Source organism: Hibiscus syriacus, unplaced genomic scaffold (assembly GCF_006381635.1).
Source record: "Hibiscus syriacus cultivar Baekdansim isolate YM2019G1 unplaced genomic scaffold, ASM638163v2 tig00116951_pilon, whole genome shotgun sequence".
In the NCBI taxonomy this organism is placed as follows: domain Eukaryota; kingdom Viridiplantae; phylum Streptophyta; class Magnoliopsida; order Malvales; family Malvaceae; genus Hibiscus; species Hibiscus syriacus.
Window position 1 is genome coordinate 1,009,188 of NW_024063482.1, and position 144,179 is coordinate 1,153,366.

At 35.0% G+C, this 144,179-nt stretch overlaps 9 protein-coding genes, 1 non-coding gene and 2 pseudogenes across 11 annotated transcripts; 6 read left to right on the forward strand and 6 right to left on the reverse strand.

Moving 5' to 3' along the window:
* Nucleotides 1–7,015: 7,015 nt before the first annotated feature.
* Nucleotides 7,016–8,513, forward strand: LOC120188915 (UDP-glucuronate 4-epimerase 3-like). Its single transcript, XM_039192290.1, has one exon. The coding sequence runs from the start codon at nucleotides 7,121–7,123 to the stop codon at nucleotides 8,432–8,434; it is 1,314 nt and encodes a 437-aa protein (XP_039048221.1). The 5' UTR covers nucleotides 7,016–7,120; the 3' UTR covers nucleotides 8,435–8,513.
* Nucleotides 8,514–13,531: 5,018 nt separating this feature from the next.
* LOC120188914 (probable protein S-acyltransferase 14) lies at nucleotides 13,532–16,081 on the reverse strand. The gene is made up of 7 exons (XM_039192289.1): nucleotides 15,515–16,081; nucleotides 14,790–15,009; nucleotides 14,596–14,687; nucleotides 14,230–14,353; nucleotides 14,055–14,140; nucleotides 13,757–13,822; nucleotides 13,532–13,672 (listed from the first exon to the last, which is right to left on the reverse strand). The coding sequence occupies exons 1-7, from the start codon at nucleotides 15,722–15,724 to the stop codon at nucleotides 13,547–13,549; spliced, it is 924 nt and encodes a 307-aa protein (XP_039048220.1). The 5' UTR covers nucleotides 15,725–16,081; the 3' UTR covers nucleotides 13,532–13,546.
* Nucleotides 16,082–18,280: 2,199 nt separating this feature from the next.
* LOC120188957 lies at nucleotides 18,281–31,511 on the forward strand (annotated as a pseudogene).
* A 502-nt stretch (nucleotides 31,512–32,013) lies between these two features.
* Nucleotides 32,014–34,432, reverse strand: LOC120188624 (proteasome subunit beta type-1-like). Its single transcript, XM_039192021.1, has 7 exons — nucleotides 34,281–34,432; nucleotides 34,069–34,176; nucleotides 33,411–33,492; nucleotides 33,059–33,188; nucleotides 32,822–32,964; nucleotides 32,641–32,727; nucleotides 32,014–32,194 (listed from the first exon to the last, which is right to left on the reverse strand). The coding sequence occupies exons 1-7, from the start codon at nucleotides 34,325–34,327 to the stop codon at nucleotides 32,120–32,122; spliced, it is 672 nt and encodes a 223-aa protein (XP_039047952.1). The 5' UTR covers nucleotides 34,328–34,432; the 3' UTR covers nucleotides 32,014–32,119.
* An 816-nt stretch (nucleotides 34,433–35,248) lies between these two features.
* On the forward strand, nucleotides 35,249–37,508 carry LOC120189086. Its single transcript, XM_039192418.1, has one exon. The coding sequence runs from the start codon at nucleotides 35,315–35,317 to the stop codon at nucleotides 37,190–37,192; it is 1,878 nt and encodes a 625-aa protein (XP_039048349.1). The 5' UTR covers nucleotides 35,249–35,314; the 3' UTR covers nucleotides 37,193–37,508.
* A 2,099-nt stretch (nucleotides 37,509–39,607) lies between these two features.
* On the reverse strand, nucleotides 39,608–41,673 carry LOC120188866 (LOB domain-containing protein 19-like). Its single transcript, XM_039192251.1, has 2 exons — nucleotides 41,282–41,673; nucleotides 39,608–39,920 (listed from the first exon to the last, which is right to left on the reverse strand). Exons 1-2 carry the CDS (start codon nucleotides 41,573–41,575, stop codon nucleotides 39,678–39,680), a joined length of 537 nt encoding a protein of 178 aa, XP_039048182.1. The 5' UTR covers nucleotides 41,576–41,673; the 3' UTR covers nucleotides 39,608–39,677.
* Nucleotides 41,674–45,208: 3,535 nt separating this feature from the next.
* Nucleotides 45,209–60,728, reverse strand: LOC120188666 (spastin-like). 2 transcript variants are annotated; one of them, XM_039192078.1, is made up of 14 exons: nucleotides 60,723–60,728; nucleotides 49,836–50,133; nucleotides 49,653–49,744; nucleotides 49,534–49,553; nucleotides 49,123–49,333; nucleotides 48,924–49,019; nucleotides 48,713–48,828; nucleotides 48,509–48,589; nucleotides 47,529–47,652; nucleotides 47,292–47,341; nucleotides 47,087–47,177; nucleotides 46,891–46,926; nucleotides 46,540–46,637; nucleotides 45,209–45,573 (listed from the first exon to the last, which is right to left on the reverse strand). In XM_039192078.1, the coding sequence occupies exons 2-14, from the start codon at nucleotides 50,129–50,131 to the stop codon at nucleotides 45,457–45,459; spliced, it is 1,428 nt and encodes a 475-aa protein (XP_039048009.1). In that variant the 5' UTR covers nucleotides 50,132–50,133; nucleotides 60,723–60,728; the 3' UTR covers nucleotides 45,209–45,456. The 2 variants fall into 2 exon arrangements, with proteins under 2 accessions (XP_039048009.1, XP_039048008.1); XM_039192077.1 differs by lacking the exon at nucleotides 60,723–60,728 and adding an exon at nucleotides 50,225–50,346.
* A 9,834-nt stretch (nucleotides 60,729–70,562) lies between these two features.
* Nucleotides 70,563–80,819, forward strand: LOC120188959 (early nodulin-55-2-like). Its single transcript, XM_039192324.1, has 3 exons — nucleotides 70,563–70,751; nucleotides 80,014–80,266; nucleotides 80,366–80,819. The coding sequence occupies exons 1-3, from the start codon at nucleotides 70,563–70,565 to the stop codon at nucleotides 80,815–80,817; spliced, it is 894 nt and encodes a 297-aa protein (XP_039048255.1). The 3' UTR covers nucleotides 80,818–80,819.
* Nucleotides 80,820–85,495: 4,676 nt separating this feature from the next.
* LOC120188704 (probable carboxylesterase 9) lies at nucleotides 85,496–86,676 on the reverse strand. Its single transcript, XM_039192115.1, has 2 exons — nucleotides 86,520–86,676; nucleotides 85,496–86,360 (listed from the first exon to the last, which is right to left on the reverse strand). Exons 1-2 carry the CDS (start codon nucleotides 86,629–86,631, stop codon nucleotides 85,516–85,518), a joined length of 957 nt encoding a protein of 318 aa, XP_039048046.1. The 5' UTR covers nucleotides 86,632–86,676; the 3' UTR covers nucleotides 85,496–85,515.
* A 16,785-nt stretch (nucleotides 86,677–103,461) lies between these two features.
* Nucleotides 103,462–103,565, reverse strand: LOC120189191. The gene has a single exon (XR_005522489.1). It is a non-coding gene; the product is annotated as a small nucleolar RNA R71 (small nucleolar RNA).
* A 17,717-nt stretch (nucleotides 103,566–121,282) lies between these two features.
* Nucleotides 121,283–122,687, forward strand: LOC120188821 (annotated as a pseudogene).
* A 10,597-nt stretch (nucleotides 122,688–133,284) lies between these two features.
* Nucleotides 133,285–134,919, forward strand: LOC120188661 (glyoxylate/hydroxypyruvate reductase HPR3-like). The gene is made up of 3 exons (XM_039192072.1): nucleotides 133,285–133,308; nucleotides 133,392–133,882; nucleotides 134,364–134,919. Exons 2-3 carry the CDS (start codon nucleotides 133,403–133,405, stop codon nucleotides 134,886–134,888), a joined length of 1,005 nt encoding a protein of 334 aa, XP_039048003.1. The 5' UTR covers nucleotides 133,285–133,308; nucleotides 133,392–133,402; the 3' UTR covers nucleotides 134,889–134,919.
* Nucleotides 134,920–144,179: the final 9,260 nt, after the last annotated feature.

Genomic DNA, 144,179 nt, shown 5'->3' on the forward strand with positions numbered 1-144,179 from the left:
TTCAAACTCAACATCATAACTTCCTTTGTCTTATAAACTGATCATTGATATATACATTCTCAAACTCTTCTTATCAATCCTCAGCTTTACTCAAATATACAAATCCTTATTTCCTTTACTATATCACCTTACTATGGTCCAAATATACAACTGTATCCAGATCCATTTTATATTTGGTTGTCTTATCCTTACAACATCTCAAAATATTAAATTCTATACATTTTCCATCATATAATTTGGTTAGCCAACGCTAACTCTATCCATCCAAAATACAAACCCTTATTCTATCCACATTCTTACTTATACACGGTACTATTCCTTTATTTCAAACTCATCAACTCTGGCTGTATATATCTTATACGCTTGTCACTGATGCACTTATTCTCGAATTCTCAACAAATTCTAATCACATCCTTAGATCTTCTAACGTCCTTATGGTGACACTTGCTCACCATATTCTATCTTATTCACTTTATAACAAAACTTCTCCATATCACTTTTTTTATTCGAAACAGTGAAAACCTTTTATCACTATTCAAATATGATTTCAATTTCTGAAATCAACCTTTAATCTTATAAGACACTTTCTGAGTTTCTGCTCTTCATCCTGCCTGGCCAGGGCAGGTGAATTGCTATCACCATCAGATTTTTTAGTTATCGATTCACTTCGATAATTTCTATAATCAATTTCTATTATATTATACAAATCTTATTCTATTGGCAAGACAACATACTCCTTACCTTATCAGATCAGAAATTTTCACTCTGAGTTGGTATGTACACATTTTATGACACTTTGGACTTTAGTTTATGCCAAAAATCGGCTAAACCGTAGCTCTGATACCATTAAATGTAACATCCCCAACCCGTATCCGAAGTGTCACATTGACTTTTCAAAAACCTTTACTTGTATAAAATAGTGAGTAATTAAAATTTATTATTACATATAACTTATTCAAAACCTTTATCGAACTATTCAGAGCTTAGACAATACATTATTTTGAATACATGCCAACTAGAAATTTATGTATTAAAATACATATTATTCACCTTTCTTCTTATCTGACCTTTGGTAAGGAGAACTGACCTGTCTTGCTCCACATTGCTCTTTACTCTTCTCACTTCGGTAACCTACGTGTGAAATAATCACACGCTAAGTCGATGACTTAGTGAGGCAATAAACATAAAATATAACTATAGCTTGTAATCATGCATGAACAATTACTATTATCACTCATATCCTTATTCATGTAACAAATCCCTATAACACATATGCAATATATATCATTACATATAAAAACATATGCACACATATATTCATCACTCATCATTTCCATCATTAGCCTTATTTCATTATCAATATTATTATCGTTTATATCACTTAATACATATCCTCTTATACCTAGCATTTTAACCAACATTTGCCTCATTTAATCATACAATCCACATATCATCATATAAATCATATAATACCATTCATATCACAAAAGCATACAAATCACATGTAATATATTTGTTGTTTTTCTTATTAGCCCATGTACAGATGTGAGAACTATAGATATATGAGTCTATAGAGTTTGCGCACTAATGTTGTCACCACAGCTCGTATAAATGCACCGAAGTGCCACGTAGAATTGCACCGTAGTGCCGCATAGAAATGCACCGAAGTGCCATATAAGGTTGTCCCTAAGGACCACATATCATTCCTTAAGAATCATATACATATGCCAATGATCAAGAATGTGTCTCAAAAGACCTCACACATGTTCTGAAAAATACATATATGTCCCGAAGGACCGCGTAGACCCTCGACTCTTGGCATGCCAACTATACCCTAGCTCTCATGACACATAACATGGGCATAATCATTTATGTCATTTCACATTTTCACATAAACACGTAGTTCACTTTCACGTAGCACGTAGCTCATATTCACTTTTCATACTATTTCACATTTCTTGTCACATTGCTTATATCTTATTTTTATGTCTTATCCTATATATATATATATATATTCACATGTTCATATAATCCATCATTTCATCATCTAAATGTGTATTCATATAATTCATCTTTATATATATATATATATATATATATATATATCATTTTTCCTATACTTGTATTCACATCATTTATATTCTCCTTCTCATAATCCCATATGTCCTGATTAATAGCTTATATCATATATGTATAAAATAACTTATCTCATATCATATAGCTTATACCTCATTCTATGATATTCACCTAGATCATATCACATCTGTCACACTCATAAACATATGTCACTTCTATTATTTCATTTAAATACTAATCTAATCTATTTACCTAATTCAATTCATATAGTACCTATAACTTTCTAATATGACTACGTAGATTTCCATCATACAACCCATATATCATAATTTTATTTAAGCATATGTATCTTTCCCATCAACTCATCTTATATGTTCATATTATCACTTATGTTCAAGTCTCATATCATCATATAGGTTAATATTATCTATTTTGTTTCAATTCTCATTCAATGATATAATTATATTTTACTATTTCACATAAATGTCCATACCACCATTCACTTACCCAACTCACATTCTTATTGTTTATATAACCTTTACACTTGAGTACTTCATTCCCATCATTTCTTCTAAACTCGCTTTCTACCATATTCCCATATTATTACCTAATTTATTCCATATCATGTATTCGCGAAATTTTATATTCCATTTCTATATATCTCAAAGATATTATCACATAACTTCTCTTTTATATTCATATAATTTCTTATCATATCATCATAACATAGCATATATTCACATCAACCATGAAATACATATACTATAACATGTCAACACATACCATAATATATAACTTAGACACTCATAACAAACACATGTTCATGTTCATGCTTCATGCACAATACTATAGAAATTAGACTTGTCACAAGTCTTATTTTCCTATTAAACATCATATATAAAATAATATGCACTCACATTGGCCTCACTAAGTTCCAATCCATATATCATAATTTCCTCTCTTGCGATCGAATCATAACTTGATAATCACTCCGGGACTTGTTCGTGCTCGATATCCATATAATCATACATTGATACATATTAGTATTCAGTTGATATACACTAATCTATCATTTCTTACACCAAAAGAAAGGTATAATTTTATTTCCCTTGAAGTGCATCGATGCATTCTACAGTGTATCGATGCATCCCTTATCATGTGCATCGATGCACTCCTTACGCATCGATGCATTAATTGCATTTGATGTTTCCATTTTTAATGGGTGCATCGATGCACTTCCTGTGCATCGATATACCTCTGAACAATTTCTGGAAATTTACCCTTGATGCATCGGTGCACCTCGAATGTGCATCGATGCACATAGCCCAAAATTCATTTTTAAGCTCTAAAATCTACTCAAATCAACTCAAATGCTTCATCTTTCAACCTCTTTCATGTTCTCAACTCATATACACATGCTTAAACCAATTTATATCCATATGAACCATCTTTAGCTTCAAAATTCTTTTCCTCATATGTAACCCAAGAATTAAACCAACTTTGCAATATGTTTTAATTCCAATTCTATGGCTTCTAACTTCTTAATTAGACCATTGACAAGTCAAATTTAACTTCCAACTCTAGTTATGAACTCTATTTCAAGATTTCACCCAGGAACCTCAAATCTTTAATCCCTCCTAACTCCATCATACTTTGATTTTAAGATAACTTAAGCTTTCCTTAAGCTTAGTTATCATCTAATAATCATAAACCAATTTTTATTTTAACAAATAATCAACTAATCCACAAAACTCACCTTGGCCATTGTGACTCACGACTGAAGAAGAAAAAGAGAACTCTGGAAGTTTATTTTGCTTTCTTTTCTCTTCTACGTGGCTTCCTTATCTAATAAAGGAAAAATAAAAATATTCCATGTCAAATGACTATTTTACCCTTTAGTTCATTCAATAATTACTAAATAACCTTCATCATATTTTCAATAAATCATTGAACTATTCAATTATCCCACTTTAATCACCAATTCATGAAATTTTACAATTTGGTCACTAACCCGGTATTGAAGATGTTACATACCTTATGTGTAATATCCTAATTCTATCTAATTCAAAGTTTGAGGGATTAAAGCGTTACACAAAATCAGCGAAGCGACTAACTATTTTTTTTATTCAAGACCCCACACAAAAACTATAATCTCGATTATAATCGTCATTAAATCCATATTTTCAAAACATAAATAAATAAAGTTCACAAATGAGGAGCTCCTAATAATACATTCCAAAATAATAATACTGAGTATGTCAAAATAGAGTTACGACTCTGTTGAATCAATATTTGATTTTAATATAACATGATTTACTAAATGAATTATCTTGTTAAAATTTACACCTTAAGAAATTATGAAAATTTATCATAAAATGTTTTCAAATGATTTTTAATTGTGAAAAATATTAATATTAAGTGTTTTTGAGTCATCATATAATTTACAAATATTTTTCAAAGCTAAAAAATATTTGATTTTGTCAAAAACTATCCCTGATTCTCGAAACCATAACCAATAACGATATCAATATTCTAGAATGTAATTTAGTTTCGATACTAAAGGCTCTTATGACTATAAATTTCAAAGTCTAGATGTTTGGTCTCGATACTCATTCCTTGGTATCGATACTAAATTTGCATGCGAGCATTTAATGTTCTAAATTAATGATTCTAACGGCTCTAATCAACCATCTACGACTCCAAACGACTAGAAATGCATTAGATGACATAAAAGGGATCAAGAATCAAATGGAAAACAAGAGAAACATTATTAAAAGATCTTACCAACATCAAAAGAGTTTAAGAGCTTATTTGTCATATTCTTTCCATTGTAATACACTTGGAGCTCATTATCTATCTCACTCGAGTATGATTTGGGTGAGAGCTTATTTGTTGCAAACACATTCTTCTTGTGAGGTTTTCTCTCTTGTTTGCTAAATTTTTAACTCCTATTGTGGAGAGAGTGTAAGCAAGGTTACACATTGTCCTCAAAGGTTAGAAAATTTAGTGGATTTGGGAAATCCTTAGTGCGGATACTAGTGTAGACTTACTTTAGAAGTCGAACCACTCTAAATCATTGTTCAAAATTTTATTTTTTGGTTGCTTCCACACTAAATATTTTATAAGACAATTTATTCCTATCTTGACGTATTTCGGTTATTCGATAGAGCTAACACTAGATTTACCTCTTAATGCATCAAAAGAAGGTTGAAATCAATCCATAATGAATACATAAGCTTAGTATGAGACCTTGATATATGAAATAATCAAAATATCCTTATGTGATGTAGAATTTTCAAAATGTCTCTACATGTTAAAATGAACAAAGTATCCCCATATTACAGAAATACTATGAAAAGACTTGTCATTCTTTTCTACCGGGCAAACTACATAAAGACTAAGACATTTCGTTGTGGCTTGATCGAGATCACGAGAAGGTGATCGAATCTGCACCAATTCTTTATACCTTTATCCAAAAAAACAAGGTCTACATCTCTTTTTTTCCTGCTTTCGCCATTCGTACATTGATCTATAAAGAAGATCATCAATTTAATTTTTCACTGCGTCACGGGACCAACTGGCAATTCTAAAAATTTTCGCATTCAATATATATATTGAGTTACTAAACTAGTGTTTCCTTTGGAAGGTGTAGTGCAAAACTCATATAGGTTTAACATAGCTAAACACTTATGCAATTATAAAGTCTTTTAAGCACTCAAATATCCATATATGGCAAGTCATAAATTTATATGTATTTCTTATTAATTATTCTATGTTATGAGTGAGAATGAAATGAGTTTACAATGTTATAAGATCCTTTATTGTTTTGCTATCCAAAAGGTTGTCCGATATTAACTAAGATTTGTTTCAATGGGAATATCAGAGAAAAGACCGAACAACCACAACAATATGGTCATTATAAAAATCCATGACACAACTAGAATGAAATATCATATTTTGTTGACATCTCACAATCAATAATCATAATATTTTAATTTTTCATTTGTATTTTATCTTTTATTAATATAAACTTTTATCAAATCAAATTGTGATTATATCTTTATATACAAAATATTCGAACAAAAACTAATATCTTACTACCATAACTCGTAAAATCTCAAATCAATATCAAACCCTAAACCTAAACTATTTCTCAACATACTCTAATTTATAAAAACCATAATGCTAACCCGTTTTAGAAAACCCTAAACTATTCAACAATTAAAATTCGATTTTGCAAGAAAATAAATGGAAGGTGTGTCTATCTGACATTATTTTTCGCCTAAACTAATACGCATGATAAAAGTACTTTCAATAAAACACATCGGATAAAGTAGTATTGACAAAACATATCTTACTCTACGTGACCGGAATAAATGTCTTTCATGCAAATAATCTCTAATAATATCATTCCGTTAATTAATTAAAAATATATTATTTACATAAATTTTCCTCATTTATGCCTCAAAATACTGACAAAATTTAAGTTTCCAAACTGAAATAAATTTCTTACCCATTTTAATTATGTGGTGGCAAATTACCTTGTCCAACCAAATCCCAGACTGAAATCAATTTCTTACCTCACAGATAAATATAGACGAAGGTGGTAATTTTACTCATTTATTATATTCTTAACCTCCCTATTTTTAACTATTTCACCCAAGTTTCCATTCAGTTTTAAAACAAAAATCAAATCTTGATTAATATTTTTCTTAGAACCATTTTGAGAGAGCTGTGCGTATGTAAACCAAATGAGAAACAAACCCATCATGTCAAGATTCTCATTTTCATCATCAAAATGAGTCAGAGATAGCCAGAGACCAGAGTCACACTGAAAGCTCCATTACCACCATCGTAACCGGCCGCCTGAAAGACTCAACCCCCCAGATAAAGAAGAACTTATATAAAGAACTTCCCTTTCCTCCTCCACCACCAACGACAGAGCAGAACATTCCCTCTAGCTGGAATACCCATTTTCCCAAACCCTAATCCTGAAACTACAGGGGGGAAAATATTCTCCGAATTCTGGGTTTCTTTTTTAACAATGTCAAAGCAAATGTCTCATCTTGACAACATTCCATCAACGCCTGGGAAATTCAAGATGGAAAAATCACCCTACGTTCACAATAGATTGAGGTGGCACTCCTCTCTTGCAAAGCTCACGTTTTGGTCCTTTATGTTCATGGGCGTGATCTTGATCTTCTTCTTTCGATCTCCCTCCTCCAATCCCCTCCCGCAAGATCCTTCGCGCCGCTCTCTCCGTACCTTCAATTGGGGTGGACCCGCTTGGGAAAAAAGGGTGCGTTCATCTGCCCGTATCCGTTCCCACAATGGCATCTGTGTTTTGGTTACCGGAGCCGCCGGTTTCGTCGGTACCCACGTGTCGGCTGCTTTGAAGACGCGCGGAGACGGTGTTCTTGGACTTGACAATTTCAATGACTATTACGACCCTTCGTTGAAAAGAGCTAGGCAAGCGCTTCTGGAGCAAACTGGGGTTTACATTGTCGAAGGAGACATCAACGATTCGTCTCTTTTAAGGAAACTTTTCGAGGTTGTCGCGTTCACCCACGTTATGCATTTAGCTGCTCAAGCTGGCGTCAGGTACGCCATGGAAAATCCTGGCTCTTATGTGCATAGCAATATTGCTGGTTTCGTTAGTTTACTCGAAATTTGCAAGTCTGCTAATCCGCAGCCTGTGATCGTGTGGGCATCTTCGAGTTCTGTTTACGGTCTTAATACCAAAGTTCCATTTTCTGAGAGAGATAGAACTGATCAACCTGCTAGTTTATATGCTGCGACTAAGAAAGCTGGTGAAGAAATTGCACATACTTACAATCATATATACGGACTTTCTTTAACCGGTTTGAGGTTTTTCACCGTTTACGGTCCTTGGGGTAGGCCAGATATGGCATATTTCTTCTTCACCAGGGATATATTGAAGGGGAAGTCGATATCAATATTCGAGGCAGCTAATCATGGTACGGTGGCGAGAGATTTTACGTATATTGATGATATTGTGAAAGGGTGTTTAGGTGCATTGGATACGGCCGAGAAGAGCACAGGGAGTGGAGGGAAGAAGAAGGGTCCAGCTCAATTGAGGGTATACAATCTGGGGAACACATGGCCTGTTCCGGTTTCGGACCTTGTGAGTATCTTGGAGAGGCTATTGAATGTGAATGCAAAGAGGAAGATAATGAAGTTGCCTCGAAACGGGGACGTTGAGTTCACTCATGCCAATATTAGCTTGGCTCAGAGGGAGCTGGGGTATAAGCCGAGTACCAATTTGCAGAGTGGTTTGAAGAAGTTTGTGAGGTGGTATCTGAGTTACTATTCTGGTGGGAAGAAAGCTGCTGGATGAATTCATTCTTTGAATTCTCATAGTAGTAGTTCATTAACCTTCTTAATCATTGTTTTTTATATTTCTGTGTTTATTGCGGGTTTTTTGTTATTTCTTGTGTGTTTGAACAAGGTTTGAGATCAGTGGACATTGTTTGCTGGGCAGGCACACGCTGTATCAAATGAACACCACAACAATTTTCTTTCTTTCTTGTTAAATTTAATTCTTTAGGGTTTTTTTTATTGCATTGTATTGACTGATTGGCACACATTGTATCATTGCCAATAAAAAAAATAGCACACGCTGATATGTTGTTCCATTCCTTTCTATATTTGTTTATGATTCGTGGAAGGTATTATTTGCGTCTTTTTAGGTCATGGCATAAGGGTTTTGTAGTTTTTAATAGAGATTTAAATTGCAATTACGTTTTAAATTACAATTACAATCGTGTCTTCGATTATATTATGTTTGTCATAATTGCAGACAAAAATGTTATTGCGGTTATTATATGTATCGCGATTGTATAATAATAATTTTGAACACTACCATTACTGTTATAGAACAATCGTTTTTCTGATACATAACATTACCGTTATATAACAATTGATTGTATTGTGTTTATATTAGGGGTGTGCAAAAATACTCGACCCGATTGATCTGACCCGTCAACCCGAACCTAAAAAATTGGGTAATTTTCTAAAATAATTACCCGGACGAGTCGGGTACCCGGTTAGGGAATTATTTTTTAGGGTAAACTACCTATTTGGTCACTTATATATTATCTAATTTATGTTTTGGTCACTCGATTATTATTTAGGGTAAACTACCTATTTGGTCACTTTATATTATCTAATTTATGTTTTGGTCATTCGATTATTATATTTTTCAAAATTATACCTAATGTTACGTTTTGATTCTATTTTGGTCACCCATATTTAAAAATGAACAATGATGCTAACATGACATTTTTAAATTATGTTTGGATGTTGGACTATGTAATTCAAAGTTTCGAATATTTAAATTTGTGTGTGTTTTTTTAATTAATAATTTGAAAAAAATCGAGTATCCGGGTACCCGTTAACATCCGAGTCGAGACACGGGTCGAGAAATCAATTACCCTAAGATCCGAGTACCCAACACTTCGGGTACCCGAAAACCCGGGTACCTAGATTTGCACACCCCTATTAATAATAATTGCAGACACAACAAATGTTATTGCGGTCATTATATGTATCGCGGTTGTATAATAACCATTTTTAACCATACCAATACTTTTATAAAACGAATCACTATTTAAATCTTGGTTTCTAATTGTTTATGATGACTTAGCATATCAACAATGATTTTTGACAGAATCATTGAGAATTTATACATAAATCTTATTAAAAACAAATTTAATCTTTAAAGTTGTGATTTTTAATTATTTTATTTAAAGATAATATAAAAAGATAAAACGTAATTATAATTATAATAATGTTAATTATAATTTAAATTAAAAGTAATTCAAATCGGTCAAAAAAATTAATATTAGTATACATGAAGATATCCTAATAGTATCAATAAAAATATAAGAGGAATATATACATACATGAGCGGCGGCAATTTGGGTGAAAGCCCCTCCATTTGTATAATGAATCTTTTTTTGGCACTTGGGCTCCAATTGGGTCTCCATTTGGAGTATTCAAAGGAATCGAAATTGGTTCAATTTTAAAACAAATCTCAAACTAATTTCAGAAATTCATTTTAGTCCTAAAATTAAATGGAAAAAAATCAATTTAACTTAAAGGTCATTTATCAGTCCTTTTTTAGTGATTTTGAAGCCTAACTACCGCAAAATTAAGTCCATTGAACTATATAGACTTGGAATTCTCTTCAATTGACGGAGAACCTTTTAGTTCAAACACCTCCCGTCTCTTTTTCCCATATGTATGGGGTAAGGGGAGGTAAGATAGTAGGCTACTCTCAACACCAGGTTGAGAGCAGCTTCCGTAAGAGACCTCCGAATATTATAAAATGCCCTCCGTGAGACTCGATCCCACGACCTCAAGGTTAAGAACCTTGTGCTCTACCAACTGAGCTGGATGATCATTTCAAATGGGGTAAAAAAAAGATCACTTATTCTGATGCACAAAACATAATATTTCCCTACTACACTTAACATTTCAATAAAAAATAATAAAGGTTGAGTCCAGCAAATCAAGGTGAATCGCAATTGAAGCACTGGAAGCTGGTTCATTATGTGCCCTTGCTCTAAGCCACAAGAGTACTGGCGGTAGTTGACTCACTGCATAAAGGAAAAGTGTGTTGAGATTTGCGGGTCACAAACAATCTTTGATAACAATTTCAGTGAGTTGCTATACGACCATATGCCTCTCACTCGCCATGGTTCAGGCATTCATATCGAAGAACAGCATATGGGAGCAGGGATACAAATACTTACTATTTCCATACAGGTGGGAGATTCTTTGTCTTCTTGTAATAGCGGGCAAGACGATGGATTCTGCTCTCGACCAAGATCAACCTGAACTTGGAATCCTTGTCTTTACGGTTCCTCTCGAGATGTTTTCTGATGGAAACAGCTTCCTTAATCAGGTAGTACAGATCCTTGGGGATCTCGGGAGCAAGTCCTCACAGAAAACAAAGATGGGTTCAATGTTATCTTTGAAACGAATCAGATTTGAAGAAAGATGAAACACAAGACAACGTTCGAACAAAGATCTGATTCTTGCACAAGCATATGTTCAAACCTGAGATCTCTAGGAAGAACAACAATCTCTTCTACCACTGTGGCCAATCAATGAGTTCTAGCCATTACAATGTTGAATTAATTAACTAGTATTAAAAAATAATGAAGCTTCCATTTATCAAACATCTGATTCTTGCCTGCCACTATTCTAACCAATCCGGTAGACGATTCAAATATCAATTATAAAACAAAACAATAGAACATGAAAAAAAGAATTGTGTCCTTTCAAAGTAGAAAAACAACAACAATAAAACTCTATTCTCATATGTGATGAGGTAAGGAGGAGGTAGTGTAGTAGGCTGCCCCCATCGTCAGGTTGAGAGCAGCTTCTGCGAAAGACCTCCGGTAGTAAGAAAAATTAAAAATAAAGATAAAATACAATACATGTATAAATAAATAAATAAATACATGATTGAACAGTTTTCTTATGCAATTTTCATATACACGCTTGAAATAGAAAATAATCCCTGAGAAAAAAATCTCGGATAAAAACGTAAGACCTGGCTAAAATTAAACAGGGAAAACATGAAGAGAATGATACTCAGAAGGCAACGATAGTAAGCTACGAAAACGAATAAAGTCAAATGGATTAAAATCTAAACTAAGGCAACACTACTCTGTTATCATATTCTAAGCCTTCATAAATTCTAATGAAAGAAATGTAAAAAGTAGAAGTCGTGGAAATTACTACAAAAGTATTAAAAAGAAAACATAGATGGTAGCTGTGACCCACACTATTCAACTACCCTAGTCTTAAGTCTCTATATTTTTTTATCAGATGTCATGTCCTTAGTATAGTCCTCTTGTAAGGCAGAACAGATGCGGAGATACCCTTACTGCAAACAGAGTCCGATCGATCTTGAAGAGTTGATTTCAACTACATAAATCATAGGATTGTTTTTGGAGGATAATGAATTATAATGTGTGATGAGCAAATACAAACCCTCATCTGTGCACACGACCCATGGTTGCTGAGTTCGGAGTTCGACTGCATGGCTGCTTCTGTCCTGCTTGCTCTGAGCAAAGAAACCCTGGAATCAAAAATGAAATGCTCGCTCGGGCTAGGGTTTATTATTCTTCTGGTCCTTCAGTGGAAACTTATTGGGCTTTTAAATACTGGATTTTTACGAATTAAGCCAGAACCCATTAGGAGCTGCTGAATGATAGAAATGTTCTGGTAATTTTCCATTTCCATTTTCTTAGAAAATAGTGATCTTAAAGAGGCTACTTTCCTGAGAAATTTTACACGGGGCAATCTTCCCAGAAATTCTTTTGAAGATCTCCTGTTCAAAAAATATCATTAGAAAGAACAAAATGATGATGAAACCTTAATTTTAAAAAACTCGTGACACACTCTTTCCAAAGACGGGTGCATGATATTACGGTAGAGGAGGGTGAACTTATGAAACTTTAAAGGAAAGAAAAACTTATAAAATTTTACGATGGCAAAAACATAATTTTAACATAAAATATAAAAAAACTAAAATATATAAAAATTTAAAATTTTAAGAAGCGATTGACCCATCTACCCCTCTAAGTCCATCCCTAGTCTGTTTCAGACGTCTAAGAGTGTTGATAAATTTATAACTATGAAGAAATCAAATGTTCTTGCATTCTTCTATTCAGTGGTGTAAACACGTTATTTCACGTGACAATCATCTATAGTCGTGGAGGTAAAGATAGATCTAGAATCTGTCACGCGTTTAGGTATGTAGAAACAATCAATTACTGTTTAAAAATTTAAATTTTATATGCTTCAAAACTTAACTCGAGACAAATAAAATTAAGAACAATAAAATTTTATAATTTTGTTGTAGATTTATATACGCAATAGGATTTTCGTTTCGCTAAATGAAAGGATTTTCTTTTCATTTTTTTAGTTACATAAAAAACATTAAATTTATAAAGATATTTTGATGTTGAAGATGAGAATAATATAATTTTTTTTACATTAGAATTTATATAACATTTCACCATTTCAAATAAACGTTAAATTTAATAATATCTAAGTTTTCCAATCATTAATGCAAGAAATCTACAAGAACTAAATTAATAATATCACGACGAGAAATGTTACATTGTACTTTCGAAAATACAATCAGAACACGTAATTATATATAAAAAAAATGAAAGTAAACTTGTCAGTCCCCCACCACCACTTTCACAACCCTATGCTGATATATATTCTCACTGTATTGCTATTATACATGACGATGCCCGAGGAATGAACAGTTAGAAGCCGAAACTGGCCGCATAGTAATACACCTGTTAGAATACAAGGCAAGTGGAGCAATGCACCAACCTTCATTGTTTATAAAGAAAGTTCTCCAAATTTCCTGGCGTGGTGGATGTTTTTATATTATTATTGCTGTTTCATTATTAACCTTTTAGAACTCCTGTGAATCAAAATCAAGCTTTGATGGATATTCAAGGCCCTGAAGTGCTGGCATTCGTCGTAAATCCTCGTCTGAATAAGCTGGAATGAACCAGTATCGCTTGTCTGTGCCAAACACCTGTACACATAGACAAACACCAAAGCATGGTTAAACTGATGGTTTTAAACAAGGAAGATAGCAATGTAAGGCAAAAACAGTAACCTGTTCAAAATTTTTCTTCCAACCAAGGTCATAACGCCATTTTGGAGAGGTTTTCTTCTCATAGGCCTGTTACGGAGACAATGACAGATTTCGTTGGTAAATTTGAGTCCATTTATACTGCATTCTGGAGGACAACAACACATAACCCGGTTGTCCAAAAAATTCATTGATCTACTTGGTCTAGTATTGAGTTTGTTGGAAAATTGAGCATCTCTTGATACCATTTGATGATAAAGACTAGAGCTGAAAACAGCAAATATTACGACATGGTACTAAAATTCGAGACGAAGCCAAATACCTCGATAGTTGTTGTATTAGCTGCCACCAAAGACATGTGCATGATCAAAAAGCCCATGACACTCAATGCAAATGCCAGATTCAAAACTGCCACAGCAGCACATAGTCATACATTTGTACATACTACACGGTAACTTAATAAAATAGATCAGAACAGTAGTCCATGAAGCCCATACCAAAGGCAAGGAAAGTGATGGCCAAGGTTCCAGGAGTTCCGGGAATTTCTACATCAGTAAAGAATGCTATGAAATGAGGCAATAAACCCAAAGTCACAAGACTAGTCTCAAGGAGTGTGTAAAACTGCATCGGGATTTAAAATCATAGTTAAAAAATGCCAAGAAAACAGGCACCAACAACATCAAATAAATTGCAATCATAAGTTATATCAACATAATCAATGCAAAGAGGAAAATGTCAGTGGAAAGAAACACTCCACAACTCAAGTTATGCTTCCATAAAAAATTCTTCAAGCTAAGAATATAGCAAAGTATGACCTAGTGGGCATAAAAGAATGAGAAACTACTTCGGAAAATAAAACATACCAAGAAAAGAAGGAAATACTTGTAGTTTAATGCACCAACACAATTGACAACCCACACGCAATGATGGTCCATCTTTAGCACACACCGACCACCTGAAACAATGAAATTGGTATGGAACTGATCATTGATGATGACAATATTTAGCATGTGCACAGAAAGAAACGACGAACTTTAGTAGTGTATGAAAAACGCACAAACAGAACAATGATGGCAGCGAGGTGGTTTCAGCTGGTTGCACTTCCGACAACATCTAATCCTTTGATTCGATGGATTTGACTGCAAGCCATTGAACTCTGAACCATTCAATGGGTTGGTCTCCCCTCTCTCCTCGTCCAAAGCTGGCCTCCAGTTAGCTGGTACGCTACCCGGATCAGTGAAAACAACAGAAAAGTAACTCCATAATTGCATCGCCAGCTGCAGAATCACATCAAAATTTCCATATTTAGTGTCACTTTTCACCTTACATTTAACAATCCAGTATTCTGCGTTCTTTTTAGCAATATGATTACATTGATCAAAAATCCAAAACCCAAGTTAATTATTCTAGCATTGGATGTTCGAAGCTATGTATAAGAAAAGGATCAAGATGGAGCCTTTGCGTTTTAACAATATTTCAGATTTGCTCTTTCTTTTCTCTAACATATAACAAACAACAATAAATATACACCACATTTAGGATAAAAGGGGAAATTTTAAGATCCTAAAAGACCACTCTTAACTAATGGGCGAGCAAACACAAATTTGAAACTTTAACATTTTCAGAACCATCTTAACCACTTAAGAGGGAAAACGATCCTTTACTTAGCTGACTTTAAATTTCACAGTAGCTGACTTTTAGTGAAATTGCAGAAACAGAGGTGCAATTCTCAAAAACCAAATTAACCAAATTAACCAAATTAGGTTAATTTCGGAGACTTACCAGACAATGAAATAAGATCAAGACGACAACAGCGGTGAGGGAATCGAGGCCGCCGTCGAACAAAGCTGGGCCAAAATTTGTCAAAACGACAGAATAGTAAGTGACACCCACGACTCCTAAAACCGGCAGGATCATGACCGAGCCGAGGCCCCTCAGACCCGTACAAAACCTGAACACATTCCACGCCATCGTTGCTCCAGATCTATGCATATTGCCCGAGTAAAATAAAACCCCACACCGAAAAGAAAAAATGACGAAAAAGAAAGCCTGATCCTTTTTGTTTTAATCACAGTTCTTGCAACCGTTTAAATCCTTGGGAGAATGACTAAAACGTTAATAATATAATTAAGGTTGGTGGGATTACTTGGGTGTTAAGATAATCTAAGTGAAACAATAGGAAAATAAAAGTCTGGGTTTGTCTTTATGTTGTTTTTCTAGTAAGGGATTTGTGAGAGTGGGATAGTGATTGTGAATTTAGGGTTTATATGGGGATTTGGCATTCCATGAAAGGTGTGGAATGCATGCTTGCTTGCTCGACATAAGAGCGGACGGAGAGGAAGTAAAATGGATACTAATTTTTGGTTTAACTGAGAAAGAATGAAATTTAAAAGCCAGATTAAACAAATGCTTTAACAAGCTAGTAATAAACAGTATGTTTAGGACAACAGCTGAACTGCTTTCGTTTGTATTCAAATATTTTAAAGAAGAGTTTGATTGGGGCCGGTGGCGCACTACATTACGTTAAATAAGAGATCGAGTAAATTACAAAATTTTATAACTTTATTACCTCTCTTATTTTATTTATTAAATTTTAAAAAATTTCAATTTTCTTACTAAATTTAATGTATTAAGTTTTCCTAATCACTCCATCGTTTTTATTTGACCCCATTATTTTCTATGAATCGAAACTTCTCATTACGATTAAGCCTGTATATAATTTTTTAGGATAAATTACAAATTTGATAATTAAATTTTATTATCTCTCTTATTTTACTCACTATACTTTAAATATTTCTAGTTTCCTCACTGTACTTAATACATTGATTGAAGGAATAACTTGATTGAAGGTTTTTAAAATATATATTTGAAAATTACTTGATTGAAGGTTTTTAAAATATATTTTTACATATTTTTATCAATAATACATTTTAAATAATAATTAGTCAAAATTTAAAAAAATAACAAAAAATCCATAATGCACATTTTTACGTTACAAAGAGAGTATACAATACAAATATACAATTATAATTAGACATCATTCGTGAAAGGAGGAAACTAATTCACTCGAAAATGACTCGACATGAAGTCCATTTGTACCTGGTAAGACCCGACTTGAAGTTCACCTGAAATCGATATTTTTCAACTTGAATTTTATATGTCAATGACGTGACCCTAAACGAGACCCGACTTGAAGTTCATACGAACCTCAATTAACCTGATATTTAATTGAATTGGACCTGAACCGTTTTGATCTAAATTGCTATTGACATGATCTGAAATTAACCTGACCCGAACTCAAACAAAGTCTAATTTAAAATCAACATGATAATAACCTGAACCCAAGTTGACCCGAACTTAACTTGATTTGAGTCAAACCAACAAAATTGACCTCACAAAATACATACTTAATTTAATCTAACTTGGTATAATTTGACTTGGAGGCCGCAGAAATGAGAATGTTTCGATGGGCATGTGGTAGGACTCTGTGGGACATGACACCAAACTCTGCTATTAGGATGTCCTTGGGGTGGTGCATGTATCCGAAAAATTGAGGGAGGGAAGACTACGGTGGTTTGAGCATGTCCTTAGGCGACAACCATCGGATGCGGTCAGGAGGGTAGAGTCGATTACAACCGACGGTGCCAGAAGGAGAGGACGACCAAGGAGGAAGTGGGTAGACTGCTTGAGAGTTGATTTGAATGTTTTAACACTTACCGAGGACATGACCTCTGATAGGAAAGTATGGAGACTTAAGACCAGGGTAGCCGAGTAGTGTAGGTCACAGCCATAGGGTGTAACATCTCTGTCTTCTTTTTAATGTCTTTGTAGTAATTTTCTATGACTTCTACTTTTTATACGTTTCTGTCATTGGAAATTATGAAGGTTTAGAACTAGTGTAGCGGAGTAGTGTTGCCTTAGTTTAGGTTTTTAACTCATTTGACTTTATTCCTTCTCGTAGCTTGCTATCGTTGACTTCTGTGCATCCTTCTCTTCATGTTCCCTCTTTTAAAATTTAGCTGGGACTTACGTTTCTGTCTATATGTAGAGATTTTTACGCATGGATTTATTTGCAGGGATTACTTCCCATTATAGACGCGCATATGAAGACTGCATATGGATATTGTCCAACTATGTATTTATTTATTTATTTATACATGCATTGTATTTTATCTTTATTTTTAATTTTCTTACTGCCAGAGGTCTTCCACGGAAGTTGCTCTCAACCTGGCGTTGGGGGCATCCTACTACCCTACCTCCCCTTACCCTATTGCATATGGGAATAGAGTTTTATTGTTGTTGTTGATATAATTTGACTTGACCTGATCCGACCAGAATGCGAAGCAAATCAGTAACGTCATTGCACCCGCATTTTTAATTTAGGATCGAAATATCTCCTCCATTGGTCCTGAGAGTAGTGGAATTTAACGGGTGGAAAAAATCAAAACCATTATGGTGCAAAAGTCGCAGAAGATCGATTGATAACAAAGGAATACGCCTTTAAACTAACACCACACGAAGAGTTATACATCGAAAATAGCTAGTAAAGCGTAATGGAAGCTGATAAGGGATCAGTGTGTGTCACTGGAGGTACAGGGTTCATAGCTTCATGGTTGATCAAGAGGCTTTTAGAGGAGGTTTACGCTATTCGTACCACTGTTAGAGCTGATTCAGGTAACACTACTTAAAACTCACAAAGAAAACATCTTTTCTCTTCTCTTCTTATTCTAAAGAGTGGTATGACCAGGGATGGATTGAAAGGAGATCGACAAGGGTGATGGCCTCTGAAAATTTTAAATTTAAATAATTTAGATATTTTTTATTGATAACTTGTTTTTGCGTCTAAAATTTTATAAGTTTACTCCCTAATATAAAATTTTCCATCTGTCACGTATATGACAAATGAACAGAAAACAAAAGAGACCTTAGCTTCCTCACCAATCTACCAAAGGCAACTCGCAAGCTCAAGATCTTTAACGCAGATCTTAGTGGGAATCAAAGGAGTATTCTATGTTGCCACTCCACTGGATTTCGAAAACAAAGAAACTGAGGAAATCCTGACGGAAAGGGCGATCAGTGGAACACTAGGCATCTTGAAAGTATGCTTAAAATCATGAACAATGAAGAGAGTTATCTATACTTCTAGTGCATCCGCCGTTGTTTTCAACGGCCAGGATTTGGACATAATGGATGAGAGTTTCTGGTCTGATGTGGGTTTCGTTAGGTGTAAAACTACCCCAAACTTTGGTTTTTACATAACTTCTAAGACCTTCACAGAGAGGGTTGCTCTTGAATTTGGTGCACAACATGGACTGCATGTGGTGACAGTGATTCCTAGTCTTGTTGTTGGTCCTTTCATATGCTCCAAGTTCCCTGGCTCAGTGCGCTCATCATTGGCTCTCATCTTAGGTAAAAGCTTGCTAATTGTACCATTTAGCTTGAGGATTTATATTTAGTAATATAATATTTTTTTATTCTAGCATAAATGCACGTTTTTTTCTTCGAAGATTTCAAGTGTTAGAATACTAGGTTTGAACTCAATGAATACTGGAACTTTCTCATTCTTTCAAGTAAATCGGATACATTGTTTTATAGCTACAGATAATGCTTTACAAGAACAACAAGCCTAGTTTAACTAACTCAACTAACTGTTAACATCTCTAACTCCCTTAACCAAGCCTTAACTGTCTAACTATTCCAATATTCCCTCTCCTTTCTCCTCCTTCTTCAACAAGGCAGTACACATATCTTATTTCTAAAAACTTCAAACGCAGCTTTAGTCAATGGCTTAGTGAGGTCATCTGCTACCTGATAGTTGGTTGGCATATAAAAAACACGCAATGCTTTGGCAGCTACCTTTTTCCTAATGAAATGAACATCCATGTCCACGTGCTTTGACTCTGCATGATAAACCGAATTCATGCTCATGGAAATTGCGCTTGTATTATCACACCAGATAACTGGTTCTTCATGATGATTCACTCCAAGATTACCTAGTAATGCATTAATCCAGGTTACTTCTGCTGATGTGTCTGCTACGGTACTCAGCTTCCATAGTCAACCTAGAAACAGTCTTCTGCTTCCTCGAGCTCTAGACCACAGGACACTGTCCAAGAAACACTGTATGACCAGAAACTGACATGCGATCATCTGTATCACCTCCCCAGTCTGCATCAGCAAAGGCAACAACCTTCAGCCCTGCTTCACCAGCCAAGAACGTGAGGCCATAGTCCAGGGCACCAGCCAAATACCGAAGTATACGCCTAACTAGTGCTATATGAGACTCACGGGGATCATGTATATGTTGAGCAACTTTATTTACACTAAACGCTATATCAGGTCGAGTGTGGCACACATACAGAAGTGCACCAACCAGACTTCTATACTCACGAGCATCAGAGAGTAATGATCCTACGCCATAAAGCAATTTTAATGATCCGACCATTGGAGTGGCAGTCGGAGTAGCATTTAGCATATTTTCTCTTTCTAGAAACTCAAGAACATATTTCTTTTGTGAGAGAACTAGCTTGCCACTACTTTTTATAACCTCAACCCCAGAAAAAAAAAACTCAGTTCACCTAAGTCATTGAATAAAAAATCTCCTTGCAAGAGTCAAATCACTCTCTCAACATCATCCTTACACTCACCAATAATAATTATATCGTCCATATAAACCAAAACAAGTGTATAACAGTTATTTACACACTTCACAAAGAGTGACACATCAGCTAAGGACTCAACAAATCTCATTCGCTCAAGACTAACCTTAAGCTTGTCATGCCAATTTCTGGGTGCCTGGTGAAGCCTATATAAAGCTTTATGTAGCTTACACACGAGAGATAACTCATCAGCAACAAATTATTCAAACTCTAGAGGCTGCTGCATGAACATTTCCTCAGACGGCTCTCCATTCAAAAATGTGTTATTCACATCAATTTGATGCAGCGACCAATTCTTAGTGGTAACAAGTGAAAGTACTACATTCAATGTGATGAATTTCACAAATAGACTGAATGTATCCTTAAAATCATACCCAGGAACCTGTGAGTACCCTTTGGCAACCAACTGTGCTTTATATCGTTGAAGAGATCCATCTGAATTCTTCTTTATTTTAAAGAGCCACTTGCAACCAACAATGTCACGTCCTTTGGGCAAGGGAACAAGAGACCAAGTATTATTTTCTTGTAGTGCATCAAGTTCTGCCTGAATAGCTGCTTTCCAACTAGAAGATTGTAATGCAGCTCGAACACTAGTAGGAACGGTGTCATAAAAAAAACTAGTGTACACCTTTAGCTTAAAAACACCACACTTACTGCATGTAAGCATTTGGTGCCTGTTTTCAACAATTCCACCATCAACATGCTATTCTTGAACATATGCTGATGTACTGGCAGCAACATCATTGGAATTATTATGCACATGACTGGGCACATGAGAAGCATAATCTCTATTATCATCACTCGAAGCAGAACTTGTAATTCTCGATGCATCCCCATACTCATCAGCTGAGTATACTCTAACTGAAACTATCCTTTTACTATTGGTTTCATCATATCCCATATTTAGTGAGGTAGAGCCACCATGTCCACTGAATTTTCCTATATCGGTAACCACCTCTAGAGATTAAAACTGTTGACTAGCTTTGTGGGCTGAAGAACCTGTATAAGTAGTGAATGCAAAAAGAAAACTTAACTCATTAAACACCACATGTCGCAATACATATATACGACCATCAGGCGTGAGATACTGAAATCCCTTGTGATGAGGATTGTAACCAAGGAAAACACGCGATTAAGACTGAAACTCAAGCTTTTGTTTTAACAAATGTCGCAAATATGGAAAACACTGGAAACCAAACACCTTCAGTGCCTCATATTCAGGTTTCTTGCCAAAAAACTTCTCAAACGGAGACATTACTTGCAACACCTTTGTTAGTAGCCTATTAATTAAATACACTGTAGTAATGACTGCATAGGACTAAAAGCAAATTGGCATAGATGCCTGAGCGAGAAGTATAAGTGCAAGTTCGATGATATGTTGATACTTGTATTCCACCACACCATTTTGTTCTGACGTGTGTAGACATGTAACACGATGCAAAATGCCTTTTTTAACCAAGCAACTTGACAGCCGCCTATATTCCCCTCCCCAGTCACTCTAGACTGCTTTAATAGGCAAGTTAAATTGGTTCTTGACTATTTACTGAAACAAACCAAATGCAACAATGGCTTCTGTCTTGTCCTTCAAAACATAAAGCCAGGAATGCCTAGTACATGCATCAATAAAGGTGACATAATACTTAAAACCATTTGAGGTAACTGGTACAAGTCCCCATAGGTCTGTAAACACAAGCTTAAATGGAGTATTATACACAGTATTTGAATTATGAAAAGGTAGTTTGTTGCTCTTTCCCATGTGACAAGCAACACACGTTTTATTTATTGCATTTGAAACATTTACATTCAATTCTTTACAGATTTTGACTAAACTATCATGTGAAGGATGCCCCAACCGTCGGTGCCAAAGTTCATATGAGTCAAGAGATGCAACCATGGAACTTGCCTCTACAGCCACTAGGACTGTCACTTGAGGATCAGTAGCAAATGAATACAGATCACCTTATTCTTTTCCACAAAGCAAAATAACACCAGATTCTTCATCACGAACACAACACTCATGTGCATGAAACTCAAAGAAATCATTATTATCCCTAGCAAGCTTTGAAACAGATAAGAGGTTATTGGTTATTCTTGGCACATGCAACAAATCATTTAATAATAAGGCTCGGGAGGATGAGCACAAAGTAGAATTACCAATTGCCTTGATGTCTAAAGCTACTCCATCACCAACTACCAGCTTACCTGGGCTATTGTAGTCATCCCTATGACTGAGAACCGTTCCATCTGGTGTAACATGATGTATGGCACCCGAGTCCACTACCCATCGTTCACGAGCTACTGTTGAGGTAAGTACTTGAGGACGTGAATCAACCTGAGATCCACTATTTCGAGCATGACAACACTCACATTCAGCACCTTTAGTTTCATACATGGAATAATACGTATTTCCATATTGATCCTTAGAGTATGTCTTACTACCAGTTGTAACCCCATGAAAATCTTGATCAAAACGATGCCAACAATTATCTACAAGTGGCCATTTTTACCAAATAGTTGGCACTGCTTATATCGACCATAACCTCGGCCTCTTCTACCAGACCTTCCACCAGAATTGACAGGCGGCCGAGAAGACTTATGATCGTAATAGTAACTAGAAGTAGAGGATTCGCTCAAACCTGTTCCTTGAGCAATATTTGCACTTATTGGCAATACCTCAGACTGATCACCAAAGCCATCTATCTGGGTTTCTACATCCATTAACATGGTATACACAACATCAAGGGTTAAAGACTCTCGCATGGTGGTTATAACCGCCACAAAATGTTGATACTCACGAGGGAGTCCCTTCAGTATACTAGCAATGTGTTCAGCTTGAGACACCACGCTGCCACATGACTCCAAGGCATCACACACCTCTTTTAAGCATGTGATATATACTCTCATTGAGTCATCACATTTCTTGAAAGATTGTAGCTTATAGTGTAAGCTTATAACGGCAGTCGTAGATCTGTTCCCAAAGAACTGAAGCACCGTGTTTCAGACCATTGATGTTGTTTCTGCACCCACGAACTGAGGCAGAAGTTGAGGGCTAATCGTAGAAAGTAACCACGATGCAAGGGCGTTGTCTTGAGCGATAAACTCTTCAAACACCTCATTTGGTATCACTTCACCATCATCACTAACCACGGTTTTAGGGGAGACCTCATCGTTCCCATCAAGAACCGCTCAAGACAATGACTGCCCACCGTCAGTAAAACTTGCTACTTTCAGAGTAAAAAAATTGTCTCATCAAGAACTACATTCACGTTTTTTATTGGAGAACACTTTAGCACTTCTTGCAGTAAACTCCATGACTGGAGAAGATCCATCACCACTGAACATGGTAAGTAGTAACAACAATGACCACAGTTTTCAGAGAAGAACCTTTTATGCAGCGAAAAACAAATACATTTCCCAGGAAATTTAGCGAATGATACCATGTTAGAATACTAGGTTTGAACTAAATGAATATTGGAACTTTCTCATTCTTTCAAGTAAACCAGATACATTGTTTTATAGCTGCAGATAAAGCTTTACAAGAACAACAAGCCTAGCTCAACTAACTCAACTAACTGTTAACAACTCTAACTCCCTTAACCAAACCTCAACTGCCTAACTATTCCAATATCAAGTCAAGAAGAATCTAATTTCTTGTTTAATTCTCAGGTTTTTGTTCCTATTTAATCTTCACTTTCTACGATACCAAGATTTAAAAGTTTAAATGATAAAAATTATTTATATTTATTATTAATTTGATTTTTATTTTTAAAATTAAATTTGATCTTCAACCTTTAATAGAAGTTAAATTTAATTTTCATCATTTCAAATAGAGTTATATCATTACTTTAAGTATGAACCAAACGATTTCAGTAGTTAAAAGATTTATTCGAGTTTGAGCACCGCTTATGCAGGGGTATTAGTGTTTATCGTCAAACATATTCTACATTGTATTTACTTCAGATTTATAAAAAAAATCATTATTTTAAGAGTTAATTGCATCATATGTCTCTAAACTATTATCATTTTAAATTTGTCCTTTTTGAATTCCGATGTTATCTTCAAACTGTGACTTTCATTCTAAATTAGTCCTTAAACTTTTGGAATTTCAATTTCTTCCCCAAATTATGGTCCTCATTTTAAATTGGTCCCCAAACTTTGGAATCTTTCAATTTCATCCCAAAGTTATCCAAATATATAATTAGTTTCAAGCATTGTTCAACCTAAATTTTATTTTTTTCAAACAAATAATAATATAACTTGTCCTAATGATTTTATTAATCAACGATAAGATTAGTATATACGTATAGTTTGGGATGAAATTGAAATGTTCAAAAAATTTTGGGATCAATTTGGAATGAAGGTCATAGTGTGAGGATGAAAATGAAATGTTCAAAAGTTTGAGGACTAATTTAAGATGATAGTAATAGTTTAAGGATAAAATTAGAATATTTAAAAGCTTAGGAACTAATTTAAAATAAAAGTCATAATTTGAGTGCGTGTGATACAATTAACTCTTATTTTAATAAAAACATCGAAAAAATGTTAAATTTTAACCGTGCTAATATGACATTTTATATGATAGTCTACGTGTATTGCATATCAATTTTATAATTTTATAATTTTTTTAAAATTATTTACTGACATGAGAGATAAGATAAACAGTACTAATATACATGCATGAAGTGTATTTAACTGTCTTGTAGGATGCCACATAATCACCATTAAAAGTATACTATTTTAGCCTACATTTTATATTTTTTAAAAGTTATTTGACTCTTTTTAAAGGTTAATGATATTCCACTAATTACTGAAAAAATACATAGTTTTCTCCTCCTGAAGTAATGAAGCTGAGTTTGTACAGGTTCCGGATTTAGTTTTCTGAAAACACCGGTAGTGCATGTTGATGACGTGGCAAGAGCACATATTTTCTTGCTTGAATCTTCTGATGCAAACGGAAGATACAATTGTTCTTCGCACACGATGCGTCTGGAAAAATTGTCTGAATTTCTTTGTGCCAAGTACCCAGAATTCTCTATTCCAACACCAGAGTGAGTGCACATCTTTTCTTCTGCATCATCATCATCATAATGATGATGGACTAAGAGCTGTTTCTGTGTTGGAAGATCCTTGGCAGAAATCAAAGGTATGGAACGTCCTAGCTTGTCATCAAAGAAACTGTTGGATACAGGTTTTAGAATTAATTATGGGATAGAGGAAATGTTTGATGATGCAATCAGCTGCTGCAAGGAAAAAAAGGATATCTCTTGGTAATAACATATATATATATATATGTGTGCACGATGGTGCAAAAGTTGCGGGATCAAGAGCATGAAAGAAGATATGAAGGAATCAATTTAAAGATGATTTTTTATTATTTTATAAATCTAATAAATCAATTGTTTAATGGTTCCAAACTCGTTAGGGTTCCTAGTTATAACTGAAACAATTTGAAATTAAATTAGATTAATTTAATATTTTTCATATCAAATCATTAGGAAAAAAATTTGACGCAAAATCATGCTTGAATCTATTATTGAAAAAAAAATCTTAAATATTTAGTTTAAATCTTCTAAATTATGATATAGTTCTTTTAGATATGACATCTATTTATCTTCTAAAATTGTCCGTCTAGCTCAGTTGGTAGAGCACAAGGCTCTTAATCTTGTGGTCGTAGGATCGAGTCCCATTGAGGGCAATTTATAACGGAAGTCTTCCACGGAAATTACTCTCAACTTGACGTTGGGGCAGCCTACTACCCTACCTCCCCCTTACCCCATTACATATGGGAATATGGTCAGCTAATATCTATTTATCTTCTGAAGATGATATATCATAAAAGTTAACTCATGTGTGATTTGAGGACTATAACCCTAATAAATAATTTAATGCATCACTATAATTTCTAATCATCTCATCATCAATTACAAATTAGTTCTTTGGTATTATATATTTTATTTAATTACTGAAGTTCAATTAACCTTAATCGTATTAAATCATTTAATATGGACTTGCTCTTTTATAATAGTCAATATCATACAATTATTTATTTATTATATAAGTCATGTTTCACAATATCCAATAATGTCTCACTTGGATGACATACATACATACATATTGACGCACTTAAATGGGAAGAAGAAGCAGACAAATAGGAGACTGAAGGGAAAAAGGATGGGTGAAAAGCTCCCATTACCCCCTTATTTCCACGACTTATGTAGGCAAATCAAGGAAAGACCAGCCTCATTTCCCCCACTGGTTTATTCATACTATTAGTCCTCAATTGACTTCTACACAAAATCAATGTTTCCTTATACCTAAATGGGTCTAATTCACATCCTATTGGGCTTAATTTGTCTCACGAGTTCAATTATGCACACATCCCGTATAAGTTCTTCGGACCATTATATTTGCGTGACATATATTTGCATCGTCTGATTTCCTTTCTTAACAGCCTGAGGCTTGTAACGGAGGTGCATGACCCTGGTTGAGGATTTTGTGGAGAAGATTTGCATACATTTGGCCTAGATATCAGCTGTTGTATAAAAACCAACTCGTTGAGGAAGAGTATCTTCGCTCAAGTTGGATAAGAGACCCGAATTAAGGACGGACGCAAAATTTTATGCTAAGGAGACGAACTTGTAAAATTCTTAAGAGTGAAAATAAATTTTCAATAGAAAAAATCTAAAATATATGATAAATTTAAATTTACAAAGGAGACGACTATCGCCACCCCTCCTCTCGATACATCCATGGAAGCGAGGGAACAATCTTACTTCACACATTTTAGATATTTCATGTTTTCAACGGGATTACCGTGACTTTTCAATGAGAGGACTTGTTGGCTCAAGATTAAAGTTGAGAGGTTCCAATCGAAGACTAATCTTCTTGTTAGAATAGGATTTATTATTTCATGTCTGATTAAATAATGACCGAATATTACATGATTAGAGACTTTTTTAAATAAAAAACTAAATTAACAAAAATAAAATCACAATCATGAAAATTAATGAAAGGAATAAAATAATATGAATAATATCTTTTAATTAAGTGATATAATTTAATTTACATGTGCAACATCCGCACATCAAAATATATATTTGAAATGGTCTTACATAATTTGTTAATGTATCATATCATTTTCCAAGTAATTAAAAATATATATTTTTAATTTTGTAATCTAATTTAATTTACACATGCACCATCTACACAACAAATTAAATATTTGAACTGATCAGACATAATTTGAAGTTTATCCTAATTGATGAAAGGTGAACAACTTTGCTCATGGGATGACTTCAGAGTGCAGACATCAATAACTTGTTTTATTGCTGAAAAAGGTGGTAATGAAAAAGGTGGCAATGAAGTCGCAACTTCCAAATGATATTAAATATAAATATTTTTAAATTATCATCACCCAAATAATTGAATATTGAAAATGAAATATCACATGTATTCAGACTAGGAAAATTCACTATTATGTATACAAATATTCTAACAAAGGAGTTGTGTCCAAGAGATGGAAGAAGACGTGTGTGATTAGGAGTGATTAATGAGTTGAGTAGCTCGTGAGCAGTTCGAACTCGATTTGGTTAAAATTCGGTCAAAGCTCGATTCGGGGACTTGACTCGAACTCGAGCTCGACTCAAGATCTGAACGAGTTGAGTCGAGCAAAGATCTACTCAACTCGATAAGTTCGCGAGCAGCTCACTAATTTTTTATAAGTTTTTTTTAGTAATTATTTTAAAAAATTATTAATTTACTTGTAGATAATGAAAAAGATGATAAATTACTAACCTATAAATTTTTTAATAAAAATAAAGGAATACTAAATTATTAATTAATTATTATTATTTTACTACACCCAGAACCAAACCTTAAATTATTATTTTAATATATTTGAGAATTGTTATTTTAAAGTTTAAACTTTAAAATTACTTTATATACTCTTTCGATAATTTTGGATTAAAATTATTAATTTATGTTTATATGAAGGTATACATAGTTTAGTAGATTTTAACTATAGTTATAAAAACAAAATAAAAATTTTGGTGAGTTTAGCAAGCAACAAGACGAGCAACGCCCTTCATGAGCAACGAGCTTAACAAACGAGTTTACCAAGCAACGAGCTTAACAAGAAACGAGTCGAGCAATAAATTTTTTTAACGAGCACGAGTCGAGCACAATTTTAACGAATTTAATGAGCAATGAGTCGAGTAACAAAACTTTTTAACAAGCACGAGTCGAGCACTACCTAACTCGTGATCGACTCGCTCGATAAGCACCCCTATGTGTGACTGGTGGTACTGGGTTCATAGCTTCGTGGATTATCGAGGCTTCTTCAAGAGGGTTATTCTGTCCGTACCACTGTTAGACCTGATCCTAGTAACTTAATCTCAATTTTCGTTTATGGCTCGAATGAAAATTAAGTTTCTTTGCTGGTTTCTGGGAACTATATGTTTAGCTGTGTTATATTTCCAACTTTTTGAGCAGAAAACAAAAGAGACCTTAGTTTCCTCATCAATCTGCCAGGGGCAGCCGAGAAGCTCAAGATCTTCAATGCAGATCTTAGTGATCCCGACAGTTTCGATGCAGTCATCGAGGGAAGCAAAGGAGTGTTCCACTCCCGCAGATTTCGGAAACGAAGAACCGGAGGAAATCGTAACGGAAAGGGCAATCAGCGGAACACTAGGCATCTTGAAGTCATGCTTAAAATCAAAAACAGTGAAGCGAGTTGTCTATACTTCTGGTGCATCCGGTGTTGTTTTCAACGGCCAGGATTTGGACATGTTGGATGAGAGTTTCTGGTCTGATGTGGATTTCATTAGAGGAAAATTAACCCCAATTTTGAGTTCTTACATGATTTCCAAGACTTGGACAGAATGGGCTGCTCTTGAATTTGGTGCACAACATGGATTGGAAGTGGTGACAGTGATTCCTAGTTTTGTTAATGTTCTTTCATATGCCCCAAATTCTCAGTGCGGTCAGTGTTGGCTCTCGTCTTAGGTACAATACAAAGCAAACTCCTTAATCTATATGGTAATTTATAATAAAAAACTGAGTTTTTTTTTCAAATGTATAGACGGTGAAGGTGAATTGTTTGTGCAGGAGAGCAGCATGCATATAGAGCCCTTCTAAATACACCGATGGTACATGTTGATGACGTGTCAGGGGCACACATTTTCCTACTTGAATATCCTGATGCGAAGGGGAGATACAACTTTTCTTCATACAGGATGAGTCTTCAAAAAATGTCTGAATTTCTTTCTGCCAAGTACCCAGTATTCCAACACTAGAGTGAGTGAATCTCTTTCCCTTAGTTGGCGTTTGGTTCGCTAGAATGTTTATGAGGGAATTGAAATCTGTAAAGGAATTAGAATCTGTAGGAATTGGAATCCAATTCCATATTTTGTTTGGTTCGCAGATATGTCAGATGAATTTGATTTCAGTAATGTAAAATGACAGAATTACCCTTCTTGTTTGTTTGCTTTATTTTAGTTTATTTTACAACTTACATGTAGTAATATATTATAAAAAATTAAAAATATTAAAATTTCATTTTATTGATTGATTATTCATTTCAATAAATTATAAAAACATGCTAATAAACATTATAAGTTAAAATCATCGCAATCAAAATATGTTAATAAGTTACCAAAAGATAGAGCAATATTTCAATACATTCCAATCGGAGTATGTTAATTAGTTACAAAAAAATATACCAAAAACTATTTTTATTCAATATATGAATTAGAAACTCGACCCGACACGACTCAAAATAATAAAAAAATTATTTTTATTCAATAAAAACATTGACTTAATTGAAAAAAATTATATATAGAGGGGTATTATTGTAATTATTCCTAAATATATAATGTAAAATTATATATTTTTTCGGGTCGGTCCGGTTTTTTTCACCGTAAACCCGAACCCGACCCAACCTGACCCGAATATCACACTTAAAAAAACCCGACCCGACCCGACCCGAACAAAATAAAGTTTCATCCGACCCGACCCGAATATATGAATTAGAAATCTGACCCGACCCGAAATAATAAAAAAATATTTTTATTTAATAAAAACAGTGACTTGATACGACCCGACCCGAATTATATATATTTTCGGGTTGGTCCGGTTTTTTTCACCATAAACTCGAAACCGACCCGACCCGACCCGAATATCACCCTTAAAAAACCCGACCCGACCCGAATATATGAATTAGAAATCCAACCCGACCAATTATTTTTATTTAATAAAAACAGTGACTTAATCCGACCCGACCTGAATTATATATATTTTCGGGTCGGTCCGGTTTTTTTCACCCTAAATCCGAACTCGACCCGACCCAAACCGAATATCACACTTTAAAAAACCCGATCTGATCCGACCAAAATAAAGTTTCACCCGACCCGACCCGACCCGACCCGAATATATGAATTAAAAACCCGACCCGACTCGAAATAATAAAAAAAATATTTTTATTCAATATATGAATAAATTACCAAAGGATTGACGAGGATCGTATGATCAAATTTCAATTACCTCCAACAAGGAAATTGAATTCCATCCATTTTTAGATGGAATTAACTTTCCCTCATTTGATGGAATTGAATTCTATCAGGGATTCAAATTCCCTTGAAAAACTTGAACCAAACATGGGAAACTGGTGGAATTGGATTCCAATTCCCACCAATTTCAAGGGATTCCATCCAACCAAACGCCACCTTAGCATCTTTCTCAAACAATTCCATCGTATTATAATAAAAATAATCATGAACTAATAATCAAGGATGGACATAAGGGGTTGATGAGGCAACCGTCCCTTTAAATTTTCAAATTCTCATATAATTTAGATATTTTCTATTGATAATATATTTTTATCTCCTAACATTTTATAGATTCTTAGTATAATATCTTATGTTCGTCCTGCTATCAGCAAAATTTTCCCCAACTTGTCCTTGCTTTGACAGATTCCTAGCAGAAATCAAAGGTCATAAATATCCTGGGTTGTCGTCAAAGAAAATGTTGGATATCGGTTTCAAATTTAACTATGGGGTAGAGGAAACGTTTAATGACGCTATCAACTGCTCCAAGGAAAAAGGATATCTCTAATTCAAATATAAAACTTATGTTAATTTGAATCTAAATAAGGTTGAAAACCCCAATCAAATGTATGGTTGTAGGGTTCCCCCCCCCCCTACAAAATGCTTATATTATGCAGGCATCTATTTTATTGAAGAATTAGAAAAGGGGTCCCAACAAAACCAGTAAATGCAATCCTTAACCTTATGCGGTTGCGAAGAATGAAAACGTGAGGAATTGATGAATTTAAAGGAAAAGTATCAAATAGAAAGTAGATTTTGGTAGACCGTGGCATGGGCTTCGGCATTGAATTATTGAATAGTGGAAAATGAGCTTAGATGGGTTCGAATTCATTAAAATAGGGGTAAGGTCATCGTGCTCCAAGTTTTGATAACTTGTTCATTTAATTATGAAATATTAAAATGTTGTTGATTATGTTGTTTAATCATGAAAAAGTGTGTCTTGAAGCTCTAGATCAATAAAGGGATTTAGCTTGTTCTTTGCCTTGGCAGATCCTCAATTATAAGAAAAACCAATAAAACAACTAATGAATCCAAGATTCAAAATTTATCATCCCAACACCAGATAAAGCCAACTGAAATCTAAGATCAAGATGATGGTTCAATTCAAAAAACAAAGTAGAAGAACATCAATCTTTGCGGAGATCCATGTGTTCCCGTCGGATCCCATCCGCATTTATGACGACAATTTCCAGTTTGTCTCCCTGTTTGTTCATAGCAAATTAAAAGGTTAAAAGATTGAATTCACATTATGACCAAAATTCAACCAAGAGCGTTAGGAAAACTAGTACAAGCCCTAGTGAAATTTATTATTAGCTTGAAACTCAATGGTAGTACATATGAGTTTACCAATATCAAATACTCTCAAGTCCGGCCAACCATTGTACAGATAAAACAATGGAATGCTTTTGAATTCTCTATGAATTAAAAATGCCTCACGAGCCCACAATCAGACCGAAATAACTCATACATGATCTCAATATAACACTATTCTCATGAGGATCTAACTGAAATCTAGTATTCATAAGAAAGGGAGCAATACAATAACTTGGAAGCAGACTCGGCTTGACAGACACTAACTAAAGTCGCTGTTTCAAAAAAAAATTATAAAAAAAAAATCTTTACATAAACTAAATAAAATAGAACTCACAGTGTATATATCTCTTTCAGATGCAGAAGCAAAAACAGTTTTCACTAAATCAACAGCTTCAGCTTCTGCAAGTGGAGTAACAGCATCCTGCAACAAACCATGTTTTCGAGATTTTTTTTTATTTTAAAAAAGGCATAATGTAAATGAACCAAACATAAAATAATCAAAAGTAGGAACATACCTGGACAGGCAACAGGAGCGGGCTTGGAGATTTCAGTTGGTTATCCAAGAATGGCATGATAAGTGTTGAACCAGAACCTTGAGAACTGTATCCAACCTTCTCATAGGAACCAACAGCATCGTATGTGAAGACACAACCCTTTCCTATTGATTTAACACGAGACTATTCAATTTATATTCATAATAGAATGAAAGGCTTAAAACTAGCAACTGAGGCTCAACTCTCAAGGCAGATTACCTTCATTATCGAGACCACCCAAGACATTAAAAGAATAATAAGGAAAGAAGCGCTTGTAATAAAGGGTGTTGGACAGAAGTTGAGCCATTGCCGGGCAGCTCATTTGCTTGTTGTGCTGATGCTGATAAATCTGTATTTTGAGAGGCACCTTTAAAATTATAAGTTCATTAAATCAGCTGTGGTAAATGTTTTACCAGTATTAAAAGTCCTGCTCTTGTCCTTAAAACAGGTGAAGCTAACATTCAATTTTTGATTTTTCGTAAGTTATTGTACTAATACACTTGTTTGTGCAAACTGCAAACATTCAAGTTCAAAACAATTATTCCATCATTTCAAAAATTGGAAGGCTAACCAGGTGCCTAGCAGCCAAATGTTTTTGTAAAGCCTTCACATCAGCTTGAAATCCTGAGGATGCCATAACACATTTATCTGCTCTGCAATGTAAAAGTAATTGACACTAGTTAAAATACATGATAAAGAAAGAACGAAAAATTCCCGGGGGGGGGGGAATCCAGGTAAATCGCTAGAGTGAGGGATGGACCGAGCTGAAAATTTCAAATTGTCATATTTTAGATATTTTCTTTGTATAAAGTCCCCCCACCCCAAACCAACATAAAATTATGCATCCGTTGCTCCGATGCTGGGTAGAGATTATATCCACTGACAATTAAAATGCACCAACCAGTAACACTAAAAATAACACATAAATAGCTAGGATCATCAAACATATGATGAGCACCAACCATTAACACTAAAAATAACACATAAATAGCTAGGATCATCAAACATATGATGATAGCTAGCTGGAAAACTAGCCCAGTTACGTTCCCTATTGGAGGCAAAACTACTTCAAAAGTTCCTCAACATTCTTGATATTCTTGTTAACCGAAAGACTATTACTTTCAGAAGAAACTATTAGGTACCTTCTCCTCCGAAGTTCTATTACTTTAAGTCAATTTTTTTCGTTAATTTCCCATTTTAAAAACAACGGATTGCATTAAATAACTTACAGTTTACAGATTTTTGAGTAGTCACGGGTAAGAATATTGTAACCCGTCGACATCCGAGTGTCAGCAGCGATTACACAATAATCGGCGCCGGAAACTGCAACGCAAGATCTGCAATTAACACACACACAAAGAAAAATAACATCAACAACATTTATAAACAACGAAATCATGCAAAAAATGGTTTTTTTTTTTAATGGAAGAAAAACATGTACCCTCCATTGTTGTCGTAGGGAGACCAGTTAGCTTGCTGCTTGGGCATGGTGAAAGGAGCAGAGGTCCACCGAATAGAGAATAATGAAGGCTGCAATTTGAGAGACAGAGCTCTTTATTCCGCAGATTTAGTTTTAGCTTTGCCAACAAGAAAATGAAATTTCCGTTTCGGGTTTGGGTCGGGTACGAGGCCTATGTAGCCCAAATGGTCAGATAGTTCGAATTTGGGTCCGATTATATCTTATCGGCCATTAATTAAACCATATATAGGAGTTGGATCTTATCGGCCAGCCAGCATAACATAAAACACTATTAGGTAATAAACACGCAATGCTGCTTTTTTTTTAACAAGTATCATATATTAGAGTTCACCTGATCGAATTGGGTCAAATTTTTTTAAACTATTTAAATTGATGAGTTTTATTTTATTATTTAAATTTAATTTAAACTTTTTAGTTGAATCATGTTTATAAAATTTAAATTGATTTGAGTTATTCAAATTTTTATTTAAATTCAATTGTAAATATTTATAATATTATGTTATTACTTTATTACTATTTAAATTAGATACAATGAATATATATTTCTTCACTTTTTTAATATATAATATACATTTATCATACAAAATTGAAGTGCTCAACTTAAAATTAAAAATTAAAAATTAATTATTAAAAAATTAAGTTATTCGAGTTATATTTTTATAACTCAAATCAAATTTAATTTTTTTTAAACTGAATCAAATTTATAAAATTATAAATCGAATTCGATTCAAAATTTTTGAATTACATCAAATTAAAAATATATTGAGTTGAGTTCTACTCATCATATTAGATATATTATAATTATTTTTTTAAAAAATCAAACTTTTAAAATAATATGTAGAGAAGAGAAATGGGTTTTTTTACAAGTATGCGTTTGTGGGGTTGCAAAATTGTCAGATAGAAGCTGAACAAAGCATAGATAAAAATAAAATAAAAAAGGATTCTGGGAAACTTCCCTCTCTCCCCTTTCCCCTCCTCTGCTTCATCTTCTCCATATGAATCCCCAAAAAACCGAAGGGCATCTCTTTCCTCACCACCATGATCTTGACCCACCGCCTCCCCAGATCATCCATCCCCAACTTGACCCTCCCTTTTCACTCCCCGAAATCCTCCTCTTCCGCTCCTCTTCCTCCGCCGACTCCCCCTCTGCTTCCGATTCAGATAACCAAGACGACGCTACTACACTCCCGCCTCCTTCCTCCGCCACCCTATCAACTAAGAATCAGCCCATGGGCTGCATTAATCCCGAGCCTCACATCTCCTCTCAGTTCTACACCTTCAACGCCGAATCCCATTCCCTCATGATCCGCTGCATCACTGAACAGCGTTTAGCTACTCCAGCTGAGATCCGGGCCGCCACGCCTCGCTCCGTCCTCAAATCGTGGCGCGCCGTTTGGAAGGACCGCAACGAGGACACTGCTTACCTCACTGCTTGGAAGCGGATCCAAGACAAGCTCATCGCGCATGTGGACCCTAGTTCCGGTAACGAATTCCTTTGCTTCAAAAACAATTCTAATCAATTCGTTTCCCATGTGAGTCAATGGCAAGAAATCATTATGAATTTCCACAGCGACACCGATTTAAAACATTTAGGGCTTAAAGAAACAATTGAGAAAATCAAGCAAGTGTGGACTGTAGGTGCTAAGTTCTATGGAATTCCCGAGAGTTACATTAGGGTTTGTGTTGCGGCTTGCCATGTATGCAATGCTTCCTCCGGGTCTTCTTCCAAGAGTAAACGGCGCCGTTTTGAGTACACGGAGTCTCTAGACGTGCCTGCAAAGGAGGTGCCTCATAAGCTGCAGCAACTGGCTGTAAAGCACAAGGTTGTGCTCTGTATCAGGCAGAAATATATTAGGTATAAACCTTTTATGGCCGAGGTTAAGGATTATGCTTGTCATAGAGCTGGGAAGCCTGCAGCTAAGAAGTCGAGGATTTTGAAGAGGGAACCATATGCATCCAAGAGATGTGGTTGTGGATTTAGAATTAGGGCTATAGTGCCAATTTCCAATTATAATGAGAAAGATAAGACATTTGTATATCAAGAAGAAGGGATGGCAGTATTTAAGTTGTATGCAGTGCATTCTGGGCATGAACCAGGGCCTCTGGATGGAAATGCAAGGATCATGCACCGTGTTGTTGGGCATAAGGGAGGATTTTTGATGGATCAAGATATGGTTTATGGGGAAAGTGAGTATTTTGATAGTGAGGGGTTTGGATTGGCTGGAAAGGAAGGAGGAGAGTTGCGGCTAGCTGTTTTGCAGCAAGTGCAGGAGCTGAGAGCTGAAATTGGGTTGTTGGAGGGGAGAATTGATAATATTCCTCATCAGTTGTTGGGTTTGGTATCTAGGGAGCTGTTTGATGTTTTGAGTAAAGTTAGAAGTATAGGAGAAGGAAGTCAAAAGTCAATTGGATTACTTTCCGACAAACCTCATTCAGATGACATGTTGGTAGGGGAGAATGATTTAGCTCACTGGAGTGATCCCCACCATGATCGGTTATGCGGAGATGGCAAGGATGCAGAATTGATTGAAGATGATGAAGATAGTTTTGGAAGGACACTTGGTGATGTTGTTCCTTGGGACCAAATGAGGGCAGATTGTAGGAGTGAGAAAGATCTGATAAGTGAGCCCTGTAAGACAGATAAGTGGTTGAAATGTAGTGATTTTGATGAGAAGAGCATTCTTGGTTGTGAGGATGCTAAACTAACCAAGTCCATGAGACATGATGATGGTATAGTGACAGATGTAGGTCTTGTTGGCATTCAGGTTGATGGTTTCTACCATGAAAATCCTAAATGGTATGATTCTCCATGTGGTTTAGATTCCAGTACAGATTGTGGTGACAGTGGATTTCAACATGGGGAGATTGTGTAGAACCCTCAAGAGCTAGGTTTAATCCACTCTAACACGATCATGAATATATATTGTTCCCTTCTCCCCGCTGGAACTGGATTGTAGATTTATGTATACTGAAAATTGGAGCTTATAATCACATGCTTTAGGTGTCTTTGTTGTGTGTGATTTCTGTAAATTATAGCCACTTGGGCTAATTTGCAAATACCTTATTTATATTTGTTAACCATGTTGACATACATGATTTTTAGCCTGGTTCTCTTCAATGGGCACTGGTGACTGTTTTTTTGCCCTTTTTTTTGGTTTCTTTATGTTCATAACTGTACTATATGTCCAATCTTTCTTGTCTGGCTCTCATTATGACATGAAAGTGCCTTGTATTATTGGTTTGATCAAGCCGGTGCTTGTAATGGTTCCACTCGTATTATTGGTAAAATTTTCTGGATGGTTTCTAGGGGCTTCTTTATTTAATATGTATGTTCCTTTTTATCCTACCTGCATTTGTGTCTTTTCTAGGTTCATCATGCATTCAATTGTTCTTTTTTGCCGCACCATTGCTTGGAGAGCTTGAGATGAAGTTCAATCAAGGAACTTTATTCAACTAAGCCAGTAGGTATTACCTTGTTCTTTTCTCAGTGTGTGGTTATTTCTTATCATCATTAATTTTTTTCTTTACATTGCTCTACTGTTGCATGACTATTTTTATATTTCTTGTTTACTTCACATCGATATGAGGAACCTAATAGTTGGTTAGTCCAGCTTGCTAGTGTATTAGTATCATGACTCTGGTATTCTTACTCTCCTCAGAGTCAGTCAGATCCCTTTGTTTTAAAAGACTAATTACATATTTTTTTTGTTTTTTAATTTTCAAGCATACATTTAGAGGAAAGTTCTGGCTACTTTTTCAGGTGTCCTCTGCTACATCGTTGTACTGGATAAATCTGTAGGGATCCCAATAATTCCTTTTTTAATTTTAAAATATAAATTTTGGAGGAAAGTTCTGGATTCTTTTCATGTCGCCCTCTGATACATGGTTGCATTCAATGAGTCAGTGTAGGAATTGCTATTAATCTTTTTTTAACGCTTATTGTTTCTCAATTTGTTACCATGTTAAGTTCTTTCCTGGTGTCTGCATGGGTTTTATGGTGTAATCAAGATCGTGTCTATTTTGATGAATTATAATTTACTGTCTGGTACCCCCTCCCCGCTTCTCCTTAGTGGTAACATAATAATACTTCTCCAGGGTTAAACTTTTACTTGCAAGAATGATTAATAGTATATATATAATGAGTCACAAGGACAGTTTATAATTGGTGGGTTTGTATTGCTGTCAATACATGTTGCCAATGCTATTTTGATAAATACTTCTCTGTTCTGGTTGAAATTTGAAATTTATCCCAAGGATGTATAATTGCACATTTCCTTTGTTTATGTAGACATTTTGTTGTAAGTTATTGTAGGTTACCTACATTCTGTAATGTTGTTATGTTCCGACTAAATTGAGCCATTACCGTATGAATATTTGACTATATGCCAAAGGTGTCCACTGTTGCTAATGTCCTTAATGGTTTTGTGCACAGAAACAATCTAAATTTACCAGAAATTTATATCTTTTAAGCTGTGTGGTTGTCAAAGTGAGTGAATTGCGCATTGTAGACATGATGCTTTATTCTGTAAGTGCTTAAAATAAGGTAAATATAATCAAAGGAAGAGAAAGTTGTCATGCAAAGCTGTTTTAAAAAAGCACGACTAGGTGCGCTTAACGCACAAGGCGCTTGTGGGTGCAGAAGAAAACACCTCTAAAGGTGTAAGCTCAGCGACAAACGAAAAAGCTCTCCTAAGCGCTCGCTTGTGATGCTTTTTGAAGGGGCACACCACTTCTGCCGCTTTAGAGAGAGAATTGAAGAATAGATTGAGTGTTGCTGGAGGTGAGGTGGAGAGAGATTGTAGTTTCTGACAGGTAGTTTCTTCCCCTTGTGGCCATGTTGAGAAATGTCGATCTTTGCTGCAGGATCCATCATCCTGTATGAAATGGATTTATTATTGCATCTCTAGAGTTGGTCTTAATTACTTCTTCCTACACTATTTTCGTTGCACTCTCTCCTTACATTTGGGTAAACTGCAGTTTTAGTCAGGATTGGATGTAGAGAATTTAGTTTCCATTCTCCATAAAGTTGGAGATTTCGGACATTGTAAATTCGAGGGCCTGCTCGAATGCTGCATAACCCTCAGATTACTTTTTATCTTACATCATGAAAATTGCATGCGCGACTTGAAAGAACTTGTTAAACTAGGTAACACCCCTGAGCATATGGATCTCACAAAAAGCTATAAAAAAACAGGTGCCAGTGCAGTCGGCTTTAGATCAGAATCATATGATAATTAATAGTAAAAAAGGGTTCGATTCCATTAGATACTAGAGCGAAAGTGTTATCTGGGACAACATAATGAAAAGGTTATGCTGATGCCAAGGATCAAAAGTTCTAGCTAGAAATGGAAGGTGAGATCAAACTCCGGGAAGATATACAGAGACAATCTCCCGAGCCAACGCTTGAAGCTCTTGGTTTTCCATTTCTTGGACAGAAGGGATTGAGAAACTCGTGAACTCCATAGAGGCGTGTTGTGGTTCTGAACCAATTTCCGAAGTGTGAGAAGGGCAGAGGGTTTCCGATTGCGGCAACAGAGGCACACGTCGCAGCATAGAAATATGGGCCTGAATGTGCGCTAACTCTGCTTGTAAATTTACCACCTACGTACAATCATTGGAACCTTCTCTTAAAACATAAAACCGTGGAAATGAATGAATAAAGAAAATATTAATTTAATGATTAAATTATGAAATAAGATAATTATTGTAAAGATTACATCTCTTCAGAGAATTCAAGAATTAGCTCAATTTTTCCGTTCAACTACTCTTAAAAATAAAGATTCAAAAAGGAGTCATTCTCTATAATCGTTTATCTCATCACAAGTTAGTGTATTATTTTTTTTCTTTTTTATATTATATTTCAAAACAAATATTAAAATTTAAATTCATACAAGATGAGATAAGATAAATATTTTTCTCATTCGATCGATTAATGAATTTCTAAGTTAGCGTATTCTCATACGTGTGTGTATATATAAAAGAGATAATTGATGAAGGAAGTTGACCATGAATGAAACTACACATGGTAGGACCCATAATCCTTAATGCAAGAGAAATTCAAGCGAATAGTTAATAGTTTTTTAAAGGGAAAAATAAACCTTATAGCTACTTACTTCATAGACTTTACTTAAGATTACTCCATTTACACTACACGCATTTATATAAAAATAAAAATGGCAAGACAAAAGCACCAACAAAGTCAAACCAAAACTATTTGAATATTTCTCGACTTTGTATACTTTCTTGCTGGCTCCGGCAAGCAACCAGACCGCTTAGCCATTCACTGGCTGTCTGTCAACCGTAGTTAATAGTAGGACTTTTGTGCTATTTCAGTTGCAAAAGGGGGGAAAACTATAGTAGAGTAAACAATCGTACAATACCTTGGGTTAGGTAATAAAACATACACGGTCATTAAATTTGAAGTTTTAATAATCACAGAAGCCAAGATAATCGTACTCAGGCAAGGACTTTTACTAGGAAACTGCAGATTTTAAGTGATTGATTATAGACATTTCTTAGGTGTTCAATAAGTTAAAAATACATCAACCTTGACTAACTACATTGCTTGCTTCTTCAATAATATTGTATTCAGCTGTCTAAGTTTTACCTAATGAGTTACACCACCCATAATATTAAATTACGGCTGCAACACCACGTAATGACTGCATCGTAATATTTTTCAAAGTTACCGTGATACTGTAACCATATTTGTAATGTAAAAATACAATTAATTTATTTCAACACCGTATCATTGCCAATATCTACAACTACAACAGCAAGATACACGTTTGCATGGAGGCTTCAAATCCTTAGCTTTATATTAATTCAGCCTAAGATATGAAAGAGCTGGTTTCTTATCATCTAAAGAGTTTTTATCATCTCTACTGAACTTATCAATTCCGCCCAGAGAAATAATTAGACAAAGAAGGGGAAGAAAGAAAAAAAATAATTGCAGGGCAGACCTGTTGTTGGAGGGTAAAGATATGACCGACACTGCCGTAAACTGGGTCTCGAACCCTAGCCAAAGCCTCATAACAGAGTGTAACCACCGCATCTAGGCGCTTGTGATCCGGTATTCCCTGCAGCATCTTGGAAGCATTGCTGGCACCGAAAACCTTGTGCACCGCCGCAAAGTGAGCCGTGCCTTGGTCTGAGCTAAAATAGGGTGCAAATATGCACCCTTTCACGCACTTTCGCCTAAGGAATTTGCAGGCACCGCAAGGACCTGCGCCTCCGTTATTTGCTGCACTCATCATCTCCCTCTCTCTCGGTCAGGGTTGATCTCTAATCTCTTTCTTTCTTTGCGGATATTATCAATGTTACTCAGAAGTAGAGATAAACAAAGAGCGATATATCATATCATGTATGGGTCTTCTTTGAGAGTTGAAAAATGTCGAAAGCTCAAAAATATGCATAAAGAAAAGATCGGGACTTCAATCCTTTATATACATAGATTTCCTTTGTATGTGATGAAATATAATATATATATATATATATATATTAACAATTAATTAAATCTACTAATAAATATTAGATATTATCGTGAATAATTTATACAATATTAATAATAATACAAACCCTATATATATGATATTTTCAATGGTTTCCCTTGATTTCAGGAAAGAGTTTATATTTGTCAATGTATTACTTTACATGCATAATATATCTAACTCGTATAAAACTGAATGTATGACCCTTTCTTTTAATATTTATTGCCATTTATTTGTTAATTTAATAAAGGCTATAAATATTTGGAGTTAATATGTAATTACATTGAAGATTTTATTCTCAATAAAGATGAAAGATTCTAATTAATGTACGTATAATCTCACTTTATCTCATCTTTGAGATTTATTTTCCATAGAAAAATATAATAATATGGGCTTCCTATAATATTAACCATATTTAGCTTCAAAGTACTTATTAGTAGCATGGAAAATATTTAGCTGTTTGCGTGAAGCAAACATATATATGCACTAGAAGCAGATGAGGTGAGTAGCCGACACGTGCGTACCCCACGTGGGACAAACATCTTATCCTATCCAGTCACCAATAACCTCTTCTATGGAAATTCTAAAATAGAACTAATTAACATAGGGCTACAAAAAATTCGGGATAAATGTAATTGAAAATTTTAGTAATAGTTTAACATTTTAGGTTGTAACAAAAATTATTATAAATTTGTATAATTTTTTAAACGCAACAAGAAATGTTATAAATTTATATGATTTTTTAAAATTAAACAATATAACATTTTAAGTTAAAAAATATTTTAAATTGAGTATAACTATCGGTGGTTAAAACTGAAAATGCTCAACATTTGTTTCAGGCACCGCATTAAATTATTTCATTCAACAAATTAAATATAAGTAGCCGACACGTATAAGAAGAGACGAAATTAGGATTGAATATCGGAAGGGACAAAGATCTAGTAAAACGGACAAACTAAACGTTAATTTTCTTTTAAAAAATCTTTAAAATAGATTCAGATTATTCTCCGATATACAGACATAGACACATAACACATAAGCTTATTTCCAGATTCAGAAACCAATTGCCATTAACTAGGAGTAGTGTTTTAAGATTGCCGAGGCCAAACTCTCCAAACTTCAAAGTACAATACATTGATTGCTACTTGAGGAACAAAAATTTATGCACGCTATATATTTTTGATAACCAATATTTTTAAAATATATTATAGAGATTATTCTTTATAATAATATATTTAAAGACAATGAATAAATTTAATTTTTATTATATTAATATGATAATAGTGTTATAAAATGACATATTAATTAATTTTTTTAAAAATAATTAAAAAATAGTTTTAATCATTAAACAATTTAACACATGATTATATAATTTATTCTTAACGTTTGATAAATTATCACTTTTGTCTATATTCTTTTTTTAAACATTTTGGCGTTCAACGTTTCGTTTTGAAATAAAAATATTTTTGATTTGGTGAAAATTATTAGGTGACAAATGATCAATGTTTGTCATTGATATGATAAAATTTATACGTATAAAGTGATGATGTAGTATGTTTTATGTCATTATTTTATATATATAATATATTTCATATCATCATTTTAGACGCATGATATATGTTACTTCAATACTTTAAATACATAAAATTATTATGTTAATACTTTATACATATAAAATTTATCACGTTAACGAACAGTTTAACTTAAAATAAAATATTAAAAGTCAAAATACTATAAAATATATAAGAATCAAAATAACTATTTAATTAAAAATTAGATGTATATTTTTATATTATGTCATTAGCTTTAATAACACGGAGCAATAACATTCATGGTATCCAACAGAGGTGAATGACCAAAGACGGCCAAAGGACAAAAGGAGGTAAATCAATCAGTCAAGGGCCTCACACTGAGTGGCAGAAAGACCATGCCCTCAATTGAACGAGACCACGTGGCAGTCTAAAACAGTGGTTGTCACCACTCTTAATGGAGGACTGTGGTGAGCAAAGAATGACGTTGGCCGCGCCGTTGAGTTATTTTATTTTGGCGAAGAGAAGAAGAAAGCAGTGGTTGTCAAACAGCAAAGCCGCGCGCCGTTCGCCGCTTTTCTGGTACGTGCATGAGACGCTGAACTAAGCAAACAGTGACTCACGCTTTCCTTTTACTACAACTACTCTACCAATATATTTCCTTTCCCCAAAAATAAATATTCCACCAACACTTCAAAAACAAGATAAAGGGAATTTATGAGTATTTTTTCATCCAACTAGAGTTGCAGCGTTAATCGCTTGTCGGTTTGTTTTGAATACGTACGCTGATGCTAAATCCATATATAAGCTTGGGCCAGTAATCAAAGCCCAAAATTTCAAAAGTAAAAGATAATATCACAAGCTTCAGAGGTTGATTAAGAATTGTCTTCGACTTCCTACCGGCCCATCTTGACATGCCTGATTTTGCCGAAATCTTTTGTATACACTAGATTTTTAACACATGAAAAACGTTTGGGTATAGTATAGAAATGTTATGTCAACGAGTGTTGGCACAAGTGATTAAGATTTAGGAACTTAAACTTATAAGGTCAAGTTCGAATCATACCACTGTCACTCTTGGTAGACAATATGTAAGTTCCTATATGAATCTCAATTGAATCTTAGATATTTTAATGATGTATATTGATACTGTCATTGCTTTCGTGCATTGACTCCACAACATAATGTAAATAGAGAGTCAATCCACAAAATACATCTCAAACTATTATGAGTTCAATTTTTATATCTCAATCAATAGGTTAACGTTAAGCTCAGACAACCTCTAAATTTTTAACGAAAAAAGACGAGTGTGAAATTATAAATAGTCGGGTAATCATTTTGTAACTTTTAATAGTCAAGAGACTCAACAAAGCGACACTCTATAATCATAATACCATTTTTTAATTTTTAAATAATTAATAGATTCAACAAAATAACATCATATAGTAAAGATATTGTTTGTGTATTTTACCCAAAGCGTTACTTAACCATGAGTTTCAAGATGCCTTTTATCTTAAAAATCTAATTAAAACAGTTTTTTGCAAAGAAAAAAAAACCTGTTTGGAGTAAACACCAAATACTTTACACAGGACTATTCAAAGTGTCCAAAAAAGTGTTGGTCGTGGTTTGGGGTTGGGAAGGTGGTGGCGTGTGTGTTTTTCGGGGGGAGGGGGGAGTGGACACCAACATATAGATCCCTGGCCTCACTAACTTATGCTTGTTCGAACTTGGTAGCAAAGGGTCAATGATTTGGCAAAGACCACATGTCCAAATATCCATAATTTGTTTCAGTCAGAGCCCAAAGCAACTTTGAAATCAACGTTTTATTATATGTTTATTTATATAACCTTTGAATAATATAAAAGACTGTTAATTACCCATTGTAATCGTACTTTTTTTCCCTGTAAAATACATCAAAAAACAATACTTCATATGACGCACCGTCAAAGAATCATCACCCCAAAATAAAATACATCTTGACCATTGTTAGGGCTTTGGCTTCTTAACAACTACTGGTTTGGCGCTGGCGGTGCTACGAGTTGCTTCTCATCCTTTGTTTAAGCTGTTGTTTCAACAAAGGTAATAATGCTAAATATGAGTCATACTGCTAAAAAAATTTCAATTAGAGCCAAACTCCTGATTCCACTGTTCGAGTTCTTCCCACTTGCTTTTGTTTAAACTGGGCCTAATAACAGACATTGCCTTCTGAAAGTCCTCATATCTTAGAGGTCTCACCTGCAACAAGAATTATGTGTCATCTTTAAAATGTCAAATAATCTGTAATCAGTCTGTACGAAACTTTCTTTGATGGAAGTGAACTTTATCCTGCTATTGTTTGGCGGTGAATGCCAATGAGTAAAACAGATTATTAACAACCAAACACATGATCTAACGTGAGAAACATAATTCAAAATATAGATCCATGCGACGTTCATGACAGAAATACTTGAATCTAAATCCCACGTTAATTCAAATGATTTGCTCACCACCAATTGCAGAACACCAAAACGGGTCTTTGGTTTTATAATTATTTGTATTAAATGGATATCTGCTTTTGTTTTAGAAATATTAATGTTGAGCTGATGAATGATGAACATCATTGTAACTAAAACAATCCAAGTTGCTGGGTTTATATAAAAAAAAGTTTGATTGCCATGGAAACCAAAGATGGGGGATGGGGGAATATGGAGATTGTGGAGTTGAGGGATTAAGGGATATTGTGGGGAATGGTATCAATAACAGGGGAGATTATGGATTGTGGGAGTAGTTTCAATAATGTGGAAAAAACTGGTTATATGGCTTAAGATGATTGAACGGGACCGTTATCGAGGTGGTAGGAATAGTCTACATAATATTTCCCCTTCTCATCATTCGAATTGGAATGATTTGTTTTCATACATTAAGATGGAAAATGGTCATCTTTGCAAATTTCTTTCCTCTCACTTCCCCGTACCGAGGATACTAAAAATTTATTATCTTTTCCACTTTCCACTCTCTTTTTTCTTCCTTTCACTTTTCCACTCCACCAAGTACACCCTAAACCATTCCAGCATTTTATTCTTTTAAAAAATGATTCCTACAAACCACTAAATCCACAATAAAACTACAAAACCTAACTTGAAAGGAGTTGCAAGATCTATATATCTGATTTTTGGTTAGGCTTACAGTGATAAAAAAAAGCTAATTTATTGCTGGAAATACCTGATTTTCCTTGACAGTAAGAATATTTGAACCAAGCTCTCTAATCGGCATCATAGCTGCTTCTTCACATAATGCTTGCAGATCACTTCCAGAATATCCTATTCACAGAAAGAAGCCAAAGGATAAGTTCTTACACCATGAAAAACTACTGTCCTCAAACACTATTGCAGTGCTGCCTAAGTACACTGTAAGTTCATTGGCTGCAACATAGAAACCATGACTTAGACCAAGCTGAAGAGAAGATAAGATGCCTTGGTATTGGATGCAATCTTATTGTTTATCAAATATGTCATAAAGATAAACTACTGCTATCCATGAAGCATTTTGCCCCGAAGAATAACACAGATTTACCTTCTGTCTCCCTCACAAGTCGTTCTAGGTCCCGACCTACCACGGATAACAAAAATTCAATTGTCATACAAGGGCCATGATTAAGCAGTTAAAAGGGATAGACAATCACTTTGGTTAAATACATATAAACATGCATTTATGAACTCAGGAAAAAAATATGAATTCATACAAATTTCAGAACAAGAGCATCTCTTACCAGGTAGGGAAAATTGTTGACCCTTGAGTTTGTGTTTAAGAAGAAGTTTTCTAACATTGTCATCCGGAAGGGGTACATATATCCTCTTAACCTGTCCCATTAAGTCACAATAGGATATGAGTCAACCAAAAAGCAATTTCTAAAATGGGATCGTATCAGATATCCAAGGCTGGGAAAAATCAGATTGCAGCAATTTCATACTAACCAATCTTCTAAGAACAGCATCATCCAATTCCTGTGGCTTATTAGTGGCACCTGCATAAACAAGTGAACGAGTACATACGATCAACTATGGAAATCCATGTGTAATCAAGGAAGATTTGGATAACACAAATAAAAGCAGGATTATCATCACATGGAAAGTTTTGGGTAACAAATATGTCCAACCATTTTCTTCAATAATTTTATCTAAGTTCCAGAAAGTAAATAAATGAATAATTACCAATGACAATTACTAAATCATTAGGATTGGATGTCACTCCATCGAACTGGATTAAAAACTCTGACTTCAACCGTCTGCTAGCATCATTTTCATTAGCCAACCTGGTTGACATGACACTATCAATCTGTAAAAAGGAAAAAAAAAGAATAAAATAAACTGTCAGCACTGACTAGGTATACACAATATTAAAGTGGCTACCATCAGCTAAATCCAAGGAGTCAATCCAGAAAAATATAAAATAGAGGAATGGTAGTATGATAACAGAGAAAATATTGATGCAAAGGATGGCAGTTGATTGATATACATAAAATGTAGCGTAATAAAATTTCACTTCTATTAACATCAAAATATATATAGAATGAGTTGGGAATACTGAAACTTAAAAATGGTCAGAAGCAATAATAAGCCTAAACAGAGAATAATTGCTTTTTTGAGTATGCCCTAGAGCCAATCAGATTGGAACGGACATACTGCCAATAATGCACACTAACCACTTACACAGTTTCATAATCAGATTAAAATTTACATGTATGATCCAAAAGGATTTTGTCATCTCTTTGATATATTATGTTTGACTTTCCAGTTTCCAACATGTTTCAATTTTAAATTTGTTTTATTTGAGCATGACACCAAATCCATCAAGTTCATCTTAGGTCAGTATACCAAATGCAAGATATGCAGAAAGCTATGCTGGACCTAGAGATCATGGATTTTGTTACCACACAAATGCTCAAAAGCAGTAAAATGATTCAAGCCACCTGCAATAAATCCAACCTAGTAGAATTAACAAATTAATCTTAAATCAAGTAACTCTTAGCACTGCTCAGAAAATTGAGGGGCAATAAGTCGGTAACAGAACATACAAGGAACAACAAAGAGACAAAAAGCGCAATCTTGAAGCAGTTCCAAAACATGATAATAGAAAATAGTTCAAGGGCTAGAAAATTGAATCCATTGAGTGATGGGAAAGAATGGTATACTTCATCCATGAAAATAACAGATGGCTGTTTGGATATTGCAACCATGAAGAGTGTCCGAACAAGCTTTTCACCTTCTCCTACCTGATTGATTATAAAGACCATAATCAAGAGCAGCATAGGGGTAAGGAAAGAAAACTGCAGACCGTATTAAATACTTTACTATTTCTAGAAGAAAAGGATATAATAGCAAGGACAGAGACAAACCCATTTAGACGTTAGAGAGGATGCAGAAACATTGAAGAATGTTGCCTGTGATTCAGATGCAACAGCTTTGGCAAGCATAGTCTTCCCATTACCAGGAGGACCAAAAAGAAGCAGACCTAGAAACCAAAGTGCAGGAATAATGTTCATTAAACAAATTTCTTAAGCACTGAAAACTTATCTTCTTGAATGTGATAATCTAGTAAGATTCAACCTCTAGCTGGCCTTCTAAGTCCAGTAAACAAGTCTCGCCTTCTAGTTGGTAGAATAACCATTTCCATTAATGCTTGCTTAGCCTTTTCAAGGCCAGCTGCAGACAATAAGAGAGTTCAAAACCACAATGCAAGCAAGGGGAAAAAAGGCAAGCATTAGAAAGAAAAACCAATAAGGGAAAAATATTTCAAGTATCTTACCAACATCGTCCCATTTAACAGCAGGGCTCCTATCAACTATCGCTGTATTAATCATTTCAACCAACTTTGACTCGTAACTATTAGTGGGTTCTTGTGCAGATTTTGAACTTTCAACTCTATCAATATGATTTCTCACCACTGGGTTACGAGGAGACTTAGAATTTGATGTTCTTGGTGGAACTGCAGCAGTTTGTGCATGGGTTAAGGTGTTCTGCAAATATTTTAATATATTATATAATAAAAACATTGGAAAAACTGTAGAATAATCATAGAAACTAACAACCGCATACATTTCCCATTTAAATATGGGAGAATAACATTGTAGATTGACTCAGTTTCCATCCAAAGAACATAGTTAAGTTTTACATTTAAAGAACATACGTTTCAAGCATCTCAATGAGAAAGTCATACCTTGTTCACGAATGTGCCTCCTGAAATAATAAGTTTAAAAGCATGAAATAAAATTAAAATGTAATGAGTATAAGCTTCTCAATTGTTCTATAATGAATTAAAATGTAAAATATTAAGACCTGATCGGCGACTTAAAACCTGTAATCTCTCAGATACTTGGCCCTTCCATTTCGATATCTTTTGCCTATATGATTTCACCTTTTCTAGTTCGCTACCACCAAAAAAAAATAATAACAATAATAAATAAAATGATATCAAAACTGGAATCCATTTAACAAAACCATAAGCAAATTATTGAATACCTAGAGCTGATATATGAAGGTGTGGGAGTTGAGCTAGCCTCGACCAGAATTCGCTGAGCGTTTTGGTAGTGAACCACGGCATCGTCTACTAAACTCCATTCTTCCGCTCGAACAGCTTTGTCGATCTCTGTTTTGGCCAAATCGAAGTATCCTTTGAGTTTATATGCGGTGCGTTCGTTTCCAGCCTCCATGTTTTGACACGTGGATGAACTAGGATTTTGTTTTGATTCAAGTGGTGAGGTATCGGTTGAGATGATTGAGCTTAGAGAGTCGATTATGCCTTTGATGAAACTCATATCTACAAAGAAAAAACGAGAGAGAGAGAGAGACCGATCAATCCTCGAAGAAAGAAATCAAAATATATTAACGATGGCGGGTAATTAGGCCAACCATTTATGATAAAATGAAGGAATTTTCCGAGGAATAAAACTCATCGCTGAGATTAATTGGAAGAAACGTTCTCAATTGAATAAGAAATTTTCCGAAAGTTAATTTACTCGAGCGAGCGAGAGGGATAAAAATGAAAAGAACCAGTAGCGTTGTTTTGAAGATTCTCCGGGAACAAGGAGAAAGAAGATGGGCTTAGGCTTTTTAGCTAACACACGACGTCGTTTCCTTCTTTCCTTTCTAGAATGGAACCAGTGAAGTAGGGTAGCCCAATCTTATTTTAACCAATTTGAAGCCTTGTTTGACAAATTGAGATAGGATCATTGATGGACCGTAATGGTGCTGATAGTCAGTCTAGACTTGATCGGGCTTAAGGCAGGCTTAATTCAGGCCCTTGTAGGTATCTTGTTCAAATAGAAATACCCTCAATTTTATATAGGTTTAAATATGCATGGGATAGTAAATTAGATTGTTCTTATAATAAATATTTAATCTAAATGTACGTTGTTCAATAAATTATATATTATTATTTATATTAATAAGTATACACTACATGTTTTTGTAATATTTAAAAAATTTAAATTTAATATCATTATTTTAATTTTATGAAATTGAATTCTTATACTATTTTTTATTTAAAACTTTTGGTCATTTCACTAATTTCAGTTTGTCAAAATTTGTCCTCAAAGTATGAAGATAATAAAACTAAAGGAAAGAGATTGATGAAAATATGTAGTATCAGTGAGAAAAGAGAGATATTTTATTGATAAATCCATAATATCTTCAATCAAACACCGGATAATATATACGATATAATCATCGAGTCAGTTTAATGAATGGTGTTCTAATAACCTTCCTAACCACCTTCAGCCGACACACGACAATAAGAATAACAGTACAATTTACAAACAATTATGAATCTAACAACCTGCAACAGAAAGCTACCAACAATATTAAACCAATATAACCAGAACAATCAGAATAATACTAAACTATTATACTCTATACTTAACACTCACCTTACTTTCTATTATTACTTAACCTTGATCTAGCTTCACCCTTGAAACCATACCTTGACAGGCAACATTCACCCTGCTTCCATGCTTGAGTTACCTGATTCTAAGAGAAGTTAGAACAGACAAGCATCAACATGTATGCAAACAAGTGAAAGAGAACCCTACATGCAGCACGTATAACTTGTGTCGAAAACGAGAAAAAGATGGCGCTGAGAAAGGTTTTGTTAGAATATCAACTACTTGTTCATATGCAGGAATCAAGTACAAATCTAACTCGACATGTTTGAATTTAGAGTGCATGACCGGATTTGCAGAAACAGCAACTGCACTAGAGTTATCACGCCGTAATACGGTTGTACCATCATCCACAACGTGCAATTCACTGAGCAGGGATTCAAGCCACAAGATTTCTGCTGTTGCACAAGCTACACCCCTATACTCTGCCTCGGCTGTTGAACGTGAGACAACTTGCTGTTTTCTGGACCCCACGTTACAAGATTACTTCCAACATAAATGCAGCATCCCGTCGTAGATCGACGATCGTTCAATATCAGACACCCAATTTGCATCTGCGAAACCTGTTATAGACAATCTAGATGCATTAGTAAATTTCAATCCATAATCTAATGTACCTTGAAGATACCTCATAATTCGTTTAACAGCTTGGAAATGAACATTTGTTGGGCTTTGCATAAATTGACACACACGATTTACGGCTAAAGCGATTTCAGACTGAGTGATTACTATATATTGTAACGCCCCAACTATACTTCAATATTTTTTCACATTTGAAATTAGACTCCCACTGTTTTCAAACAGCTTACTATTTGTTATCGTCGGTGTAGGTAAAGGTTTTGCGTCTTCAAAACCACTTCTCTTCAGCAAGTCCTCAATACAAAATTAGGCCGTCTTTAGTGTAGCGAACTTCAATACCGAGAAGTAATGAAGCACACCTGAATCCTTTAAAGAAAAAGCTTTTTCCAGATTACACTACAAGAAAAATATCTTTTAATGACACGCAATCGCGTCATCTATGGGTGCGGATGACACACAAATGTCTGTCGTTGAAGCCACCGACATAAATTTTTTATGACGCACAATTGTGTGTCATAAATCTATGACGCACATTTATGACGCACATTTATGAAGCGCATGTATGACTTACATTGCGCGTCATTGAAGCCTCCGTCATAAATTAATATGACACACATTTGTGTATCATAAATTTATGACGCATGTATGACTTACATTGCGCGTCATTAAAGCACCCGTCATATATTAAGATGACACACATTTGTGCGTCATAAATTTATGACACGCATGTATGACTTACATTGCGCGTCATTAAAGCCCCCGTCATAAATCTGTTTGACATACATTTGTGTGTCATAAATTTATGACACACATATATGACTTACATTGCGTGTCATTGAAGCACACGTCATTTAAAAAGACGACAAACGTTCGTGTATCGTGATTGTATTTCGGAAATTATATATATATAAATATAGATATATATATATATATATATATATATATATATTGTAGATTGACAAATAATCAAACTAAATCACATTGAATGCCTTATAATACTAAATCTATGTACCATATTATATATAAGCAATCCATTTGCATACAATATATTTACATTAAGTTATCAAAAATATTGTATTAATCATATGTCGATACAAAATATCAAGGCATAATAAAATTTGCCACATAAGATACCTATTCTTTGCGAATATCATCGATGTCATCATCCGTGTATTCTTCTTTCCCATCGCCAACCTAAGTAAAAAATATGAAATAAGTATATAATTTATAATTATTTAAAGTGAAGTATATAATGAACTATTAAAGAGTACTAAAATGACCAATTTTACATATGCATTCTTTGAAGCATAATAACATTATGCAAAGTCATAAAATCAATAGCATTATAAAAAATTCCAACTTTGTTCACAACAATATCATCACAAATAATAACCAAAAGAGAGTCCATGTTACGTCTATAGTACTTGACAAAATCAAATTTTGGATTTTAAGTGCTACTACGTGTCAAATGCTTTCACAACTCCACCGAACATTTCAAATTGTTCCTTTAGATATTGATTCATATATCGACAAATAGTATCGATTGCCACATGCTTAAAACGTGTAATTAGATTCAAGAATTCACTCATTAATTACAACAGAATCTATCAATATATAGAAGCAAATAACAAGAAATTTACCATCAATGTAATCTTTCACTAAGTTAAATTCACAATATTTTTAAGTTTGTTTCAAATTATAAACGATAACCTCCATTCCATACAGAAACGTGAATCATCAAAATAAAAGAACATTTCAAACTACAAGGTGATAACTAGAAGTCTATAATAGCATCTAACTATGAGTTTTTCAGCAGAAATAAAAAGAGCATGACAATTATTATTAATATGAATAGACAAGAAGTTATCGTAGATGAATTTCCAATAATATCATCCTACTTCAAGTCCATATGATAGTTGTGACTAATGTGTATGTATGATATGACAGATGTGTATCAGAAAAGTTTGCTTACATTCTTATTGACCAACACTTGAAGTCCGTTCTCGACTATCTCTTTCATGAACTTACAAACATAATATCCACACTTGGTACCTCCCGACTGACGGGGACACTACAAACAGTTTACAATAAACGATTAGTCAAAATGAAAGCTGCAATTTAAACAAGGAATGATCGTTCGAAGTCCTCACCAAAACATTGATCCAATTGAGGCTAACCCTTTTGTTAGATCCCTTTTGAGCATTGTATAATTTCATTGCCCTATAAAAATTGATGAAATATATCAAAGAATATACTATAATGTTTCGATAATTTATGTTACTTACGCATCAATAACTTGCTTCAACTGCTGATGGACATTGGTGGGCCCTAAGGAATCAAGATAATAACAACTTGTTGCTTTCATATCTATCACCGCCAACACCCAATGTCTTCTATAAAAACGATAAACCAAATTAAGTTATTAAAATATATTGATAATCAAATGAAAAATCAAATGAAAAAACAAACCCGAGATTATATGGCACTAGGACGATGATTGTATCTATGCTGTCCACGCATTTTTTTAGCTTTCTCACTTATTTCCTGCATTAGAAACATTAAAACAGTCAAGACTGGTTTCTAAAACTAATATATATAACAAATACCGACAAATACAGACTAGTTTCTAACCTCCCACTTCTTTGAAAGTCTTTGCGATACAAAAACCTTCCACTCATCTTTCTTCAAATAAGGATACATCTCTGGAGGGTTGAGCAGATTTGCATTAGGGTCATTCTTAAACTTCTCAATGAATTTCTTATACAGATAATGCTTAAAGTTCTTTCACTTTTTCCCAATGGATTGAAGGGTGTTCTTCCGACTCCTTGGATCAAGTTCAAAATTCATCTGAAACATAAAGCATTAATTAAAACAATATTATTTTTTAACAAAAAAAAGATTAATTGGAAGTTAAGATCAGATGTTAGACTTACCAAAATGTATTGCCATAAGTCTTCTTTTTTTTTCCTGTTCAACATCTCGCCAAGTGGCATAAGTGATAGGCACCATTGATCTTGCTACCATGCCCTCAAAGGAAGCAAGTTTCGTTGCTTCAACGCCAATCGGAACACCCTTTTTATTGTAAGTAACGATAACTTTTCCTTTAGTAGTTTTTCCCTTTATTTTCAGACCTCTTTGTTTAGAGTCTTCATCATGACTCGAAGACTGATCCGATTCCATGGTACCAAGTACAACCTGTTTCAACATAATTGAAATAAAAAAGTTAGTACATTGCTATTTCTTGCAGTTGGACATAATTAATAACATACAAATGTTGAAATAAAAACATACCAAAAAGTAAAGATTTTATTTTGTAAAAAATATTTTAAACTAATATGCCCTCGCCATCCGGGCGTGTACACAAAAAATCATCATCAAGTTCTACTAAAGGGAAGTCTTGTGAAAAATCAAAAGTAACATGGTATTCCAACATATCATCAGTTTCACCATTTGCTCCATACATGTACATCTTATGTGGTATGAAGCCGACAACAGACAAATTCGCATCTTGTTGATCTTGAACATAAAAAACTTGTTTGGCTTGACTAGCTAATATGAAGCGTTCAGATTGGTGATCAAGCCTAGCAAAGTTAACCACTGTGAATCCAAAGTCATCTTTTTTTATTCCACGACTATCAACCTAATCACACATGAAAACAGAAACAGTGAATATGCGATAATCAAGATCCCATATCTCCTGTATACAACTATAGTAAGTAACAGCTCCATACACGGGATTGGAGTCTTTTGCACTAGCAATCTGCATAGCATGTGCAACTAGAGATTCTCCACTACATTGAGTTGTTCTTGATTCATCTCGAGATGTTGTATGGAACCGATACTCATTTATGGCAAAACCGCTATATTTCTTCACAACAAAACTTGGCCCTTTGGCCAACCAACGAACACTCTCATAAATGTCTTCCCCGTTAGCGAAATGTGTATCAACCTTGGTCTTAAGCCAACTAATAAATGTTCGACTGTGCTGAGTCTGCAACCATTTACTATTTCAAGAGGCACGGGGGTTATGATCCTTCAGTTCCAGCATATGTTGCCTAAATAATATTTGAAGATAGAATCATATTAGAAGTTAGAAAAAGTTTAATGCATTACATAGAGTACAAAGAAGACACAGTGGTTCTTACTCTATATACGGCTCCACATCAGCAGTATTTCGTAATACATAAAGATGAGCTTCATCAAGTAGCTTAGCATCTATAACCTCGACTGTACCTCGTGATAAAGGTTTGTCGATGCAAATTCTTTCATCAACACGTTCATGAGGATTGCCAATTGATTTCATATTTTTTAAGTAGTCTGAGCAAAATTCCAAGGCTTCCTTTGCCAAATAACATTCTGCAATACAACCTTCAGGTCGATGATGATTTCTTACATAGCCTTTGAGTGTTTTCATGTATCTCTCAAATGGATACATCCACCTAAAATGAACCGGGCTACATAACCTCACCTCTCTAACTAAATGCACCATCAAGTGGATCATGACATCGAAAAACGAAGGAGGAAAATACTTCTCTAACAAACACAAAGTTAATATGATGTCACTTTGCAACTTGCCTAGCTTATTAACATCAACGACTTTACTACGCAACACGTTGAAAAAATGACACAAACCTATGATTGTTTTCCTCACTTTCACATGTAACACCCCCTTTATTGCAAAAGGGAGAAGTTGTTGCATCAGTACATGACAATCATTAGACTTCAAACCATTCATCTTTGATACATCATCAGACTCGAGATTTTTAAAATTTGAACAGTACCCATCATGCACTTTTATGGTAGACAGGGTCTCGTAAAACCAGTGTTTTTCCGTGGTATTCAATGTGTAGCACGCAGGCGGAAGCCAAGTACGATTCCCTCTTGGTTGAGTTTGTAATTCAGGCTTAATGCCCATCGCCTCAAGATCTTGTCGTGCTCTTAACCCATCCTTCGTCTTGCCAGGCAAATTCAACAATGTCCCATAAACACTCTCACACACATTTTTCTCTATGTGCATAACATCTAACTGATGACGAACGAGCAACTTCTTCCAATATTCAAGTTAAAAAAAATCGATTTATTGTGCCAAAATTTGGCTCTCTCATCGATGTTTTCTTTTTCCTTCTTTGACGTTTTCTTCTTAGACGTTGTCTTCTTACCCCATGAAGTCTCAAACCCCGTCAGATAGTCGTAAATCTCTTCACCTGATAATGGTTGTTTTATAACACCATCCTCTTGTTGATTGGTGAAATCTTTTTTTCTTTTACGAAGAGGATGTTGAAGTGGCAGAAATCTTCTATGACCAAGAAAGCATACTTTTTTTGAATTTGTCAACCACTGTGAACAAGTATTCTCTGAACATATTGGACACGCATAATAACCTTTGGTAACACACCCCGAAAGATTACCATATGCAGGAAAGCCATTTATAGTCCAAAGTAATATTTCTCTTAGATTGAAGTATTCTTTCTTATAAGCATCATATGTCTTCACGTCAGTTTCCCACAAGAGTTTTAGATCTGCTATCAATGGTGCCAAGTAGACATCAATATTGTTACCAGGTTATTTTGGACATGATATCAATAGAGTCAACATCATGAATTTTCTTGTCATGCACAAATAAGATGGTAGATTATAAGTTATTAAGATAACCGGCCAACAACTATGCTTGGAACTTAATGACTTGTGAGGATTGATACCATTAGCGGACAACGCTAATCTAAGATTCCGTTTTTCTTCTCCGAATTCTTTCCACGTTCTATCAACAAGCTTCCAAGAGGGGGAATCGCGAGGATGACTTAGCATACCGTTATTAGCCCGACCTTGTGCATGCCAAGTTAAGTTTTGTGCCATTTCTGGTGACGAAAACATTCTCCTAAATCTGGGGATGGGAGGAAAATACCACAAAACTTTTGAAGGTACGTTTTTGGTATTCTTCTTCCAACGAGATGTGCCACAAGTTGGACATTGAGAAGCATCCTTATGTTCTTTCCAGAATAGAACACAATCGTTTTCACATGCATGAATTTTTTCATATTGTAGACCTACTCCTTTTAGCAATTTCTTGGCATCATATAGGGAGTTAGGTATTCTATTGTTTAATGGTAAGGCATCTTTTAGGGCACCTAATAATACTTCAAAACTAGCCTCAGACCACCCAAATTGACCCTTGTAATGTTGGAATTTCAATAATCCACTAAGTGTATTATACTTTAACCCTACGTAAAGTGGCTTCTCACATTCTTCAAGAAGTGACTTCAATGAATCGGGTTCTTTTTCTACATCTCTGAAGGCATCATGTAACATATCTCTTGTATAATCAAAGTCGGGAGGAATAGATTTGTTAGGGCACCTAGAATCAAGCTTGGGCTGTCTTTCTCCATGGAAAGACCAAACCTTATAACTTTCATCGAAGCCATAAGCAAACAGATGATAGCGCACGGTCTGAATTGAGTGGTGCCACAAATTAATACAATGTATTCAAGGACATCGGATAAGATCTGAATTTGGATCATTACTTTGTGCAAAGTCTAGAAAGATGTTTACACCCACTTCATATGTATCAGATAACCTATCAGACGAAATCCATGCTTTATCCATCGACCATTACTTACCAACCTAAATAATTATAAAGTATTAGCAAAACTACAACTTTATAACTGATGATTGATGAAATATTTATGTAAGATATGAAGAACAAAATGTTTACCCTAAATTACCGAGTACAAAGTAACCCTAACAAATTCATTTTGTACTATGCTATAGAACAATGTTCAAGGGTCATGACCCATTCATAAAATCTAAAAAACCAATTTGAAACTGGAACAAACCCTAACAATGTTAGATAAATTATTGGTGTTAGCCTATTCGATATCTTCTAACGTTCTTAGTGTTAGCCTCAAAATCTATGTCTTGTGCTTGTTGTAATTTAAGTTGAAGCACATGGTTGTAACATGAGAAAGCCTCATTGCCTATATTCGTAATCATCATTCAAAGAATGTTGCCTAAATCTAAGTTAATAATCGTATTTTACGATACTTGAATTCGGGTGTGAGCATCAGATTGGAGTACATGTCTGAAACGATTATATTGGACAGAAGATTCTTAAAAGTCATATGCTAGTACCCATATGATAGAAAAAAATGTTAGAAATAAACACTTCAAGAAAAGAATGAAAAGTCAGAGCAACATATAGTTACAAAATTCGACTAAAATAAATAATAAGATAAGATGCCACTAACCAGTATACCCAAAGAACTGTGGATATTATGTATGGGGCATTTCTTGAGAGAGACTCAGCAAAGGAATGTCATGTTCCATCCAATGATAGCATCCGTGCCAAACTTATGCCAACCTACATTTATCAAAAACAAAAATTAAATTTCAAGAGCGAGTGTTTAGTTAAACTAGCAAAACAATAAAAAGGAAACTATATTTTGAACATTTTATTTACTAACTTCTCATTAATTTATTCCTTCATATTACATTTGCATTCATTATAAATATATTATATAGTTTATTCTATATTTATAATACATAATATTTGTAATTTTGCTTTGTCACCTATTATATATATTACATTATTATATTATCGTGGTTAATAGTTTATAGTTACATATGCATTATATATTAGGAGATGTATAAATGATAATCCTATTCATTATTAATATGACATATATTAATATATAAATAAATAATAAGCATCTTATGTAGAAGACTAAGATTTCAGAAATAGATTAATAATAAATAAAAATAATATTGAACTTAAAATTTAATCTGATTTGATCCGAAGATGAATAACATTAATTTTTATTTCCTAGCTGTTTAATATTTTTTCTAAATAATAAGTAATTGAACAAGAGGGGGATTAAATAGTAATTCAACCACAATAATTGATAGGGTGTAAAGAGCAATTGGACCACAATAATTAAGGTGGTTCGAGCTTAATTTCATTGTTTTTTAAACTATTGGAGGTCTAAAGAGCAATTAATCAAAACAAAAAATTGTGGCCATAGCTCCTCCCATATTCAATGTAGTTTAAGAATGGGCACGAGATCCGAATTCAATGACTTCTTATATGATTTAATTTTATTGAGTTATTCTAAAAAAATTGAGTTTGGGTCAAATCAGGTCAGGTTTTTTAGATTATGAGTTAGGATTGGGTCGGGTTCGGGTATAATTTTAAGAATACTTCTATCTAAATTATTTTTTCAATTAGGTTTTTAGTTTATCAAATAACATTAACAATTTATATATAATACACAAGACAACAACGTTTCTCTTAAGGGTTTTTAATCCAATTTTCTCTCTTTTTCTTGTACTGTAGTTAGTCTTTTTTCTTCATTATTTTGACAAAGACATCGGTCTTAGTGTTGTTTGCCAACTATTGTTATTCTTTATTTTTCTTTATTTTTTATTTTTAATATCTTTACCTTTATGGAAAGTTTTGTTATGCTTTTATCGTACTTTTTGTTTTGATTTTTTGATACATTTTTTGTTATTATTTTTGTTTATCATTTTTTTCAGGACTGAATTTGACATCGCCACGATTGATTAAGATGTCGCTCATTTATTTTCATGTTAATATTCTCTTACTTTTGAGGTTCAGATTTGATTTGGATACACAATATTGCGTTCGTAGATAGTTTTCTCACACCTCTCAATTATGATTTGTGGTTTGTTGGTGGTCTTTTGTAGTTCGTTTGCCAATAAGATCAGACCTATTCATATTTACCTTTTATTCGAGTTTATTCGGTTAATTTTTTAAGTTTTTCCTTATATGATCCTTGTGTTAAGTAGTTAGTTTATTGTGTTAATGATTGTGAGAAAATATTTTTATTATGTGCTTTAGTTTACTATTATGGTTGTAAATTTTCATTGTAATTTAGACAATTTTTTTATATTTTTTTATAAAACTAGTTGCTTCTATCTTGTCAATATATATACATATATATATATGAGTCGGATCAGGTCGGATAAGATTGGATCGAATGTGAGTCTTGTAATACCCCAAAAATTTAGATAATAACCAAAATGCAAATTTTGAAAGTTTGATGGTCAAAGTAAAAATTTGGGAAAACGTTTAGGGAATTAAGTGATAATTTCCTAAAAAGAATTTTATTCCATAACTAGATGGTTTAATCTTGAGAGTGGGGTTTTATAGAAATCACATTTATGGATTTGGAATTTTAGTAAAGAAAAATTTGAAAGGGTTAAAGCCGATAAGGAATCGAAAATTCGAATCGAATTGGAATGTTACAAAAATTTGAAGGATGTTATAAAATGGTTGGAAATATTATTGTAATATTTTAGATCAGAGAAAGTTGGTTTGGAAATGTGTAATTTTTCAGATATAACCGAAACAGTGGAATTTAGTGACTAAACCGCAAGATTTGAAAATTCAGGGGAAATTTAAGATATAAAAGTCAAAATAATTTATATTTGACTTTGTAATAGGTTAATAATCAAATGGCTTGGTTTGATGGTGAATAAGAAGATTCATTAAGGGTGTTTTGGTCTTCTCACAATTAAATGAATAATATATTCATTTAAAGTGGAATGAAATGTAAATTAAGATGACATTTCAACCAAATGTGTTCATCTTCTCCTCCAAAAGCTGCGTGGGTTTCTTCAAAGGTAAGAGATCTTCAACTCATTTTTCAAGCAATTTCTTTAAGATTATGAGTATGATGAAAATATAAAATGGTTATTTGCGAAAAACGCTATCATTTGGTACCAATATTGCATGATAATATAGCTTGATTTCAAATATCCCCAAATCTGGAAATTTGGGTTTATACCATGGTTGTTGAAATTGATGATGATTATTGATGATTTTGAGGTTGTAAGAATTGATGAAGAACCTAAGGATGAAGTTAAAGAAAACAGTTTGGATTTTGATTCTGGCAGTATGTTGGAAAATTCACCAGAAAATATATAAAAATAATTTGGAGGTTATTTTTATATATTGTGTTCATATATGGATTTAGTTTTGTTTAAAATAAACGGGGATCAATTTCAAGTTGTATACAAATATATATGAATTTTTAACTGAGGAAAGGTCAGAAAAGTCGGACAGCAGAATTCTGTACAAAACAGATTCTGTTGGTGAACTTTGAAAATTCACCATAAATTGTACAGAATGAATTATAAGGAGTTCTTTATATGGATAGATTCTTATTTGAGTCTAGTTTTTAACAGAAGAAATGGAATTGAATTCCAGTGTATATATCAATACAGAATAATGATTCTTTAAGGGTAGTGCGAGTTGTCTGAATTCTGGAAAATTAATGGGTTGTTGTGTAAGTGTTGTATAATTGATGTACTATGCTGGAAATTGTTGTTTGAGAATTGAAATGAGTGTTAGATGTGAAATTGATTATTTTGGGAAGATTGAAATGATTGGTGATTTAAGTACAACAATTGCATAGTTGGGGTACTTAAATGTATTTATGTTTTTGTAAAAGCATTTGAATAGAAATAATTTCAATGTTGGAATTATTGGTATTAAGAATTTAAGTGGTAAAATGGTGAAGACCATTTTGGGTAAATTAGAAAAGTTTGTCCCAATGTTATAAGGAATTATTAAGAGTTGAATATTTTGATAGATGATGAATTTCAAATATAGTATGGAGATATGGTGGAATGTATTTATGTTAGTAAAATACTAACATATGTACTGTTATAAATTTGTGATTTATACAGATCATGGTTGATTTGCAATTGAAGCAAGTCAAGTATAAAAAAGGTATATTGTGGACAATAGTGAGGCACAAATATTTTGAAAAATATAAAGTGTCAAGTTGAGTGCAATACATGCATGAAATTATACATGGATGTTTTATACATTATAAGGAAGACTTGTGATAAGTCGACCTTGTTTATATCGGCATGATTTTATATCATTTTTTATAAATTGACATTGAGATGTCAGAGTATGGAATTAAAATGCATTGATCATGAAAAAATGTGATATTTTACCATGAATGTTTTCGGGTATGAACTGCCCAATGTTAAATTTGATAATATACTTTGCCATGGATGGATCGAATAAAGTAGACTATATGCCCAAGTAAGTCATTGAGGGATAGGGTATAGTTGGCATGCCATAGAGTATAACAGCTGCAGGTTTATAATACACTTCGGTGTATATGGTGGGCACGACCTTATGTGTAATACACTTCGGTGTATATGGTGGGCATGACCTTACGTGTAATACACTTCGGTGTATATGGTGGGCACGACCTTATGTGTAGCACTACGGTGAAAATATTACTCGAATACCCAGGGTCCTCAAGGTTTAATATTGGGCTATTGGCTATGGATTATGTTTTATTGGTTAATAAATGGTAACCATGCAAATAAGCTTATGAGCTTACGGAAATAATGGCAAGTATATAGGAAAAATAAGCTTACGAGCTTATGGAATTTAAATGGTAAGTATTTTGGTAAAATAAGCTTACGAGCTTATGGGATAAATGGTAAGAGATTTTATATTATTTTTATCATGGTAAAATATTGGATATGTTAGTAAATGATTTTATGGAAATTTGATTTTTGATATTGAAAATCATGCATGAATTGTATTGTACTGTTAAATGTTTTAATTGTCTCACTAAGTTTATACTTAGCGTGTGATGATTTTCACGCGTAGGTAAAAAGCTTGTAATGGAATAAAGAGTTCAAAGTGACATCGAACATCGGGGAGTATATTTCAATATCAGTAAGACATCTTATTGTGAAATTTTGAAATAGATAGTGACATGTAATTAATAATATTCAATTTATTTTGTTGAATATAGTTGGAAAAAATAGAATTTTTATAGTGAAGAAATGTTAAGTTTTTATAAGTTAATATGTAATTTTTGGGTACTATTCACTGTTCGGATACTATTCACTATTCATAAATAAAAATATTTTAAATTAAATTGTTATAACGAAACGGAATTTTATATGATATGATATTTTTATAATATCATTTACTATTTTAAGGAAATAAATTTTAAATATCTTGTGAATCGTAAAATGATTTTAGAAATTCAGATAGCATCTATAATCTGTATAGGTATAATTATACGGGTTATGGGTGTTACAAGTCTTATCTCAAAAGACGAGTCAAATTTCAGGTTGGATAAAATCACTTTAAATTGAAATCAAATCAAATTTTAAATAAGATATATATTTGTATCAAGTCAGATCAAATTAACCGAAAACCGAACCTAGCTCCATCACTTTGTTTGTAAGTATATGGCTTGTAAATGAAATCATATTTCGAAACGCAATAATATGGATTTTTTACTCAAAAAACTTCAAAATTCACCTTAAAACATACATAATCGAACTAAAAATTTAACTTCTAATTATCTCTAAAGTTAAAATTAAAATATAAACAATTGAATAGTACATATTTAGTATAATTAAAATAAATTTTATATTGTTTAACAACCCCGCGAGGCTGGGATAAAAATCTAGCATTAGATTAATTAAGAAATCAGAACACCCTCTTTCCCATGTGGCTTACACGTTCCTTCCATTACCATTTACTTCCTATTTTATTTAACCTCAGAGGCCAGAGCTACGGTTAAATAATCAGATCAAACGCGCAAACTCACATTCAACGCTACTCATGGCTTCCAACCCCAGGCTCATTGATCTTTTACATTCTAGTAATCACGGGATCGATCCAATATTCAAAGAGAATGTTATTTAAAAAAAAAACGATTGATATTCATTTGAAAAAACGATTAATTTTGTAGGCACTAATTTTCTTAAAAGATAGAGCTAGTAAAAGTTCATCTCTTAAGAGGACTCTTTCACAACCATATCTTTTAAAGTAACAACCACACCAACAAACGTACAACAATCGAATAAAGAGTCTAGTTGCATTAGGATTCTATTGTTAGTTAGTTTTTTTTTTCACTATAAATACATGTAATCCTCCCTATTTGTAACACACGATTTATATACAAGATACAGAGGAAAACACGAAAAAATACAAAGGCAAAACTATTGTAAACGATTCGAAAATGAAATAAAAGGTAATATCTTTTTTACATTGATTCGTTCATTCTCGCATGTGCATGTTATTTTTCTTGAGATTTGGTTTGAATAACCCAAAGCGTGGGTTGCACCGATGACCAAAAAAGGGTGGGGTTTCGAAGTTTCGAACCTAGATCTACTCCCAAGACATGTTCACTTTTAAAGTATTTAGTATTCCCCTTAAGTCAATCTTAATCTTTAATTTACCTTGAAACTTACCCTTTAATTTTACTTTTATATTAATTTCGTCCCCTATATATATATATATATATATATATATTTAATTATATTTTTATTTATTTATTTACTATATTCTTTTTTTATTTATATTATATATCTTATATCATTATATATATATATATATATATATAGATGTATTAATTTTTCTCGATTTATTATGTATATATTTTTTCTTAATATTATATTTTATATGTTTTTATATATATTTTCTTAATATTCTATTTTTGTTTTTATTTATTTATATATATATATTATATTTTTACTTTATTTTATTTTTTTTATTTTTTTTCTTAATATCATGTATATCTTTATTTTTTATTTGTTTTACTTAGTATTATATATTTATTATTTTTATTTGTTTTAGTAAATATTACTTTATGTGTACACATTATTTTTATTCATTTTTAATTTCTTTTACCTTTTTTTTTATTTTTTACTCAATTGATTTTTCCCTTTATTTGTGTCTTTGTTTTTTAACATTTTATTCATTTTGTTTATTTTTATTATTTTTTACGTGTTTTGTTATTTTCCATTTTTTCTTGTTTTATTTATTATTCTCACGTTTGCACACTTGCTATCCTAATTCGATTTCATACTCCGCTACGAATCTAACGTTTTTATCTTTTAAGGGTATTCAAATCAATCAATTGTAAGTAATTTGAATCGGGTCTGTTAAATTTTAATTTAAATTTTGAATTTTCACAACTAAGACAACCGACAAATTAATTGGTACCGAAAGGGCGATTCAAGAGTGCTAATCCTTCCTTGATCGTAACCGACTCCCGAACCCGACACATTTCTGGTAAAAATGCAGATCATGTAAGATGGTGTCTGACCCACCTAAATTCGTTTTAAAATGGTCGGTGGCGATCCAATCCAATTATTTCAAGTCGAAGCCCAATTCGGGGCCTAACTGAAAGACGGTTACGACAGCTTGGCGACTCCGCTGGTGATAGGTAAGTGAGTCAGGCTAAGGTAATTTCCAGTTGTCCTTTTAACGAAAATGGTAAGTTTAAATTTTAAGGTAATATTTCGATCCTTTTTTACTTACTTTTGATTATATTTTCGGGTAAATAGTTATACTAATCGTTTTCTCGTGATTTCAGCCTTCAAATTCTTTTTATTTAAGGCTTTATATCCGAGCTCCAAACCCTGTCTTAAGTGGGGGTGAAAGCGACGCCTTCGTATGAATTTATTCACCATGCGGGCATAGCAAGTAGCCTTCGGGATTCATATACCTTATGTCTTCGTGTGAATTTATTCACCGTGCGGGCATAAGGGAATGTGTCCTCTCGACTTTAACTTAGTCCACACAAGCTTGTGATGGGTTTAGGACTAAGGGTCTGGCAAGCCCAATGGGGCACCAGCAAGGAGAACTCGAGTACCGTTTTTAGAACCTAAACCGGGAAACCATGGAGAATTAGAGCCTACCCCGAAATCACATTCCAAAACCTAGGATATTTTTACCCTAACCATTTTCTTTTTTGTGTTTTTTTCTTTTGTCATTTTTTTTATTTTTTTATTTTACTAATCCTTTTGCCTTTGTGTTTGTTTTCTAGTATTTGCATCATAACGAGAGGCTATTGATCCTTAAAAAGCGTTTGTTAAACACAAAATAAATCCGAATTAATGGACAAATGTGTTGTAATACAAGAGATTAAAAACGCTGAGGCACGACTATGGTCCGAGAAGACTCAGAAAGAGAAGAGATACAGTCTTCAGGGAAATTATGTGTCAGAGCTTGTTAGTTACGCATCTGTCAGCCTGAAACAAAACGATGTCCAAGAACTGCGAAATATTTGGGACAGTTGGGGGAATGACAGAAAGCAGAAGTTCAACCAACGATATGGTGATATTGCCCTCTTACTCCATGTCAAGACTGATGAGCCCCTGCTCCAAGCATTAATTCAATTCTGGAACCTGGGATATAGTTGTTTCACCTTTAACCGGGAGGACATAGTGCCCACAATTGAAGAGTATACTACCCTACTGCACTGCGAAAACATCATACTAGAGAGGGCATATATCAAACACATCAAGAGTCAGCCTTTCAAGAATAGACTAACTAAGATTGCAGGGGTTGATGAAAAATGAGTGACTGATCGACTTCGACACAAAGATAACGGGGTAGGAATCGAGTGGATTCACATAAGGCAACTAATGAAGAACCACCCTGATGAATTGAACACTATAGACCTTTTTGCACTAGGTCTGTACGGTCTGGTTATCTTTCCGAAGACTTTGGGCTGCATCGACGCAGCCGTGGTAGAGCTATTCGAGCAACTTCCAAGGCGAGTCAACCCAGCACCGACCATCTTAGCCGAAACTTTTCGATCTCTCAACTATTGCAGAAGAACTGGCGGAGGAAGGTTCGTTGGGTGTATTCAGCTCCTTCAAGTCTGGATTCACAACCACTTTTGGAAGACTAATGGGGTAGCCTATCGCCGATTCAGCACTACCTATTCACCTTTGGGAGAATTCATCACTAGGAAATGGTATGAAGGTGCTTCAAAGGAAAAGTGGATGAAAGTTTTTACACATCTTCAGGATCAGGATATTACCTGGAGAGCCCCCTGGTTGTTCCTCGGTGACGTTATTTTTCGGTGTGGGGATTCTAATACTATGACCTTACTCGGACTTTGGGGTGCAGTTGGGTATGCTCCGTTGTTAGCACTTAGACAGTATGGGGCACGTCAGTTTGTCCCGGTAACATGCGGGCTAGCTAGATCAGAGTTTGTGTATAAGAAGAGGATCAAGGAAGCAGCTGATTCGTGGAAGAAAGTATACTGGATGGATGTTGTGGCTGCCAGAGACATGCTTACTCCGGATTATATGGAGTGGCGAAGACTGAAAAAGAATGATAATATCCCGGTGCCAGAATTTGAAGACACCCGGACCATGGAGGAACATCTCAGGCATGTCCCTTCTGAACTTGAGATAGCTAAGGCGGAGTTTGAAGCTGTGAATAACAAGCTGAAACAGAAGGTTAAAGAATTGGAAGCTGAACGTTATCAATGGAAGCTAGATGTCGAATCTCAGAAAGATAGAGCAGACAAGCTGGAAAGAGAACATAAAAGAGTCCGTTTTGAGCTCGAGGATTTGAGAAAAGGGTATCAAGATAAAGTCAAGGATAATTCTAAGTTGAAAGTAACCTCTGAATACTGGAAAGACGAAGTTCATAGCTTAAAAAGAAAGTTTAAGGGGTCTGATGAAAGAGCTTGAAAAGAACAGTTGAAAACTGCTCAGAGGCGCTTAGCAGACAGTTAACATCAAAATCAATGCTTGAGAATCCAGATGGCTGACCTAGAAAAACAATATCCGAGTTAGAAGTTATTGTGGATGGATTCAAGAAGCAAGCAGCCGAGCTTCAGATAGTACCATTCGACGGAGGTCTGCGGTGGCGTTTCCGTTGGGAGCAAGCACAACAAAGGGTGAAAGCTAGAGACGCAATCATCCGAGATTTCCTGGATCAAGTGCAAAAAGTAGCCCGTCATCTTCACGGCCTGGAAAGGGAAGCTGGAGTGGTTCGACAAGGCATTCAACCAATGATAGATAAAGGCAGAAGACTTGTCAACCTACTAGAAGTTGTTCGGGGTCTAGAGGATTTAGTCCGAACGTACCTTTGATTGTTTTTTATGTCTCTTACAAGATAAAACATTTCTGTCTAAATAAGGATTATTTATAATAATAGACACTTTTTTGGATCAATGCCTCTAAATTGCATACATTGTGCATTGCATACTTTGCATTTTATATTTTATATTTATTTTTATATTTTCCATGTTTTTACATTCATATTAACTAACAGAACATGTCTCAGAAAGGGAAAGAGCAAACACCAAATTTACCACTGTAAGTATTAAATACACATCATCCACATAATACTCGAGCAAAGAAGAGACAAATGGAGGCCATAATGGAAAAACTCGAGGAGAACATGGCAAGACTGCAAAAAGAACTAGAAGATAAGATGGCTCAAAACAATCAGAGCACCCTGGAGTCCATCAAGAAAAATCAGGAGTCCTTGGTCGACCAAATTGTAGCCAAGTTATCGGGATTACAATGAGATAGTGCAGTAGGGGGAAGTCCCTTCGAGGGGGTAACCATATCACCAACCCCACAAGTGGTTATTTCACCCGGGATCTTACCCAAACCACAAGAAAACTCCTCTGCTATCAAAGAAAAAACATCATCTGCTGTAAAGGTGCAAACTTCCACAACTAATCCTGATAATCATCCGGATGATTACAATATCCCGAATTTCAATGAAGATGACAAAGCAAGAAAGATGGAAGAGAAGATCAAGGTGTTAGAAGATCGAATGAAGATGGTCCAAGGGGACCATGATTATTATGGAGTGAACGTAAGAGAGCTGAGCCTAGTTTCAGATTTGGTGCTTCCGCCAAAGTTTAAAGTTCCTGAGTTTGAGAAGTTCGATGAGAACAGCTGCCCATCAGCCCATATCACTATTTTCTGTCGGAAGATGACATGATATGGAGAGAATGACCAACTCTTGATCCACTGCTTTCAGGAGAGCCTGTCCAGTTCAGCTATCCGGTGGTACAACCAACTCAGCCGAACTCATATCAAGACATAGAAAGACCTAGCCAAGTCTTTCCTGGACCAATACAAACATATTAATGATATGAGACTAGATCGAGTTATGCTACAAGGCCTGGAAAAGAAGCATAACGAGAGTTTCTGACAATACGCACAACGTTAGAGGGATTTGTCTGTGTAGGTTCATCCACCCTTGGATGAAAAGGAGACTAGAAAGTTGTTTGTACAAACCCTGAAGACACTTTACTTCGGGCACCTGGTGGCAATTACATCGGGAGGTTTTTCAGAACTAGTCATAGTCGGTGAAATGATTGAGTTGGCCATTAAACAAGGAAAAATCGAGGGAGGAGACTCCAGTAAAAAGCCTCCCACAAAGAAAAAAGACTGAGAGATCAACAATGTCAACACTTACAACGTTAACAGGGGTGTTACGATCTCAAGCTCAAAAAACACTACAGCTGTACCGTATGGTACTTCAAACCAAGATCAGAGAGAACCAAGAAAAGAAAGGGAAATGGAGCAGATCGATCCCATTCCCATGACATATAAAGAGCTATATCAACAACTCTTCGACACTCATGTAGTGTCGCCTTACCCAATGGATCCGATGAAGCCTCCGTACCCGAGATGGTATAACGAAAATGCTCACTGCGAATATCATGGCGGTGTGCAGGGACATTCAATCGAAGGTTATCTCGTATTCAAAAGGCTTGTACAACGAATGCGAAACAAGAATTGGATCACTTTCGACTCTGAAACACCAAACGTTGCCCAGAATCCCTTGCCTAATCATCCGGAGACCGAAATTAATGCAATCACCACCGAAAATGATAGGATAATTAAAACCAGTGTTTCAGAAGTCAAAGCTCCACTGGCTTGGGTATGGAGCCAAATGGTAAAAGCAGAGCTTCTTACACCACAGTCATATGCAGAAAAGGGTGAAAGTGGTAACTATTGTTGTTATCACAATGAAGAGGGACATAAAGTGCAAGAATGCTCTGTATTCAGGACATTAGTCCAGCTGATGATGGACCAGAAAGAGTTGGAGGAGTTTTACGAAGAAGTTCAGGATTCCCTGGAGGTAGATGTTTACGCTACCGGAGAATCATCAGACAAAAGACTCGGTAGGGGTAGTCCTTTGGTTATTACTCCTAAACCAAAGATGATAACAGTAACTCCGCAAGCAAATGTGGTGATCACGACACCTCGACCTTTTCAATACAAGGATAGTCAGCAAGTGCCTTGGAAGTACGAATGCCATGTAAGAGCTTCCAAAGAATGTGACAACAAGGCGGGGAAAAGACCACTAGAGCTCTTCAAGGAAGATGTGTTGGCTATCAATGAACCTATAAAGGAGAATGAAGCTAAAGAATTCCTTAAATTCTTGAAGCATATCGAGTACAATATTGTAGAATAACTCCATAGCTTGCCAAAGCGCACTTCAATGTTGGCACTTTTATTAAACTCTGAAGCACATCGGGAGGCACTGTTGAAAGTCTTAAATCAAACGTTTGTGCCATAAGACATACCAGTCAGCAAGATGGATCGACTGGTAAGTAATATTCAAGCTGATAATCTCATCTCATTCTCAGATGATGAGATTCCATCCGGAGAAAGAGGCCAAACTAAGGAATTAGACATCACTACCTATTGTAAGGGGCATGTCTTACAGAGTGTGTTGATCGATAACGGCTCAGCCTTGAATGTGATGCCTTTGGTGACATTGAAGAGGCTACCAATAGATACCCCTCATATGAGAGCCTGCCAGAACGTGGTCTGAGCATTTGACGGGACCAAGAGAGAGGTAGTTGGCAAGATTAAGGTACCACTAACGATTAGACCAACCACCTACAACATTGAGTTTCTGGTGATGGATATTATGCCTTCTTACAACTGTCTTTTGGGAAGGCCATGGATTCATTAAGCTGGTGCAGTACCATCCACACTACACCAAAAGGTTAAATTTGTTATTGACAGGGCCTTAGTAATTATCAATGCTGAGGAAGATATTGTGGCGAGTGTAACCACGGAGGCCCCATACATCGGAGTAGATGAAGAAGTGGTGGAATGCTCATTCCATTCTTTAAAATTTGTGAATACCATCTTTGTGGCAGAAGGAAGAATGATTCCTGGACCCCGGCTTTCCAAGTGTACCAGGATGGAGATCATGCAAAACTTGGGACGAGGTGCCAAGACTGGGAAAGGGTTTGGGAAGTTTCTGCAAGGGAGGATTGATCCAGTCCTTCCTATTTCAAAGCCAGACCGGTTTGGGCTCGGCTTTCAGCCCAGTTACCATGAGAAGAGAAAAGAAGTTCAGAAGAACCGAGAGAGAAGACTAGCCAGGTTGACTGGAAGTGAACTTCAATGGGAACCCATGACATTCCCGCCTCTTTGCCACACATTCAAGTCAGGTGGTTATGTATTTGAGATCACCTTATCAGACTTAGAAGCGGATTTGGAAGATCTGAGCATCAATGCCATGACCACTGGAAATACTGACAGCGAAGATGAATCTGGGATATGCCCTCTGCCACCTAGGTTTGCCTAGTAGTTGGTCGGTCTAAGAACTACCTGTGGTTTACAAGAGTCTTTCAGAGTAATATTCGAACTATCCCTAATTGCCTATACCCAGGGCAATAGGTAATCTTTTGTAAGGGCGAATAAACATTTGGTTTAAGTTCAATAAAAGATGCATTTTTCTCTTCCCATGGCAAACAAATTTTCCTTTATTTCCTTTTGAATTCATTGTCTATCTTCTTCATTTCGGTACTTCATTTCCTTTCTCTCGAATTCAATTCTTGATTATTTCGTGTGTGATATTTTCCTCTCACACATGCACATTTTCCCTTCTTTCAGATCCCCAGATAACAATAATGTAGGAACTAATGATCCTGATCTGGAGGTGAATTTTGAATCAGCTATTTGTCTCGGGGAATTTGATGAATGCGACACTGAAGAGGAATGTAACTTGCCTACCGAATTGTTGAGAATAGTAGAAAGAGAAGATAAACAAATACTGCCCCATAAAGAGACAATCGAAATCTTGAATCTGGGCACTGAGGAAGACCGAAAGGAGGTTAAAATCGACACAACTCTTTCGACAGAAGCAAGACACAACCTAATAGTCTTACTTCAGGAGTATATAGAGGTGTTCGCCTGGTCATATAAAGACATGTCGGGATCAGACACAGATATGATAGTCCACAAATTGCCTATCAAACCAGAATATAAACCAGTGCAGCAGAAACTGAGAAGGATGCGACTAGAAATACTCCTTAAGATCAAGGAAGAAGTCAAGAAACAATTTGATGTCGGTTTTCTTCAAGTGGCCAAATATCCGGAGTGGGTGGCCAACATAGTGTCTGTACCGAAGAAGGACGGGAAAGTACGTATGTGTGTCGATTACCGGGACCTTAATAAGGCAAGTCCCAAGGACAACTTTCCTCTGCCACACATAGACACTCTGGTGGACAATACAGCCGGGAACAACTATTTTTCATTCATGGATGGATTCTCGGGGTACAATCAGATCAAGATATACCCTGAACACATGGAGAAGTCCACTTTCGTCACAATGTGGGGAACTTTCTGTTACAAAGTGATGCCTTTTGAATTAAAGAACGCTGGGGCAACATATCAGAGAGCCATGGTAACCCTGTTCCACGATATGATACATAAAAAAATCGAGGTTTATATCGACGACATGATTGTCAAAGCACAGACCAAAAATGAACATGTCGAGCATTTGAGAAAGCTCTTCCAGAGATTGAGGAAGTTTCAGCTACGACTAAACCCTAGCAAGTGTACTTTCGGGGTGACGTCCGAAAAACTGTTGGGCTTCGTGGTCAGTAGAAAAGACATTGAGGTTGATCCCGACAAAGTTAAGGCTATCCAGAATCTACCTCCACCTTGAACACAAAAAGAGGTCCGAGGTTTTCTAGGCAGATTGAATTATATAGCTCGGTTCATATCTCAGTTAACCGATAAGCGTGATCCAATCTTTCGCCTTCTCCGAAAAAATAGCCCTGGAGTATGGGATGAAAACTGTCAGATTACATTCGAGAAGGTAAAAGAGTACTTGTCTCATACTCCCATCTTAATGTCCCCCATCCCAAGCAAACATCTGTTCTTGTATCTATCTATATTCGAGAACTTGATGGGGGTGTCTCTTGGGTCAACATGACGAATCTAGAAGAAAGGAAAGAGCCATATACTATTTAAGCAAAAAGTTCACTGATTGCGAGGATAGTTATCCTCCTATTGAGAAGGTTTGATGTGCTTTAGTTTGGTCTACAAAAAGACTCCGACAATATATGTTGTATCATACCACTTGACTGATTTCCAAGCTGGATCCACTAAAATACATGATGGGTGTACCTGCTATATCTGGAAGGTTAGCCTGATGGCAAATGTTATTGTCTGAATTCGACATCGAATACGTCAGCCAGAAGGCCATAAAAGGAAGTGCCATATCATATTTCTTAGCAAGCAGAATCGATGAGAATTATGAGCCGATAGACTTTGATTTCCCAGATGAAGACTTGATGGCTTTATCCTTAGAAGAAACAAGTACTTCAACAGACAGTTCCTGGAGAATGTATTTCGATGGGGCGTCAAATGCATTAGGACATGGTATCGGGGCAATACTGATCTCTCCAGAAGGGAGTCACTACCCATTTACTAGCATACTGAACTTCGATTGTACTAATAACATGGCAGAATATGAGGCATGTGTCTTGGGAATTCGAGCTGCACTGGGGCAAAATGTAAAGACCTTGCGAATATACGGAGATTCAACATTAGTAATCTATCAACTCCGTGGAGAATGGGAAACCAAAGATACAAAACTAATGGAATACCGAAATCTAATACTGGATCTGCTCGAAGAGTTCAATAAAGTCACTTTCCACTATGTGCCAAGAGAATAGAATCAAATGGCTGACGCTTTGGCTACCTTGGCAGCCGCATTCAAAGTTGGCGGGGAGTCTGAAATAATGTCAATTGACATGCAGTCGTATGAGTACCCGGCTCATTGCTACCAGATTGAAGAAGTAAGAGACACTAAGCCTTGGTACTACGACATTTTACAATATATCAAGCATCGAAGTTATCCAGAGGAAGCCAATGAAACTGATAAAAGAACCATTAGAAGGATGTCAGCTGGATACGTCCTTGATGGGGAGGTCTTGTACAAGAAAATCGATAATCAAGTTCTGTTAAGGTACGTCGATACTGAAGAGGCAAAAATGATAATGGAAGAAGTACATGACAGAGTTTGTCGAGCACATGCAAATGGACATATGATGTCGAGACAAATAATGAGATGCGGATATTTCTGGTCCAAACTGGAAAGTGATTGCATCAACTATGCTAGAAGATGTCATAAATGTCAGATTTACGGAGATAAAATAAATGTTCCACCTCATCCACTTCATGTCATGACGTCACCATGACCTTTCTCTATGTGGGGCATGGATGTTACTAGGCAAATCCATCCGAATGCTTTGAATGGTCATCGTTTCATCCTTTTAGCCATCGATTATTTCACCAAGTGGGTAGATGTTGCTTCCTATGTAAGTATCACTCAATTCATTATTTGCAAGTTTTTGAAAAAAGAGATCATATGTCGGTATGGTTTACCTGAAATGATCATTACCGATAACGCTACAAACTTGAACAATAAAATTATGAAAGCTGCTTGTGAGCAATTCAACATAAAGAATCACAATTCTACTACATACAGACCAAAGATGAACGGCGCAGTAGAAGCAGCAAACAAAAACATCAAAAAGATAGTGGAGAAAATGACTGAGACCTACAAAGATTGGTATGAGAAGTTGCCTTTCGCTTTGTTTGCTTACCGAACCTTAGTACGAACCTCGACTAGGGCAACTCTATTTTCATTAGCTTATGGAATGGAAGCAGTGCTGCCCATTGAAGTAGAAATTCCGTCATTACGGGTCTTGACAGAAGTTAAATTGGATGACGCAGAATGAGTGCAATCCAGATATGACCAGCTTAATCTGATAGATGAAAAGAGACTAAAAGCCATTCACCATGGTCAAATCTATCAGAAACGAATGGTTCGAGCACATGACAAGAAGGTACGCCCGAGAATATTCCGTGAATGAGATCTGGTGCTAAAGAGAATTTTTCCAGTCCAGAAAGATTTCCGAGGAAAATGGACATCAAATTGGGAAGGACCTTATGTCATGAAAAAGGCCTTCTCCGGAGGAGCCCTTGTCCTAGATGAAATGGACGGACCCGAAATGTCATATCCCATCAATTCAGATACAGTCAAGAAATACTTTGCTTAGGATAAAAACCCAAAAGGGCGTCCTAAGTAAAAAACAAAAAAACAAAAATGAAAAACGTTTAGGGTGAAAACCCGAAAGGGCGCCCTAAATTAAAAAAAATTAAAAAAAGAACAAAAAAGAGAAAGAACAAAAAAGAGAAAGAACCAAAAATAAGGTGGGTTTAAGATGAAAACCCGCAAAGGGCGTCTTGCAACCAAGGATGAGTCCAAGTTGAAAACCCGAAAGGGTGATTTGGATAATTCAAGAAATCCAGACAGTTGAAACTCCCCAGCATCTGAATTTTCCGCAGACTCAACGAGTCAGAGAAAGGTTGCACTCTCCTGAATGTTGTCGCACTCTCAAAGATCCTTTAGAAAGGTTGTATTCAAGGTCACCTAACGACTTTTCTGCTCAGAAGTGCCCACATTATTGAAATCTAAGACATTCATTTATATCTCATCATGTCTTCATCTTCCAGAATATTTGCCATGTGTTATTTGTTCTTTTTTTTTTCAATAAAAGACAATCTTTTTTTCTCCAAACCAATTCCTTTTGAGCATCTTGGATTGCATATTACTGTACAAAGATTCATTGAAAAGTACATGTACTCGGAAGCCGATCAAGGCTCATGCATATACTTGAGATGGTCGAGAAACATTTCCCAGATCAAGGATAAAAATCAAACATCAGATTTGAACATTTGAATAATTCAAGATCAGGGATCGAAACTTCAAGATTCCAGAATCAAAATTCCAGACAGGTCTTAGCTAGAGTCAATATCAACTTCTCGGCGAAGGATATTGAACTCGAAGCGACACAATTGGTTCAAGAGTAGATTTCAACCTTGCAACGTAGGATATCTAGCTCGAAGCCAAACTTCACAATAAAAGGGACATCCACGGTTTCAACCTCAGGGCGAAGGGAATCGTGTCCACCCGCAACATGCAATACTTGGATTTCAACTTCACGACGAAGGATATCCAAGTTAAGGCTCAACTTCACGACGAAGGGGTCATCCGCGATTTCATCTCCACGACGGAGGATATCGTACCCGCACATCCACGATTTCAACTCCACGAAGGAGGATATCGTGCCATTTGAGGCTCAACTTCACGATGAAGTGGCTTCCCAGTTTCAGAGCCAATTTCAACTTCACAGCGAGAGATATTGGACTCAAGACAACACAAGCTCAACTTCACAACGAAGGGGCGACTGATTGTCAACAAACAACTTTTCAGTTTCATTCAGAGTCAATTTCAACTTCACAGCGAAGGATATTGAACTCGGGACAACACAAGCTTAACTTCACAGCGAAGGGGCGGCTGACTGTCAACAAACAATTTCCAGAGCCAATTTCAAATTCACGACGGAGGATATTGGACTTAGAACAATACTACCTACTTAGATTTCAACTTCACGATGAAGGATATCCAATTACCAGGCTCAACTTCACGATGAAGGTGCCACTCGCGGTTTCAACTTCACGATGAAGGGAATCGTGCACACAAGCATCATCCATCTCTAGATTGGATTTCAACTTCATGACGAATGATATCCAACTCAAAGAAGGGTTATTTGTCAACAAAGACCTTCGAGTTCGACTACGCTCAGCTCCAAGGAACATCATTTACAGCATAGCTCAAGGCAAGAAGGGCTATCTGTCAATAAAATTATCGAGTTCGATTCCATTAAGCTCGATAACACCTCAATCACACTATTGCCCGGCTGCAATCGAGGTTTTCAAGCCGAGAAGAAGATCTGAGTTAGCCGTGCCTTAGTAGCAAGAAGCCTTTTTTCCGTCAGCATAGCTTAAGTCGAGAAAAACTATCTGTCAGCGAAGACTTTTCGAGTTCGGTTTCATTCAGCTCGAGGGCATATCAACCACATTGTGGAGTCAAGAGATTACTTTCCAGTCGAATTTTTAGCCAAGGTCTTTAAACCGAGAAGAAGACCAAAGTGAACTACAACGAGAAGCCACATTCTGATTCAAATCATTTCAAGATTGACTCAACTTCGCGACGGAGGAGGCATCCACAACTCAATTCGACAGGAAATTATTCTTCAACTCCATTGAACAAAAATTTGTGTCTTTTTATCTTTGTCCTATTTTTCGTTCCACAAAAAAGGACAAAGAGGGGCAGCTGTAGACACCAATTTTCTTAAAAGATAGAGCTAGCAAGAGTTCCTCTCCTAAGAGGACTCTTCCACCACCATATCTTTTAAACAACACCCAGCAAACGTGCAACAACCGAACAAGGTGTCTAGTTGCATTAAGATTCTATTGTTAGTTAGTTTTTTTCACTATAAATACATGTAATCCTCCCCATTTGTAACACACGATTTACAAATAAGATACAGAGGAAAGCACGAAAAAAAACAAAGGCAAAGCTATTGTAAAAGATTAGAAAATGAAATAAAATGTAGCATCTTTTTTTTACATTGATTCGTTCATTTCTCGCATGTGCATGTTATTTTTCTTGAGATTTGGTTTGAATAACCCAAAGCGTGGGTTGCGCCGATGACCAAAAACGGGTGGGGTTTCAAAGTTTCGAACCTAGATCTCCGAGGCATGTTTTTTTTTAAAGTATTTAATATCCCCTAAGTCAATCTTAATCTTTAATTTATCTTGAAATTTACCCTTTAATTTTACTTTTATATTAATTTCATCCCATATATATATTTTTATTATTATTTTTTACAAAAACGGGTGGGGTTTCAAAGTTTCGAACCTAGATCTACTCCCGAGGCATGTTCATTTTTAAAGTATTTAATATTCCCCCTAAGTCAATCTTAATCTTTAATTTATCTTGAAATTTACCCTTTAATTTTACTTTTATATTAATTTCATCCCATATATATATATTTTTAATTATATATTTTTTATTTACTATATTCCTTTTTTTATTTATATTATATTATTTATAATATATATATATATATGTGTATGTAGATGTATTAATTTTTATCCATTTATTATGTACATATTTTTTCTTAATATTATATTTTCTACGTTTTTATATATATTTTTTTAATATTCTATTTTTGTTTATATATATATATATATATATATATATTATTTTTACTTTATTTTTTTTATTTTTTTCTTAATATCATGTATATCTTTATTTTTTATTTGTTTTACTTAGTATTATATATTTATTATTTTTATTTGTTTTAGTATATACTACTTTTATGTGTACACATTATTTTTATTCTTTTTAATTTCTTTTACATTTTTTATTTTTTTACTCCATTAATTTTTTTTCCTTTATTCGTGTCTTTTTTTTAAACATTTTATTCATTTTGTTTATTTTTATTATTTTTTATTATTTTTTTACGTGTTTTGTTATTTGTTATTTTTTCTTGTTTTATTTATTATTCTCACGTTTGCACACTTGCTATCCTAATTCGATTTTATACTCTGCTACGAATCTAACGTTTTTATCTTTTAAGGGTATTCAAATCAATCAATTGTAAGTAATTTGAATCGGGTCTGTTAAATTTAAATTTAAATTTCGAATTTTCACAACTAAGACAACCGGCAAATTAATTGGTGCCGAAATGGCGGTTCAAGGGTGCTAATCCTTCCTTGACCGTAACCGACTCCAGAACCCGACACCAAAACCCGACACATTTTTTGTAAAAATGCAGATCATGTAAGATGATGTCCGACCCACCTAAATTCGTTTTAATATGGTCGGTGTCGACTCCAATTCAATTATTTTAAGTCGAATCCCAATTCGAGGCCCAACCGAAAGACGATTACGACAAATTTTTTACTCGAAAAACTTCAAAATTCACTTTAATATATGCATAATCGAACTCAAAATTTAACTTCTAATTATCTCTAAAGTTAAAATTAAAATATAAAGAATTGAATAGTACATATTTAGTGTAATTAAAATAAAATTTATATTGTTTAACTACCCTGCGAGGCTGGGATAAAAATCTAGCATTAGATTAATTAAGAGATCAGAACACCCTCTTTCCCATGTGGCTTACACGTTCCTTCCATTACCGTTTACTTCCTATTTTATTTAACCTCAGAGGCCAGAGCTATGGTTAAATAATCAGATCAAACGCGCAAATTCAGATTCAACGCTACTAATGGCTTCCAACCCCAAGCTCATTCTAACGTTGCTCGGCCTTCTCATCACCACCACCACCGTCGCAACGGCTTACACCAACCACACCGTTGGCGGTGACGCAGGCTGGTTCTTCCAGTCCGTCACTAACACGTCCGCCACTAATTACACTTCTTGGGCCACTAATCAAACTTTCAATCTTGGCGACTATCTCAGTAAGATCCAAAGCTTTAATAATTTTTTATTTTCCATTCGCCATTTTTAACTTATTTTCTCATTTATTTATTTATTTATCTTCAAACTTTAAATATTAGTCTTCAGGACCAGTACAAATCAAACGGTGATCCAGACCTACAATGAAACGACGTATCGGAACTGTACAACGGACGACGCTTTGGGCACCGATACCTTCCAATACAATGGCGGCAACACAGACTTTGACCAAGCAATGACCGTCGCGGTTCCGTTGACCATCGAGGGTGCAAACTACTACTTCTCCGACGGTGACGATGGTGTTCAATGCCAGCACGGCTTGGCATTCGAGATCCTCGTCCGTCACGGCAATGGGTTGCCTCCAAGCCTCAACCAGCCTCCTCCTCCTCCCTACGTCGAGCCTCCTAGTGACACAGCTCAGTCTCCTCCGGCCACGATTAACGGCGGGACACCGTCGTTGAATAACGACGCAGTCGGCTGCACTGACACAAGAGCGATACTGTATTCAGTTTTCTTTGGTGTTACAAGTTTGATGATAACTTTCATGTGCTAAACTGATGGAAATATGCAACCGCAAAAGCGCATCAAAACACTTCAAATAAAGCACAACAAACACCAAAGAAAGAAGGGAAAAACATTAAATGAGATATGGAATCACATTCATGGACACACTTAACACCATCAATTATAGTTCATCACTACCGGTAAACTTGGTCAGTCCATGTTTTATTTATTTTTTGGCTCATCTGAAGATTTATTAATGAATTAAGTTCAATGCCCTGCATTATATAGCAAAATAACGTCCACTGAAGCTATTAAAAATTGCATAATAACACTTCTGATACAATTTTAATCACCATAACTTCTGTGTTAGGAAATAAACCGAGTACGAGTAATTTCCCTATAACTAGATTAGTGAGAATACGAAATAAAAGCGGAAAAACAATACCCGAAATTGATAACGGAGTTCAGCCAATTGTGCTTACGTCTCCGGACTGCTGCAGATCTTTTACTAAGAGAGAAAATTTACAGGTGTTTACAAAACACTCACTACTCACAAGAAAACTCTCTAGTGTTGGGAGAAAAAAATGATTTTTGGGATGATTTAGAAGCTAAATGAGCTAGGGTATTTATAGTTGAAGCTTAGGGACTAATCTTTGAAAATACCCTTAAGTTCAATGACTAATTGTGAGACTTACCCTTCTCACTTTCAAATATAGTTGCACCGAAAATTGAAAAATTTATGTGCATTTAATTTGCACTTTCGGCAGCCCTATTTCTATGACTTTGCAGCCTTTTTCTATGACTTTTAACAATCTTCCACTTGAAGACTGATTTTAATCTGTCTTCACACCTCGATCAATGCAACAATATTGCTGGTCTTGTTACTCTAGCATGCCAACTTCAGTTTGTCCGTGGTCGCCGTCTTTGTCAACATGTCTGCCGGATTTTGAGCTCCACTAATCTTTTCAAGTTTCAAAATCCCATCTTCCAGAAGAGACCGGATAAAATGATACCGTAATTGTATGTGCTTCGTCCTGGAATGAAAAGACGGATTCTTTTCTAGATAGATAACACTTTGACTGTCACAATACAAGACATTGTTTTCTTGTTTCTTGCCTAACTTTTCCAAGAAACTTTGGAGTCAAACCATCTCCTTGCTGGCTTCCGTAACAGCGACATATTCTGATTCAGTTGTGGAGAGAGCAACTATCTTCTGTAGTTGAGAAACCTAACTCACTGCAGTACATCCTAGAGTATAGACATACCCTGTAGTGCTCCTTATGATGTCAACATTTCTGGCTAAGTCAGCATCTACATAGCCTGTCAGTATCGTATCTCCACCTTTGAAACAAAGTGCTTTGTTTGTGGTACCCCGCAGATATATGAGGATCCATTTGACTGCTTCCCAATGTACCTTGCCTGGATTATTCATGTACCTGCTAACAGCTCCCACTGCATGAGCAATATCTGGTCTGGTACATACCATAGCATACATCAGACTTCCAATTGCTGAGGCATACAACACCTTTACTATGTGTGCACGTTCTTCTTCCGTCTTTGGTGATTGTTCTTTGGAGAGTCTAAAATGAACACCTAAAGGTGTACTTACTGATTTAGCATCTTGCATGTTGAACCTAGAGAGTATTTTGTTGATGTACTCAGCCTGTGATAACATCAAAGTCCCCGACTTTGTGTCTCTCTTGATCCTCCCAAGAATCTGCTTTGGCAGCACCCATCCTTCATAGCAAACTGCTTCGACAATTTTTGCTTCAAGCGTATAATCTCTTGCATGTCGAGCCTGCAACGAGTGTACTATTGTCTAGGAGCTTGTTTTAATCCATACAAGCTCTTCTTTAACCTGCATACCATGTTTTTCTTGCCTGTTTCTATGAAGCCTTTTGGCTGCCTCATATAGATTCCTTCCTCCAAATCACCATGAAGGAAAGTTGTCTTTACATCTAACTGCTCATGATGTAAATTCTTTGCAGCTATAATTTTCAACACCAGTCTGATTGTGGACAGTTTTACGACTGGAGAGAAAATTTCATTGTAGTCAATACCTTCTTTTTGCTGAAAACCTTTGACAACCAATCTTGCTTTGTAGCGTTTGCTCCCATCATGCTCTTCTTTGATCCTATAAATCCACTTGTTGTGGAGCGCTTTCTTGCCTGGTGGTAATTCAGCTAATTCCCACGTCTGATTTGACATAAGCGAGTTCAACTCATCTTTCATGGAAGACTCCCACTTGACTGAATCCTCTACTTGCATTGCTTCATCATAGCAATCTGGTTCACCATTGTCAGTCAGCAACAAGTAGTGCAAAGAAGGAGAATACCGCTGGGTTGGTTTAGGAATTCTGGAGGAGCGTCTTAGTTCCGGTGTGCCTGGTTCTTCTTGAACTGCTTCAGGACTGATTTGAACATCATTTCCAGAAATCTCATCGAACTCAGCAAATTCCTTTTTTTTCAGCTTCGGTATTGGAGCTGCTTGATTCTACAGATGACCTTTCTTTGTACATCACATTCTCATTGAAAATGACATATCTACTTCTGATGATCTTCCAATTTTCATAGTCCCAAAACAGGTAACCGAACTCATCACCGCCATAACCAACAAAGGCACATTTGTTGGACTTAGCATCAAGTTTACTTCTTTCAGCAGAGTCTATGTGTACATAAGAAATACAACCAAACACTCTTAAGTGTGAAAGGTTTATTTCTTTCTTGCTCCAAACTTCCTCTGGTATTCTGCCATCCAAAGGAATTGAGGGCCCACGGTTGATCAAGTAAGCTGTAGTGTTGATAGCTTCAGCCCATTGAAATTTAGGCAATCCGGCATATTTCCTTATGCTTCTGGCACGTTCATTCAGAGTTCTGTTCATGCGCTTTGCTACGCCATTCTGCTGCGGTGTCATGGGAACTGTTGTCTCCATCTTAATCCCATTGTTTGCGCAGAAATCTCTGAAACTACGATTTCTGTACTCTCCTCCATTGCCAGACCTCAACCGCTTGACTTTCAGACAAGTCTCATTTTCCACCATGGCCTTCCATTTTCTGAAGGTATCAAAGACTTCTGATTTCTTTTTCAGAAAATAAACCCACACCTTCCTTGTAGAATCATCGATGAAGGTGACATAATATAATGAGCCTACAAGAGATAGAACTGGAGATGGTCCCCATACATCAGTATGAACCAACTCTAACTTTTCAGCCTTAGGTGTCTTACCAATCTTTACAAAGCTGACTTTCTTTTGTTTTCCAAAGATGCAATCCTCGCATAGTCCGACATCTACATTCTTTAGATCCGACAACTTCCCTTTTGACAAAAGTGTCTTCATCCCTTTCTCGCTCATATGGCCAAACCTTTGGTGTCATAGGTTTGATTTTCCATCAGCATCTGCTGCAATAATGATATTCTCTAAATTTGAGGTTACATAGAGAGTATCAGTCTTCTTACCACGAGCAATGACGAGTGCTCCTTTGGTGATGTTCCATTCACAGCCTGAAAAAGTTGTGCTATATCATTCTCCATCAAGCTGTCCTACATAAATCAAATTTCTTTTGAGGCCATAAATATGTCTCACTCCTGTCAGCTTCTAGGTAGTCTGGTTCGGCAACTTTAGTCGGATGTCTCCTTTTCTGACGATCTTCAAGGTTTCATCATCAGCTAGATGAACCTTCCCAAAATCACCACTGACATAGTTCTCCATGATTTCTCGGCATGGGATGGAGTGGAAAGATGCCCCTGAATCCAAGATCCATGATTCAATCGGACTGTTGACGCTTAATTAAATGCACATAAATTTTAGCATATATCTGATTCAATCAGAGCCACCTAATTGTTTTATTACATATATATACCGTTTTATTAAAGTATTTAATACTTAATTTTAGCATGTAAGATAAAAGTTTGACTACATCTTTTAAAATACTTATTTGATAAGATGCATCTTTACTCTAAGTGATATCATGAAAATATTAAAGTATTATTGTAAAATCGAGATGTTATCACTGATTGAAATATATAATATAATTGAATGAAAACACTCAAGATTGACCATGTCGTAGATGAATCAATGTCTTAAAAGTAAAATTGTCATAATTGATATAATTCTCAAAATAGACATGATTAACATGATCCTTCAGAATTTGTGCTCCTAAAAATATAGAATATAAAGAACTTTGAGGATAAAAAAGTGTGTTACCAAAAACATCCCATCAATTACAACTAATGGATGATCTCAAATTCATCAGTTAATTAGCAATCGAATTTATCATTATAATTAGTCCAAACTTTATAAATTCGTTTACAATTCTAACATGGTATTCTACTTAACAGATATTAAAAAAGTATTCGATTTATGTGAAGACGTGCTTAATCAATCTCATATTTGAGGGATTTTAAAAAATATTTAAGGTATTTAATAAAAACACCTTTGATACTTAAAATAACTGGAAAAAACAAAGACGAGATGGAGAATATTCTGCATAAATTTTCAACTGGAAAAAAGGCACCAACTCAATGAAATGATTGGAAATGTTAGAGACGAAAAAGCGAGAGTGTGGAATTTGAGACCATTCGGTTTAAGAAAGCAAAATATATAATAGAATAGAAACTGAAGAAGAATGAACTGAAAAAGACCCGTTGATCATTGGAATAGACCTTACATTTATATACATAAAACACACAATGGATAAAAGCCATAGTTGGCTGATGCAATCTTAATGCATGTAAAGAACTACTACTTTCAAATGATGAATTCCTTAGTAATATTTAAAATGGCCTGCGCCCTTTGTTGATCCACTAGGTCAATGTTATGGAACCCCTTAATATCGAAACGTGCATCGACTTGAACCTTGTGATCCACCAGCTTTCGTACGAATGCTTGCACCCGATCGAACATCGGATCCATGTCAAATGCCACCACCAAAAACCTTCCTATCGAACTGGCCCTACTCATATACACTTCATCTTGTATCGGATTACAGTATCGATGGTCGCGGTCCGTCGTCTTGGGCAATGCTAACTCCCACATCAGATCAAGTACGGGCAATGGTATCAACTGATCCGTCGCGTATTTTAATTCTGATGGCATCCTTTGTTTCCCACCAAGCATCGGTTGATTTAAAAATATACCATTTATGTTCAAAGGATTTATATCATAATCCAGTGTTTTTAAAGCAGCATGAAACGCTATGTTTCCACCACTGCCACGTCCACCAAGGTAACATCTTGTGAAATCTCCATAATCTCTTAGCCATCTTTCTCCGTCGGGATTCAAGACCTGTTTCTTTACCCATAGGATCGTGTTGATGGCATCTTCGTACGGTGCCGGGAGCCTATGCTCGGGGGCGAGTCGATATTCCACTGCTACGACAATTGCGGGTATTTCACTGGCAAGGGTGGAGCAAGGATGATGAGTTCCGGTGTTGGAAACACTGAATAGGATGAAGCCACCACAGTGAAAGTAGAAAAGGATGGGTAATCGTACGACTGTGTTATCGTTGGACGGCAGTTTATTGGGAAGGAAAATACGTGCCCACACCTTTGTTTCGTCGTTGACGGTGACATCTTTGGAAACAGTGGGGATACCTATAGGGATGGGCACAATTTTATGTTAGGAAAGAGTATCTAAAATTTAGGAAGAGATCAAACTTATAAAATTTAAAGATTAGAACAGATTATTAATAGAAAACACAAAAAAATTATATAAAATATAAGACGGTCACCCCTTGATTCTTTGGTAGGTACCTGGAACTATATCGGGGTTGGGGTCGGTGCAGGGGAAGTCGGTGCAGCGAGTGATGGTACCGTCAGGGTTGGGAAGTATACTGAGGTGCCGGTATGGATCGAATTTCGACATTGTTATGGTGAGATTTGTGGTGTAGATTTGGGGAAGATGGTTAAAATGCGATACTTGTTTGTAGCATATGACCAACTCAAGATGCTGCCAGTCTCGCGGTTAGAAATTTGCGATAACAGAATTCCTGAAATACCTGCATTAGAACTGATCTCTAGTCTTAAGATTAGGTTTCATTTTTACCATCTTAGAGTTTGACTTTTTTTCTCAGGTTGTTTAGGATGAACACAATTAATCCTTAAACTTGTTACTTTTGGTAAATTTACCTATGAATTTGTAGAGTTGTAATATGTTCATATTTGTCTAGGGGTAGAATTAACAATTCCAAGTTCCATAATGAAACTTCTCTACTAAAGGTTCAATGAAGTAACTTCAAAATATGATGTACAATCAGTTTAGCATAATAGAAATGACCATTAAGTATTAGATACTATAGCATATGTTGAAGGAAAAGAATAATGTGATTGTTGTATGATTGAAATTGGAGTAACTGTGCCGGGTGAAAATCCTAACTAGCAAGTTACATTTGAAGTAATGATTTTATTCTTATTGATTGGAATATAATTCATCTCTGATAGGTCACTTAACCATCATTAAGTAGTTTGTCTGAAATTTGGAAACCATAGGTTAAGTATAATGAAGAATATTTGAGGCTAATTCTACTTTGTTCATTATCCTTTTATGATTAAACTTTAGAGATACTATTTTATATAATCATAAATCTCTCATTGTTAATTAAGCATATGATGCTTTATCCTCTTATGACAAGATAAAATATCTCGCGATTGGACTTTGTTATCAATTTCAAGCAAATAATCTCATTGTTAGTGGAAGGATACAAGAAGAGATTACCGGTGGTGATGGTAGGGTTAGGTCAAAATCTAGAAACATAAAAAAAGTATGTTACTATTACAAGAAGAAGCATACATTAAATCTGAGTGCGATAAGTTACAAAATAAGTTTTTACTCCATAAAAATTTCTTCAGTAGTTCAGGAAGAGGTTAGAGTATTTTTAGATGGCTCGACGGCTGGTGGAGGAGCGTGGTTCTCCGATGTTCAGGAAACGGGTGTTGCTGCACGGTCTGAAGACGAATATGCTATCGGGTTTGGCCCCGAGGCAGAACGTAATGGAGCATCTCTTCATGCTTCGCTTGTTTCTAGGAGAGACAATGTTAATGGAGCAGTGTCAGGCAGTATGGGGCGATTGAATATCGAGGTGGAAAGGTTGGTGGCTGATGGAGAGAATGTGCACGAGGCCCCATTTTTTCTAAACCTGGCCCTTTCGTTGGAGGAGATTAGTTGTGTTTAAAAAAATGCTTTAAAGAGAAAGATGAAGAGTTCGAGAAGGCTCACTAAGGTTCAAATGGGCAGAAGGCGTGCGGCTGGCAGAGATTTCCTACGGGGGGAAACTTCATTGATCGTTCGGGGCAAGATAAGGGAGCGGTGATGGAGGAGTCTAACCGTGTTTTGGAAAGCAATACTTCAAAGAGGAAGAAGAAGTGTCCGCGAAGGACCGGTAAGGTTCAGAAGGGCAGTAGGGGTTCAGTGGTCCGAGAAGGTGATGCGGGGGGAAATTCCGGTGTTGCTTCGGGGCAAGTTAATGAAGCGGTCGTTACCTATGGGGTTGGTGAGACTCTTGGAGTTGTCTTCTCAGCCCCGAAAGAGGTAGTCATTCATCGTTTGGAGCAGAATGTGACCTCGAGTAAGCTCTGATTTGGGGTTTGCCTATTGTCGTATTTCTCTCTTTTGTGTGTGTGCATTTTATGGATTCAGAATTATCAATATTGAGCTGGAATGTTAGAGGGTTGGGGAAATGCATTAAATTAAGAGCTATCAATCGGGTTTTAGAATCTAATAAACCGAGTATAGTGTTCTTACAGGAATCTAAAGTGAATGAAATTTTGTGTCGGTAGAACGATTTCTTAAGGGCAGAGTTTGTAGGGAACTGCTGTTTGCGCCTGTTGTTGGTGCTTCAGGTGGGATCATTACTTTGTGGGATCGCAGTGTGTTTGAGATGACTAGAAATATTATTCTTAGGAGAATTGTCGCCATTAAAGGTAGGCTGATTTTCAATAATTCTGAGATTGCTTTTGTCAATGTTTACGGGCCGAACAATCATAGTGAAAGAGCTGGGTTTTTTGAAAATCTAAGTAGTGTAATCGCTAATCTCAATTGCTCATTCATAGTGGGTGGGGATTTTAATGTTGTTAGATATACGTCGGAAAGAGTTGGGGTCACTGATCAGTTTGCTGCGAGGAGTTTGTTTGAAGATTTCATCTCTAGGTGGGAGCTGTTTGAAGCTCCAATTATGGGTAGTATTTTCACTTGGTTCAGGGGTGGGCCGAATGTAGCTGCAAGTAGCTGCATCGTGTTCTGATCTCTCCGGATATTGTCAATGTTTTCCCTGGTTTGATGCAGTTCACCCTTCCGAGAAGTCTTTCGGATCATAACCCGATTGTGCTTAAAGAAAGGAAGCAAAGAAAAATGAGCAGGCCTTTCAAATGGTTTAATCACTGGGCTGAAGACTTTGTTCTTTTTGATAAAATTAAAGATGTGTGGGAGTCTAATAGAGGTAAAAATATTATGCAATCCTTTGTGCAAACTAAGGTTGTGACAAAAGAAAGAGAAAAATCAATTCGGGCAAGCAATTTTGATTCTGCGGAAAAAATTGAAAAACACATTGATGATCTTGAAAAAAGTTGTATTGCTAACCCCAGTTTAAGTTCTGCTCAGTCCGATCTTGTTGCTTTAAAGGCTCCGTTGTGGGAAGTTTTGAGGAAAGAAGAGCGAGATTGGCTTCAAAAATCAAGACTTAGGTGGTTTAAAGAAGGGGACAGAAACACGAAATTCTTTCAACTAACTGCCGCTTCTAGAGTAAGAGTTAACCAGATTACAAAGTTGAAGGTAAACAATTTGATCGTTAAACACCAATCAAGAATACAAGTCTTTGTTAGTCATTTTCGGTGTAATTTTAATGATGTAAAAACAATTCTTGTCAAGAAATTCGACATTCCGTTAAAGAGATTATGCGTGGCCTCTAAAAGATTTATTGAGAGTCCTTTTACTGAAGAAGAGGTTTGGTTTGTTATTAACTCGTCCGATGGGTTAAGAGCACTAGGTCTGGATGGTTTTAATTTGGATTTTTTCAAAAAAATCTGGAAGGTTATAAAGGTTGATGTCATGCTATTCATGGCTGTTTTTTACTGGGGTAGAGTTGTGGACATCTCTTTTAATAAGTCTTATATCGCGCTTATCCCGAAAAAATGTGAGGCTATTTATCCGGAGGACTATAGACCAATTTCTTTGGTGGGAAGTTTGAATAAAATAGTGGCGCGAGTTATGGCAAAACGAATGGCTAGCTGTCTCAATGAAGTGTTGGGGGAGAATCAATTCGCTTTTATTTCTGGTAAGCAGATTGTGGATTGTGCACTGATTGCGAATGAAGTTATTGACGACATCTCTAGAAGTAAGAATGATGCTGTGCTTTTTAAAGCAGATTTTAGTAAAGCATTTGACACAGTTGACTGGCACTTTCTGAACCTGATTCTTAAGAAAATGGGTTTTGGAAAAAGATGGAGAAATTGGGTTTTTTTTTTGCATTTCGACTCCGTCCATTGCCATTTTAGTTAACGTATGTCTTCCAACAGTTTTTCAATTAAGAGGGGTCTAAGACAGGGCTGCCTATTATCGCCACTGCTTTTTAACATTGAGGGGAGGCTCTTAGTGGCATGTTAAATAAATCAGTTACTGCTGGGTTGTGTGGTGGTGTTGTAGTTGGGTCTGGAAGTGTAGAAATTTCGCATATTCAATTTGTTGATGATCTCCTTCTGTTTTCAGCAGCACATGAAAGAAGTTTACAAAATTTCAATCGTGTTCTTAAAATTTTTGAGTTGGCAACGAGGTTGAAATTAAATACGAAGAAGTCCAAGATTTTTTGGATTAATGTCGATGAAAGCATGATTATAAGTTGGGTTGAGTCAATTAATTACGGATGGGCTTCGTTTCGTACGACTTATTTGGGTCTCCCATTATGTCATAAAAGAAATTCATCGGCCTTGTGGCTACTAGTGTTGGATAAGATAAAGTCTCGATTACAGGGTTGGAAAGGAAAATTTTTATCTTTTGCGGACAGACTTACTTTGATTAGATCCGTGTTATCTAATTTACCCGTCTTCCTTATGTCCTTATTCCCTATTCCCATGTCCATAGCGGATTCCATTAACAAAGTCATAGCTTCTTTTGCTTGGAAGGGCAATTTGGATAGGGGAATTCATTGGTTAAAGTGGGATACTATATGTGGACCTAAATTTCATGGGGGTTTGGGTATTGAAGATGTTAAAATTAGGAATCGAGCGTTGCTTAATAAGTGGATTTGGCGGTTTGGTGAGGAGAACGGTTGCCTTTGGAAAAAATAATTGTTTCCAAGTACAAGTACGGGCTAGACACTATTTTTCTTGACGTGGTAAGTAAGCGTAATTCCTCTTGGGTGTGGAGTAATATTGTCAACCCAGTCGTTTCCATTGAAGGAAATTTGTCTGCTGAATTTATTTGTGTTATGGGAGATGGTACCAGAATTGATTTTTGGGTTGATCACTGGACGGAAGTGTTCTCTCTTAAATCATCATTTCCTAGAATTTTCACCTTGGCGTTAAAAAAATCTGGGAAGATTGTTGAGTTTCGGTTTTGGGAGAACAGAGTTTGGGAATGGAAGATTGACTTGAGAAGAGAGTTTTTCGAATGGGAAAGAGCTATTTGGTCAGAGTTTTTATTGGTTCTGTCGAGAGCTGTCAGCTTAGCTCCGGGTCTTGATAGATTGTATTGGTTAGGGGCAACTAATGGTTGGTACACTCCTAAATCTTTTTGTTCTAAGGTGGCTTCAGCAGGAAAAATGGAAGATTCAATTTGGAAAGTGGTTTGGTATAAATTCGTCCCTCCAAAAGTTTCTTGTTTTGTGTGGAAGACAGTGCATCAAAGGCTGCCGGTTTCTACAGAGCTGGTAAAGCGAGGAGTTCTTAGTTCTGATAGTTCTCTTTGTTCTTTCTGCAATCAAGTTCCCGAAACTGTTAATCACGTCCTGAATCACGTCCTGGTTCAATGTAAGTGTGTCTGGAAGGTTTGGAAAAGCTGGTGCTCGGTGTGGAAAATTAATATTGTGTTTCCCTACAATGTTAAGGATTTGTTGTAGGTGTGGGCTTCACAGAATATTAAAAAGAAATTATGTGATCTTTGGAAACTTGGTTTTTTCGGATTGATCTGGAATATATGGTTGTGCAGAAACAAAATAAGGTTTTAAGGAAGCTTTTTTTCGGCTGATCAGATGTTTAATTTAGCTTTGGTTCAGATCGGTGTTTGGGCTAAGTCCATCTGGCCTTCTTTGATTCAGAGCGTGCAAGACTTTGTTCACTGTCCCGATTCCATTATGATTTGATGCTGCTGGTTTTGTTGTGCGTTATTGTAATGTTTGAGTTTGTCTGTCCGATTGTGTTGGCCTTTTTTATTTTCTGATTGTTGGAGGCGGTTATCAGTGCAGTTTATGTATTTCTGCTCCTTGATTTTGATGTCGTTTTCAAGATGCTGTGTTGACTGCTCCTCATGCAGAGTGTTGTTATTGCTTTGGATTGCTCTGGTGCGTTGCTCGGTCTGCCGAGAGCCCTCCAGGATGTGGTTGCAAATCTCCTGCATGGTGTTAGCTGGTTTCTAACAGCATTCGTTTCCCATATGCGTTGCGTTTAGTTCCTTTTTCGTTCATCCACCTTTCTTGCTTTTTTAGTATTCTTGTTAGATGTTTTCGTTCTTTGGAGCAGTGGTTTGTGTCCAGTTCCCTTGTTAGATGTTTGTTGATTTGCTTTATGGTTTGAAGGCTCTCGCAGGGATTGTCAATGTAAGGTTGTGCATACTTTTTAGTATCTCATTCAAAGGGGTAGTTGTTTTATTCATGTATAGATAGTTTGGGGTTGTTTAAGTGCCGTAGTCTCTGACTTGTTGTTTGAGATATAAGATTCTTCTGTGTATTTTAGTCCACCCTAAAGTTTACTCTTTTTTCCTATTTAGTTTGGGGTTGTTTAAGTGCCGTAGTCTCTGACTTGTTGTTTGAGATATAAGATTCTTCTGTGTATTTTAGTCCACCCTAAAGTTTACTCTTTTTTCCTATTTAGGCTTAGGGGTTTTTTAATGAGATCTTTAGGGTGGTATACTTTGTTAATTCTAATACGAAGTACCTTTTTACAAAAAAAAAAGGTTGAACAACAAGAGAAATTTGATTCTAGTTGCACATTTTACATTAAAGGTTAACATTGTTTGGACTTGGTGTTAATTGTTGATGAATACCCTTAAAAAGATTTGTGGGAAAGGTTTGGGATTTTTTTTCATTTTACTTTGTTCTTTTATAATTTGTGTCATTGTGAGAATTGTTAGATATTGTGATCCGAACTCCACTTAGTCCATCTTAGAATAAATAAATTAGGAGAAAAAATCTATATTTTTCATGGACGAAAAGGCTCTTAAATCAAATAAATTATATAATTTTTAATGACTTTTAAAGAAAAACAAGTTTCTATTGGGACACATAAAACAAGAAATCATAATTTTTTTAGTGACGTGCTACATCTCAATTGGGACAAAATTATGGGACAAGTACAACCAATATAAAGTTGTCACGTCACCACGTAAATGTTTGTAAAGTATAATAAAACATTTTTAATATGAATGACTTAATTTATCATAGATTTTCAAATAAAAATCTAATTGAGATGTCATCTTATATATACTTGATTATTACATAATTCACAAGAGACTCGATTATTATATAAATTTTAATTATATTATATTATATTATATTAAATGATCTATTTTTAGATAAAAATAGTATAAAGATCTTACTGAGCATGACAACATTTACTTGTATATATATTTTTCTGAAATATAATCTATTCCTTCTATAAAATAGAATTATACAAGAAAGAAAATTAAAAATAAAATCTACCAAACAACTAAAGAAAATAAAATATACAAACATTATTATCAACGATGAAAAAAATTATTAATATTAACGTAATAATAAATTTGTATAGTGATAGTAAGGAGGAAGTAAGAGGCCATCCTCAATATTATATTTGCAAGACAATACCTTTTTCCATAAAGAATCATTTTCCAACCCGAATCTCCACACCTATTTCCCCAATAAAACTTGATTAGTATCGTCGGAGTCTGGTATTTTATATCATTTAAAAGTTTGTTGGTCAAAAAATTTATTATAATATAGATAGAAACTATTGATGTAATTTTAGGGCCGTGGTAAGGTTTTCGGGGGTCTTGTACAAATTCGTATAAAGGGGTCTCTATTTTCTAGATATATTCGATTTCGGGACAATAATAGTGACGTTTTCTTGACAAACGGCATAATAAATCCATCTATAATAGCGTTTTATCAATAAAGCCATAATAATAGTGACATTTTTTTAAAAAAACGTCGCAATAGGTAAATCTATAATGGCGTTTATTGGTAAAACGCCATTATATAATTTTTTTTGAGGCCCCTTTTTTGTGGGGCCTGAGCGGTCGCGCAGTTTGCGCCCCAGCCACGGCCCTGTGTAAATTAACCTTATTGCGGGGGGGGGGGAATTAAGATCAGTGTTGAAAAAAAATGCCCTTTTAAGTAAAAAACGAAAAAGGTAAATTTATCTTCAAGTTGAAAAATATATTTAAAAAAATTGAAACAAATTTTTTATTTCCTGTTGATTAAATTTTGGTGCCCACAGCCAAAAACGGTTTTCTTGTTCATACTTCTCAAATGCGTTTCATTTTGGTCTTTTGGTTGAAGGGTCCACGTAGTGTTGATAAGCGTTATCTTTTAAGATAAGATACTTGACTTAAAAACTGCATAATATCTTGAATCTTGGAGAGTCATGGGTTTTGAGTGGCCATGCAAGAAACAACCTCGTTCGTCACCTTGGTGACACAAATGGCGGCAAAGGAAGAGACACCAAGCAGGATGAATAAAAGATTTAGGCAGGGTCATCGGTTTTCGTCGGTTTGTTCCAAAACTCGAAAAAGTTCAAAGAAGAAAATATCGAGTCCGAGGAAGAATAAGAAGAGGATGAAAACATCCCTAAGGTCTCGATCCCATCAGAGTTAAAAGACAAAATCAGAAAACCTTGGAGGAAAGCACTCACAACCAAGATTCTTGGCAAGACGGTCGCCTACAAAGTGTTAGTCAGCAGGGTCACAAACCTATGGAAACTTGAAGGGGAGTTCATTTGTATCGATCCGGGAAACAATTTCTACGCAATTAAATTCCAGAACATGGAGGATAGATTAAAGGTTTTAACGGAGAAGATAATGTATCATTACGTTACGGTTCAGAAATGACGACCAAATTTTATGGCAACAAGTGCGAACATATCAGCTACGGTGGCCTGGATCAATATCCTAGGGCTCCCTATAGAATATTTTAATGAAGTTGTATTGGGGAAGATAAGAAATTAGTGGAAAAACCATTAAAGATTGACTACCATACAATATGGACAACAAGATAGCGATTCGCGGGGATATGTGTGGAAATCGATCTGAAAAAGCATCTCCTATTGAAAATCCGCGTAGGAAACCAAGTCTTCAATGTTGAGTACTAGGGTCACCATTCTATCTGCTTCCATTGTGGGATGATGGAGCATAAAGCTTCGATATGTCCGCTAAGTCAGTATATGAATACCCAATCAAAAGAATGAGAGGAAGTACCCCGAGAACAAGAAACCCAAGAAGCACAAGGGACATGGATCGAATTTAAACAAAAATATGATTTCATGAAGAACTTTGAATTTGAAAGGGGACAAGTACACCACTAAAGGTGAAGATACGAGGACTAGTAGGAGTCCTTTCATCATTATGAAAGGGTGGGAAAAAGCTATCAAATTTTATATTATATAGGATTCAAAAACTTTAAGTGATGCGGTTGGTAATGCCTCTTTCATGTCAAATAGAGACGTTATTAGACTTTAGCATATGTGCCCAAGGCATATAAGTGACAACTTCATGATTGAATTGAGCATAAAAATAATTTTTTTGTTGAATAATGCATTAGTAAATTAAAATGCAAGTTCATTGATGTTTAACTGTTAAGGCTAATTTAGTTATATACTCTGTTGAAAATATTTTGATGTTTCGATATAACAAATTAAGTATAAATGAATTTTAAGATTTTACAAATCATTTTCTAAGTATATTCGATTTAATTATTCGAATATCAAAATATTACTCCAAGTCTTTCAAAGTTTGATTTCAATCCTTACTAAAGTTTAAAATTGTGTTTTAAACTTCAAATACTTTTGAAACAATTTTCACAAAGTATTTCGAACAAAAAACGAGCAAAATATTAACTTTTCAAAGTAGTGTACCGATGCACCATCTAATGCATCGATGCACCCTTGAATAAATTGAATTTCGAATGCATTTTGTGTACCGATGCACAAGGCATGCATCGATGCACTCCTGAATATTTTGAACATCGAATGCATTTTGTGTACCGATGCACAGACTATGCATCGATGCACTCCAGGCTCATTTGAAAGATCGAATGTATTTTATGCATCGATGCACCCCAAGTGTACCGATGCACTAAGTCTTCCAACGGTCGAAATATTTGAATTTTACACATAGTGTACCGATGCACCTTGTGTATGCATCGATGCACACACGCTCCCAACTGTTTTATTAATTGATAATTACACTATAACGGCTCTATTGACTTCACTAATGATCCCCAGTGATCCAAGGTGTATTTAAACAAGCTTAGGAGCCATTGATCAATTAACAAGAAACAACAACTGAGAGAGAATCAAAGAGAAAGCTTTAAAACATCAAGGTTGAGCTATTCAAGCCCATTTTTCATTCAATATTCATTTTTCTTTCAAGAACACCATTTGTACTCAATTATATTCATTCTTGAGTGTTCTTTCTTTGTTCTAGAATTGTGCAAACAATTTACCTTGTGAGGGTTTTCTTGTAAGTTTGCAGAATTTGTGTATTTCTCTTTGGGAGAGAGTGTGCTCAAGAATTTGGGGTATAATTCTTGAGGGAGTTGTAAGGTTACTCTTTGTCCTCAAAAGAAAGAACAAATTAGTGAATTTGTTGGAAAATCCTTAGTGTGGATAGCTAAGGTAGTGGACGTAGACTTTGGTTGAGAAAGTCGAACCACTCTAAATCGTTGTGCAAATATTTTTAATTTTCTGCAAAAGCTTCCACCAAATTTTTAATTGCCAATTCACCCCCTCTTAGATATTTCGTCTATCGATTAACTCAACAATTGGTGTCAGAGTCTCACTCATTTGAAGGTTTAATCATCACTTGAGTCGATTCGGGAAGAGTTACATCGATAATCAAGTCATCAATGGCCTCCACTTCAAACCACGACTTCGCTCTTGATTCATTGCCCGTCAACAAGCCTCATTTTTTCAATAGAGCTAATTATGCTTATTGGAAGAATATAATGATGTACTTTATTCAAGCAAGTGACATGGGAGCATGGAATATCATAGAAGATGGGTATATCAACCCTTCCACTCATCCAAGATTATGGAGTGAATGAGAGATAAGACATTATGTTTAGTGTTTGCTTATGTGCTAGATTTCAATCATGCCCTAAGGAATCCCATTTACTAGCTGTTAAGAGAATCTTTAGATATCTTAAGGATACTTCTAGTTTAGGACTTTGGTATCCTATAGACTTTAGCTTTACCTTGAATGCCTTATCTGATGCGGATTATGGAGGATGCAAAATAGATAGGAAAAGCACCTCCGGTACTTGCCAATTCCTAGGAAATATGTTGATTTCTTTTGTTTTCAAAGAAACAAAATTGTGTTTCATTATCTACCACTGAAACAGAATACATTTCAGTCGGTAGTTGTTGTGCATAAGTTTAATGGATGAAACAACAACTTTTTGATTATGGAATTGAAGTAGGTACCATAACTATCAAGTGTGACAATACTAGTGCTATTTGTCTCACTAAAAATCACATCCAACACTCTAGAACTAAGCAAATTGAAATTAGACATTATTTCATTAGAGATCATGTCGCTAAAGAGGATATAGTTCTAGAATATGTTGATAATTTGCATCAATTAACGGATATTTTTACAAAACCTTTAGATAAAGAAAGATTTTGGACACTTAGGAGAGAATTAGGTTTAACCAACCTATCTTGACTTAGTGTTTAGCACTTTTAATTTTGATTGAAAAATGCTTATAAAAATAACTCTTTTGATTGCATTCTTTGATATTAGTTAGGGGGAGTTTATGATTCTTAGTGAAAATTAATTATATGTTCAAATGAAGTTTAAGGATTTGATTTGATTGATTGAACATAGTTAATTTTCAATATATGAGTTGTCAATACCACTAGAGCTAAATAATTTAGCATTGTAAATGTTTAAAATGGATTTTTGACATTTTTGTGCATAATGCATCGATACACTAGTTAGTGCATCGATGCATCCCTTGAATGTGCATCGATTCACCATGAATGTGCACCGATGCACTCCTTGAATGTGCATCGATGCACTCTGCTGTGCATCGATACACCAGTCGGATTTTAGGTTTATAATGCTTATTTTCTTTATTCCTTCAAAACCCCAAACACTATCATCCGTGCACCATTCATCCCCCTCTCACACCCTAATCTCAAACTTGCTTCAAAATCAACGTTTTAAGGTCGGAATTCAATTATTCTTCAACTCCTAATCATGATTCTATCATTAAATCGTGCAAAACATCATCACATTCTCACTCAAATCCAAATTTCAAGGTAATATTTTCTAAAACCCATGTTTTATTGATTTTTGAACTTAGGATTAGTTTTGATTAGTTATATGTTGAACAAATTATCGAGCATTGATTGTTTAGTGTTTATATGCTAGATTTTACAACCAATTTCGTAAAAAACAATCAATTTTTCAAAATTATTTTTGAAATTCGAAAAAAAAAATCAAAAATTATTGTTTTAATTGATGTTTTTGATTAAATTATGTTGTTTTCATGAAAACTATACATATTATGATCTTCAAACATTATTTTTCTAAATAGTTTTCAAAACTATGCCCATTAGGATTCGATTTATAGAACCTTGAATATTGCGGACTTTTTTGAGTTTTGGGATTGACTATATTGCATACATGTGTTTTAATTTTGCAGGTTATATATCCCATTCTGATTCATAAACCATGTCTAATCGTAAACATCCTAGGTCATCTTCGAGTTGCTCTAGTCAAAACCGACCTCCCATTCCTCCTCCACCACAAAATCCAAACCCAAACGAACCCGAATTAACCATCCTTAATTCTTGCTTCAACCAACCCGGTCGTCGTCAAGATGAACTATATGATAGGTTCGTTTGTCATTTCCAATTGTACAAAATCCGAGAAGAATGTATCCATTCCATTCAAACAATGTAGGATATTAACTTCGAGTATCTTCCTATTCTTCGATCTTGGAAGTTTGAAAAATTATGCCAAATTAAGCCCATTGTCTATCAACAATTGGTCCACATTTTCTACTCCAATACAGTATGTGTCCAAAATGCACGTAAATCCGAAACTATAGCCATTAGATCCTACCTTTTAGGACAAACCATTTATATTGACTCGGACACAATCGCTAATATCTTTGGTTTAGACAATAACAGAATAGATAATGAGAGAGATATTATGGCAACTCCCTATCAATCTAAGGGTAGTGTTAGTACTTTACGAACTCACTACGAGCAATTCCTTCATTTAATGATCTCTTAGTGGTTTAGACCATCCGGAGGTAGGTACTCCTCCTTTAGGGTCATAGATTTATGGTGGATACATTTTATCCAACATAATAAGAAAATTAATTTGGCACAAATTATTTTTGGTGAGCTTGTCGATACCGTAAACGTCATTCCTTCTAAAAATGTTGAAACTTTAGTTTATGGTTGTCTTCTTTCTAATCTATTTATCAAACTAGGGCTTAAGGTCTCAGTTGATATTCCCATCCCTCTTCAAAACCAAATTAATCTCACTTCTGTAAAGAAATCGGGATGGAAGAAGGATAAGGAAGGAAACGAGTTAATGGGTTTATCGACCTACTGAGCAAACTCCGAGAGCTAGCTCTTCACGAGCTCCAGCTCCACCGGCACCGGTAGCAGATGATGATCCAGAGCTTCAGCAACTAATGCAAGATATCAACGATATCGATGATGAAGCACCCGAGGACGCACCGGCACAGCAAGAGGATCAAACGCCTCCATATTTTTGATCATTCTTAGAGTGGTTTAATCTGAGGTTTGCATCCGTGGAGTCTCATCTCATTACTATAGAGGCTAGACAACAGGAGATGAACGATCGTTTAGATTCGCTCACACTTGAGATGTGAGCTCGATACCCTCCTCCTCCCGATCCTCCTATGGATTAGATCTTGCCTTTCTCTGCTTTAGTTTGCTTGAATAGAACTTCATATTAATATTTTGGATTGTTAAAACTTTTGATGTTTTTGGATTGGATGTTTGAATGTTTGAATATTATGGATATTGGATGTTTGAACTTAATATATATATTATTTGGTTTGTTTAAATTTTTAATCTTAATGTTTATTTCGTTTTTGCATCATTTACATATTAGTTGCAATATGACCAATTTACCATTTCACATTATTTATGAATACTGATTTATGAAACTAATGGCTAACCTTTCTCTTGATTGTGATCTTAGCAGCTTAAACTATATTTATTTAAAATCAATTGGCTAAAATTTTCAAACTCTTGGTTTGAATTAAACGTTTTATAGCGTCTTTTTGATTTAACAAAAAGGGAGAGAAATATGTGTTATAGTAAGGGGAGTAATTTTTCAAAATTGATTTCAAAAATTATTTTTGAAAGAAAATCTTAAAATTACTCAAGTGTTTTGTTATATAAAAAAGGGGGAGATTGTTGAAAACATTTTGATGTTTCGATATAACAAATTAAGTATAAATGAATTTTAAGATTTTACAAATCATTTTCTAAGTATATTCGATTTAATTATTCGAATATCAAAATATTACTCCAAGTTTTTCAAAGTTCGATTTCAATCCTTACTAAAGTTTAAAATTGTGATTTAAACTTAAACTATTTTTGAAACAATTTTCACAAAGTATTTCGAACAAAAAACGAGCCAAATATTAATTTTTCAAAGTAGTGTATCGATGCACCATCTAATGCATCGATTCACCCTTGAATAAATTGAATTTCGAATGCATTTTGTGTACCGATGCACAAGGCATGCATTGATGCACTCCTGAATATTTTGAACATCGAATGCATTTTGTGTACCGATGCACAAATCATGCATCGATGCACTCCAGACTCATTTGAAAGATCGAATGTATTTTATGCATCAATGCACCCCTAGTGTACCGATGAACTAATTCTTCCAATGGTCGAAATATTTGAATTTTACACATAGTGTACCGATGCACCTTGTGTATGCATCGATATACACACGCTCCCAACTGTTTTATTAATTGATAATTGATAACTCCGTAAAAAGGTCATATTTGGGACCTTTTCACTTAAGTTATTGACTCTCTAAGAGCTCATATAAGATCATATAGATGCATTTAAGAGCATATAGTTGCATGTGGTGAAATTCTGTTTGTCGCGATATTTTATTTTGTAATCAGTGCTGCTTTATGGGGAAGGTGTTTTGTTTAATGATGTGCAGGATTTGGGAGCAAAGATAAGCAAAAAGGAATTGCCATGACATGATGAGACTACTGAGCAAAATGCGATTGCCGCGACATCTTGGACGACATTTCTGGGCAGAAAAAGTCAAAGAATATATTTTTAGTAAGAGCCAGCTGTCGTGACATAAAAAGTGCTTTCTGCAATTAGTATTAAAGGAGGGGCCAATTGCCATATTTGCACCAACTTTCACATAAAATGAATGAACTTTAGGGTGCAAGTGTAATTTTAACACAAAACTCTAGGTTCATTCTCCCCTATAAATAGAAGATGAAGCCTGACTTTTTGAGGAGATTTGGAGATTTTTAGACAGCCGCCAAGAGCCTAAAAATTCAGAGAAAAAGTTATCTCTTTTTCCCGTCAATCGTTTTTGTCGTGACATTCCTCCGTTGACAGGCTATAGGGAGTGACGAACTAGGCGTTCGAGAGGAGCTAGATCGCTGGGACTGTTCGTGGTGGCCGTGGGAAGCTCCGACAGTGCACGTCAAAGGCTTTTCCTCATTCCCTTTGCTATTTGCCTTCGTTATTTATTATTTGGGTTGTAAGGAACGGATTAACTTGCTTTATGTTTACTTATTTCGAACCCCACCATGAATTAATCCTATTTTATGGGAGTTTATTTTGGATATTTAAGATTTGCTTTAATGAATGATTGTTTTTCAATGTTATAATTTGTTTTGCTTATGAATTTTAATGCCTTAAAGTTGTAGGAGCTATGAGAGTAGCCATTCCTTAGGTGATTACTTAGTGTTCGAGAGAATGCCTAAGTAGCATATCCTTAGTATTCGAGAGAAACTAGGGAGGAACCACATAAGCAAAGGGTTCTAGATAGTAACTAGGCCTAATCCACCTTAGAGATAAGGCTAGGATTTCATTCGACTAAAAAGAGTTGTGCATGAGCGATAGGTTAGATGTTAATGCTGCCGCAAAAAGGTATTGCCGAGACATATCCTATTATCTGGACCAATAAGATCCCTGCAGTAGCTAACGCCAATCGGTTTTGCCAAGACATCTTCAATCTGTCAAGTCCCTTAACTAGAGATAGCATAGGGCACCCTTAGTAAACTCTGTCGGGCAGTTAATTCATAGAAGTAAAACCATTCTGAGAAGTGGACTTAGATTTTCCTAAGTAACTCCCATCACTCATTCCTATAGTAACTTGTCGTGTGAGGCGTCTAAAGTCCCTATAATTAAATCCAGTATTTACATTTTATATTGCCTTTGCATTTCCATTTGTTTGCACTAAACACAATTTAATTTGTCACGACATCCCCATCCATTTTTCCATAATATTCTCATTTGTGAATATCATTAGCTATACTTAGTTACTTTATAATAGTGCATAAACTTTATTCAAGATCTCTCCAATCCCTATGGATACGATACTCACTCATCACTGTATTACTTGTTCGATTGTGTATACTTGCACATATTTCCGCATCCATAGATAGTACTCACAAAAAGCTGACAAGTTTTTGGCGCCGTTGCCAGGGATTGGCAATTGAAGATGTTGAGTTTAGTTTTTGCACCGTTTTATTTTTTTTCTTTGTACATAGTTACTTGATTTTGTGTTTACCTTTCTCAGGTGTTACGTTGTCGCATGAGCCGTAAAAGACCCAAGGAACCATTATTTCACATTGAACCTGAAGCTCATGTTATGTAAAATCAGGTGAAGGATCCTGCAGTTATAAATGCCACGACAATTCCAAATGCTGGGAATGTTGCTCGACCACGAACTATTAGAGATCACTTAACTCCCAGATTGGATGACCTAAAACCTGCTATTGTAGCTCCCAAGATTCAGGCAACCCAATTCGAGCTCAAACATGTTATGTTCGATATGTTGGACTTGATTGGACAATTTGGTGGTGCTCCTCATGAGGATGCAAGGCAACATGTTTGGGCATTTTTAGAGGTCTATGACTCTTTTTGACAACAAGGTGTGCATGAAGATGTGCTGAAATTGAAATTATTCCCATATTATTTGAAAGATCACGTCAGGGTATGGCTCAATGGATTACCTTCCGGCTCGATAAGGTCTTGGGATGACTTGTGCAAAAAAATTTTGCTACAGCATAATCAACCCAATATGAACAACAATCTTAGAAATGACATAGCATCTTTTCACCAAGGTGATGAGTCTATGTATGAGTGCTGGGATCGATACAAAAGTTTGCTTCATAAGTGCCCCAATCATGGATTCCACGATTGGACTCAAGTTATGATGTTCTACAATGGAGTCAATGCACCCACGAGGATGATGCTAGATGCCTTGACAAATGGGACATTGCTTGATAAATCACCTGAAGAGGCTTTTAAAATTCTTGATCGAATTGTTAACCATGATTACCAATTTCCCTATTTCAGGTCTGAAACTAGAAGGAATACATCCAACTCAGCATGTCTATTTTGCCATGGCAATCACAATGAGAGCGAGTGTCCATTCAATTTGGAGTCCATCAACTATGTAAAGAACTATAATTGAGGCAACAACAACCCCTATTCTAACAATCTTGGATGGTGTCAACGTCCAAACTTCTCTTGGAAAAATCAAGGAACCAACAATGCTAGTCAGCCCGCTAGGCAGCAGAACTTCAGTGACTCCCAGAGTTTTCAAACGAATATGCCATGGCATAATTATAACGAGGGAGTGTCATCTTCATTCAACACAAGTTCTTTGGAGGCCATAATGAAAGATTTTATAGCAACCACGAAGACTATGCTGCATGACCATGTGACCTCTATAAAAAGCCAAGAAGCTTTGCTTCAAAGCCACAACTCGTCTTTGAGGGCCTTAGAAGGTCAGGTAGGAAAAATTACCACGACATTACATTCTCGCCCACGTGGCAGTCTTCCTAGTGATACTGAAGTCACTAAGGTTCAAGACATGGAGCATTGTAGTATGTTCACCTTAAGGAGTGACATCAAAATCTGCAAAGATGCTAAGTTTGGGGGGGAGACACTCAGAGAGCCCGGTCATGAGATTGTGCATGAAGATCTGAAGGTGCAAGATGATTCATATTCACTGAAAAATAATGATGAGGGTACAGCCAATGAAGACAAGAAAAATTTTGCCACGGCAAAAGAAAAGGCCCCATCAGTAGGAGTTGATGACCAAAGAGAAACTGCAGAATTTTACCGCAACAAATTATTATGCACTGATAATCACTTAAAGCTTGATGAAGAAGACGAAGAGGAGATCGAGGATATTCCAAAGGAGATGAGTCAGTCTAGCTCACCCATAGCTAGACCAGGTATGAAATTTAAACCTTTGGATTCTATTGAATTTACTCATCCTAAACCCCAAGTAACTGCCCATCTGTCTAGACTATAAATTATAAAAGAATTAAGGAATGAAATGGAGATTAAGGAAAAATTCCTTAATGAGAAATTATTATTTGTCGCGATAATTTTATGGTATGCTAACATTGTTAATTTTCTCGTTAGTGTTGTTTTGCTTCCTTACTTGAATAGCCTAGGAAAGAAAAAAAATCATACACGATGGTGGCTACTGTCATAGGGATGACCTCGACCTCTTCAACGAATTTGCTACCCAAATTATTTTAAGTTGCCACAACAAAAAGGAGCGAAAAGAGATCTCATTCCACTACCATTCAGCTTCAGGTAGAGAGCACTTTGAAAAAGAGAAGACTACTGCAAAGGTCCTACAATTCAGATGTGAAAGATCCAAAATGCCAAAGCAAAATATTTTGAAGGTGGAACTGTTATATGTGTGGGGCATTTTGGTATATACTGGTGCTCCGATCGAACGCGACAAATCTGCACTCTTCTTGCACGATGTCGAGACCTGCTAAGTATCTTGAAGATGCCGTTACATTTTGGATTTACTCCCGTGCATAAATAAATGTTTATTTTGTTACTGTTTTTATTCAGTTTCCTTTTAATTATCTATTTTATTTTTCTTTGCAAGGTTAGGGTCCATCCAACTTTCAATCGTACCAGCATCAGGTTCTGAACATTTAGCCCCACACAACTGTAAAAGCGCACACGTCGCACCACCACAAGCGTAAAGTTAAGGTACCTTGCATTGCATTGCATTTCATAGCATGTACTTTAGTTTTACCTTATTTTTAATAAGCATTGAGAACAATGCTTCTCTCAAGTTTGAGGGAGGTAGGGTTCTCAAATCGTTGCATGATAGTATTAGTATAATAAATATGCCATGACATTATAAAGTGGTTGAATTGGTTTTCCGGAATAAATTAAGGATGCCTGATGATGATGAATTCTTGATGGCTAGGATTAAATATACATGATTTTTGAGGATGATAGAACCAACTCTAGGACTTGCTTCTTTGAAACCCTTGAATACACGATTGTATGTTTTTCATGCTTAAGGAACTTAGAAATTTTTTATAAAAGAATTCTTGCATGTCTTGGCATAAACGATGAAAACCCTACTTTGTAAAAAAAATGATGTTGAGAATAAATTTTTCGGCATATCTGTAGAGGGACACTCCGCTATGCCATGGCATTTCCTAGAAACTACAAATAAATAAATGGCAGCTATGATATATGAGTGAATGAAAGTAGTCACGGGATGACTCTACTTGACTAGTTCGGGGGTGGAAGGTATGCTCCCTTTCACTTAGAGTGTGGGATGGTAGGTGTGATGGGCTGACTCCCCTCGCAGCAGTGTTAAACAAAACAAGAGAAAAACAAAAAGGAAAAGAAAACAATGTGGGAGTAAAACTTGTAAATGTCGTGGCAAAACAATAAAGCTTGAGTAGAAAATTTTTAGGTTTGTTAAGCATGGACTGGATACAAACACACACACACCCACACAAATAATCTTGCCCTAGGGGACAGTACTTGATTTCTCAAACCAGTCTAGCATGTTGAAGCCAAATGTTTTTAGGGTTGAAATTCTATTCCATATAACTATTCTACTTCTGAACTTGCCTTGGTATTTTTATTTTGCTTAATACTATCCATTGCTTGAGGACAAGCAATAGCTTAAGTTTGGGGGTGTGATAACTCCGTAAAAAGGTCATATTTGGGACCTTTTCACTTAAGTTATTGACTGTCTAAGAGCTCATATAAGATCATATAGATGCATTTAGGAGCATATAGTTGCATGTGGTGAAATTCTGTTTGTCGCGACATTTTATTTTGTAATCAGTACTGCTTTATGGGGAAGGTGTTTTGTTTAATGATGTGCAGGATTTAGGAGCAAAGATAAGAAAAAGGGAATTGCCATGACATGATGAGACTACTGAGAAAAATGCGATTACCGCGACATCTCGGACGACATTTCTGGGCAGAAAAAGTCAAAGAATATATTTTTAGTAAGAGCCAACTGTCGTGGCATAAAAAGTACTTTCTGCAATTAGCATTAAAGGAGGGACCAATTGATATCTTTGCACCAACTCTCACATAAAAGGAATGAACTTTAGGGTGCAAGTGTAATTTTAACACAAAACCCTAGGTTCATTCTCCCCTATAAATAGAAGATGAAGCCTGACTTTTTGAGGAGATTTGGAGATTTTTAGACAGCCGCCAATAGCCTAAAAATTCAGAGAAAAGGTTCTCTCTTTTTCCCGTCAATTATTTTTTACGTGGCATTCCTCCGTTGACAGGCTATAGTGTTGTAAACATTTTGATATTTCGATATAACAAATTAAGTTAAATGAATTTTAAGATTTTCCAAATGATTTTCTAAGTATATTTGATAGAATTATTCGAATATCAAAACATTACTCCAAATCTTTCAAAGATCATTTTTAATCCTTACTCAAAGTGTAAAATTAAGTTTTAATCTTAAAACAATTTCAAAATAATTTTACAAAGTATTTCGAACCATTTCAAAACCAAAAATTCCAGATTGCTCAGAGGGAACCGATTCCCCCCTAAGGGGGTACCGATTCCCCCATGAATGGTTTGGCTCCGAGAATTCCAGTATGCTCGGAGGGAACCGATTCCCCCCCAGGGGGTACCGATTCCCCTCTTGTATAACGGTCGAAATATTTGAATTTTACACTTAGGGAACCGATTCCCCATAGGGGGTACTGATTCCCCCCACGCTCCAAGCTGTTTTATTAATTGTTTTCACACTAAAACGGCTATATGATCTTCACTAATCATCCCCAACGTTCAGAAGTGATTCAAGGTGTATTTAAACAAGTTCTGAAGCCCTTGATCAACAAGAAATTATAGAGAAACAAGAGAGAAAGCATCAAACATCAAGTTTGTGCAAATCAAGCCAATTTTCCTTTCAATATTCATTTTGCTTTCAAGAACACCATTTGTGCTCATTTGTAATTATCTTTGAGTGTTCTTTTCTTGTTCTAGAATTGTGCAAACATCTTACCTTGTGAGGTTTTCCTTGTAAGTTTTCAAATTTGTAATATTCTCTTTGAGAAAAGAGTGTTCTCAAGAATTGGGGTATATTCTTGAGGGTGTTGTAAGGTTATCTCTTTGGCCTCAAAAGAAAGAACAAATTAGTGAATTTGTTGGAAAATCCTTAGTGTGGATAGCTAAGGTAGTGGACGTAGACTTTGATTGAGAAAGTTGAACCACTCTAAATCGCTATGCAAATCTTTTCAATTTTCTGCAAAAGCTTCCACCGAATTTTTAATTACCAATTCACCCCCCTCTTGGCTAATTCTGTCGATCGATTAACTCAACAATTGGTATCAGAGCCTAACTCATTTGAAGGTTTAATCACCTCTTGAGTCGATTCGGGAAGAGTTATATCGATGATCAAAGTCATCAATGGCCTCCGCTTCAAACTTCGACTCCGGTCTCGATTCGATGCCCGTCAACAAGCCTCTTTTCTTCAATGGAGCTAACTATGCCTATTGGAAGAATAAAATGATGTACTTCATTCAAGCAAGTCACATGGGAGCATGGAATGCTGTAGAAGAATGATACATCAAACCTCTCACTCATCCAAGGTTGTGGAGTGAAGGAGAGACAAGAATGTTCCAGCTCAACTCCAAAGCCATCCATATCATTTTTTGTGCTCTTAGACCAGATGAATACGGAAGAGTTTCATCGTGTACAACCGCCAAAGAAATATGGGACAAACTTCAAGTCACTCATGAAGGTACCGATGAGGTAAAGAAATCTAAAATTAGTATTCTAACGCATAGCTATGAAAATTTCAGGATGAAACCAAATGAAGATATCAAAGCTATGATGGATAGATTTTCAACGATTGTCAATGGTCTCAAATCATATGGAGAGATCATTTCAAATAAAAAGCTTGTGAGGAAGTTAGTCTACTCCCTCCCAAAATCGTGGCAATCAAAGAAGACGGCAATCATCGAGTCTAAGGACTTAACGTCCTTAACTCTTGAAGAGCTAATTGGGTCACTCCTCACTCATGGAATGATGCTCGAAGATGAGGTGGACCTTGACAAAATTGACGAGACACCAAAGGAGAAGGAGAAGAAGAAAAACATTGGAGTTGCTCTCAAATCCACAAAAGATGAGAGTGATTCGAATAACGATGACGATGACGAGGAAATGGCATTGTTTGCCAAACGGTTCAGAAAAATGATGAGACCTTATCGAGGAAGAAAAATCAAACGAAATGAAGGCCTCAAAAATGAACCGAAAGAGAAGGACCCAATCATTTGCTACGAATGCAAAAAGCCAGGGCATGTTAAATATGATTGCCCATAATTGAAGAAAAAGGGTCAATCAAAGAATAAGCACAAGGCTCATGTGGCTACATGGAGCGATGAAGAAAGTTCTGATGAAGAGGAACAAGAAGTAGCTAACTTGTGCTTGATGGCATTTGGGGAAGATTCTAAGGTAACCTCTAACTCATCCGATTTTGATGATTTATCCTATGATGAGTTATTAGAGGAATATAATGGGTTGGCTTCGGATTATGAGAAATTATTTTTAAAATATAAAAACGATGTTTCAAAATTGAAAAATGAAAACAAACTCATATCCAAAACCAACAACGATCTTGAAAGTAAAATCAAAGATTTTCAAATCAAACTAGAAGAGTTTGAAAAGAAAAATTTAGATTTGCAAAATTTACTTTCAAAGATCAATGATGATCATCAAAAGAAAATTGATGATCTTAAAACTTCTTTTGATAAAGTTGGAACAAAACATTTTGAAAAAGGTGGAAATTCAAAATCCAACTTTGTTAGAAAAAGTTTTAAAAACTACAATCATAGAGGTCCCCAAAGAACCTCTAATGGAAAAATCGTTAGAAGTATGTGGGTTCCTAAAGAACTCATTACTACTAAAGATAAAAATATCCTACACAAATGGATACCTAAGGGGACTAGGATTTTGGAAACTAATGAATATGGACCCAAAAGAATTTGGGTACCAAAAATCAAAAATTAATCTATGTTTGTAGGGAAAGGAGCATTGCTACAAGGCACGGGAAACAAATTCAAATTCATGGTACCTTGATAGTGGATGCTCAAGATATATGACCGGAGACAAAAGCCGGTTCATTCAGCTTAACGCCAAAAATGGAGGAGAAATAACTTTTGGAGATAATTCAAAAGGTCACATTGAAGGTATTGGTACAATAGGTAATACCTCTTCCATACAAATTAAGAATGTTTTATATGTGAATGGATTAAAGCATAATCTATTGAGTATTAGTCAATTATGCGATAAAGGATTCAATATCTTATTTGAAATTAATGGTTGTAAAGTCATTGACATTGCATCTAATCGGATTATGCTTGTTGGTCATAGAATAGGGAACATTTACATGGTGCATTTAGATTCTTTTGATATGACTAATTTATTCCTAGTTGCTAAAGATGAACATGATAGTTGGTTATGGCATAGGAGATTATGACATGCTAGTATGAGTGTTTTGCAACGGCTAATTCAAGGTGATTTAGTTCGAGGGTTGCCTAAGCTTAAATTTGATAATGATAAAATCTGTGATGCTTGTGCTAAAGGAAAACAAAAGCGTGTTTCTTTTAAATCCATTAATGACGTATCAACTAGTAGAGTATTACAATTGATCCATGTAGATCTTTTTGGGCCAACTAGGACTACTAGCTTGGGTGGAAAACAATATGCATTTGTCTTGGTAGATGACTATTCTAGATATACTTGGGTTCTATTTTTAAGTACTAAAGATGAAGCATTAGAACAATTCATCACATTTTCAAAAATAATCCAAAATGAAAAGGGTTACTCTATAACTAGTGTTAGGAGTGATCATGGCACTGAATTTGAAAATCTTGGATTTATTGAATTTTGTAATTCTAATGGTATTAGTCATAATTTTTCAGCACCTAGAACCCCTCAACAAAATGGAGTTGTTGAGAGGAAAAATCGAACTTTAGAATAAATGGCTAGAACCATGCTTTGTGAAAATAATTTGCCAAAATACTTTTGGGCGGAAGCCACAAATACTGCTTGTTATGTTGTTAATCGAGTAATGATTAGGCCAATTTTAAAGAAAACTCCATATGAAATTTTCAAAAATAAAAAGCCTAACATTAGCTATTTCCATCCTTTTGGATGTAAATGTTTTGTTTTAAACAACGGTAAAGAAAACCTTGGCAAATTTGATGCTAAAAGTGATGAAGGAATTTTTCTGGGTTACTCCTTAAATTCTAAAGCTTATCGAGTATTTAATAAAAGAACTTTAGTTGTAGAAGAGTCTATACATGTTGTTTTCGATGATAATCCCCTTCCAAGGAATGATTCTTGTGTGAATGATGATGTAGGTGTTATAAATACAAATGATGTTAGACATGAAGTTGGAGAACCATCATCAAAGGAAGAAACGAAAAATGAGGAAACTCATGATCCTCTTGAGAATCCAACCATTGAAGAAAGGGAAGTATCTTATCCAAGAGAGTACAACTATGTCAAGGATAGTGAAATTATAGGTGATCCATCAAAAAGGGTAACAACTCGTTCTTCTCTTAGAAATATTTGTAATTATGTTGCATTTATCTCATGCATAGAGCCTAAGAATATTAAAGAAGCATTAAATTATGAACATTGGATTATGGCTATGCAAGAAGAATTAAATCAATTTGAGAGAAGTAAAGTATGGACATTAGTTGAAATGCCTAGTAATAAATCTACTGTAGGTACTAGATGGGTATTTAGGAATAAGCTTGATGAGAGTGGTAATATAGTGAGAAACAAGGCTAGACTTGTTGCTCAAGGGTATACTCAAGAAGAGGGAATAGACTATGATGAAACATATGCTCCCGTAGCTAGGATGGAAGCAATTAGAATGTTATTAGCATTTGCATGTTTTCATGAATTTAAATTATATCAAATGGATGTTAAAAGTTCATTTTTAAATGGTTTTATAAAAGAAGAAGTGTTTGTGGAACAACCTCCAGGTTTTGAAGATTCAAAATTTCCAGATCATGTTCTTAAATTGACAAAAGCTCTTTATGGTTTAAAACAAGCTCCTAGAGCTTGGTATGAAAGATTGTCAAATTTTTTAATTGAAAAAGGTTTTTCAAAAGGAAAGGTTGACACTACATTGTTTTTAAAGCATAAAGGTAAAGATTTATTAGTAGTTCAAATTTATGTTGATTATATAATATTTGGTTCTACTAATGATGTTCTTTGCCAAGAATTTTCTAAGCTAATGCAAAGTGAGTTTGAGATGAGCATGATGGGGGAGCTCTCATTTTTCTTGGGACTCCAAATCAAGCAAAGAAAAGATGGCATCTTCATTAATCAAGCTAAGTACGTCAAAGATATGCTAAAGAAGTTTGGACTGGAAAATAGGAAACCTCATGACATTCCAATGAGCTCTTCAACAAAGCTTGACTTAGATGAAGGAGGTAAATGTGTAGATGTTAAATTATATAGGTCAATGATTGGCTCTTTGCTTTATCTAACTGCAAGTAGACCGGACATTATATTTAGTGTTTGCTTATGTGCTAGATTTCAATCATGTCCTAAGGAATCACATTTACTAGCTGTTAAGAGAATCTTTAGATACCTTAAGGACACTCCTAGTTTAGGACTTTGGTATCCTAGAGACTCTAGCTTTAGCTTGCATGCTTTTTCTGATGCGGATTATGGAGGATGTAAAATAGATAGGAAAAGCACCTCTGGTACTTGCCAATTCCTTGGAAATATGTTGATTTCTTGGTTTTCAAAGAAACAAAATTGTGTTGCATTATCTACCACTGAAGCGGAATATATTTCAGCCGGTAGTTGTTGTGCACAAGTTTTATGGATGAAACAACAACTTTTTGATTATGGAATTGAAGTAGGTACTATTCCTATCAAGTGTGACAATACTAGTGCTATTTGTCTCACTAAAAATCCCATCCAACACTCTAGAACTAAACACATTGAAATTAGACATCACTTCATTAGAGACCATGTCACTAAGGAAGATGTAATTCTAGAATTTGTTGATACTTTGCATCAATTAGCGGATATTTTTACAAAACCCTTAGATAAGGAAAGGTTTTGGACACTTATGAAAGAATTAGGTTTAACTGACCTATCTTCACTTAGTGTTTAAAATAATTCAGCACTTTTAATAAATACTGAAAAATGATCATAATAGTAATTTTTGATTGCATTCATTACTATTAGTTAGGGGGAGTTTATGATTCTTGATGAAAAATTAACTTTATGTTCAAATATTGATTAAAGATTAATTTAATTGTTTGAACATAATTATTTTTCAATATATGAGTTGCCTATACCACTAGAGAAGATTAATTTAGCATTTTATGTGCTTAAAAGTCAGATTTTAGCATTTTGGTGCAGAGGGAATCGATCCCCCCATGAGGGAACCGATTCCCCCTTTGAAGGGGAACCGATTCCCCCCACAGGGGAATCGATACCCCCTGGGGTTCTGTTAAAATCGGGCAAGAACACCCAAACCCCAAAACCTATTCCGTCGTTTCTCACCCTCAAACACTCAAATCTCCATTCTTGCCTCAAATAATTGATTTTAATCGGAAATCACTTCAAATATCATCTCCTAAACTTGCAATCATCATTAAAATCGTGTAAACAACATCTAAATCCCCTCAATCTTCATCTTTCAAGGTAAATTTTTCTAAACTCTCTATTTCATTGATTTTGAACATAAGATTAGTTTTAATTAGTTCTAGGTTGAAATAGTGATCGAGCATTGATTGTTTAGTGATTAGAAACTAGATGTTACAACTAATTTCATCAAAAACACAAAAATTTTCAAAAATTTTAAATTTTCGAAATTAAAAAAAAAAATTGTTGTTTTTCAAATCATTGTGTTTTGATTAAATTATGTTGTTGTTATGAAAACTATACATATATTGTTTCTCAAAACCATATTTTTTCAAAAGTTTTTCAAAAACTTTGCCCATTAGGATTGATTTAGAGAACCTTGAAATATTGAGGACTCAATTAAGTTTTGGGATTAATTGAATTGCATACATTTGTTTTTAAAATTACAGGTTATCCAATCTATTCCGATTTCCTTCACTATGTCTAATCCTAAACGTGCTAGGTCTTCATCTAGTCGTTCACACCGACAACCAAATCCACATCCAAATCCTCCACCTATTCCAATTTCTAATCCTAATCCTATTGATCCTAATTTGACTATCCAAAATTCGTGTTTCAATCATCCTGGTCCTAGAAATCATCGTTTTTGGTATTATCAATATTTCGACTCTTACAAAATCCGGGAAGAACGTATTCCTTCTCGTCAAGCTATGTTAGCTATCAATTTTAAATATCTTCCTCTTTTACAAGAGTGGAAATTTGATAAACTCTTTGACCTTGAACCCATCGTTTACCATCAACTTGTTCGTATTTTCTATTCTAATGTCGTTTGTGTTAAAGACCAAACTGAAACCGAAACCATAGGAATTCGTTCCTACCTTCTAGGACAATTCTTATATATTGACTCGGCTTACATAGCCAATACATTCGGATTAGATAATGAAGGGATTTCAAATGAAAAACAGGTTTTAGGATCTCGTTATAAAAGAAGGGATAATGCAAGTGTCCTAGACCTTCATGAACGTTTTCTTTATCTAATGATTTCTTAGTGGTTTCGACCATCTGGAGGTCGTTATTCTACTCTTAGAGCCTTAGATCTTTGGTGGTTACATTGTTTCAAAAACAATATTAAAATCAACCTACCTCAGATTATTTTTGCTGAAATTGTTGAAACCGTAAATCTTGTTCCTAATAAAAAACTTTGTTCATCTCTTGTTTACGGTTGTATTTTGAGTAATCTGTTTTCCAAAGCTGGGCTTAGAGTCGGTCTAGATGTCGTTTTTCCTCTTAAGAAACAAATTAACATTCTTTTCTTAACAAGAGCGGGATGGATTAAGGATAAGGAAACCAGGGAATGGGTTCGATCTTCTGCAACTACTCCGGGAGCTAGTTCTTCACAAGCTCCACCCGAAGCTGACGAAGATCTCGAGCTTGAGCAATTAATGCGAGACATCGATGAAGCTGAAGATGAACCTGAGCAGACCGAGGAGCAGCCCAAAGAGCAAGCACAACAATCAACTCAAATGCCTCCATATTTTCAATCTTTTATGGAGACATTTGATTACCGATATGCGACTATGGATTCGCGCTTTAATTCTATAGAGTCCCATTTATCCACAATGGGAGCTCAACAATTAGAAATTCTTCGGGAAATACGTGCAAATAATGAAGCAACCAACGCACGTATTAATGACCTCACTAACGAAATGGCCGCTATGCGAGCTCGTTTTCCTCCTCCTGATCCGGATATGTGATTAAATGTTTTACTTTGTTTTCCAAACTTATTGTTTTAACATTTTGAATATTTTGGAATGTTTGAATTTATGGATGGTGTGAACTTATATGTTTGGTGTGATTTATTCATTATTGCATCATTTACATCATTATTAGCAATATGACCAATTTTACCATATCACATTGTTTATGAATATTGATTATGAAACTAATGGCTAACGTTTCTCTTGCTTGTGATCTTAGCAGCTTATATTATATATAATCAATTGGCTAAATGATTTCAAAACCTTGTTTAAATTCTTTAAAATGTCTTTTTGATTTAACAAAAAGGGGGAGAAGTGTTGTGCTATATGTTTTTAAATGATAAATGGGAGAAGTGTTAAAGTAAGGGGGAGTAATTTCAAAACTTGATTTCAAAATCTTAAAAATTACTAAAATGTTTTTGTTATATCAAAAAGGGGGAGATTGTTGTAAACATTTTGATATTTTGATATAACAAATTAAGTTAAATGAATTTTAAGATTTTCCAAATAATTTTCTAAGTATATTCGATAGAATTATTCGAATATCAAAACATTACTCCAAATCTTTCAAAGATCATTTTTAATCCTTACTCAAAGTGTAAAATTAAGTTTTAATCTTAAAACAATTTCAAAATAATTTTACAAAGTATTTCGAACCATTTCAAAGCCAAAAATTCCAGATTGCTCAGAGGGAACCGATTCCCCCCTAAGGGGGTACCGATTCCCCCATGAATGGTTTGGCTCCGAGAATTCCAGTATGCTCGGAGGGAACCGATTCCCCCCCAGGGGGTACCGATTCCCCTCTTGTATAACGGTCGAAATATTTGAATTTTACACTTAGGGAACCGATTCCCCATAGGGGGGTACCGATTCCCCCCACGCTTCAAGTTGTTTTATTAATTGTTTTCACACTAAAACGACTATATGATCTTCACTAATCATCCCCAACGTTCAGAAGTGATTCAAGGTGTATTTAAACAAGTTCTGAAGCCCTTGATCAACAAGAAATTATAGAGAAACAAGAGAGAAAGCATCAAACATCAAGTTTGTGCAAATCAAGCCAATTTTCCTTTCAATATTCATTTTGCTTTCAAGAACATCATTTGTGCTCATTTGTAATTATCTTTGAGTGTTCTTTTCTTTTTCTAGAATTGTGCAAACATCTTACCTTGTGAGGTTTTCCTTGTAAGTTTGCAAATTTGTAATCTTCTCTTTGGGAAAAAAGTGTTCTCAAGAATTGGGGTATATTCTTGAGGGTGTTGTAAGGTTATCTCTTTGGCCTCAAAAGAAAGAACAAATTAGTGAATTTGTTGGAAAATCCTTAGTGTGGATAGCTAAGGTAGTGGACGTAGACTTTGATTGAGAAAGTCGAACCACTCTAAATCGCTGTGCAAATCTTTTCAATTTTCTGCAAAAGCTTCCACCGAATTTTTAATTGCCAATTCACCCCCTCTTGGCTAATTCCATCGATTGATTAACTCAACATATAGGGAGTGGCGAACTAGGCATCCGAGAGGAGCTAGATCGCTGGGACTGTTCGTGGTGAACGAGGGAAGCTCTGGCAGTGCACGTCGAAGGCTTTTCCTCCTTCCATTTGCTCTTTGCTTTCGTTATTTATTATTTGGGTTGTAAGGAACGGATTAACTTGCTTTGTGCTTGCTTATTTCAAACCCCACCATGAACTAATCCTATTTGTGGATATTTAAGATTTGCTTTAATGAATGATTGTTTTTCTATGTTATAATCTGTTTTGCTAATGAATTTTAATGCCTTAAGGTTGTAGGAGCTATGAGAGTAGCCATTCCTTAGGTGATTACTTAGTGTTCGAGAGAATGCCTAAGTAGCATATCCTTAGTATTCGAGAGAAACTAGGGAGGAACCACAAAAGCAGGGGGTTCTAGATAGTAACTAGGCCTAATCCACCTTAGAGATAAGGCTAGGATTTCATTCGACTAAAAGGAGTTGTGCATGAGCGATAGGTTAGATGTTAATGCTGTCGCAAAAAGGTATTGCCGAGACATATCTTGTTATCTGGACCAATAGGATCCCTGCAGTAGCTAACGTCAATTGGTTTTGCCAAGGCATCTTCAATCTGTCGAGTCCCTTAACTAGAGATAGCATAGGGCACCCTTAGTAAACTCTGTCGGGCAGTTAAGGCATAGAAGTAAAACCATTCTGAGAAGTGGACTTAGATTTTCCTAGGTAACTCCCATCACTCATTCCCATAGTAGCTTGTCGTGTGAGGAGTCTAAAGTCCCTATAATTAAATCCAGTATTTACATTTCATATTGCCTTTGCATTTCCATTTGTTTGCACTAAACACAATTTAATTTGTCACGACATTCCCATCCATTTTGCCACAATATTCTCATTTGTGAATATCATTAGCTATACTTAGTTACTTTAGAATAGTGCATAAACTTTACTCAAGATCTCTGAAATCCCTGTGGATATGATACTCACTCATCACTGTATTACTTGTTCGATTGTGTATACTTGCACATGTTTCCGCATCCATAGATAGTACTCACAAAAAGCGGACAATAATTGCACTATAACGGCTCTATTGACTTCACCAATGATCCCCAATGTTCAGAAGTGATCCAAGGTGTATTTAAACAAGCTTAGGAGCCATTGATCAATAACAAGAAACAACAATTGAGAGAGAATCAATGAGAAAGCTTTAAAACATCAAGGTTGAGCTATTCAAACCTATTTTTCATTCAATATTCATTTTGCTTTCAAGAATACCATTTGTAATCAATTATATTCATTCTTGAGTGTTCTTTCTTTGTTCTAGAATTGTGCAAACAATTTACCTTGTGAGGCTTTTCTTGTAAGTTTGCAAAATTTGTGTATTTCTCTTTGGGAGAGTGTGCTCAAGAATTTAGGGTATAATTCTTGAGGGAGTTGTAGCGTTACTCTTTGTCCTCAAAAGAAAGAACAAATTAGTGAATTTGTTAGAAAATCCTTAGTGTGGATAGCTAAGGTAGTAGACGTAGACTTTGGTTGAGAAAGTCGAACCACTCTAAATCACTGTGTAAATATTTTCAATTTTCTGCAAAAGCTTCCACCAAATTTTTAATTACCAATTTACCCCACTCTTAGCTATTTCGTCGATCGATTAACTCAACATACTCCTTATTTATGGTTAAAAATATGGATGATGTTGATACGACAATTAAATTAAAGATTAACATTGTTCGGATTTGGTGTTCATTGTTGATGATCACTCTTAAAGAATTTTGTGGGAAAGGTAAAGAATATGTTTCTCATCAAGATTGATATTTCCTCGTTTTACTTTGTATTTTTAGAATTTGTGCTAATATGGGAATTGTTAAATATTATGATCCGAATTCCACTTAGTCCATCTTAGAATAAATAAATTAGGAGGAAAAAATCTCTATTTTCATGGACGCAAAGACTCTCAAGTCAAATAAAATTATATAATATTTAATGGCTTGCCACATCTCAATTGTGACAAAGTAATGAGGGCAAGTACAACCAATACGAAGTGGTCACGTCACCACATAATGTTGGTAAAGTATAATGAAACATTTTTAATATGAATGACTTAATTTATCATATATTTTCAAATAAGGGTCTAATTGTGATGTCATCTTATATATAGATAAAAATACTATAAAAATCTTATCGAGCATGACAACATTTACTTGTATATATATTTTTCTGAAATATAACTCATTCATTCTGTAAAATAGTATAATACAAGAAGAAAATTAAAAAAAAAAATCTACCAAGCAACTCAAGAAAATAAAAATATATAAACAAACACCGCTATCAACGGTGAAGATAAAAATAATTAATATTAACATAATAATAAAACACGAAAATAATTGATAATTTTCTTTATAATAATTCAAGCACGTCACATTTTGGATGACAACAAACACCTATCAATACTAAAGGCTTAACTTAGTCAAAAAAACATGGATTTATTAACAAGATAGCAAAATAATCACTAATAGGAAAGTTAAATATAAATCTAAATCTAAATTTGAATTTGAATTTTTTTTTTTGCAAAAACAAGATAAAATTATATTACAAAGAGTAAAAAAATCTAGAGAAATGGGGAAAGAGGAAGTGGATGAAGGATTATGAATTGATGAAAATGACTAACAATAAAAGAAATTGGAGTGAGTGAAAAAAATACGTGTATTTAGTTAAATGGTAAAGTATATTAGAGGTCATTGTACTATGTTAAAATGGTTTCTTTGGTCATCAAATTTTCAAATGTTACAGAATGATTATTAAACTTATCAAACTATAATAAAAGGTCATCATAGGTTATAAATAATATTAAATTTTGATAAATTTAAGGATTGTTTTGTAATACTTCAATAAGTTCAAAGACTATTTATAATAGTTTGATAAATTTAATGGTCGCTTTTATAATTAGTTAGAAAATTTTGCGGCCATTATATACCATTTAAAAGTTTATTGACCAAAAAAATCATTTCAACATAGTAGAAACTATTGATGTAATTTACCCTTATTAAAAAGAAATGGTAAGAAATGGAAAAAAGAAGAAGTTAAGATCAGTGTTGAAAAAAAGGCTTAATATAAAAATAAGTGCATAAACTATACTATTTTTTTTTAAAGTGGTGTCTAAACTCTTTTTCGATCAATCCAAGAATTAACGTTTAAACGTTACAATTTTAGGTGTCTTGGCCGTAACGACCATTAAAAAACTTCGTTACGTGACACGAATTATATTATGATAATTTTATAATTAAAAAAACTTTAAAAAATAATATTTATAAAAAAATATAAATTTCTCTAAAACTACAAAAAAAATCCAAAATTCCTAAAAATCCCTAACCTAACCTTACCCACTCTATTGCTAGCCATGGCTGTCGTAGCCGCTGCCACCTCTGACATCTCCCACGTCGGTCATCTTTACCCTTGCTATCGCGAGCATCGTCGGGTCGCCTAGGTGTCACAAAATTTAAAAGTTTGGTTTGTCGGGTTGTTTTGTTCGTCGGTTGTTCATCTAGTCTAGGTTGTTGTGTTTGTCTGCTCGTCGGTGGAGGTTTTGCTAGAGGTCCGGTCGATGACAACAACAACAAATGGTGACCGTGGGCGTGGATATAGGAATTAGAATGACTGTTTTCAAAGTTTTGATATTTTTTAAGATTCCATAAACTTTTGAGCTTTCTTTTATATATATATATATATATATATATATATATATATATATATATATATATATATATGTATAAAATTTTAAATTTGTTTAAAAATATAAATTTTATAAAAGTGACATGTATAACTTAATGATGAAATTTTACGGTCATTAATAATCATATACCTAAAGTTATAACGTTTGTAACGTTAAACACCTGAATTGACCGGAAAAAAAATTTAAGCATCACTAGGATAAACAATATAATATGAGCACTCGCTTATTTTAAACAAATTTTTTACTTCCCTTTAAATTCACTCAATTATAAAATTACTTAATTTCCTTTGAATAATATAAAATATGGTTAACTACATAATTGATCATTTATGTTTGTGTTTTGTCCACCTTTCGTTAATGATTTTAAGAAACATAACATATGATCACTTTCGTTTTTATCTAATTAAGATGTGATAATCACGAGCTACCTGCCGTTAATAGTTGATAGATTAGGTGATGTTGCAGTTAAATATTTTGGTATAATCACACAATTGGTCCATTTATTTATATATCCTCTCAATTTAATAATACTTTTAATAAATTAAAATAAATTTAATCCTCTAATCAAATTATGTCACGTGTCATGATAATAAAATATATTTTTAAAAGTTTAGATAAGAATAAAATATATATTTTTAAATTAAAATGAGAATATATTTTTTTAAATTAAGTTAATAATAAAATTTATTTATTAAGTTAATATAAAAATATTTTTAAAGTTAATATATACAGATTATGCCACATGGTATCATTTGATTGAATGATTAAATTTATTTAAATTTATTAAAAGTATGATTAAATTGAGAGAATATATAAATAATATAAATCAAATATGTGATTATATTAAAATATCACGTCATCTAATCTATTAATGGTTAATGTAAATAAAAACAAAATTATAATTTTTAAAATCAATAAGAAAAAATCAACAAAAACATAAATATCATAAATGAAATGAAGACATTGATCTAAATCCAATAGAATGGGATGTCTGTGCACCACCAAGTTGCTTCCCCAATCTAGGAATCTTATAAAACCCCCGGGGCGCCACCGCCACCACAACACACTCTACACGCAGCGGTGAAAAGCACTACCAAAGCGACGACAATGACATCCGAAAACCAATCACGGCATTTCCAAAGCGACTTGCCCTGTGTCCTCGTCTTAAAACGGCCGCCATCCTTCGTCCTCTTCGGTGACCATTTCTTGGAGTCACCCAAATTCCAATACTTGAAAGCATACGAATCCCCACTCCCTCTCTCCCAGTTATTGCACACACATGCACGGTCGGTACAAGCCATTCTCTCATCCGGTGGCGCTCCCGTCACCGCCGAAACTATCTGCCTTTTGCCCCGTCTGGGTTTGGTTGTTACCACTAGCCAGGGCCTTGATCATATCGACCTTTCCGAGTGCCGCCGCCGTGGTATCGCAGTGGCTGGAGCTGGAACTATTTTCTCCTCTGATTGTGCAGATTCCGCGGTGGGATTGTTGATCGACGTTTTGAGGAAGATTTCGGCTGCTAATCGCTATGTCAAACAAGGGCTCTGGTCTTCCCAAGTATTCTATCCTCTTGGCTATAAGGTAGTATGTCTTACCCTTTCTTTCACAGATCTCTCTCTCTCTCCCCCCCCCCCCCCCAAGTATTCTATCCTCTTGGCTACGAGGCAGTACATCTTATGTGTTATTAATTATTTGGTAATTGCGAATTTCAGCTTGGAGGTAAGCGTGTGGGAATTGTAGGATTAGGGAGTATTGGAACAGAGGTTGCTAAAAGACTGGACGCATTCGGCTGTTCTATTTCGTACCATTCAAGAAGTAAAAAACCATTAGAACCATACAAATTTTATCCCAACGTGGTTGAACTAGCGGCTAATTGCGATGCCCTTATAATTTGCTGTGCTTTAACCGGAGAAACACACCACCTGATCAGTAAGGAAGTGTTGTCAGCGTTGGGGAAAGATGGGGTCATTGTTAATATAGCTCGTGGACCGATCATCGACGAGAAGGAATTGGTGCGTTGTTTGGTTAAGGGAGAGATCCGAGGTGCTGGCTTGGATGTGTTTGAGCATGAACCTGATGTTCCGGTGGAGCTCTTTGCATTGGATAATGTGGTTATGACTCCTCATTGTGCTGTTCATACAATGGAATCTTTTGAAGAGTTGCGGAAACTTTGAAGCCTTCTTCTCGAATGAACCCTTATTAACTCCTGTTGCTTTGGATGGATGATGTACCACATTTCTCAGGTTAGCCATTATCTTCTCATAACTATATAGAAATGAGAAACTGGTCGAATATTTACAGGGGAAAGAGTGAATGCAGGAGTAAGAGTTGGTACATGGCCATTACTAGATGATTTTTAACTTCAATTGTGAGAACAAAAGCTCTGATTTATTGAGGAACAGTGGACATTGTTTATCATTGCTTGCAAATGTTTGTGCCCTTTCAAGCTTGCTCTAGTAGTCAACAGACTGAAGCTTTAACCTCTTTGCTTCGTAGAAAAGGCCTTGATCTTCGTATTAATTGCATGTTTAGTCGTTCACACATCCACACCCAAAAAGAACCTATAAAAAAAATCAGAAATGGACTGTGTACTTCAAATTAGTCTTTTTTTATATATATACATATACACAAAATGGAACAGTTTAGTTCCTCTACTGTTAGGATTATACAAATGGGTTAAAATTTATAATAAATTACACGTCACTTTATTACAAATAAGAATATAAATGGATTATACAATTTTAGAAATTTATCAAGGCATTCAATTAAGAGAAAATAACCTCAGTGACCGAAAATGTCTTATAATATACGATTTTAACCAACTTTTTTTGGATTTACGAAAATGACCAACAAATTCGCAAAGCGAACTCCAATTTCGTAACCCAGTTTCTAAATTCGCAACGCGAATATGTAAATCGCAACGCGAATATGTAAATCGCAACAAAGAAGTCAAATTCGCAACGCGTTTGTCAAATTCGCAACACAGAAGTCAAATTCGCAACACAGAAGTCAAAGCACGTTTATTTTCGCAATATTAATTTTGCAACACAAATGTAAACAATATTATCGCAAATCATAACCTAAAACCATAAATCACAATTCAGTCTCATCTCAATCTCTCACTCTCTACGGCGACATCCGTCCCCATCTCTGACGTAATCCGTCTCCATCTCCGACGAAATTCGTCTATCTCTATCTCTCATAGCAACCCTCAAAACCATTCAAGGTCAGAAATGAAAAATCTACCACCGAGGGTTAGTTTTTTTAATCTCTTATTTTTATTTTGAAAATTTTTTATTATTATTAATTTTTTTCTTATATTGATGATAAAATTACTGGTAATTTCAATATATAGATTAACCATTTCACTTAGATTGCTTAGTAAATTCATTCGGTTGCTGTCAATACTGCTAAATTGTTTAGTCTTTAACCCTGTGAAGTTAGTATTTTTCTTTGTTTTGTCTTTTTGTTGAAGAAATGCAATTTATTCAAGTTTCAATTTGCAGAAGAATAGTTTTTGAAACTTAAATTCGCAACACGAAAATAAAAATCGTAACACGAAAATCGCAATGTGAATTTAGTTTCGCATTGCGATTTTGTCATTGTGATTTTAATTTTCGCGTTGCGATTTTCATTTTCGCATTGCGAATTTAAGTTTTAGTAACTACTCTTCTTCTGCAAATTGAAACTTGAATGAATTGCATTACATCAACAAAAAAACAAAGACAAATACTAACTTCACAGTGTTGCGAATTTAAGTTTCAAGAATAAACTACTACTCTTTATGTTGTCCTTGAACCTGTACTAAACATATATGTTGTCCTTTTAAATGTTTTATAAGTGCTTACTTCTGGAATGTTATCTGATGCATTTTGTGAACTATGATGAAATAATGACTTGGGTGAATACCGTGCTAGTTTGAATTATATTTGGCTTTGTTTTCACTGTTTAATATCATGTCTGTTTATAGTGTATAATTTGTAGTTTTTGTAGGAATATTTTTCGGCTCAATTGACCTTAAGGAATAAATTAAGCCTAGCCACTAAAATTGTGTCGACGCTTACACCACTACAAAGAAAATTGTTTGAGGATACTTACTTCGGGCCATGGCTGAAAGTACAACATCCGGGTGGAGATGCTATGTTGACACATTTGTTTCTTCAGACCATGAATAACGATCTACCTTAGAGGATACAACGTGGTGATGAAGAGATATGGTTTCATTTTCCTTCGGCGTATACTTGTTTTGGGCGGGAGGAGTTTTGCTTAATCACTGGTCTACGCTTCGGACACGATGAAGTAACCCGGTACACTTGTCATATCTCCCGCCCATCATGGTTATCTCGGGTTTTTCCTGAGCTGGCAAAGTCGAAGCCGAGTTTACACGTCGACGACTTGAAGATATTATTTGTTTAAGATGGTTTTACTAGGATGGATGACATTGATGTTGTTCGAGTATGCCATTTATTACTTTTGCATGCCGGTTTTTTAGGCAAAAAGGGCAGACAACCTATTTCTGATGACCTAATATTATTGGTAGAGGACCTAAATGCATGGAACATGTTTCCGTGGGGTTCATATCTATGGAAAGCTACCTGGAAGAAGTTGTCGTCTGCCTTTGAGGACCGAAAAAGTTTGCGGGGCGATGGTTCTAAATACACTTTGGCAGGCTTTATTTGGGCCTTTAAGGTAATAATTTCTATATAATGTTTCCAAATTTATAATTAATTATTTAACAATTACTGATGTTTGTGTATTATATTTTTTGTAGATTTGGATATTTGAGGCTTTCCCCAGCATGCAGACATATGCGATAAAAAAATTCAAATGATATTCCTACGGCTATTTCCTGGAGGAGGATCTGCATGTTGGATTGGGAAGAGTTACTACCATATACGACGATGAATGATGTAAGTTAACACACAAATACTACCATATATAAACAAGTTATTACTAGTACACGTTTAACTTTGTTTGAGCTTTTATATTGTTAGGAGGCCAACTATCCATTACAGAGGCTGAGCTTGCCACTGATTGGTGGCAAGCTAGTAAGCGGTTTTTTGATGGGACGGATGATGAGCACCCCCTACTTTGAGAGTCATCACCTGACTGGGCCGATTCTACAGCTCGACACCCGGAGCCATCACCTGATCGAGCCTCTTCTCCACCTCCACCATCACTTATTCCATCACATCATCGAGCCTCTTCTCCACCATCACCTTATGATAGGCGACCGAAAAAAAGGTCACGGCATTTATCTCCCTGTTCTCTACCTCCACGGGATGAGTTAGGGGAGTTACGTGATGAGGTCGGTGTTTTGCGTCACGAGGTCGATACTTTACGTGAAGACAATGGTGCACTACGTGATGAGGTATGGTCTTTACGTGGTGAGGTAGATGTTTTACGCGATGACAATGGTGCGCTACGTGGTGAGGTATCTACTTTACGTGATAAGATATCCGCTCTACGTGAGATTGTTTCATTGTTGTAGAATGAGGTTCATACTCTACGCAATGAGGTAAATTTGTTTAATACTATACTAAAAATGCAAATAACCTTTTTTCGTCATTATTTATTTATTTATTTACTGATTTATGTATTAATTTATTTTCAGCGGCCCGATAAGGTAGATGATTTACGTCGGGTTTTTCTTGCACGACGGGGTTCATGCATCAGACGTCGTGCACGTGCCATTACGTCTCCTTTCACCCCACTAGTGCCAAGACTCTGTAAGAAGAAGCCCAATGCATCTGTCATCGTTCAAGAGGCGTCTCCTATCGTTCAAGAGGCCCCTCTCATCGTTCAAGAGGCCCCTCCCACCGTTCAAGAGGCCCCTGTCATCGTTCATGAGATCCCTCCCACCGTTCAAGAGCCCGATTCACATGGCATCATATGTCGACATATTGATAAACCCCCTCTCGTGCCCGATATGATGGATGCGAGTTGGCTTTCGTATGTGTTACCGGCCAGTACCATTCCTCAACAGGAGAGGGGAACACTACCGGACACAATTATGGATAATACCCTTTGGGCTAAGACTGTAGTTGATTTTTATCTACATGAGCGGAGCAAGGGGTGTTATTCTGACATATGCAAACTCGACGATGTTATTCATTTGTTTCTTGATCGGTCTTGGTGGGGTATTTTATTAGGGGTTGAAGATAATGGCTATCTCGAAGGGGTGGTAAGTCTTATATTCTTCTTATATTGCATTTTGATTAATTTTTTTAAATTTATTAATAAATTCACTAATATATGTATTTTTTTATAAAACAGCATATTGATGCATGAGTGTCACGTCTTCTAATAATAAAGAAATTGAAGAAAATAAAAAATACTCGATGGACTATTATGCCGACGTCTTTTCACGTAGCTCACTTGAAGGATCCGAGAGATGCTTCATATATGTTGGGTAATGGAAAAGCTAAACTTTATCCTGCGTTGTGGGAGGTCGATAAGGTTAGTATTTATTTTTTGAATATTTTAAAGGTGTTTATCCCTATTTTGGAACGCCTTTTATTTGATGTGTGCAATTATTTATGATTACAGGTATTTATCCCTGTTTTGTAACGTCGCTTCTCCTCGAGATTCAGCTCCCATCACTGAAGACAATATTATATGACAACATGTTAAATTACATACCATTATTTGATTTGAGAGATATTATTTGTAAGGGATGGAGCGCTCATTTGGAGAAATACTTGAATGCAATTGATTATTGGACTAATTATGGAAACAAGAAGCCAAAAAAGTTCAAAGTTACAATGATCAGAGATGAGACTGCACCACAACAAGCAGAGGGAGCCTGAGGGGATTGTGATCCTCTCGTATGCATGTGCTTGAAAATTTTGACGACAGGAAGTAAACAGTTTCTATCTCCCACGGATAGAGATAGAGGTGCAGTAGGCTTGTGGTTTCGGTATTTTATGGCTAGAGCGATATATGCGAGACGTTGTCTACCTGCATCCACGTGCTGAAAGTGTGCATAAACAATTGGTGAGTTTGAGCAAGTGTCGTTATCATATATACTCTTTGTTGGTTTGAAAATGTTTGGTTAAGTACCTAGAATTCAATAATTTGCTGTTTGTTGGTTTTAGATGTGTAGAAAGTGTTGTTTGAGCAAATGTTTGGTTTCTGCAGGTTAATCCTGAAGTGAGCTGCGTGAAATTGATGTATTTGTGCATAAACAACTGTCTGAGGTACACTTTTTTTGCTTTGTTTAATTGAATTTTACATTGATTTTTAAAAGTTGATTTGTTTAATTGATGAGGAAATAAGAATGATTTTTTGCTTGTTTAATTAATTTGTAAAAGTTGATTTGTTTAATTGACGTGTAAATAAGAATTATTTTTTGCTTGTTTAATTGATTTGTAAAAGTTGATTTGTTGTTTATTCAATTTGCATTATGTTGAAGGCAAAAAAGACCTGTTGAAAGTACACTTTTACAACGCGAAAGTCAAATTCACGTTGCGATAGTCAAATTCGTAACGCGAAAGTTAAATTCACAACGTTAAAGTCAAATTCGCAACGCGAAAGTCAAATTCGTGTTGCGATTTTCGGTTTTCGATTTCGCATTTCGAATTTGACTTTCGCAACAATCACAACGCGATAATCGCGTTGCGAATTTGACTATCGCAACGCAAAAATCGCAATGCGAATTTGACTTTTGCATCAATCGCAACAAAAAATCGCAACGTGAATTTGATAAGTGATAACAACTGAACATATCATAACAATGTTCAAACTCAAGTTACTAATGAATGTCTAACTGAAAATGTATGCATTCACACATAAAATACACATAATACAACGTTTGCATTTAAAAATCACCTAAGTTAATAAGTCCCAAAAGGTGAAGCCGGTTGTGATTGGGATTTTGATTTTGATTGCGATTTTGATTTCCTTTTGCTTGGCACCATATGAGCTTTGGATTTTGATGATGATCCATATTTTGGTAGAGGAAAAGATGATTGTTATGGCACTGGTGATCCATAGGTCAACCTTGTATGACCACTTTCCTTGCACCGACTACATGTCGATATCTTCTTCTCTTCACCCTTAGACGGTATACGATCGTGATTTTTTGGTAGGCCAGATAGCCTGCTGTCCATGACTGGTGGCAAAACTGTTTGTAAGTCATCTGGTATGTCCCACTCAGAAGAATGTGGAATAGGGTAGAAAATCTCAGCATAAGTCTGTCGATATACTTCTGTAGTGTAGCAATCCATAGCGTATGCTCTTGAATCATCTTGGTTTAGATGAAGAGCAACTTTTATAACATGGCCACATGGATAACCAAATGTTTTCCATTTCATACAACTACACGTCTTTGCATTTATATCGACAAACCCATTTAAGTTATTATCCAATACTTCAAACAAAGTGTTTGAACATGGTACAACTCTCCATAACGTTGACTTCACAACACGCTTCGTTATCTTTTTTTCAGTCCATGGTGTAACACGACGTTCCAATGTTCCTGTAAATTTAAATAAATAATACTTAGTAAAATATATGATAAGTTACGAATTTAAAGAAATAATACATGCATGGTTTCTTTTCTTGTAGTACCACTGTTGAATAGAGGCTCGAAAAAACTCCATTAAATAGTAATGGGTAATTTCTAAGAATGACGACTTAGAGCGTTGATTGATTATGCACTATTAGACGTCATGAAACCATATCTTGCTCCAAGTTGATGTACTATTGACCATCTTTGAAACCCGACATCTTCTAGTGTTTGAGCACATTGAGGCAAAACACGTCTTAAACAATTTATATGCTTATTAAAATCCACTTCCCGATAAGCTTTTACAGCCTTTCAGTATGTCCATTTGTGATTTTTATACCAGCAGACCTTGATTTTAGATTTCTGTACAAATGAACACCAAAAAGTCCATGAAAAGCATCTGGGAAACACCTTCTAACAACGTTGTCAATTGAGTTTGCCCTATCGGATATGATTGTCAGATTCCTAATAGGACCTATGCAATCCCTAAGATGCCCCATAAACCATGTCCATGAATAAGAGGTTTCAGATTTGCTAACCCCGTAAGCTATTGGCAGTATCCCCATTGTACTGCTAATAAGTTTACTCCAATGTATCGACCTTTCAAATGTGCTCCGTCAACTATAATAACTGGGCGCATGCAAGTAATAAACGAACGAATCTACAAAATAATATACACAAGACATATAATCATTTAAATGTGAAATGCATGTAACTAACAAAAATGAGTCAACAAAATTATATTGATTTACTAACCGCAGCACCAATGGCGATAAACATCAACTCAAAGCGTCCATCTCTATCTGTTTTGATATGAGTTACCGACCCATGATTTTTCAACTTTAAATTGTGACAATAAGCCGACAGTTGGGCAAACGATGCTTCTGGAGACCCCCTCAACAATTCAAAGGCATAACATTTGGCTCTCCAAGCTTGAGAATATGAGATACTAATCTTGAACCAAGCATTCATGTCAGTCATAATTTCATGTCCCCGATATACTTTGCCATTTAAAAACATTAACTCAGCCATAAAACCACCCAACACCTTTTTGTGTGCCTGTCTATGGTGAGGAAAAACTTGTGTTCTTGAACATGTATGTTTAACAATAAAAGTCCTAACTTGAAACATTTCGCAATCTTTTATCCTCTTTGCAATCTTACGCCACGTACAGTTTTTGTCAATCATACACTTTGTTTCGAAACGATCTTTGCTTGATTTGTTAACTTTTAGTTGATAGCCATTTTCCACACATTTCGTATACAAAGCTATCTTCAAGTCTTCCTTTGTATCAAAATAATCATCTTTCTTGATACGAATAACTTTTGTGTAATAATCAACTGCTATCTTTACCAACTCTTCTTCCGGTATCTAAAGTAATTCTGGCATATTCCAGTTATACTCCCGTGGCATTTTCTTCTTTTTCTTTTCTTCGGGGACTTCTTCTTCTTCTACTTTTTTTTCTTCTTCAGGGTTATATGAATTACAGAATAGGTGTTCAACATGTTCATTCACAGTCGTAACTTCCTCCTCATTATCATCAACAGCATCTTCCTCGGTAGAGGCTGTTTTATCATCAAAATTCGGGTATTGATCAATATCAAAATCATTACACGCAGGGTTTGTTTCTTCTTCTGAAACAACATCAAAATCCGAGTATTGACCAAGATCAAAGTCCAGGTATTGACCAAGATCAAATTTCGAATACTGACTAGTACTCATAATTTTTTCTGTTGGCTCATAATCGTCTAACTGGTCAATACGAAAACTGGAATTTGGTGCTGAAAGTTGATTGAGATTTGGATTAGGAAAAGGTTGTGGGTTTTGAGATTGTGTTTGGTATTGGAAATGTGGTGAAATAAAATTTTCTTGGTGATGAAATTGTGGTGGAACCATTAAATTTTGAGGTTGATAACAACGTTGTACATTGTGAGAACCATAAACTGGGGTTGAAGAACTTAGTTGATTACTACCCGCTACTGACCCAACTTCACTACTTCTAGGTTCAACAACATACAATGTAACATCATCTTCTTGCGAAACACTAATGTAAGCAATGAATCGTTCAACATCTTCATTGTCGGTTAACAAATAAACTTTACCTTTTCTCTGATAAGATAGCCTAAATCCACTTAGAGGCTCTAAATTCAATTTCTTTGCAACACGTAACATTAGAGTTTCATAAGTTAACTTTTTTAATGACAGTTTAAGTTGAAGATTCATGGGTAAAGGCACATATTGTAAAACACCATGAACATTCTCCCATGACCCTCCAAAACACAAATCTATCCAAACATGATCAACATTAGATGATTTCATTCTACAAATTGTAAATTAATTTACTAAACAAACGAGCTATAAACTACATATCATCACTAACTTAGAGAAAAACATACCTTTATTAAGTTGATAGTTGATAATTTGGGAGAGAAATCATTGAAAAATTATATAGAAATAAAATTATGTAAAAAAATTAGAGATGGAGAAGGATGCCGTTGGATATAGGAACGGATGTCGCCGGAGAGAGTGATAGATAGAGATGAAATGAGTTGCGATTTAGGGATTTAGGTTATGAGTTGCTGCTGCTGCGTAGTTATATACCCAAAAGATTTGTGTTGCGAAACTAAAACCTGTTGCGAAATTAAATTCGTGTTGCGAATTCAAAAATCGAGTTGTGAATTTGAAATTCAGTTGCGAATTTGAAATTCAGTGTTGCGAATTTGGAAAACGCGTTGGGAATTTGACTTCTTTGTTGTGATTTTCTAAATTCGTGTTGCGAATTTGGAAACTGGGTATTGAAATTGGAGTTCGCGTTGCGAATTTATTGGTCATTTTCGTAAATCCAAAAAAAGTTGGTTAAAATCATATATTATAAGGCATTTTCGGTTACTGAGATTATTTCTCTTCAATTAATCGATTATCATATATTATTCATTGAATTGTTAAAAGATAGAACAGACCTTAGAAATAGTTGTTAGTGTCTTTTAATTATTTTCTTAATGGACAGATTATATTATAATTTATTCAATTATTAGCAAGGGTATAAACATATTTTTTTGAACAATTCTTACATTGTGAAGGGGGAATGGAAAATATTATAAACATATTAATTTTAAAGAGTAACAAATGAGTTAATTAATCCAAAAAAAAAACTTTAAAAATATTTTGGGTTTTTAGTTCCTTAAAAATTCCGAGACAATTTATGACTTTTGAGAGATTATTGAGATATTTAGTCCGATGAACTGAATGAAATAATCGAGATGGTCTTATGATAAAACTTAAAGTTTTTTTATTATTGTATACATAATTGACGGAGGTTGGCACGGTATCATATAACTTGATTGTTACAATCAACTAATTTCGTATCATGATAATAACTCTTTACAATATAATATTTTTAATGAATAAAATATTTAATATCAGAAAATAGTATAATATTTAACGGGCCAATGACTTATTTATAATCATTGATTAATTGAGTGATTTATTTAAAAATTTTAAAACTAAATAATTATTTTATAATTTCATTAATAATTGAATCCCATGTTACATAATTTATCCTAAAACTTAAACTACTATCTCTAATAATAAACTATAGCTAACACAGAGCTGTAGAGATTCTTTTTCTAATCAAGTGGGAAAGAAAAGTAATCGAAATGTCACCTCAACTATTTAGCTTAACACTGATCTGTGGAGATTTAAACTACTATAATAATTGAGATGTTATTGTATTACGTAAAATAATAATAAGAATATGTGGTGAACGAACTCCCGACAAGCCAGATTAAAAAAGTAGACGTGATGTGATCCCATTATTTATTTATGGACTTCGTTTATTTAGTGATGCAAACTGACAACTATTGCAATTTTTAAATAATAAGAATATTAATCTATTTCTTTTATCATTTTCTACTTTTACAACCTTTTTGTCTCTACTTTAGACACTGCCTTTCTTGTCCTCATCTACTATTTTTCTATCTACATTCATGTCCCTTTCTATCTACATTATTTTAACCATACAAATATGGTGTTGGATTAAAATTTATTATGGTGAGCATATATGTATAATATAAAATATTATTGTGAGGTATAACATAAAATTAAATGATTGATTATATTGTAAGTGTCATAGGTATTAAAGTGTCATGAAATTAAAGTCTAAATATTACAATTTGTATTTATAATTCGATAAATGGTAGAATTATAAATATTTGAAAGATTGATTTAACATTCATATTATATAAAGATGTCTTCAAGAAATAGGTTAACTTGTATTATTCTTATTCGGTTAGAGAATTTTTATGGCAAAAGACAACTTATATTTTTTAGACTAAAGAAAAATTCAAATATTTTAACCTATCAATTAATTGAAATATGTTTATGCATCTAGTGTTTTATTTTTTATTAGATTTTAAAATTTTGATTTTGTATCGATTAGGTATTGATTCCCAAAAGCCCAAAAATGCTAAGCAACTTGGGATGGATTGACTTACATTACATAGCCATGGGTTTCTCCTCTATTGCAATGACCCAAACAATCAGAAGCGGTTCGAATCAGGTACTTTACTATATGTAAGACTCTGCTGCTGATTACCATTCATTCTTACACGCAAAACCATCAATGGAATCTCAACCACCTGAAGAACGAAGCCAGCAGAGAAGCAAAGGCCTCCCTCAGGTCCTAGTCATGAAACCACCACCACTTTTGACACTTTTCGAGGACAAATTCATCTCAAGCAAATTCCAGCTCTTAAAAGCATGGGAATCAACTCTTCCTCTAGATCAATTCTTGACCACCTACGCAGGCTCAGTTCGAGCCGTCCTCTGCTCCGGTGCTACCCCTATCACCCCTCGCATTATCCGGCTACTTCCTTCGTTGCAACTCGTCGTAACCGACAGCGCAGGCGTCAATCACATCGACTTGAATGAGTGCAGGAGGAGAGGCATAGCAGTCACCAATGCCGCGGGTGTGTTTTCAGATGATGCTGCTGATGCGGCTGTGGGTTTGTTGATTGATGTACTTAGAAAAATCTCTGTTGCTGACCGGTTCGTTCGACATGGTCTCTGGCCTGCCAAGGGAGACTATCCTCTCGGTTTCAAGGTCATCATTTCTCTTTTTGTTTGTTTTACGTTTGTGGATTTCGTTCGATTTCGGGGACATTTATTCTCAAGTTTTGATTCATTACTAATTCTCAAATTTGAGATTTCATCTTATAATTTAATTTGAACCTCTAATTTAGACTAAGATCATAACTGATTTTCAAATATATAGATCGAACTTTCAAAATCATTATAAATTATTATTACAGTGAAAATAATATTATTCTCTTCATATTCGAGTTCGAACAGTTGTGTTTGTAGATTGTGAATGTTATCGATAAAATTAAGAAAATTTTTGAATGTATATTATCTTATTGTTTACCTTAGACTACTCAAAAACAAATATAAAACTTTTGACATATCCACTAAAAAGGATGATCAAAAGGGAAGAATTCATGATTCTTCAATTCCACATTATGTCTTTAGATTTCTGGGTTTTCATTTGATTATAACAATCTTTGACCAATTGCAATTTTGTGCAGTTGGGAGGCAAGAGAGTTGGGATTGTAGGACTTGGAAGCATAGGCTCAGCAGTTGCTAAAAGGCTAGAGGCCTTTGGGTGCACCGTATTATACAACTCAAGGAAACCCAAACCATGGGTTCCATACCCTTTCTACTCCAATGTTCATGAACTCGCAGCCGACAGCGACGTCCTCATCGTTTGCTGCGGATTGACAGCCGAAACTCGGCACATGATTAACCGACGAGTCATGGTGGCGCTAGGAAAGCAAGGGATCATCATCAACGTAGCACGCGGAGCCATTATCGATGAGAAAGAAATGGTGGAGTGTTTGGCACATGGGGAGATCGGAGGAGCTGGTTTAGACGTGTTTGAAAACGAACCTAATGTTCCTAAACAACTGCTTGAATTGGACAATGTAGTGCTGTCACCGCATAGAGCTGTTTTTACACCAGAAGGTTTCATGGCTGCCTGTGACCTGGTTGTTGCTAACTTGGAAGCTTTCTTTCAAGATAAACCATTACTTTCTCCGCTCATACATGAATGAATTATTAAATGTAAACAATTAATGTAACAAAAAATACGCAAACAATTAAGTTTTATTTTGCTAAAATATTTTTGTTTCAAAAATTATTAGGGTAACTTAGTCATTTTTTTCTTTTCGTCATTCTTATTTTGATCATCGGTTTTAAAAAAAAATTATGTTTTGGTCATTTATATTATCAGTTCATTACATTTTGATCATTGAGACTTTAACTCAGGTTAGTTTGTTGATGTAGTATATTTTTAAAAATGTATATATTTTAACTTGATCCCAAGATTTTAGATAAGATATTAATTTGATCCTAAACTTTAGATAAAATACTAATTTAACCTCTGAATTTTAAATAAAATGTCAATTTGACCCTTGAATCCAACCAAAGTCTCCCCGCCGAACGTAACTCATCATCGTTGTTGGTCACGATCAATCGTTTAACCCCAAAATTTTCAATTCACTCTTTTTTTACCTTCATAATGTGAATCCAATGCCTCTTTCATCAAGAAATATTTGGAGCTCCACAAACTTAGTCTAGAACCCTTCAAATTTCTTTAAAAATAAATCGTAACAATAAATTTATCATTATATTCCTTTAAAAATAAGACAAATATATATCGTAACACATTCATATTATAATAATTTAATCATTAAATTTAAAAAATTATTTACATTAATTTTTATCATTCATACCACATAAAACTAAGGGGATTTTAGTTCACAGAAAAGATCATTACTAGAGGAATATTCTTTTTAGAGATTATATTCTCATATTTGGTTTGTGGAAAAGATCATTATCATATAATAACTTATTATCAATAGTAATAATTTTGGTTAAAATGGTGGGAATGTCATTACATTCAAATTTTTATGTATTGCATTATTCATGTCATTTTGGACAAAAATATATGAAATAATAAGTTTGATTTAGTAAAATATTTGAATAATTAAAATTATTTTATATTTTAAATATTTAATATAGTAACTATTTATATTTCTTTGGTGAAAAAAATGATATTTTTGTAATAAATAATTATTTAAAACAATGTCTATCTTTGAGTTATTAAAAAATGGATCTTATACATTGAAAAATAACATCTTTGTCCACACGAAATCATAACATTATTTTTTTCATATTACATTATATTTTAGATAAATAAATATGATACTTATAAAAATATTTAAAATATAAGTTTGATATACTAATTATATTAATTATATTAATTATATATTAAATGTATTTTTTTTCAAAATTTAGATTGTGTAATGATTAAAATATTCCTATGAATTTTCATTCAAATATTTATAATCTAATACTCCTTCCGTCTTACTAGATGTGTTCATTATTGAATTTTTAAAAGTAAAATATTTTAAACTTTAACTATTATTATTTTAAACAATTTTAATTTGTTCTACCGAGAAGGAAGCATAAGAGCCAAAAGTTTTGATCTCTGCACGTGAGGAGGGGTTTCCATAGATAGCTAAGAACATCAATTTGATATCTAATCGGAGAGCTACTGGGCAACGGTGCAGCTGGAGTCGAGGCTGAAATATAATAAAAGAGGGTTCTATATTTTATTTAACTATTAATATTTGATCTATTGATCGATTATGTCGGATCGAATTTTACAAATGTTCATTATGGAGGATCTCAATCCAATTTATTCTAGAAATGTTCACGTGCGACAACCTTAATATACGACTAAAAAAATGAGCTACCGGTTTTGTTATTGTTTAAATAACAAAACCGGTAAAAAAAATGATCGGAAACTGTCGACACTCGATAATTTTGTCCCGTTATTATTAAGTTATTATTATTATTATTATTTAAGATTACTAACATAATGTTTTTATTTACAGATTCGACCCAAATACCCCAAACCCAAATTACAGTCCAACAAACCTAAGGATGAAAACCCAATACCAACTAGGGTTTCATCATGTAGCTTCAGCCGCACGATCAAGTTGGAGATGGACGGTCTAGATCAACCCTCAGTTAAGATTTCCCCTTTGGATGTTGTCGTCGCCTTGCAAGAGCTGTCCGATTTGGACCCATCCAACGGTCCAGATCGAGCCCAGGCCACCGAATCTGGCACCATCACAGACTTTTCCACAAACTGACAACTGGATTCACAAGTCAAACATCAAGACCAAGACAAACCCGTGATTTCAATCTATTTTTTACTTCACTCATGATGTTTCAGAAAAAAAAGAAAAAAGAAAGTAAAAACCTATTGTAGAATCAGTTATATAACCTGAACGAAAAAATGTAAAGAGGGGGGACTCCCAGATTCGAAAAGCAATAAAAATAACAGAGTTATTTTCAAGGTATATTTTAGTTTCGAAAACATAGAAATAAACTCTTTGCATACAATATATATATATATATATATATATATATATATATATATATATATATATATATATATATATATATATATACGAGTCTAAAAGAGGGTCGATCAGTAGCTTACTTGAGTCGGAGGGAGCCTTCACGGTGGGCGGAGTTCAAGGAAATCAAATAGTTGAGGTTAGATTTATGGTTGTTTGGGTTTGTTTAGGGAGTTTTTAGGTTTAGTTTAGTGCATAGGGTAGTAGATCTAGGTGTTGGGATCTTTTTGGGTGAATTTTGGGGCTCCGACCACCATACAAGGTGGCCGGAATGATGGCCGAACGACAAGTTGGGTTGGCCAGGGAGTGTCCGGTCGAAGATTGAGAGAACTTCTCTCATTTTTTTAAAACCAAGTGAAAATGAAACAAAAAAAAGATAAAATGGTGGTATATATAGGCTAATTTGGTATAATTGCATCTTAAATGACTCTAATTTTAGCGTGTTTTACAAAATAATCACTAGTATGGACCAATTTCATTTTTTTTCCATTTTTCTCTATGTTTTATAATTTTTGATTTAATCATAGTTTAATCCCCTACATTCACCTCGTATTTGCACTTTGGTCATCGATTTTGCAGTTTTTATATTCCAGTTTCGAAATTGTTGTCCTGATTGTGTAATTTTTATTCTTATTTCATTAATATTGGCTGAGATAAATAATTGGTAAAATTGTATCTTTAATATTCAGTATCGGATCCCTTTAACTTTAGTGATAGAATTGCTTTTTAGGTAGTATTGATCATTGTTCCCTATGATTAAAGTAATATTCTTTTAATTATGTGATATGTTTGTTTATTAACTCATGTTGGTGGTGTCTTATATATATTTTATGTATGATTACTTTACCTTTATATTATATATTAAAAGTTGGTAATTCTCATAATATATTTTATGCCATTTACTTTGTAGTTTGTAAACATATACGGTATATAACATATTTTTGTAAGCATATATATATATATTATATTATTTAAGTGTATTATATATATATATATATAGTATGTAGAATGTATATTTATTTTATTATCCATATTATGTAATATATATATATATATATATATATATATATATATATATATATATATATACATGCGTAACACTTATATGTATATATAATTATTTTTATTAATTTACATATATATATATATATATATATATATATATATATTTATGCATATTATTTTTTATTAAACATCAATATATGTATATAGTTGGTTGATAATTTAGTATTGGTACAAAATCACCACTTTTGTTTGTTTAAGATATAGTAGTTTGTTTTTTTTATTATAATATATATATAATTATGATAATATTTTTCCCCACTTATTTCCATAATTTAAGCTATAGTGGTTTAGTTTTTTATTGATTATAATAATATATGGAATCATTGTAATGTTTGTTTCTTCACTCTACTAATGTAAGCTACATATGATGTTTACTTTCTTAATAATATATATGTAATCATTATACTATTTGTTTCCCACTAGTTTCCCTAATTTAAGCTTTGATTTGTTTGATTTAATATACTTTCTTATCATGATATTTTCTTTATTATAATTTATTGTCCATAATTTGTTTTAATTTAAGGGTCACGTTTCTTTCCTTTGTTTTTTTTATGTTCACATGATGATTCCTTATTATGTTTTGATGCATGTGTCTTATTTTTATTTATATTTAATTAAATATTTTTGATGTATTTTCATTTTCATTTAAATACATTTATGTGTACATATGTTTTGCATGACATTTTAATTAATTTTACATGGTAGACTCATAAGCATCCCTTGACTCTAATCGAAATAAATTGACTAATGGTGATATTCGATCATTTTAAAATTCTCGAAAGAAATTTTCTAATACGTGAATATTTAATCCATTTTAATGTATAGCATTAAACTTTAATACTATAACTTACATTTTAGATTTGAGCCCTTAAGTTCCTTAATTTTCATAATTTGACATTTTAAGTTAGAATAAGCCTTAATTTACTTTTAGTTAAATTAGGACAAATAAAATTTTGTTTGATTGCATTGTTTTTTTACAAATCTAAGGCACTGTTCACTTATTAAGGAATTAATAGTATATCTCCCGCGATCGTGCTCAGGGGGTGACTACTGGTAATTCCTTGAATAAGTTGACATCCTTTTCAAAATCATATCATGTTTTCTAAAAATGAGGTAATATGCGGTTATTAGGCACAATAGCTGATCTCCCGTATTTATGCTCAGGGACGAATGCTATCGGTCTCGATAAACGAATACCCTTTTCAACTTTGCATCCTTAATGATTTTTAAATTAAATAAAGATCGAACTCTAAATTTCTGATTTTAAATATAGGGTAATTAACTAGGTACCAATTTTTGGGCGCTTGTGGGGGTCTTAATTCTTCCCCACGCGTAACGGACTTCTGAACCTGATTTATGGATTTTTGCAGACCTCAAAACTCAGTATTTTGATAAAAACAAAATGTTTTATTAAAATCATCCGATTTTTATGGTGTTCCAATCGCACCTCAGATGATTGGTGGCGACTCCTCACCTTTCGAAATGATTTTCAAAGAGAAAACCCCAGTCGATATCAGTCTTTCCACGCCCTGGTGAAAAACGGTTACGACAGCTTGGCGACTCCGCTGGGGACATTTGTTTTTCTTAAACAAGTTGAGAGTCTAGCCACAAGTTGGGTACCCTATATTTATGATTTTGGAAATTTTGAGTTCGATCTTATTTAATATATGGTTCATTATGGTCTTAAAAAAAGATTTTCTCTCCGATTAATGCTTACACTTCTGTGAAATATTTAGGAGTGTTGCATATCATAAGCTCTAACCCGAGCTCAACCCCGATTTACCTAAGTAGAGAGAAACATCACACCTCACGAGAAGCATTGGGCTTCCTTGTGTGGATCTGACAAAGTATCTCTCGAAAGCACCCTAAGTTGCCTATCCGGATACCAGATCTGAGGTACGCTTTTAGTGGTGTGATCCCCTGAGCTGAACCCGATTCGCAAGTCTGTAATGGGCCAGAATCGGGGGGCAAACTTAGCAGGTTGTAAAGATGGCTTGGGAACCATTTTCTAGAGCCTAACCTCATATAAAGAATTTAGTAAGCCTACCCCGTTAAAGCCATGTGGATAACTTAGAAGAACTAGATCACATGATGTTAGGATTTTTAAATTTCTTAGATTATTTTGCATTCGATACTTTAAATTTTTATTAATTATTCTTTGATTTTTTTAATTATTCTAATATCACTAACTTATTGTTTTGTTTCCTGATTGCATGTATCATTATCATATCACATTATTTCATAAACGGTATTGATTCCCAGATCACCTAGTTATTATAAAAAAAAACTTAAGGCAGCAATGTCTTCCGACAGGACTGAGAATGCAATCAGTGTTCAGACCTGGTCTGAATATAGGCAGACACAGTTCGGGGACAGCCTTGTCACTACCGAAGATTCAGTTTTGCCAGAAAAGGTAACTATCCGAGTCAAACAGGCACACTGGGCTGAGTTATCAAGAATTTGGTCTACCTGGGATGATAATGAAAAGACAATATTCATAGGGATATACGACGACATTATAGAGCTACTTAAAGTACCAATAGATTCGGTGGTGGTTCGAGCCCTTGCCGAGTGTTGGAATCCATCTTACAGGTGTTTCACTTTTGGTAAAGTAGATGTGACCCCGACCTTGGAGGAGTATACAGCTTTGCTGAACATCCCGAATGTTAGAAGACATTTTATTTACACCAAGGCAATTCAACCTAAGGGGTTCATAACCAAGATGATCACGCTGACAGGAAAGACCAAGGAGTGGGTCGAAGAGTACATTCGTGATGAGGGGATCTACTGGGCTCAGCTGAAAAGTTTAATTTACGAGCAAACTCCATCGAAAAGAAGAAGATATCACTTTGCCCTTGCGGTATATGGTTTGGTAATTTTTCCCAGGAACGATGATCACTTCGACATCGCCTTAATCAATTTCGTCAAAACTATCGCTAGAAAGAATCCTGCACCAGTCATCCTTGCGGAAACATTCTTGTCACTGAACCAGTGTAGACGATTGGGGGGAGGTCAGTTCACCGGATGTGCTTCACTATTATTAGTTTGGTGGTGGAGCCACTCCTGGATAGTCGAGAAAGGTTGGGCTCAGAGACATCAATCAAATTTTTCACCTTTAGTGGATTTCCTCAACAAATGCCAAATCCCCGAGCATCGTGAGAGGAAAGACTAGGTTGAAGCTCTCTGTAACATGAAAGATTCTGAGATAGTATGGAAGGCTTACTGGTTACCCAAAGAGGACATACTTTTCAGGTGCAGTAATAATAGTTTTGTAATGTTGTACGGATTATAGGGAACGATCGGGTATACTCTGCTAATTGTACTCAGACAGTTCAATACCCGACAGTTCGTACCAGCTACCCACAACCTGAAAGAGGCGGAGTTTTCTTTCTCTACTCCAGGTTACCGAGAACGGATTTCAAAGATCTATACAACTTGGCAGAAGCCTCAATGTATGAGCTTCAAGATGATAGAGCCTGTATTCACGCCTACCTATGAGGTTTGGAGGTCGTAGAGAATTAACAACAACACACCTAAGCCAAATTTAGAGGACAAGTTGACTATGGAGGAGCGATTGAGGAGGCTCCCGAAAGAAGCTGAGTTGTTAAAAGAGGAAATGCGACTGATGAATCTAGAGAGAGAGAAAGAACAGATAAGCTTCTCGGAAGAGAAAACAATATGGGAACTCGAAATGATTAATAAGGATGGAGTGATAAAACAATTGGCCAAAGAGAAAGAGAAGGTCCAAGAGAATTTTGATGCGCTAAACCAAGATTTTCGGGCCTTAGAGAAGAATATGAGAGCCCATGGTCTATATCATACTGCCAAAACCCTAAAGATAAAACTCGATAGGGTAGAAAGAAGCACTAGAAGAGGCCAAGAAGAAAAGAAACGAGCCATACAACATGCTCGAAAACTGAGAGAGCAAAGAGATTAGGCCAACCAGGAATTAGCACAAAGGCGAGCACATATTGAACAGCTTGAGGCACAACTGCTTAGTATCGATGAGACTTTTCGGAACCCTTACAACAGTCTTCAAAAAGAAAATAAGATGTTAAAGAAGAAGATAGCGGAGCTAGAAAGAGCAGGGTTGATCCACTCATCCACACAAGAGGTAACCATGCAAGAAAATGAGGCCTTAAAAGAGAAGATTACTTAATTAGAAGTCATAGTACATAGATGCCATCAGCGAATCCAACAGCTAGAAGAGAGTCGACCATTAACTAATCCAGAGCTTGGAATTGCTCTACGACAGGCTCAGGATACCATTCAAAGGCAACATGAAGCAATGGAGAGAGCAATGGATCTGGCTTGCGATGTAACTTGCCAAGTCTACGAGTTATCTGAAGAAGCGACAGCTTTAAGAATTTTTGTGATTCCAGAAATAGAGGAAGAACGGCGCATCATGGGATTGATTATAGAGCTCGAAAGATTAGGAAATAGGGCAAGATTCTACGTTTAGTATTTATGTCGATATAATCTCTTTGCCTAAGTGCTTAGATGTTGTGTGTTGTTGAGTATTTTTTATATAAACTAAGTTATTTTGGAATCAATATTGGGTTACATTTGCATTTGCATTTTCATATATTTTTTTCTCTAAATTTTCAAAATCTTAATGATTACATTATAACAATTCATTCATTAAAATTCACAAAATAATAAAATACAATTTTCAATCATTTGTAGTTATCCTGGCATACACCTCACACCCATACGGTACTCGTCAGTCAACAAAGAAAATGGAAGACAAGATCGTCCAAATCGAAAAAACTCAGCTTGACATGCATGAGAGCTTTAAGAAAGTTCAGGAGGAGATACGTGAACAAATGATAAAATCTCAGAATGATTTGATGGAGAAACTTGCGAGCATGTTACAAGGAAGAAATATTGAAAGAGAAGATACCTCAGCTGTCGGTGCTACTATCGAAGAACCTTTGTATCCCCCAGGTTTTATACCACAAGTGGATCGTGGAAAAGTTTCAAACATTGGTGTTACAGCTCCAACTATTGGTATTACCTCTGAAGAACCCCTATACCCCCAGGCTTTACACCACCTCATGTTAAAGCACAACAAAGAGAAACTACACAATCAGAAAGAATACAAGTAAACCTACATGGCTCTTCTTTAAACCCACAACCAATTGAAGACGTCCCTGATTTGGATGAGGAAGACAAAAAAGAACATGATAAGGAGCTCAAGAAAGAATGGGAACAAATGAAGCATGAATTTCAAGCTATGAAAGAAGATGTTAGCTTATATGGAATCGACGTCACAGAGCTAAGCTTGGTCCCTGATTTAGTACTACCACCGAAGTTCAAAGTTCCAGATTTCGAGAAATTTGATGGCACCAGTTGTCCTTCTGCACATATTACCATGTTTTACAGAAAAATGACAAGCTATGTGAGAGATGATCAACTATTAATTCATTGTTTTCAAGAAAGCCTGGCAGGCTCAGCAATCCGTTCGTATAATCAGCTAAGTCGGACTCAGATTAAATCATGAAAGGATTTGGCTAAGGCTTTTCTAGAGTAATATAAACACGTAAAAGATGTGAGGCCAAACTGAATTTTGTTACAGAGTATGGAAAAAAGATCTAACGAGAGCTTCAGGCAGTATGGCCAAAGGTGGAGAGATATAGCTGTGCAAGTTCATCCACCATTAGAGGAGGAAGAAACTAATATATTTTTTGTAAATACTCTGAGGGCCCCATTCTTTGGACATCTTATTGGAAATTCATCCAAGAATTTTGCTGATATAGTCAACGCAGGAGAAATGATTGAGATGGCGATCAAAAGCGGGAAGCTAGATGGGGGAGAATCTAGCCGAAAACCTCCAGCAAGAAGGAA

Excerpts from the sequence above, each read along its gene's own strand:
- LOC120188915 (XM_039192290.1), top strand. The coding sequence starts at position 7,121 with ATGTCAAAGCAAATGTCTCATCTTGACAACATTCCATCAACGCCTGGG.
- LOC120188914 (XM_039192289.1), bottom strand. The coding sequence starts at position 15,724 with ATGCATAGATCTGGAGCAACGATGGCGTGGAATGTGTTCAGGTTTTGT. Across the intron at positions 14,141-14,229 it reads CATCACTTTCCTTGCCTTTG|TTTTGAATCTGGCATTTGCA; the intron begins GTATGGGCTTCA and ends CTGCTGTGGCAG. Across the intron at positions 13,673-13,756 it reads GGAAGAAAAATTTTGAACAG|GTGTTTGGCACAGACAAGCG; the intron begins GTTACTGTTTTT and ends CTATGTGTACAG.
- LOC120188624 (XM_039192021.1), bottom strand. The coding sequence starts at position 34,327 with ATGCCCAAGCAGCAAGCTAACTGGTCTCCCTACGACAACAATGGAGG. Across the intron at positions 34,177-34,280 it reads CCCTACGACAACAATGGAGG|ATCTTGCGTTGCAGTTTCCG; the intron begins GTACATGTTTTT and ends TGTTAATTGCAG. Across the intron at positions 32,728-32,821 it reads CGCTCCTGTTGCCTGTCCAG|GATGCTGTTACTCCACTTGC; the intron begins GTATGTTCCTAC and ends GGTTTGTTGCAG.
- LOC120189086 (XM_039192418.1), top strand. The coding sequence starts at position 35,315 with ATGAATCCCCAAAAAACCGAAGGGCATCTCTTTCCTCACCACCATGAT.
- LOC120188866 (XM_039192251.1), bottom strand. The coding sequence starts at position 41,575 with ATGATGAGTGCAGCAAATAACGGAGGCGCAGGTCCTTGCGGTGCCTGC. Across the intron at positions 39,921-41,281 it reads TCTTTACCCTCCAACAACAG|GTGGTAAATTTACAAGCAGA; the intron begins GTCTGCCCTGCA and ends GATTGTACGTAG.
- LOC120188666 (XM_039192077.1), bottom strand. Across the intron at positions 48,590-48,712 it reads CCTCTCTAACGTCTAAATGG|GTAGGAGAAGGTGAAAAGCT; the intron begins GTTTGTCTCTGT and ends ATAATCAATCAG. Across the intron at positions 47,178-47,291 it reads ATGCTGTTCTTAGAAGATTG|GTTAAGAGGATATATGTACC; the intron begins GTTAGTATGAAA and ends TTAATGGGACAG.
- LOC120188959 (XM_039192324.1), top strand. The coding sequence starts at position 70,563 with ATGGTAAAAGCAGAGCTTCTTACACCACAGTCATATGCAGAAAAGGGT. Across the intron at positions 70,752-80,013 it reads AAGTTCAGGATTCCCTGGAG|AGGCCAGAGCTATGGTTAAA; the intron begins GTAGATGTTTAC and ends ATTTAACCTCAG. Across the intron at positions 80,267-80,365 it reads CAATCTTGGCGACTATCTCA|TCTTCAGGACCAGTACAAAT; the intron begins GTAAGATCCAAA and ends TTTAAATATTAG.
- LOC120188704 (XM_039192115.1), bottom strand. The coding sequence starts at position 86,631 with ATGTCGAAATTCGATCCATACCGGCACCTCAGTATACTTCCCAACCCT. Across the intron at positions 86,361-86,519 it reads CAACCCCGATATAGTTCCAG|GTATCCCCACTGTTTCCAAA; the intron begins GTACCTACCAAA and ends CCATCCCTATAG.
- LOC120188661 (XM_039192072.1), top strand. The coding sequence starts at position 133,403 with ATGGAATCTCAACCACCTGAAGAACGAAGCCAGCAGAGAAGCAAAGGC. Across the intron at positions 133,883-134,363 it reads ACTATCCTCTCGGTTTCAAG|TTGGGAGGCAAGAGAGTTGG; the intron begins GTCATCATTTCT and ends AATTTTGTGCAG.